Source organism: Carassius carassius, chromosome 46 (genome assembly GCF_963082965.1).
Source record: "Carassius carassius chromosome 46, fCarCar2.1, whole genome shotgun sequence".
Classification (NCBI taxonomy): Eukaryota; Metazoa; Chordata; class Actinopteri; order Cypriniformes; family Cyprinidae; genus Carassius; species Carassius carassius.
The window spans coordinates 23549560-23693738 of NC_081800.1; the positions used below are offsets into that span (position 1 = coordinate 23549560).

Genomic DNA, 144179 nt, shown 5'->3' on the forward strand with positions numbered 1-144179 from the left:
ATTTATTCTTTTTAATTAAGACAAATTTGTCTTTGTGTTGCCATCTAGTGGTAATGCATATTAATGTTATTCAAGCTGACCTTTTATGTAGTCTACACACTGTTTTTGTCCTTTACATTATTTATTTATTTATTTATTTTTATGGCGTAGTGTTTATGTGTCTTCCTTGTAATATTACAAGATGTCCAAAAGGTGGCAGCAATTTACAGTACACTTCCACAACTTCAAACTAAATATGAAGTGTGTGTTGTACCATTTGGACCTTCATGATCTGAACATGAAAATTATATATATGAGTATGTATCACATTTATAATATAATTATAATAAGAATATAAACTGTCCCCATGCACCATTAAGTGGTGTGTGTGTGTGTGTGTGTGTGTGTGTGTGTGTGTGTGTGTGTGTGTGTACTAAGTGTACTAAGCCAGCTGTTATTTTTGGAAGTGACGTCATTTGACATCACTCTCTTTTACATACAAACAAATGGATAAAAAATATCAGAAAAAAAATACTTCTGAGAATTGTTTTGGTTCAGCTTAACACAGAATGTACAAAAACAGAGCAATAAGCCATGTATTTTTGCATTGGATGGTTTAATATTGAATATCCCCAGATAACCTCTAATCCACAAACACACACCCCAAGCTTTTTGTCTAACAATCCATCATTCTGTCTGCTCACATACATCATGCATCCCACATTGTTATTAAGAAGCATCATAAAGTAGATAAACAAGAACATGAAGGAACCAAATCTCTCTCCCTCAGTCTCTCTTGTTCTCTTTGGAGCAGCACAGGTGTTTTGTGACTGGGCCATCTCATTAGTGGGAGTTTCATTTCGTTACATAAGCCCTGAACACTTTCTCTCCTCACTGTCCTCTATCCCACTGAAGCTCTGACCTCACCTCCCCTTTAACACACAAGCACATTTCATGCATCTACATAATACACATAACACAGACAACGTTTTCTCTCATTAGGGCATAATATGATTATGCTGCTGTATTCTGTGTATTGTGCCTTATATTTTGTATTGCATATAGTATTGGACTGTATTGTATAGAAGTATAGTTACATTTACTTTTAGTAATTTAGCAGACGTTTTTATCCAAAGAGACTTACAAATGAGGACAGTGGAAGCAATCAAAAACAACAAAAGAGCAATGATATACAAGTGCTATAACAAGTCTCAGTTAGCTTAAACACAGTACATGTAGCAAGGGCTTTTAAATAATATAATAAATAAAAAGAAAACAGAAAGAATAGAAAAAGAATAGAGCAACCTATTGTTAGAGGGTTTTTTAGGCCTATATATATATATGTATAGATAAAAATATACATATATATATAAATAAAAAGAAAATAGAATACAAAAAGATTAGAAAGGTAGTTAGATTTTTAGTTTTAATTATTTAATTTATCTAAAATATATATAAAATATATCGGCTTAAAACCCATTTCTTCCATCTTTATTTGACCATCTAACCTTGCACTCACTATTCTAATTCTAATCTTTTTGTATTCTATTCTATTTTCTTTTCATTTATTTTTAATTTCATTTATTATACAATTATTATAATTATATTATACAATTTTTTTTTGCCTCCATAAAAAAAAATTATATCATTATAAAGCAAAATGTCAAATCAATATCAAATGTATTTTAAAGAATGATAGTAAATACAGTAAATAAAAAACAGTAACTATGTGTACTGAAAATTGTAATATACTATTTTATTGTAATTTTTACTGTATGTTGTTTAGACACACAGACAGACAGACAGACAGACAGACAGACAGACAGACAGATAGACAGATAGACAGATAGACAGACAGACAGATAGACAGATAGACAGACAGACAGACAGACAGACAGACAGACAGACAGACAGACAGACAGACAGATAGATAGATAGATAGATAGATAGATAGATAGATAGATAGATAGATAGATAGATAGATAGATAGATAGATAATCTAATACTGTACAATGGTCCATGATTCTGGATCTCTGTTGTGTCCAATGAGCGCAGAGGGATTTCACGTTTCACCAATACTGTGCGCGTTCTGGCACTCACAGCGTTAACGGGCTTGACATTCCCCTCCCACGCGCCGGGTGTCCTTTAAATACTCGCGATGTGCTTTAAATAGCAGGTGTGAGAAACGACTGTGTCCCTGCATACACCCCTCAGAGACCACCGCCATCATCAGTGCCGCAATGTCCACCGCCAGCGCCGAGACGACCGCACAGCTGCCCCCGGCCGCGGGAAGGGTGTTCTTTCAGCCCGGCGTGGTCTGCGCCGGTTCTGGACTGATGCAGCGGGATGACCCGGTGCCGAAAAAGCAGGGCAAAGTGACGGTGAAGTACGACAGAAAAGAGCTGCGGAAGAGACTCATACTGGAGGAATGGATCATTGAACAGCTGAGCGATCTTTACGACTGCGAGGTAAGACTGGACCCATAAAAGAGCTCTACTTCAATTTAGATCATTATTGATCATTCGTTTTTTTATTTAATTATTTGGTATTTTTTGTTTATTGTGAATATAGTTTTAATATTTGTATTTTGAGATATGTTTGTTAAATAAAATCATTTCTAAAACAAAAAAATAATTTTGTTGTAAAAACAAATTCATACTGTAATTGACAATCATTATTATAAATGCATTAATTGATATTGTAATATATAATGAATAATATAATTGTATTAGTTTAGTTATCATTCATGCAAGGCATACAAGTAGCCTACTATATTTTCTATTTAATAATTTACAATCAGAGCTTTTTTATTTTTATTTTTTTTATGAATGCTATCTTTTAGAAAAAAAAACATAGATTCATAACATCTGCCAAACATGCCACTTATCAGCCAGGCAAAATAAAGGATTTATTTTTATATTTTTTCAGCTTTATTTGCAGTTCATTTATCACTGTGTTTTTGGATTAGCTTGCGGTTCAGTGTCTTGACCAAGGGTGTAATGGTGATACAGTAGTATATAAATCAGCTCATGTGGGGTTCTAAAGGTCTCAAAGCTACACCTTTCCCTTGGGTTTAGGCTGATAAATTGTGGTCTTTGTGTGACCTACATTTGGCTGCGATATGACACTACAGCTATAGGCATCCTTTGGCATCAGTCCTCATCTGAAGATGAACAAACTTCATTCTGCTGAACTGTGAGGTGACTTATTGCTCTGTACAGTGTGCTGGTTTCTTTTGTTCTTTCTTTATCTGTATCTCTCAGTGTTTCTGTTCTCCATCAGCTTGCTTTTTTTCTGCTGATGCTCTGTTGGCCCCAGAGAGACAAGAAAGAGAAAAATGGCTAGTTTGACTTGTGAAGCAGAATAATATTGATCCGGTCAAAAGGATTCTTTGAGGTTTCCAAAGTCTGAGTAAAAATCAGGAAATTGATATTTAAATTCCAGAGTCCTTGGCTGTGTAAGACTGAATCCAAACCTATTAGAACCTAAATCCATAAAAGAGCTCTGTGATTTAATTTAGCTAGTTATTGATCAATATAATTTTATTTATTTTTAATTTAGGTTGTTTATGATACATTTTTTTATTTATATGTATTTTGTATGTAAATTAATATTCCTAAAAATATTTTGGTAATTGTGATTGTTTTAAATCAAATAATAATAATAATAATAAAAATAATTATTATTTTTAAATAGTACATTTATATTATATGATGAATAATATAATTGCATTCATTTCCATTTTATTTGTACTCAAATCCTTGTATACAGGCAAGTGCTTTTTACTGTATTTGATAATAATTTACATTTTGTGAATCTATCTTTAATAAAATAGTATAGATTTATAATATGCATATTCTTTATAAATTATTGTAATTTCATTTTAATAATTCAAATTAAATAATTAACCTCTTTAGTATGTCTAACTTCCATTTTGTTAGAAAAATTTTGTTTTTCTCAATATGGGTGAATACTGTCAGATACAAAAACAATCGCAAATACTTATCATAGTAATTTTCATTTAAAATAAACAGGTACATTTCTGTATTTATTAGGTTTAGAATTAGAGTTGTTCCGATTCCGATACTAGTATCGGAAATATCTCCGATACCACAACAAATTCTGGCATCGGCATCGGCGAGTACATGAACCCATATACCGATCCGATACCATTTTCAAGACCTAGTTATGAACGCTAGCTTTGCCTAACCGCTGCACGGTTCTTCTTCGCTGCTCAGAATGCATTGCAAACACAGGACGATGTGCTGTAATGCCACAAGCAACCCCTGTTTAGAGCAGCGAAGAAGAAATGAAAACGCGTTAGCAGCACTGATCTATATATGACTGGATCGCTCATCGCGTTCTAAACTGCCAACAGACAGTGAAGCCGCTTCTATATTACAGATCAGTGGTTAGCAGTATGTCCGCTGTTTAGCAGTATTTCAGACTGGACCAACCAGACAGTAAAACGGCGACTAGGGATGCCACAAGTACTGGCACTTCACTACCAAGACGGTGCTGAAAATTTTAAAATGTGATGATACCAGCGTCTCTGTAGAACCGGTAGTAAGTTTGAGTATATTCGTTACCCGCAGCTGCGTTCAGTCGCTTCCGTGTTAGTCTAAGCGCAGGGCTCCAGACTGTAGCCGAATATATATACTAGTGTCTGTGAATATTAAACTGCAAAATACTATTTAAATATTACTCCTGCAAAGTCTACATCTCTGGGAGACGGGCGCAGATGCACGGGAGCTCGCTGTTTTGTGGCCTCTGCCGTGTGTCACTATATGAGGACATGAACGCATAAACCGTCACTTCATGAGAATTTAACGTTTCATTTGAAAAAACTGTCATATCATAAACACAGACACTCAAAGATCTTCATGGCGAGTAAATTGACAATATATTAAGCTACTGTTGTAGCCTACAGTAGATTTAGCTACGTCTCTATGTAGTAATAATACGTCTCTATTAATAATAATAATTATGCCTAGACGGTTGCTTGTTTTTTTACTTGTTTTGTTGTAAAGAGATTATCTGATTAATATAGAATTTTTTATATTCCTAGACTTATTTGTTGCAGTTTTTTATACACTAATATTGTAAAACTAAAATACTAAAATACCTTTTTTAGTTTGCAGTGTTAGATTTTTGGCTGCATTTGAAGTTCTTTTTCGCTTAAGAAATTAAATAATATTACTGTCAAATTCATGTCAGATAATAAAAATACTGTAATAAATACAGTAGTTAACCATGTATTTGTTCATGTTTTATCAAGGGATAAGTCTGGAGCACACCATAAAATAATTCTAGAAATTTACACAGGGCTAGTAGTATATACAGCTGTATATACAGATACACACCCAGGTATCGGATCAGTACTCGGTATCGGCCGATACCCTGAGCCCAGGTATCGGAATCGGTATCGGGAAGAGAAAAAGGGTATCGGAACATCTCTATTTAGAATATGTGTTATTTCTTAAAATGCATTAAGTCTGAGAACAGGACGTTTAGGGTAGTGATTGTGAGGTTAAGTTACACATAGTCAATAACCGTTCTCAGCTCAATGTCTGCATGGGCGCCCATTAAAACAGGTTACAGTTAAAGGCAAGAGACTTTATGTAAACAACAGGATTCTGAATAGGAATATGGCTGCTTTTTATATGTTTTTCAAATAAGTCTCTTATTCTTACCAAGGCTGCATTCATTTGAACAAGTAAGGGTAAAAACAGTATTGTGAAATATTATTACAATAAAAAAAACAGGTTTTTGTAATATCTTTTTTTTTAAAAATTCCCTGTGATGCAAAGCTGAATTTTCAGCATCATTGCTCCAGCCTTCAGTGTCACATGATGCTTCAGAAATCATTTTAATATGCTGATTTGCTGCTCAGGAAGCATTCATTATTATCACAGTTAAATAAACAGTTGAAGCATCCATAGATTAAATTTTGCATGTCTCATTAGCATTTATTTTCATTGGCTGAGCAAAAATGATCAAAACTGTTGATATTAACAGGTTAGCATGTAAACAGACAGTTGATGATGAGATTTGCGTGCAGTTCACTAACAGCTGTAGGGTTAGTGTAAGGTGTTGACACCGTAGGCAGATTTTCTTAAAGAAGAGTAGGTCAGCATGGGATTACTTGCTGACAGTGAAGGTTTGATAGAACTGAACTATTTCTAACTAAACCCCTAGGCCCGAAACTTAATCTCTAGTACATGAATGCATATGCTTTCCAAAAGCTGGGCGGATGCTTCTAGAAATGCAGGCTTGGTTGCACTGTTGCATTCCCAAATGTCAGTTTGATTTTAGGTGAGCTTAGCTGATTTAGTTTTAGTACTTCGAGTTAAACTGAGCAAAAACAAGTTGCCTTTGCAACAAGCTAAAATAGAATAAGTTTACATTTACATTTACATTTATTCATTTAGCAGACGCTTTTATCCAAAGCGACTTACAGATGAGAAGTTTAATTTATTTCATTAAATGCTTATTTCAAGTAAAATAAAAAAGAGTACTTATTATTTCAACTCTGACTTCAATTCTTAATAATTATATTCTATGCAATTTAATTCTATATTAAATTTGGATTTTATGACTCAGTATTATAATACTTTTAATAAAAATTTAACTTTAAATACTGTAAATTAAAATTACACAATAATGGAAAGATTATATTATTATTTTTTACAATTTAGAACCCATGACATTGTATTGTTTAATTAAGTTATTAATATAAACATTTAATAATATTGACACTTAAAAAGCAAATACCAATAAAAGTGATAAGAACACACAAAAGTACTAAAACTTAAAAATGAAATCAGAAAATATAAAAATGAAAACCATTTCAAAATATATATTAAACTCTTTTGATGTTCAAAGAACAAGAAAACCAATCATAAAAATGATCCACAACAAATTGACTAAAACCTTAACTAACATTAAAATGAAAACGGAAAATATAAGAATAAAAATCTGAATAATAAAATTTGGTTTAATTGTGGAACCAATTGAAGGTTGCTCTAACGCCCCCTTGAGTACAAGTATTTACAGTGCTTACAATTGCATTCATTGGCCAATCATTTCAGCCTGTGATGGGCTTAAACCAGCTCGCTTTATAACATCTTTTGTTTTGACTGTGACGTCACAGAGCTAAGCTTTGACATCACTCGATCAGAATGTGTGTCAGCACAACGTGGATTTGATTCTTATATTGAGGAAGTGTATCCAACAGAGCGAAAGCGAGAAAAAAATGGTGTAACGTTATCAGGATATTCAGAGGTCATTTTCCATGGCTTCTTGGAGAAGAGGATTGGGGAAAAGAATTAGAGCAGAAGATGAGAGGGAAGTAATGGAAAGGCAGAGGATGGACGAATTGAATGGAATTAGAATAGAATATTTTTAGCGCATGATAAAACAAACAAAAACTGGCAATTTAGGGCATAAAAGATAAAGAGATATTGGACTGGGAATTGAATCAATTTCTGCCTCGAGTAAAACAGCATGTCATCTCATGCCCACACTAACAATCCTCTGAGAAACAATAAAGGTGTGTGTGTGTGTGTCCATTTTCTCATTTCCAGCAGCCTTGTGTGCTTACAAGAACAAATCTAGGCTGCTTCATGTTGCGATTTGCATGTATTTGTGTGCCAGAGCTTTGATGTCCCCTGTCTTAGTAAAACAAGTCCATCTGGAGTTCATTAGTTTATTGAACGTGCATATGAGGTGGTCACGTGCGAGCTAATGATGGAGTCCTCGAACCAATGACGGTCACAAACTGCTGCTGTCTTCTGGTGAGGATTCTGTCTATTTTGAGCAGCGTGCAGCAGTTTCCAAGCGTGCTGATTCTCTCTGTGTGATCATGGATGAAAAGTGCTGTGATAGGATGTGAAAGCGAATTCAGTAACACTGCTGTACTAAACACTAATCCTAAATATTCAGATTTGCAGTCAATAAACATGCATTTTAAAATTTTATGGCTGATTTTTAAAAGTAGATGATGTAACCCCTGACTTGTAGAGACCAAATGTATCATTTTGATCCTGCCGACAAAATGACCCTGATCATAAATCGTCCGTGACACGGAGGATATGCATGTGCATAGTATTTCATGAGCACATACAGTATGTTCACGGTACAATACAGTCTGTTTGTTTATGTTGGTATTCAAATCGTGTTATGTGTGTGAACTCTCATAGCTGTTGGCATTTCTGTGTATATTTTGAACTCTTTGCAAGACCTTTCTTCACACCAGTGCATGTTTGATATTCTGATACAAATCCTCAGTGATCTGACCTGTCTGCTGAGAGAGAGAGAGAGAGAGAGAGAGAGAGAGAGAGAGAGAGAGAGAGAGAGAGAGAGAGAGAGAGAGAGAGAGAGAGAGAGAGAGAGAGAGAGAGAGAGAGAGAGAGAGAGAGAGAGAGAGAGAGAGAGAGAGAGAGAGAGAGAGAGAGAGAGAGAGAGAGAGAGAGAGAGAGAGAGAGAGAGAGAGAGAGAGAGAGAGAGAGAGAGAGAGAGAGAGAGAGAGAGAGAGAGAGAGAGAGATCCTCTGCTCTGTGTTTGCAGATGAGACACCAGTCGACTGCGCGATGAGGCTCAACACACTGACAGGTCACGTGAGGGTGTCTGTGCTGCTTCTGCAGACTGGAAGACATCATTCAACTCTCTGGCCTGACAGCACATGCATTCACTACCCACAATACACCTGCAGGGCTTTTCTTTCACAACAGACAAGACTTTATATGCAAGCAGCGGGATCATAAAATGATTTGATAAAATTGATAAAAATTATTCATGATGCTATAGTGGGCATTAATGATTGCTCAAATGAAGCAATTATGAGAATGACTTTTGAATTTGAAGATCAAGGTAAATTGTACTTCATTTGTGTGGCGCCCCCTAATTCTACAACTGACTACGCCACCCCTTGAGTTTTAGCTGGTATCTAGTGTCAGAGCAAGGAGAACTCTGCCCCAATAAAAAGGTACAAACACAGGTTCATAGAAAAGTATAAAAATACAATCTTTATTAATAAATAGTTGAAGGTGTTGGTTGGCCTAAAAATGTAAACAAAAATCAATAAGTCAAACAAAATAAATATAACTAGAAGTCAACAAATCATCAGCATGGGAGCCAGTAGAGCGGTTTGAGAAAGCACTAAGAGAAGGCCAAGTTCTCACTACCACCAGTGGACAGAGGCACAGAGCCTTATAAGTAGTACACACTAGAGCTCAACGTCTACACACCGCAAACTCACAGCCTAATAAGTATGGTTAAGAGACATTAAGGTTCACACTACACAGCACTGCAAATGTCTTAAGAAGAAGAAAAAAAAAAAAAAAAAAGAAAAGAACAAAAACCCACTTTACAGTGAAGTCTCTTGCACTACCCTGGCTCCACCCACACAGAGGCCGTTTACAAAAAAAAAAAAAAAAAAAAAAACCAAACAAACAACAAAAGAATTGGGAATAAATGAAATACAAATGAAAAAAAAAAAGAAAGTAAATAAAACCACTCTAGCCTGTGACATACAATTCATACACTCACAATAACATATCGCCAAAAGGCTAGAGGAAAAAAAAAACAAACAACAGCAAAAGAAATGAAAATAGAATAATATATACTATAAGCAGCACCACACAATATGGAGAACAGCAGCCAGCAACTCAGGTGTAGCTGTACAGGTCTGTAAGCACAACCACACCATTAAGAAGATTTGTTTGATCATGATTCACATTCATTACAACTCACGTTTTAGATGTAATCTTCACACATTACATTATAAAATAGCCTCAAACAAAGGTGGTCAATATTGCATTGAACGGTCTTCATATACCAAGCATATAAAACAAATACCCTCCTATATACATATATGTTAAAACAACGAAGGGAAATTAAACATACCTGTCGTAGCATTAACAGTGAAATAGAAAGCACTAAATTGGATGTAAACATCCCACTGTAATCATGGTATCCAGTCGACACTTGTTAACCACGGAAGTCGTTTGGCATTACTTTGCCATAGTTCGCTCGCCCATTCACGGTCTCACAGGGAAACAATGTTGCACCGCAGCTCAGTCAGCGTCGGCTCATCCGCTCACTGAACACTCAAACACAGCCCTTGAATCACTGGTTCACCACACCAGAACCAGCAGTAAATTGACACGGTTCCAGTCTAAGGACCCCAGGTGTCTATATATAAGCCGGCTTCAATCACATTAAGTGGTTTACTAAATACCTACTCCACCCCCAAATTAGTGTTGTAATTAAACATGAAAGTAAAGCGTCAGGGAAAGAGAGTGAACTAAAGGATCCCAATCCTAACCCAGCCCACAGGCTACATTCCACCCCCTCCAAGTGAATCGGCGGCCCGACGATGGCAATTCACACTCCAATACTCTGGTCATCACCCCTTGGAAGTATCCCCTCCTCATTCCCGGCGGAAACGGCTCGAGGGAGCCGGTAGGGGTTAGGATGCTGGCCTGCTGTAGATCTAACGGAGCGTCGCAGAGTCATGGTTACGTCTTCAGGTATAGCCTCCACTTCAGCAGGAGCGAGGGAACTGGGTGAATCTAGGGCCTACTGGATCTCCTCAGGATGAAAAATGACCACATCTTCCTGCCCTTCCTCTTCCCTGATCGTGGAGTTGGCAGACAAGTCAGCCCGTCTCATGGAAGGAGTGGCCGCCTCTGCCATGGACGGTAACTCCTCCGGAACAGCCCTCAACTCGGACCGGTGCACCTGCCGGACTGGTCCTTATCCATCTCTAGGGGCCACAGTGTATACCGTTCCAGTCCCAGAGGGACTCCGTAGTACCCGAAACACAGCAGAGTTCCAATGGTCTTGGATCTTGTTCCGTCCAGGCACATGATTACGCAAGTACACCAGCCTCCCCTCTTCAAGTCCAGGGTCATTCACCTTGTCATTGTGGCTCTGGTTTCGTCGATGTATCAACTCATCTGATCTCTGCCGGACATGCTCCTGGGTCATCCGCATACTCTGTTGATGTTTCTGGATCCAATCCTCCAGGTTGCCAGCGTCCTGCACTACTGCTCCAGTCCCAAGCAAGAAATCCACGGGTAATCTCGGGTGGTTACCAAACATGAGATAATATGGGGTATGCCCGGTAGTCTGGTGGGGTGTCGTATTGTAGGAAAAGGTCAGCTGCGGCAAATGGCGGGGCCAGTGTCGTTTATCGGCTGAGGGCAGGGTGCGCAACAGGTCGTGCAAAGTACGGTTAAATCTTTCACACTGTCCATTGCCTTGGAGGTGGTAAGGGGTGGTTCTACTCTTCTGGATGCCATACATCTGACAAAGTTGTTGAATCAGCATGCTTTCAAAGTTCCGCCCCTGGTCAGAATGGATATGGGCAGGGGGACCAAAACGATGGAACCACTGCTGGACCAGCACGTTGGCCACAGTGGAGGCCCTTTGGTCCTTGGTGGGAAAGGCTTGAGAGTACTTCGTAAAGATATCGGTCAAGATCAAAACATTCTCCCGACCATCACTTGCAGGTTCCAAAACTGTGAAGTCGATAGCCAAGATCTCATTTGGATGGGTAGCCTGCAGTGTGCCCCAGTAGGCACGAACCTTGGGCTGGACAGCCTTCCCCAGTACACACCTTTGACATCGTTGGCACCACCTTTCAGCATCCCTGGTCATATTCGGCCAAAAGCACCGGCTCCGTAGAAGCTGGAGGGTCCTCTCGGTGCCCTGGTGCCCCTGATTATCATGGACACTACGGAGGACTTCTTCCTGCAAGCACTGGGGGAGCAGCAGCTGGAGTGTCTCCGGGCCTCCACCTGGGGAATGAATGAGGCGGTACAATACCCCTTCCTTCTCAACTAGGCGGTTCCATTGACGCAGCAGTGCCCTGCTGGAGCGAGACAGCAACTCCCGCTCCTCCGCTCTTGGATGTCGCCCTACTTGATGGCATTTACGTACCGGCCCGATGACTGGATCAGCCTCTTGCAGCAGGCTTAGGTCCTGAGGCGTACGGCCAGGCAGCGCCACCACTTCTCCACAGTGACCCTCGACGGCAGGTGGCTGGCCCATCCCAGCCAGGGCTCCCAGTAAGGGGACGTCTGTCCCAACAGCAAAACGGTCCAGGTATTGCCGGGATAATGCATCAGCATTTTGGTTGTTCTTCCCTGGGCGGTATTTGATAGTGAAGTTAAAAGATGCAAGTTGGGCGGCCCACCGCTGTTCAGGTGCCCCCAGCTTAGCTGTCTGCAGATGGCTCAGAGGATTATTATCTGTCAGAATGGTAAAATGATTCCCCAGCAGGTATTCTCTATACTTTTCTGTCACTGCCCATTTCAGTGAGAGAAGTTCAAGCTTCATGGAGCTATAATTCTCCATATTTCTCTCGTTGGGTTTCAACCCTCAACTAGAAAAGGCGATCGGGCGAACCTTCCCAACATACTCTTGAGAGAGAACCGCCCCCAAACCCCCATGGCTGGCATCTACTTCCACAATGAAGGGCTTTCTAAAGTCAGCATAGGCCAAGACTGGGGCAGAGGTAAGTCTCTCCTTCAAAGACTGAAAAGCATTTTCACAACCATCATCCCATGCTGTTGTTAAAGGAACTGGAGGAGTCTTCCCCTTCCGCCGTGGTCCGCTGAGCCTCCCGACAAGATGGTGCAATGGGGTTGAAAGCTTGGAGAAGCCTTCCACAAACCGCCGATAATAGCTTGCAAAGCCAAGAAAAGATCTCAATTCAGCCAGGTGGCCTGGACGCCACCACTCCCTTACCACCTCGATCTTTGCAGGGTCAGTAGCCACCCCCTCAGCAGAGACCACATGCCCCAACTAGCTCACTTGATGCTGGAAGAATCGACACTTAGACAACTTGACTTTCAGGTTCTGATTTTGAAGCCGAGCAAACACTTCTCCTAGTCGCTCAAGATGTTGTTCCACCGTAGTGGAGAATACAATCACATCATCAAGGTACAGGAGAACTGATTTATGACAGCAATCTCCAAACATGCGCTCCATAAGGCGCTGGAAGGTGCCTGTAGCATTGCAGAGCCCGAATGGCATCCTATTGAACTCAAAGAGGCCAAACGGGGTGCAAAAGGCAGTCTTCGACTTATCTTTATCTGCCACTGGGACTTGGTTATACCCACTTGCGAGATCAAGGGTGGAAAACCACCTTGCCCCAGACAGGGCATCTAAGGACTCTTCTATCCGGGGAAGAGGGTAGGCGTCACGACGGGTCTTGGAGTTCAACTGCCGGTAATCCACACAAAGGCGAAGGCTCCCATCTTTCTTTGTTACCAAGACGATGGGAGATTAGTATGGGCTGCTGCTTTCTCTTATAACTTGGCTCTCTAAAAGTTGTTGGATGTGTGCCTTCACGGTTTCATACTGAGAGGGCGGAATTCATCGGTAGGGCTGACGGACTGGAGCATCGTTAACCAACGGAATCTCATGAGCAATCAGGGAGGTACATCCCAAATCTCCATCACCCTTGGAGAAAATACTTTCATACCGGGCAAAGAGGGTCTTGGACAACCTCTTGTGGAGTCAGCCCCTCAAGGTCAGGGAGAACAGATTCAAAGACACTTGAACAAGTGACTGCCTCCTGAGTAGAGACATAAGCACAACACTCTTCCCATGAGGGCTCAATGGCAACAGATTTGTTTCCAACTGAGGTCGCCACTACTGCTTGCACAGTCCCAACGACACGACGGGGAGAAAGCCACACTTCCGTACACCCAACATTGACTACAGGGGCATACAACAGGCCTTTTTTGGCAGAGACCAGGGTAGGAGACACCAGAAGACCTTCAGGCAGTTGTCCATCTTCAAGACCTAGCGGCTCGAGCAGGAACTCAACGGTCTCCAGCTGAGGGCATGTAACTGGAACCATAGTCAAGGCACCGGCTCCAATGCGGACCGGGGACTTCCCCTGGACTTTAACCTTAAATGGCTTGGGGGCGTTGAAGAGGGTCTGGACCATCTCACAATGTCGCAGGGCCCGTAGAGCTGCTAGGGCCGCCGACTTAACTGGAGGGGAGTGGAAGAGCTGTGAACCATGCTGCTCAAAGAGAACTCTATAACACTCTGAAAGTACGTTCATACCCAATATGCCCGGGGTAGCTACCTTGCGATCTTGGAGGGCCCCATTTGGTGGATCCCTGACAATCAATATCCCCCTTCCCGGAATACACTGTCCTAAAACGGCCACATCCAACTCAATATAACCAGTGTAAGGTATGTCTAGCCCATTAGCTGCCTTAAGGCCTAACCACTTGCAATCTTTCCTCTGTAAATTGCTAAAATGCTTACTAAAAAAATTCTCAGTTACAGTTGTAACCATTGATCCGGTGTCAATTAAACAAGGAACTGCCACACCTCCCATTACCACACTCAACACAGGGCATTTCCCCACTAACTGTCCAAGAACGGAAGGACATACAGAGCCAGAAACCTCCCCTCCCAGTGTGCGGCTCTGCACACTGGGGGGTTCTAGTTTCCCAGCTGGCTATTAGAACTACTTGCAAGGGGCGCTGGCTGACTGATGGAATCCGATAACGTGTGAGAGATAGGTCTACTGTTGCTAGGGGCAGATTGACAATACCGGGCTATATGTCCAGGTCGATCACATCTTATACAGATAGGCTGACCATTAGGAGCACGTTTAAAACGGCCTTCCCTATTTAACTGAGGGGCGTAAGGTTTACCAGTAGACTGTCCCAAATGGGAACAGACGCCAGCGTCGCTTCCTTGTGCACCTGACAGTCTCTCATTTTCAGCTTGGAGCTGGGCTACGCGCTCTCGCAATTGCTGCAGCTGCACATCCAATCCTCCACCGGCGTTGTCCGAGTCCATCATGCTGCCAGCTGCTGTTCTCCACACATACGCACACACTCTCACACGGTGCTGCTCAGTATGGCCAACCCACCAACAACACTTTAAAAAAAAATAATCCTGCCGACTACGCCAAGATTAGACTGTCCCAAATGTTGGACCAGCACATCTAGTTGGGCTTGCTGCTTTAAAACCATCTCCTTTAACTCTGCCATTTCAGAGGGTTGAGCAACAGTGGAGTCACACTGAGACATATGTTTCACTACTACGCCCCAGTACATGGTGAATCCGGTCACGACTTGTCTGACCCTCTTCTACCCATCTAGTGGCCTCCCGTCTTACATCCAAGAGAGACAAATGCCCATTATCCCGTACCAGCCTTTTAAGTTCCCTTCGCAGCATGTGATCTCGCACATTCTCACAAAATTGATCCCTTAACACTATGTCCGGATTAGTAATTGAATCCCCCTTGGATTGTTTCACCTTTTCCATAAGCTCCATTAATGCATGGGAAAACTCAAATAATGACTCATTTTCTCGTTGTTTTCTATCAAAGAAACACTGCTGCCAATATACATATGACTTAGAACATCCATATACCTCTTTTAACACAAATTATTTCTGTAGGGTTTTCCCTTACAGCTACAGGTCGGTATTTAATCTCACTTCGGGCTTCGCCCTCTAAATGGTCATACAAAAACATTGCTTTTTCTAAATCAGACATGTACCTCGACCTAATGCAACTCTGTGCTTCTTCACTCCACTCTTCAACAGAAAGTGACCCAGCTGTTACAGAGCCGGAGAATTTAGAGCACCGTCTCTCTCTGGGCAGATATACGGCCTGCTCTCTTCGTACTGGCAGGGAACCACACACGCCAGCGTCGCTTCCTTGTGCACCTGACAGTCTCTCATTTTCAGCTTGGAGCTGGGCTATGCGCTCTCGCAATTGCTGCAGCTGCACATCCAATCCTCCACCGGTGTTGTCCGAGTCATCATGCTGCCAGCTGCTGTTCTCCACACATACGCACACACTCTCACACGGTGCTGCTCAGTATGGCCAACCCACCAACAACACTTCAAAAAAAATAATCCTGCAGACTACGCCAAGATGTGGCGCCCCCTAATTCTACAACTGACTACGCCACCCCTTGAGTTTTAGCTGGTATCTAGTGTCAGAGCAAGGAGAACTCTGCCCCAATAAAAGGTACAAACACAGGTTCATAGAAAAGTATAAAAATACAATCTTTATTAATAAATAGTTGAAGGTGTTGGTTGGCCTAAAATGTAAACAAAAATCAATAAGTCAAACAAAATAAATATAACTAGAAGTCAACAAATCATCAGCATGGGAGCCAGTAGAGCGGTTTGAGAAAGCACTAAGAGAAGGCCAAGTTCTCACTACCACCAGTGGACAGAGGCACAGAGCCTTATAAGTAGTACACACTAGAGCTCAACGTCTACACACCGCAAACTCACAGCCTAATAAGTATGGTTAAGAGACATTAAGGTTCACACTACACAGCACTGCAAATGTCTTAAGAAGAAGAAAAAAAAAAAAAAAAAGAAAGAAAAGAAGAACAAAAACCCACTTTACAGTGAAGTCTCTTGCACTACCCTGGCTCCACCCACACAGAGGCCGTTTACAAAAAAAAAATAATAATAATAAAAAAAACAAACAAACAAACAAACAAACAAACAACAAAAGAATTGGGAATAAATGAAATACAAATGAAAAAAAAAAAAGAAAGTAAATAAAACCACTCTAGCCTGTGACATACAATTCATACACTCACAATAACATATCGCCAAAAGGCTAGAGGAAAAAAAAACAAACAACAGCAAAATAAAATGAAAATAGAATAATATATACTATAAGCAGCACCACACAATCAAATCACACAATATGGAGAACAGCAGCCAGCAACTCAGGTGTAGCTGTACAGGTCTGTAAGCACAACCACACCATTAAGAAGATTTGTTTGATCATGATTCACATTCATTACAACTCACGTTTTAGATGTAATCTTCACACATTACATTATAAAATAGCCTCAAACAAAGGTGGTCAATATTGCATTGAACTGTCTTCATATACCAAGCATATAAAACAAATACCCTCCTATATACATATATGTTAAAACAACGAAGGGAAATTAAACATACCTGTCGTAGCATTAACAGTGAAATAGAAAGCACTAAATTGGATGTAAACATCCCACTGTAATCATGGTATCCAGTCGACACTTGTTAACCACGGAAGTCGTTTGGCATTACTTTGCCATAATTCGCTCGCCCATTCACGGTCTCACAGGGAAACAATGTTGCACCGCAGCTCAGTCAGCGTCGGCTCATCCGCTCACTGAACACTCAAACACAGCCCTTGAATCACTGGTTCACCACACCAGAACCAGCAGTAAATTGACACGGTTCCAGTCTAAGGACCCCAGGTGTCTATATATAAGCCGGCTTCAATCACATTAAGTGGTTTACTAAATACCTACTCCACCCCCAAATTAGTGTTGTAATTAAACATGAAAGTAAAGCGTCAGGGAAAGAGAGTGAACTAAAGGATCCCAATCCTAACCCAGCCCACAGGCTACATTTGTTTTCAGGGAAACATGCAAGTATCTTCTGTTGCTTTTGAAGGGCAGAACTAAATGGAAAATAATTGTATTTCTACAAAATAAGAACAATTTGGACATCTTCATCCTCTTGATGCATCGTGTTTCCTTCTGGCGCATCAGTGAATGTTTGAAACTTTTTGTAATAGTTGTGTTTGAGTCCCTCAGTTGTCCTCAGTGTGAAAAGACGGATCTCAAAATCATAGTCACTGCTGGACAGGGTTCAAATATGCAAAAGATTCTGGAAAACTAAAAAATCTGCAGGAGCTGGAGGATTTTTCTGAAGAACAGTGCTCAGTTCAGAACAAACAAGGGACTCATGAACCACCATCACAAAACAGAAAGACAGTTGTGGATCATCCAGGTAACAGCACACAGTATTAAGAACCAAGAACTTTTTGTCTTGTGGACTAAATATAAAAATCTTTTATGTAAAATATCTTATTCAGGACAGTACTCGATAAAAAAAAAAACATGCATTTTGTATTATCTCTCTTATTTTGTAAAAATTGCTCACATTTTCAAAGATTCTGCAAGGGGTTCACAAACAATCAGGTGGCACTATATATATATATATATATACAGTGTTTGATATATTATTAATTAATCTATTAATTTGGAAGAAAATATTAGTAGTGCTTGTGCAAAACTATACAGCAATGCAGAGGTGTTGCTATTCTGGATGTTTTTTAGCATGTTGCTGTGTGGTTTCTTACAGATTTCTTGGTTCATCAGTGTTGATGTATAGCTAATGAAATGATGGCCTCTGTGTCGGCTCATCTTGACTGGTTTCGGATCAGTCTGTGATTAATTGGTCGTGTTTTGGCGGTTGGCTTGACTGATCTGCTGATGGTTCAGCTTTATCTGCTTGAGTCTTTGTGGCTGGTATTGTCTTCTTTGACTTTTTCTCTTTCAAAGAGAAAACACACAGACAAAAAGTCAATTTCTTCTAATGATGAATGTGTAAATGATGTACAGTATGAGCCAGTCTGACAGCAGGCAGGCGTCTGATTGGATCATTATTTTAACAAACAGCTCTAACAAGGTTAAAGAAACCATGCTGGTGTCTGATTTATCAGTCTTCATTGAAAGTGCATATGTAAGTGTGTCTCCTTTTGCAGATTTATAGTGTTAATATACATTGATGTGTATCCATTTGTGTTTGTCTTAAGTGGAAAAGTGTGTCAGAATCATTCTGAATAGATTTACATGAATTCACAATATCCACCTTAGTCTGGATCGCATAGCTCAGATAATGTGGTCTATGCAGAAGTTGAAGAGAATTTTGAGGCATGAGGGCAAACTTGAAAATTACTCATTTTTTTGATGAAATCACTCTTTTAAGGGTATAAAAACAGTTCTAGATCCATCATTGTCAGTTTTCCCTCACCGTATGAACCATAGTGTGAATTTTCTTCTCACGCTTTCTTAACCCACACACACAGCCAGACTCATCCTTATTAACTCTGCAGACCAGCACTAATCATTTTGACCTGCTTCTTATTAAATCTCTCCTTTTCTTTCATTCTCCTTCTGTCTGTATTCTCTCTGAAAAGAAGCAGTGTTTATTAACCTGATGCTTATTTTAGTAGCTAGTAAACACAACATCATTACAGCTTGAGACAGAGATTTGTAACTGGTAGATCTGGGGGGCAGAACTAGAAATCTCGATGCTTTTTTTTAAGCCGAACTGTAAACTGTGGACCATGAAAGCTGTCATGGGTTGCACAGTTGTTTAGATGGATGCCGTTCACTTTTAGGACAGTTAGAGCTGAGTCTCTCTTTGAGAAAATGTTATAAAAAATATCAACAATGACATTTTAAAAAGAGATGTTAATTATTAATTAATAAATACGAAAGAAAAAAAATGAGTGTTTGTTTGTGTGTAATTAAATTTAGAAATATAAAGAATGCAAAAATACTGCATTGTTGTTTTAAGTGTGAAAAAGAATCAAATAAAAGTATATACATACATATATATATATGTATATAATGTATTGGTGTAATCCTTTTTGCGATTAAAAATGTATATGTATATTTACTTTTTTTTTTAATCAGTGAATACATGTAATACATAAATACAATTAAAAAAACAGTGGATCCTGGATTTGTCCTTGGATCAGAATTTGCTGAAGCACACACAGTCCCTGGCACACACACAGACAGAAATGACAAATGTTGTTTCATAATGATTGTGTATATGGATTATGTGTATTATTCCACCTCTCTCATTCACTAAACAAGCCAAAGTGATTGCTACATGGAAAATACTTCCCTTCCTTCTCTCACCTTTAAAGAGGCGAGTGTATTTATAGAGCTCATCTCATCTGTGTGGCTCTGTCTGTCATCACGCTGGCACCTTCTGGTGTTCTGGTTAAGGATGCTTCATACTGTTTCCTGATGTTCTCTAGACTGCTTCCTAAAGGGGAAGTCGTGGCCTAATGGTTAGAGAGTCGGACTCCCAATCGAAAGGTTGTGAGTGCGAGTCCCGGGCCGGCAGGAATTGTGGGTGGGGGGAGTGCATGTACAGTTCTCTCTCCACCTTCAATACCACGACTTAGGTGCCCTTGAGCAAGGCATTGAACCCCCAACTGCTCCCCGGGCGCCGCAGCATAAATGGCTGCCCACTGCTCCGGGTGTGTGCTCACAGTGTGTGTGTGTGTTCACTGCTCTGTGTGTGTGCACTTTGGATGGGTTAAACGCAGAGCACAAATTCTGAGTATGGGTCACCATACTTGGCTGAATGTCACTTCACTAATGTCACTTCACTAAATGTCCCTGATGAACACAGAATTCAGAAATCCTTGGCTGCTGATTTTATCCAGACCACATCCATCCAATCTGCTAGAATTTGTGTTCTAATGAAGAACAGGACCCAGAGGGAAAATTAATTGCTTGGAGGTTTCTTTTTAAGTTTCTTTTTTCTTTTTTTTTTCTTTTCTGCAAAATTCATTATAAAAATAGGCACACAAGAAATCTCTTTTGTGATTTCTCACTGTGTGATGTGTTCACTTCCACTAATGTTGCCTGTTCTCTGCTTTTACAGGAAGAGGAAATGCCAGAGCTGGAGATAGACATTGATGATCTCCTGGAGGTGAACAGTGAAGACGAGAGAGCCATAAAACTACAGGTAAAGTCCTGTGTGAGCGTGTGTTTTTAAGAGAATGCTTTTCTTATTAAAGCACCCAAAAATGAAAATATGCTGACAAAAATGTCATCATACTCAGTAGATGAGTTTGTTTCTTCATCAGAACAGATTTGGAGAAATGTAGCATTACATCATTTGCTCACCAATCCTCTGCAGTGAATGGGTGCCGTCAGAATGAGAGTCCAAACAGCTGATAAAAACACCACAATAATCCACACCATTCCACTCCAACAGTTAACTTCTTGTGAATTAAACATATCCATCATTAAGCTGTCCAAATGTTAAACCATTTCTTCTGTCCAAAATACACGTCTATAATCCATAATAACACTTCCCTCTAGAGCTGAAACAACGAATCGATTTAATCGATTAAAATCGATTATTAAAATAGTTGTCAACTAATTTAGTCATCGATTCGTTGCTAAATAACTTTTATTTGCCGTAAGCGGCTCATTTCGTGCATATTTCAAATCTGCGGTGACCAAAGTGTGGCAGTAATGAGCCACCGGAGGTTTTACTCAGCCAGTACAAAAGGAGAAGTAGCGAATAGCCAATAGCTGGCCTTGTTTTATGTCACGTGCTTCCCGAACAGCGTCTCTGCAGCCATAGACATCATATGATGTCTATGTCTGCAGCATTCAGCGTGATGTGGGAGTACTTTACATTGAGCCTTTAAAAAAGAAGAGTAACCTGTAAACTCTGCACTACTGCACTGTTTAAGGGGACGTTCACATATCGCGTCTTTTGCGCGCTCAAGTTCGTTATTTCCAGCACCGCATCGAGTTAAAAACATTTCAACTTTTCAGAATGCAGCAACCGCACCGCGGGTCATGTGACAAGAACTAACCAATCAGCTTCATCCTTTCCCGTAACAACGTTAAAAGCTCAGTCAAGATGAAAGGAACAGCTGATCATAGTTGTATATGGATTTCCATTTTGAAATAAATTTAGTAGCAGAGCTACTGCAAGCGATTTTTTTGAGCTGCAAATCCATTTATCCTTTGCTGAAATTTCCGCGTCTTCAAGGAGAGAGCGCGTCATGGTTGCTTAGCAAAGGCAGACGCCTCAGGGGCGCTTCTGCGCGAGCGCTTTGGAAAGAAGGAGAAAGCGGTGCGCCTAGCGTTTTCCACGCGTTTTTAGGCGCGATTTGTGAACGGCCCCTAAGACTTTCATTTGTGCAGATTCTCCAGTACAATGTTGTTTGCAAATGTTTAGTCAAAAAAGCTGATAACATTGCTTTTTAACAGTTAACATTTAAAGCTTTACAAACATGTTCTGTGATCAGTTTGTCGTTTACCAGTTCAAAATTCAGTCGTGCAGCCTAATTATGACTGAATGAGAGAGAAAAAAAAGTGCATTTCAAATATCTTTAAACATTTACCTAAGTATTATTCACTGCTCTTTTTCACACAGCAGGTTTTTTGTGTGTGTCCTATTTTTTTTTCTGGACAACCTTCTGATGGATTTTACTTTAAATTGTGAGTTCCATTCAGGTTTCATGCCATTGGCACTTTTTTTGAAGGATTGTTTACAATTTCACAGCAAAAGCTATAAAGCTTTTTCCCAGTAAATAATAAAATACAATGCACTGCAATTTTATTCTGTTTTATCCTTATTCTTCGTGAAAATATGTTCTGAAAGATTCCTTAATAAGCTTTGTTCGGGATGTTAAACTACTTTAGGAGGTCTAAGGACTGACATGGTGAAAACGTTATTTGAAATCTCCTTGTGAAATTTGCTAGAGTATGGGTCAGTGTTCTGATTGCAGAAGAGTTCGACAAAGGATTACTAACACAATAAAACAACTCCAGGTATATTTTTGATGAGGATATGACAGTGCAAAATGGTTAAAATCTCTTAAATCTATGCTGAATGATAAAGACCATTTATTAATAATTTACTTGGGGAAAAAATGGAAAAAACTAAAATATAAGTACATAAACCGATTAATCGATTAATCGTAAAATAATCGACAGATTAATCGATTATCAAAATAATCGTTAGTTGCAGCCCTACTTCCCTCAGTGTAAAAGTTCATCCCCTGTTCTCCTCTGACATCAAAATTCACCGTCATATTTGATTAGAAATATTTCTGTTTTCACTTATAAACAGTGCCTGATCTGCGCATATTTCTCGCCTGATTCAGATAAAATTACTTTTTCACTGGAAAAAGCAATATTACGGATAGATGACTTGTATTTTAGCCAGAACCAATGGTTTGAAGTAAACACGATGGACTGGAGAGGTGTGGATTACTTGTGGATTATTGCGATGTTTTTATCAGCTGTTTGGACTCTCATTCTGATGGCACCCATTCACTGCAGAGGATCCATTGGTGAACAACTGAAGGAATGCTCCATTTCTCCAAATCTGTTCTGATGAAGAAACAAAGTCGTCTACATCTGGGATGGCCTGAGGGCAAGTACATTTACAGAAAAATTTCATTGGGTGAATCATTTCTTTAAAGACTTAAAGTATTTAATATAGTTTAAGTTAGAATGAAGAGAATCTTGCTGAGTAATTAATTGAAGTCGGCAATTTTATAACTAGCTGGCTGATTAATAGCATCTAGTTAAGATATTTAAAAGAAACTATAGTGCCACTTTAGTGCAAAAACACATTAAGCATGAAAACCAGGACTGCGCAATTGCAATTTCTTAGCTGAGAATTCACACTGTGTATGTATTAGTATATTTTAAGTCTGTAAATGCATAAGCTTCTTAAGTTGTTGGTGTGTGTCTCAGCTGGTTGATATCTCTCTGTTTTTGTCCCTCAGGAATCATTGGCAGACTGCTACAAGCCCACTGACGTAAGTCATAATGTAAAATAAAGGCCACTTACACACAGCTCTGTTCCAAAACCTAGTGAATAGACAATATTTTAGGGAATATTTTTAAGACATCATGAATGCACTCACAAAGCAAAAGCTTTATAGCCACATTACGCTGCCTTATATTTTCATATGTAGGCCTATCTGTATTCAAATATATACATAAATACATATAATTAGTCGAATTGTGGTTGCTGTTCGCAAGCAGTGTATGTGGCTCACAATTTGGAAGTACTTCTGTTTTCATTTCCTTTTTAATTTAATTTTACATTTATAATATTTATTTAATACCATTATATTTATACATATTTATACCATTAACAAAATTCTTCTAATATTTGATTTTGTTATAAATACTAAGGTACAAAAGTTTGGGGTCTGTAAGAATTTTTGAGAGAAGCCTTTTATGTTCTCTGAGGGTGTATTTATTTGATCAAAAATACAGTAAAAATTGCTGACTTGCATTTTTTAATCATCAATGTTGAAAACAATGTATCAGTATTTAATTATATGATATGAACAAATATAATAAAAATGTCTTTACTGTCACTTTTGATCAATTTAATACAATATTAATAATACAATTATAAAATAATAAACATTCATTTCCTTAAAAATATATATATATTTTTTACTTTTTTTAAATAAATGAATAAAGTTTAATTTTCATCTTTAGACATCTGATTGCACACATGCAAACACACTTAGTGTATCCATCATTATCTTAAATTAAATGAAAAGCAAACACACAGCCACAGACATTTACAATCCTCTCTAATCTAAACACTAACATGTGCTCTTGTTTGAGTATGTGTGCTCGCCGCTGTCAAAATCACCCACATAGTCTGCAAATCAGTGACCTTACAGCATTGTTACTGACCTACAGCCACAGGCTTTACACTCACACAGACAGTGAATGAGCAGAAGAGACATACAATCTGCCTCACTCTCTCTCCGCCTTTCTCTCTTCACCAGGACTTCGTGCGTGAGCTCCTCGGCAGGATAAGAGGAATGAGAAAACTCAGTGCTCCGCAGAAGAAAAGCTTTTAAGTGCTCCAAAATGTCAACGACAATCCAGCGACCTGAACTACAGGTCCCACAATCCATCACTCAACGTAGAGTTGACCTCATACAGCCCTCAAGGATTCGCTATCCCAGGATTCATTTCTGCTCCAGAATCAATATACTAGTTCATTTTGACTTTGTTCAGTACACCTAAATTGAGTCATCCATTTCCCATACATCAGACAATAAATCCAAGAGTGCAAAGTTCATCCGGGACATGATCAAACAACCTCTCAAAGGGTCTTACAGGCCCAACACATTATTACACGGTTTGGTGCAGTATTACAGCTATTTTTATGAACCACAACCGACTACAACGCTATTTTATAAAGCCTATTAAATATATTTGACATTTTTTTAATTATTAATGAATTCATTTTTAATTGAAGTAAAGATGCTAAAGTAACATAAATGTTTGGTATTTGTTGTTAAGCAAAAGACTGGTTTTAATATCTGTTGGCTTTTTCTGCTGATCTCAGAACAGTTTCCTCCCTCACATATAAATGTCTTTTTCCAATCATCTGATTCTGGATCAGTAGTGATATTCACCAATATCTGTCCAGTTAAAATTCATGAATTTGCACGAAAGTCATTCTTCCCAAGAATCTGTACATGAGCCAAGCATAATGGATTATTATTTTTGGTGGGATATGACGACTGGAAGTAAAGAAATTAGGCTATTTTCGGAATTATAGGAATAGTTCACCTAAAATGTACACCCAAGATGTAGATGAGTTTGTTTCTTCATCGAGAGAGATTTCAAGAAATGGAGCATTGCATCACTTGCACACCAATGGATCCACTGCAGTGAATGGGTGCCGTCAGAATGAGAGTCCAAACAGCTGATAAAAACATCACAGTAATCCACAAGTAATCCATACCGTTCCAATCCATCAATTAACATCTTGTGAAATTAAAACCTGTGTGTTTGTTAGAAACAAATACGTCAAAATATTTAAACCATTGCTCCATTGCTTGCTGTTTGGACTCTCATTCTGACAGCACGCGTTCACTGCAGAGGATCCACTGGTGAGCTTGTGATGGAATGCTAAATTTCTCCAAATCTGTTCTGATGAAGAAACAAGCTCCTTTATATCCTGGGTGGTCTAAGTATGAATAATTTGCTCTGAACTGTTCCTTTAAATACTAGTATACTATTTACTGTGCAGTACACACCTGAAAATGTAGAATAGAGTGCATTGCATTGTGGAATATAGTATTCTAAACTATACACTACATATTTTAGCAAATGCATTCATGTATTGTAGCATACACATTGTCCTGCTGAGTTCGTAGCAAAGCATAACATACTAGTATTGCGAACATAGCCTGAGTTTTGAACACTTCTATAAGTCAACAAGGGCTGCAAGTGAGTATCGATCTTATTAACAGACACACTGTACTGTGATGATGGTTAGTGTTCATCTAATGATCGAGCTGGATGAGGTATCTAGTTTGACTCAAGCCATTATTGAAAGCACATAAATCGTTAAAATCTAGGCTTTAATTTCCTTTTCTCACACGGTTTTACACGGAGGCTGCCAAAGAATATAAATCGGCTGAGTATGATCATATTATAAAGTGCTATCGGTGTAAATTGGTACATGTATATTATGTTTCTCTATAAAGAACATTTAATCTTTGTGTCATTCAGTGTCATACTCATGGGTCAGATTTGTGTTTGATGGTGTAAGTTGTATAACAAGGAACCCAGGGGGAAAACTATGGTGCTGTTTAAACTTTTTAACCCTCTACAGTGTGGATGGATGATGTGTTTTGCGGGCCGAAAGAAAAAGGGTAAAAAAAAAAAAGAGATTCACTCTTGCTCTTATACTTTTGGATGAATCTAATATTTTTTATGATCCGTTTCTGTCAGCCTGCATCTAAATAACATTGTGGATTTTAAGAAGTTTGCGTGTTTTCAAGTATGTTTTGACTCTTCTATCAGAGAAGAACATTCAGGGTTTAGGCTGATCTCTTTTTTATTTAATTAACTTTTTGTTTCCTAAAATGTATTTGAGTGTACGAAAGCTTTATTTATGCATGCTTTATTGGCATGATGGGAAAGTTTTGAATCGCTTAAGCGATTATTTGTCTTTTTATACATTATAACAAGTATTACTCTTATAAATATTAAAATCACAACGTTTTATTAATTTTTTTATTGACTCTATCTCCATTTGGGTTTTTTTTCATATATTTTTTTTTCATATGTAAAGTGTGTTTTTTTTTGTGCTGTTCTACTTCAAATAAAGGCAAAATGTCTGAACTGTTACAATACAGGTTCTTCAGTGTCACTTAATTTTATTCACACAAATGGACATTATATCAAATATGTATATCTTACTACAAGCATCCCTATGTAAGGTTTATGTTATGTGGATGTGCATTGAGAAAAACACACTTTCTGCGGTCTGTTAGTAACAAATCTGCATCTCATTACTGAACACTTCACATTAGTCCTGAAAATGCACTAATCCGCTTACTTGCTACAAGACTCGTTTGTCTTGTTCTTCTTATGAATCCTCCCTACATAATATTTGTCGATAATTCTTATACATATTCATTCTCTTTTCCAACATATTTTCTTTATGGTTTTTAGAATGTATGGCACCAGCTATGCAGTTTCTGAATGAAATTCAGTTCAAGTAAGGTTCATCATGTTCAGCAACACAAGCAGTCAAGTAGAAATATTTGGTAGCTTTTAATAATTTATTTTAAATGTAAAAAAAAAAAAAAAGTTTAAAAACTGATTTATATTTTACATTCTGCAATAATTGTGAATAGAGGAGTCATATTTTGGGCGGGAAAAAAAACTAATCTACATCTTTGATGGTGAGCACATTTACAGATTCTTGAATTTTGGGGTGAACTATTCACTTAAAAGATACCAAATATTTTGGTAATTGATTATTTGGGTTAATTAAGAGCATAAAATCATAGTGATTGTTATTCATATATCAGTTTCTTTAATACAGACTTAGTTAGAGAGCACAGAAACATAACAAACACATGAGACTATGAAATTGCTTTATAGCAACACTTTCCCTTTAAATTTCCTGACCCACTTTCTGTAGGCGCGTTCACGAGGGGCATAATTGCATGTGAGGAGAATGTCTAATGACAGGCGTGTGCTCTGGCTCTGAGCCCTCCAGATGTGCAACACAATCCATTCATATGCCTTTTCACTCAATCAGCAATCTAGAATGAAAGGTATCAGGGTTTCTATGCAAGTAACGAGCCATTAGGCCTAACTTGATTGTCATCATTGCTGTTGTCAACCACTAGCATCATATTAAGATGTGATGTGGGCTGACTGAACTAGCCCAGTTTAACTCTCTTCAGCTAATGTATTCTCTAAATAAAGCACTGGTCAGCATGCGCATCCTCCCTCTTCGTTTTCCTACAGAAATCTCTGTTGCTCTTTTCCTGCACTGTTGTCTTTTTCTTTCACCCCGCTCTTGTCTCATCCGTTTCTCTAACCCTCTCATATCCTCTCGAACCATCATGAAGACCGAATATTCATTCATGCATTTGTGTATTCCCGAAAACTGACCCAAAGAAAGAAATCCTTCATTCATTCATCAAAACAAGATGTAACATGAATCATTAAAAATGTATCGATTTATAATGAATGAGCTTCTTTCTTCGGCAGTTTAATGCAGTTTTCAGTTGTACAGCAAAAATTATATAAACTGTTGCATTCTGGGATAATCAAAAGCACATTAGTCCACTAAACCTTTACCCACCATTTTATCTGAAGATACACAGAAACCTAGACATGAAAACAAGAACAATAATCTTAGTTTCATGATCTAAGCAAGAAACTCTTGTTGAATTAAACTAAAAGTTGAATTTAGTTTAAAATAATAATAATTTAAATAGATAACATGTGACTGTTAACCGCAAAATCTTCTCGTTTTATTTTTGAAGAAAATCTTACTTGTAGAGGTGGACAGATTTTAAGCAGATTTGTGTTTTTATTGGTTAATATTTAACTTGCCCGCATTGACCCAGATCTGTGGAGCAATGCCGGGCCCGAAAGCACTCCAGGAACACATACACAATCACACTGCTGTCACATCACCATGAGCGTCTGCGTGTGTATGGTGTGAGTGTACTGTAATTGGTTTATTTCACTCCAGTAAACACAGTTTGTCTCTAGAGACATGTAAGTACTTGGAAAACCTCTAGTGCTATTCACTTTATAGCCATTACAGCAGCCTTCAGTTCCAGCAGAACTACAACACTTGCACTTCTGCTACTATTATTACACTTTCAAAATAATTATCTTCCACTACTACTACTACTACTAAGTACAAATTACTGCTTTAAGGTATGGGTGTTTTTTTTATTATTTTTTATTTCAATAAGTCACACATAAGCTGTCATTTATTTTGCTCATTCTCTTAAAAAGTTAGATTTGTATAATTTCACCCTTGTCCCAGACCCAGACTTTCAGTAAACTATGAAGATCTATTATTGTGTGAAAAAAAATATTTGCATTTACATTTTTTATAGGTTAAAGAAGAGGTCTCCAAATTCAGTCCTGGAGGGCCGGTGTCGTGCAGAATTTAGCTCCAACTTGCCTCACACACCTGCCTGGACGTTTCAAGTGTACCTAGTAAGACCTTGATTAGCTGGTTCGGGTGTGTTAAATTAGGGTTGGAGCTAACCGCTGTTGGACACGGTCCTCCGGGACTGAGTTTGGTGACCCCTGGATTAAAACTCCCACAATTCCACCCCTAATAAAGTGCTTTTAGCCTTAGCAAGACAAAGGAGACTGATATTTTATTTAAAAAGTAATTACAGCTAAAAATGTAAGTGCTTTAAATCATTTCCAATTTTAAAATAATGTCCACCAGGGTTATTATCTTGATGAAATTGAAAAAAACACGCAACAAAATTACTAAAAAATGTAAAAATTTGTATAAAAATTAACCATCAAGCCCTATAAAACACAATAACATCATTTTGTGGTGGAAATTGCTTTAAAAAAATACACTGCATTCTCCTTTGATCATGTACTGTGTGTCTAACGTTGGACTGTTATAGTGGGAACATAAACATTTTATTTTGTTTTCTATTTTATTTTCTAAAAGTCCAAATGGTCAAAGGTGCACATACTGTAGTTGAAGAAACTTCACACTGAACTGATGTCCTTGTGTTTCTATAGTCCAATGCACTTGGCAAAGTATCAGTTAATAACATGACTATAAAGTGGCAATGAAGAGGAATTTCTATTCGATAGGTGGAAACTATGGTTTAGGAATTAAAAATAGACCTTTGACATTTAACTTGCGAAGTAGCTCATGCTAGATTAGAGTATTAAGAGTGGCTCATGTCTTGCTTTTTACGGGTAATTTTAGATATTCATAATATGAAAAAAAGTTTTTACTTCTCTTACTTGGGTTCAGTCAGGATGCATATTTCAATCTTAGAGTGATGCTGAGACTGGAAAGCATGAAATGGTTGTGATACGGATGTGTGATGCTGAAATCTGACTAGGCAGAAATTCATCTCCCTTTTCAAACAGAACTGGGAATTAGACATGCTTGTTATCCTCACACTGAAATGTAATTATCGCAAATGAGGTTCTGAGACCTTCAGCGTCAAGTTCAAGCCTAAACTAGAAAACAATCAAAATAACAGCATGTTTTAAAATGTTTTAAAATGTAAAACCACTGTTTTGATAATGTCATGTCTGTGAGAAAAACACCATACAGTGACGCAAATAAGATGATTTCCATAATAAAAACGACAACAGAACAACATCCACTACAAAATGTCCTTTGCATGACCTTTAAATTACCATGAATGTGTGAGACTATAAATCCTACGTGAATAAATACAGTATAAGCTTTCATATTGCCAATTGCATTTGCCAATGCATTTCTGAGAAGGACTATTATTTTGATCTGCTATTATGATTGATATCATTAAATTAACTTTGAGCTCATCATTCAAATGTGAATACATTATAATATCATGGTGAGTGCAAGAGAGAGTGAGAGAGATTTTCAATTAAATCAATAAATGTCATGTCAACAGCGCCGTGACTCTGATATTTTGCTTGATAGCTGCTTTGGGGTGGATTTCTTGCAGTCTAAACACACCAGTGTAAACACACACACCCACACACACACACACACACACACACACAAAATCAAGTAATATCGATTTAATTCATTCAAAATCAATTCATATTATATTTGAATAATAACCAGATTTTATTATGACAGTTGATATTTTGTTGTATAATGCTATTATATAATAACATGATATACTAGATATATAGATATATTTATTATAGAAGATATTTAAGCAGTATCAGACAATCCATGCTGATATCGAAAATATCACGAAATCTGGACGGGTGTGATATTGCTTTTACATAACTGTTCAATGAACAATAAGTTCATATCAAGTTACTTAAATTTAGATAGGCCTGCTGTTACTCTGTCCGATTTGCTCCGCCAATGAAAATATGACCGAATGAAGTCACAGCAAAATTGACTTCCGATCGACAGGATCCGGGCAACTCACCAGACAAGTGCTGGTGATTTATTCCTGGTTGAATCAACGTATTTGAATGAATCGCTTGAGTAAATGATTCACTGACTCATTCATAGACTTCACTTGATCATTGCTGAATCTACTAAATATTGTATTTTAAAAAGCGCTATACAAAACCTCAAAATTAATTGAATAAACGTCTTTGAACGAATCGATTAAATAAATGATTCATAAAACGGGTAGGCTACATGTTGCTGTGACGATCGCAACCCAGTGAAACACAGGGAGAGAGAGATCCAAGTGCAGGTATGTTTTATTAGGGTAATCCAAAACGTAATCCAAAACAAAGAACCTGTTTTCTGGTCAAAACCAGTCATGAGATGACTGGGTACAACATAAAACGGAAGGTAAGGACTCCGTCAAGACAAACCAGAAAAGACTGGTAAATATAGGGAGGCTAATGACTAATAAGTGAAGACACCTGGTGCAATTAACAGGAGTGCAATTACTGTGATGAAGGGACAAGGCTAGTGGGAATTGTAGTGCCTACGGTGAAGTGCCTAAGGGGAAGTGAGACCACTAGTTGACACCCAGGGAAACAGAGACTAGACAGCGTGACATTTGCAAACTACTGACATATGAAACGAGTCAAATTCCCACCGTTAATGCTTTTCAATGTTATTATAATAACAACAAAATTTAAAATTATTTTTACATTTATGATTGAATTATTATGAAATAATGAATATTAAAATACTATAACTCTAAACTAAGTTTATTCTTATGCTATTATAAATATTACAGATATATCATATGAATGACTACTGTATGATAATCAAATTGTGCACTAGTGTGTATAAGTTTCCTGGGAGCTGTTTAATATTAACAGAAGAAAGTGAGCCCCTTCTTGCTGAGTGAACTTGAGTCAAACTTCTTGCTCAGACTTCACTCGTTCATCACGGCAGTGTCTTGTCTGTCACTCCGGTGTCTGTGGCGGTTTTGTGTGTGATTATCGGGTTTCTCTTTAAAAGCTTCCAGAGAAGAGAGAATATATCAGAGCAGGAGAGTTCAGCTCAGACAGCCAGACCATGGATGGACAAGGATCGGCAGGATGATACAGAAATCAGCAGTAAAAAACACAACGGTACTCTCCATCACTATATCACATCATAAACTAGTAATATTAAGGAGTAAGTGACAGGAATTTTACTTTATCTTTTACTTTTGAATGCACTGGCTAGTCTATATGCCTACATGTTTTCTAATTTTATCTTAATATTTTCATTATTAAATAGTGATTGCACAAATATTTTATTTTCAAAACCCACCATAAGTCATCTCATGTTATCATCTAATCTCATATATACTGTATATATATACACACACACACACAACCAAGACTAATAAACTATACAAAAGTACTCCAGTATGTAAAACAGTAAAGCACATGATCAGTTTAATGAACAAAAATTATTTGGATTGGAAAAATTGTCTGGATGGTTCGAGTCAGCACAAGAGAGGAAAGCAACTGTGACCTCCACACAATAGCATTTATGTGAAGATGTCTTTGAAGAGGGCACCATGCCAAGCGTGATGCAGAACTTTTGAAGAGATCTTAGAGTTTGAGATCTCAAATAAGGTAAGAACTCTATGCTGGGAAAGAGTTTTGAACCGAATGCAAAGGTTGCAACATGCTCTGTTACACTTTTAAAATAGCACTTAAATGTATGTTGATTTGCGTTGTTTATATATTGTTATATATATATATATATATATATATATATATATATATATATATATATATATATATACATTTTCACTCAAAAATGAAACATTTACTCACCCTCAGGCCATCCAAAATGTGGATGAATTAGTTTTTTCATGCAGATGTCAAACACAAGATCAGAGAGATCACTGAGGAGGAGGAGGAGATCAGCTACAAGCAAAGTATGGGAGACAAGTGGCTCCATGACCTGAAGAAACTGAGGTGTGTTTCAAAGAGAGAGAAAAAAAATATTATTTGTATTATTACTGTACTATTAATATGTACTAGTATTATGTGTTAATATAATTAAATTATTATGCATTAATAAATTGAATATAACAATTACAGACATAATAAAAATGTGTTGACTAAAACTTAGCTATGACATTAGTGCCCCCTTGTGGTTATTTTTTTTTTTTTACCATGGTTAATGTTGTTTCAGACAGTTAAGAGGTCACATAATAGTATTAATAATAATAATAATTATTATATAGGGATTTTTGGTAGGATATACAGATAAATTTAGATATTATATTTGATAATTATTATAACAATTACACAATGTTTTAATATCTGTGTTACTAAAGCCATCTTGTGTGTTTGTTCTACTATATCTTATTTATGAATTTATGACTTTTGAATTTACTAAATAACAAACAACTAAAGTGACCTTCAGCCAAGTATGGTGACCCATACTCAGAATTTGTGCTCTGCGTTTAACCCATCCGAAATGCACAAACACAGAGCAGTGAACACACACACACACTGTGAGCACACACCCGGAGCAGTGGGCAGCCATTTATGCTGCGGGGCCCGGGGAGCAGTTGGGGGTTCGATGCCTTGCTCAAGGGCACCTAAGTCGTGGTATTGAAGGTGGAGAGAGAACTGTACATGCACTCCCCCCACCCACAATTCCTGCCGGCCCGGGACTCGAACTCACAACCTTTCGATTGGGAGTCCGACTCTCTAACCATTAGGCCACGACTTCCCGGAACACGACTTCCCGGGTGTAAAGTCCCGGAACACAACTTCCCGGAACACGACTTCCCGGGTGTAAAGGTGTCTTTCACAGGACAAACTGGGTGAAGGAGTGTTTAGTGGCTCCGTATCTGATTTTAGTATTTAAGCAGACATGTGGAATTCTCCCCAATGGCAAGAAAAATACTCACTATTACAATGAAATCAGTGTGTCCATATCCTGTGGCATTCTGCTGGCTGCTCTGCAGGTCAGACACACACAAAAAGCAAATTACACAAACACCCAAATCAAACATTAGATTTTTTTTTAAAGTGGATCTATGATTTAAATGATGTGTAACATTCCATTGTTCTCTTTTCTCTCAGTTCTCTTTTTGTGTGTGTTAGAATGTGGGGCTGGTTACCGTGACGACGACTCCTCTGAACTGAGGTCCACAGCTCAGGTCCCTCCTCCAGCAACCGGCCAATGAGAAGCTTCTAATACTGCTTCTTGTCAGCTACCTTGCACCTTGACATTAAATTGTCTGACCTCAAACGCAAGGATCTTAATGACATCATGCTGATTGTGTGACATTCTCAACTGCTATAAACAAATGTAATGCAATAAAAAGGCCAATTAACAGACCTGTTTTGAATAAAAAGAAACAAATCTTTGGCAAATTAGACCAAATGTTCTCATCCTACTGCTTTATTTGTTTATACCTTAACATGAAGGGATGTTACAGTAATAGTTTACATAAGGACACAGTTCCTCTCACATTTTGCATGATTCCTTTAATGTACGATTCATATATTATTTATGCTAAACATTAAATGTTTGTATTTTCCCAATGTTTTATGATGTTTTCTGCACTCTCACTGACATCTGAAAGGGTTTCATGTTTATTTTACGGTTATTGCAAGATAACGCAATCTTTATAGCGAAGATCATTTTTCAATAATCATCTATAAATTACAGTCCACCATGGGTTTATTACTGTGACAAAGCATATATAGTTAAATGTGAAAAAGTGTGTCATTTGTTAGATGTTGAAATACTTTATTCCATCCCATCTTATTGTGCAGAGACATAAGCTAAGCTATTAGTACGATAATTCAACAGAAAAGTGTAAACACTTCGTTCTGTAATTTGTAATATATATTAAATTAGAAAAAAAGTAGACTGAATAGAAAAAGAATAGAGAACGCTAGAGTGTTAGAGGGTCCATTTTTTATAATAGATAAAAAGAAAACAAGTAGATAAAATGGAAAATGAGTAAATAACGATAGTGTTAGAGGGTATTTTTATAATAAATAAAAAGAAAACAATAGAATAGAGAGTTCTAGATGCTAGTGTTTGAGGGTCAAGTGTTTTATAATAAAAGCATAAATAGAATAGAGAGTGCTAGTGTTGGAGGGTATATATAGACGATAGATATATTTTTATCAATTTTATTGTTATTATAATTTTATTATAAATAATTTGAATATTTTTTTTACCCAAACGGTGCTTTTATTTTGAAAATCAAGGCAAAGCTTATCCTTTGTTAGATGTTAAAATAATTGATTATTTTATATTTTATTATGCAAAGACAATTTTCTAAGCTATTTGCAGAATAATAATAAAAATAATAATCATAATAATTCGGGTACTTTTAATGATTTATTTTTTTTTTTTCATTCAGGCTTTTATTTTGAAAACACCTTTCCTGTACGTACAAAACAGTTGACGCATTTGACGTTGTCTAGCACAGGAAGTTATTTTACTTGACAGCTTTCCTTAATCGGCTTTCTTATTATGTTTGCCTTTTGTGATTGATATAAGAGAGTAGATATGTAATATATCTCAACATCTTCTAGTTGGACTGTTAGCATCAGGCTCGCTGAGGGCAGCGGTGTAGTTTGAGTGTGTTTGTGGAGGTGAAGGTAAAGGTGGAGATGTGTTCGATAGAGAAGGTGCTGGGCGACGCGCGGACGCTGCTGGAGCGGCTGAAGGAGCACGACACGGCCGCAGAGACTCTCATCGAGCAGTCGAGCGTCCTCAACCACAAGATCCACAGCATGAAGGAGGTCGGAAACACTCTCCCTGACAAGGCATGATATGAACACCCTACAGAGCACACATATGACCTCTTAAGTACGACGGCGTTTTAGTGCCACGTTGAAAAAAAAAAATCTAAAATTACGAGATTAAAGTAGAAATACGTTTATATATAAATATATTAAGCCTGAATTAATTGATAATCAAATTATTTGTCAGTTTAGTTGTTTCAGCTCTATGTGATGCGTCTAATGACTAATGAAGAATAACCAGTTATCACCCATTATGAATTTCTGTTTTTCCTGTATGTAGAACATGGAGGAAAGCACAGAGTATCAGGAGCTGTCCAGATACAAACCTCACGTCCTGCTGACCCAGGAGAACACCCAAATCAAAGACCTCCAGCAGGAGAACAGAGGCATGGCGGTGCGAGTTTCTTCAAAGTGTCTCGCATTTGTAGAATGAATCCCTGATTCGACTCTTTGTGCTGTTCACAGAGCTCTGCATCTCTCTGGAGGAGCACCAGTACGCTTTAGAGCTGATCATGGGCCGATACCGAAAACAGATGCTTCAGCTGATGATGGAAAAGAAAGAGATTGATGCCAAACCTGTGCTTAGCCTTCACAAGGATCAAGCTAAGGTGCCAGCTAGACCTTTGCTTTGTTAATAAAATAGTTCATCCAGAAATGAGGATTTGTTGTAAATGTACTCACTCTCAGGCCATCAAGGATGTAGATGGGTTTGTTTCTTCATCAGAACAGCTTTGGAGAAATGTAGCATTCCACCGCTTGCTCACCAACGGATCCTCTGCAGTGAATGGGTGCCGACAGAATGAGAGTCCAAACAGCTGATAAAAACACCACAATAATCCACAAGTAATCCACAGCACTCCAGTCCATCAGTTAATGTATTGTGAAAATCTTGAGTGTTTCTAAGAAACAAATCCATCACTACGGTGTTTTAACTTCAAATTGTCGCTTCTGGCAAATTAATCCATAATCCATTATAACACTTCCTCCAGTGAAAAAGTGCATCCTTTGTTGTCCTCTCACATCAAAATCCACTCACATGTTTGTTTAAAACTGTTTTGGCCTGGTGCTTGATCTGTGCATATTTCTCTCCTGATTCAGACAAGATTTTTTTTTTAACTGAAGAAAGAAATATTTTGGATAGAGGACTCGTATTTTAGCTAGAAGCAACGGTTTGAGGTTTAAAACATCTTAATGATGGAGTTTTTTTTTTTTTTTTTTTTTTTTTTTTTTTTTTTTTTTTTTTACAAACTCAAGATTTTCACTTCACAATACATTAACTGATGGACTGGAGTGGTGTGGATTACTTGTGGATTAACGTGATGGTTTTATCAGCGGTTTGGACTCTCATTCTGACGGCACCCATTCACTGCAGAGCATCCATTAGTGAGCAAGCAATATGATGCTAAATTGACCAAAGTCTGTTCCGATGAAGAAAGAAACTCTACGTTAGATGATGTGAAGGCGAGTAAATTGACATTTTTGCATGACCTGTTCCTTTAAAAGTTTGCATCAGTTTCTTTAAGTTATTCTGAAACCAGGCAGGATGAATCCTAAAATAAGCCTTTATTCCAGGAGGTTCAAAGCCAGTTGGAGCGGATCTGTGAAATGGGTCAAGTAATGCGTCGAGCTGTGCAGGTGGATGACCAGCGCTTCTGCTCTGTGAAAGAGCAATTGGCACAGCTTGAAGTAATGGCTTTATTTTAATACATCGGCTTAGAATATCTGCTTTTGTATGTTTATGTAACACATCTTATTGTTAATACAGATTGAAAACAAGGAGCTCAGGGGACTGCTGTCCATCAGCAACATCTCTGTGAAGCCACAGAGAGAGGAGACAAACCCTGCTGAGACGGCAGCCCAGAGCCCTAAGAAACAAGAGCCCTAATAGAGGAAATGTTACTTTAGATTTTGTATGTCGGGTGGCCTGGCGTCCACTGACATCAGTATCTGTATCGGGTTCTCAAGTGTTGATTTGGACTGTCCTGGCGGGGGTTTAACTTCCTCCTGCCTGATGATGCACTTTCTGATGTTTGTTATTAATGATGGTAGTGTTTTTGTTCAGTAAAGATGCATCACCTCTTGAGTTTTTCTTTTAATAATAGATGCTTAATAACTTAAGATAAATTTGGATTATAGATCAGTCCTGGCTCTATTTCTTGTTTGCATTTTCCAAAAAAATAAAGTTTTTTAAAATTAGAATTTTGTCTTTTTGATTTAGCCTTAGCAGGATTATAGGTATTTTTAGCCCACGTGATTAAATCGTGTTTGGAGTACATTGTATATTTGTGAAAACTGATTATTAACAAGCCTGTTAACTAATTTTCATCTCAGGAAAGCAATCATATGTACTGCAGTTGTTATTTTGTATAACAATATGTAAAATAAAATACAGTTATTCATGTTTAAATGTGATAAGTTTTATATTTTATCAGCAGGTTGATATTTATGTGATACATTTTAAAGCATGATATTAAATGTTTAAAATTTTTCTGAAACCTTGAATCAATCATACGGTGTGACAGTTAATTTCACTAAATATGTTTTAATATTCTATTTACATGTAAAATAAACTAAAGGGATATCATTTTTTTTTATATAATTTGTAATACTTTTTAAGTGTGATTATTAATCTATAATTAATATTTAATGAAACTTTCCATTAAATATATTTTACCCTTACTATTCAAAAAATATTACAAATTACTTTAATATATATATATATATATATTTATATTAAATATAAATATTATATATGTGTGTTTGTGTGTATATATATATATATATGTATAGTTTTTAGAAAACATAAAATCTAATTTAAAATATAAACAAATATTCAGTTGTTTTTTATCTCAGTATTTGTATCTTTTGTGATACTTGAAATTATCATTATATTAAAGTGATGTTTATCATTTAAAAAATAAAATACTATTAAAACATTTTTCAGCATTGGTTATAAAGCTATAATTAATATGCTTGGATTTCAGTGTAGTATTGAATGATGCAAAATTCCATTACATCTACTAAAAGCTAATTTTGGAGTGGCAGCTTATGTTAGTTAAATGATAGTTTATTTATACAGTAGTATATGTATTTGATTGCTAAATATTTTAGATTAGATTCAACTTTATTGTCATTGCACATGTAAGGTAAGGCAACGAAATGCAGTTAGCATCTTACCACAAGTGCAATAAGCAGTAAGTACGGAATATGCAGGTCTACAATATGTTACAAATGTACAATAAATATACAGATAAGGCAGTATTATGGACATAATTTACAGATTTTAAATACTATCAGCATGATATACAGATAGGTGTACTATGAACATACTATACAGATGGATTATGTAAATCTGTATGTACACTATAAGCAGAAACTACATACACTTTTACATAATCCATCTGTAGCCTATAGTATATTCATAGTACACCTAGTATTTAAATTCTGTAAATCATGTCGATAATACTGCCTTATCTGTATTTTTATTGTACATTTGTAAATATGCGAACGTTTCTATGTAAAGCGCTGTGGGCAACCCGGTTTCTTTAGAAGTGCTATTTAAATTAACCAAACCCCACAAAAAAATGAATAAGAAATGAAACGTATTTTGTATCCGTGCGTTGATCACTAGCGTTATTTCTCCGCCTGTCCAGCAGATGGCGCTATCATGCAGCGCGTACACACTCCTCCACTGCCGGAGAAGGAATGTATGACAGTGTGCTACAGCCTTCTAGCCAAAGTCATCCGCTCCACCGCCGCCGTCCGCTGACATCATGTCTGAGAAAGAGCTCGGGCAAAAGTGGGACCGCTGCCTCGCAGACTGCGCTGTTAAATTCGGTAAGAATGCATTAGATTTAATAATCAGCTTTGATTGAGGGCGCGTAGTCACGTCCGTGTAGGACACTCGGGTCACTGATAAGACGCACACCTGCTGGGTTCGGCGCTAAACGTAGTGAACTCTCTACATAGACGACTGTAAATACTGTTGTGTTTTTAAAGAAGCTCGTAAGGCTTTGAGAACAATGGTATTATTGTGTGTTCTATTTAAAAGGTAAGGTGAATTATAGTTACTCCTAGGACCGCCTATGACTCTATGCTTCTATGCAGGTCTTAGTATTAAGTACCTTCTTAAATCTATGTTTTTTGGACTGCCTTTCTACTATCAGAGCTGGGTAGATTACTTACTAAATGATAATCCATTACTGCTTCCAAATTTCATGACAAAAATTATAGCTAGTAACGTAAATAATTACATTACATATTTTAGGTAACGTTACTATAATCAGACTAACTTGATGATTCAAATATGATCTTGAACCATATTAATAATAATATACAAAGAGTAAGAAAATAAATATATTCCATTTGTTGTAATTAACAACGTGTGCATTCAATATTATATTACATCAAGGTTTCCCTGTTTGAGTTTAATGAAAAGCTAAAGATTTATAAAATTACAAATAAGTCATTTTAAAATAACATCAATATAAAACACAAAGTCAAAACAATTAATATTGTTTACCTGCTTTTCATGTGACAATTAATCAACTTCAGCGAACCGTTAACATGCAAATATGATACAGTTATTCAAATATATATATATATATTTTTTAATCTCAGGGGTTTGTCAAGTAATTATATTAGATAAAAGAGGTTAATATTACAAAAAAAAAAAGTTTGGGAGTCCCTGAATTACATGTGAATAAGAATTTAAATAACCTACTGAGTGATAATTCAAATAGTAGTTAATGTGCTCATCAGTAGTTGATGCAATGTCGAAACACTTCTTAAAACTGAAATTATTTTTATAAATCAGTGGTTAAATGATGTGTGGCTTATCTTAGTCTGAATGTATGATCTAAATGTCTATATAAACAGCAGGCTATTTTAGAAAGGGTAAAATAAAAAAGGAATTAGGCAGAATCAGTAAATGATGAATAATGTATTGCTATTGGGTGAATAATATATAGCCTAAACATGTAATCAAAGTAGTTTTAGCCAGATACGATATGGGCGTGCTGGGTAATTTTGTAATGTAATGTTTTTGTCTAATAGGTACCGGTCTGGGTCTAGGAATTGTGTTCTCTGTTGTTTTCTTCAAGCGTAAGTATATTACATTATACCTAGTGTAAACCAGATTTATTAGAATGAGTCTTCATCCGTGCTAATGTGAAAATGTGTTTGTGCAGGCCGGACGTGGCCCATTGTGTTTGGGACAGGACTGGGTCTTGGCATGGCTTATTCTAACTGCCAGAATGACTTGAGGTCACATTATGTACTGCAGAGTAAAGTTGCTAAGGTTTGTGTTTTTATGGATTTCACATGTCGTCTTGAACAAATCTCACTAAGCAGTTTGTCTGTGTGGTTGAAATATGTGTTTGCGTTAGAGAGCTTGGGCTCATTTATAAAAACATGTATAGAATTATCCTAAATGTGAATGGATGAAAATATTTTAAACATTTTTAATGAATAATTTATAAAATGTATATTCAAAAATCTGTTGTCAATAAGATACTATTCAAGTTTTTGTTATTGTTTGAATTAGCTTTTTATATTTTCTGTTCTGTTTTTATCTTAAAGTTTTTATATTTTTAATAATTGTCTTAATTTTGTTTGAATACATGTGTACAGCTCTGATGTTTAGACTATTAAATTATATAATATTAAATAATTCTGGTTAGATTGATTATTAATAATACATTGTGTGTGTGTGTATATATATATATATATATATATGTGTGTGTGTCTATATAGCTATTACATTTGAGTTAATTTACTACAATTATAAAGAAAAAGAAAATTGGCCTTTGCAAAAAGCTGAAATAAAATAAACACTATTTTGTTTGTTAATCTTTATTTCAAGTCATTAATAATTTTGTGCTTTTGCTCATCTATATATTCAATTATATTTAGTTAATCCAATGTTTGTTAAATTGTGACATTCTCATGCTTTTCCATATAAATTAGATTTTATTTGTTTGTGTCTTTTAACACAAGATTATATGCATGGAAACTCTCTGACTGAAGGCATTTAAAGATCATTTGAATGGTTTCAAATCCTGACCTGTTTTCTCTTGTCTCTTTCAGGAGCAGTAGAGTCACACCAGTAATGGATTCTGTCATCTGCCTTGCTTTTCATATTCAAAGCCTGACACAACAGACTGGTTGTCTTTCTTTCTCCATAACATCCATCTTCTTGTACAGGACAGTCTGTTTATTTAATAAAATATAAAAAAGATGAGCTTTTAAGTTTGCTAAGCTTGATTTGAATGTGATTTATTTTTTTAAACTTTATAAAAAATGTTCCTACAGTAACATGCATTCCAAAAATCATAGTCTTCTATTATAACCCCAGAGATAGCAGTCATCTAGCTTCTGACACAGGCCAAGATGATATTTGGCAACCATGCTAAACTAGTGCACTTTGCTCAATGCAAAACATTTGCACAAACCTAAATTGTGTCCAGAGCAGTGTTGGCATTGTGGCAGTTCTCCAATAGTGAAATTACAAGCATATCTTTTTTTTTCTTATGATTGCACTATTGTAATGTTGGTTTTTACTTAAAGGTAAAAGTACATATCGAAATAAGTTCTCATGCATGACCTTGTTTATAAGCAAGGCTTCAGGGAATTGATGCAGGCATGTTGACTGTAATGATTATAAAACTATCATATTTTGCTTTTGTCAGATGTATACACAACAGTACAACAGTTTAGGAAGATCTTTACAGCTTTTTTCATCTTGGAATAAACTTTAATTTCAAAACCCTTTTTTTTCTAAGTACTAATGTGATCACTATTATAATTGTACAACCAAAAACACAATTTGATCATGATCAGTTTAAAAAAATAAAATAAATCATCTATGTACAATGACTCAATTTCCACATCTCAGTTTGCGAGAAACATAAATGTCAGAAATGCATTTAAAATGGAAGTCTATTGTGCAATAGCAACTTTATTGAAAATGTTATTTTAGTCTGTGTTTTGACAATCAACATAAAAAATAAAATTGGTAGAGGTACCTTATATCAAAGTCAAGGGGAAGCACAGAAGAAAAAGTGTTCACGCACACACAAAATGTCTTGTAAAATTACATTTTAATAATTTAGTAGAAATCTTATATAATTTTTGTCATACCTCACATTTACATAAGCCTTTTTTTTAGATGTTAATTACTTGCCTTAATTAACCCTGAATGACAAGTGGCTGTGAATGTGCATAAAGTCGCGATGCGATAGACATGCTTTATGCCCAGCAGCAGAGTGTGGATCCCACAGGCACCCTGAAGTGGATGATATGGGGATTAGGAGGGCGCAGGGAACAGCAAAGCCGCCAACACGGTTACCTCTAGTGTACTTGTCCGCTTCTTTTAACTCAATCACAGCCACACAATTACTGAATAAAGAACACTGAGCTCATAAAAATGCATAAAAAAAGCAAACCGAAAGAAATGGCCCAAGATAAGTTTGTTTTTTAATTCACTCATCTAAAAATATCTATACAGTGGTCTTGCTCTTGTGACACTCCCTTTCTTTATCTCACACTCTCTCGTACCGAAGCCCACCTCTCAGTTGCCCTCCCCCAAAGAGTGTCATCATGACACGTAGCTTTGAAATACTCTGACAGGCACAGAATTGCTCATACTGGTGCTAAGCGTTGAGGAAGCCAGACTATTGACAAGGACATGTGTCATTTTATTGCTTTGCTCATCTCACGTTAACAAATGGAGGGATGGCAGCTGAATATACTTGCACTGGTGTGACTAAGGAACAGAGAGGGAGTGAAATCACCAACCTTGCCAGGGGAAAGATGGAAAGGATTACTCTAAACAGGACATCTTGATCTTTTTCGCACCACCTGAGGTGGTCTGCATCAGATTTCAGTGAGGTGACCCGCAGATCAACTGTTTCACATTCAACATCACTCTCTCAATGCACTTGAAAAACGCTGGATGTGTGTTCGCTTCATCAAGACCAAAGGAAGCGCACACAGTCCTATTCAACTCTCCGATGATGAGTGGCTCACCTATCCCTCGAGTAGAGGCAACATCAGTTGTGGATGCCAGGAATGTTTACAGGAGCTTCAATGACAGTGGTACTATCGGTGCTGGTTGGAGCATTAGTGGCAGCGGTCCCTGGCTTCTCGCAGTCATGCTGTCCCTCATAATTCTGGTGACAGCTTGTGGGAACATTTTGTTGATTGCCTTGGTGTTCGCACATCGGTCGCTGCGCTGCACCTCCAATTGCTTCCTAGTGTCCCTCTTCCTGTCAGACTTGATGGTGGCTTTGGTCGTGATGCCCCCTGCTATGCTCAACGTGCTGTGTGGGGCCTGGGTGCTGTCGCCCGGATTTTGCCCCGTCTGGCTTTGCTTCGACGTGATGTGCTGTAGTGCCTCCATTCTCAACTTGTGTGTTATCAGTCTGGACCGCTACCTCTTCATCATCTCTCCGTTGCGATACAAACAGCACATGACCCCGCCTCGTGCCTTGCTTTTGGTGGGTGGGGCTTGGGGGTTGGCAGCCCTCACTTCCTTTCTGCCAATCAAGATGGACTGGCACAGTCTTGGTCGCACACAAGACCTTTCTGAAAATGATCCCGCCAATGCCACAGTCTCGCAGTTAAGTTTCCTCTACCCCTCTTCGTATTTCCACCTTACCACATCAGGGATGCTGTCCATGCAGTGCCGCCTGCGGGTGACTCTCCCTTTTGCCCTCGTGGCGACCTTTCTTACCTTCTTCTTGCCTTCTACAGCCATATGTTTTACTTACTGCCGGATCCTGTTGGCGGCCAGAAGACAGGCACGACAAGTGGAGGCTCTTACTCATCCTACTTACCCACATCATTCACCAGGCGAACCATCTCATCCTCTTTCTCCTGGTCATGCCATCCAGGATGGAGATGACTACAGCCATCAGGAGCCACCCGTGTTGCGGCAAGCTCTGGTGAGAATTTCTGAATCGGAGAAGACAGTTGGATAGGAATTAAATTCTTAAAGTAACAAGTCTTAGAATAGAGTAATAAGATTCAATTTCTGGTGAATGTATTGCTTTGTGTATTTGTAAAACTTATATCTTAAAACTTGCTGAGAACTCTCGACAAACTAAGCCACTTGGAGTGCATGCATTCTCAAACTGTATTGGCCTACTGTTCATTCATGTACCGACTGCTTATGAAAGTGAAGGCTGTGTGATCACACTCACACAGCATGTTGAGAATTTGTAGAGAATTCCCTGCATCTTAACAAACACAAAACGAACGCTGAAATATGTAGCGGAAAAGGAAAATTCAATTTGAAGGACTAGAACAGAAAGTAATGAGTGACAAGACTAGGGTGTCGGAGTGCCAATAAAGGCATTTGAAGATGAGGAAGGGCGAAATGGGAACTATAGAACTATTTAGACCTTGTGAGGCACTCACTTTCAAGAGCTTTCATCTGAGAGAGGGAAAGACATAAATAATTACCCAAGGCCAAGGTAACATTACTACCCATCTCTCAGCAGGCGAATCACTGTGAAATCTCTATGAATATATTCTTTTCTGTCTCTCCATCTCTTTCTCTCAGTTGTCAGTGAGCAGTGAGCGCAGACTGGCACACAGGCAAAGGAAGAGAGCTCTGAAAGCCAGTCTTACCCTTGGAGTTCTCCTGGGTCTCTTCTTTAGTGCCTGGCTTCCCTTTTTTATCACCAACATGGCACAGGTAAGTCCACAAAACAAAGATAAGAAGCATCCTTATTCATGTTGACTGCGAAACTCACTCATATTGAACCTTACCTTTACCTTAACAAGCATGTAACAAAAAAGGGGATGGGTGGCAAATTAATTATTGCAATATGACAAACTGACAGAGAGAAAGATTCCTATTTTATTGTGCAATTATTCTTTATCCTGCTCTCGAGCGTTCAACAATCCCGTCCCCCATCTGTGTCCCTCAATTTGCTTCTGGGCAAGCCTGTCTCTAGCCCTCCTTCACACACAATATGGTGTGTGAATAGCATCTCCTAATCTCCCTTTGTCCATCCCTGGCATCCTGACATCCTCTTCCGACGAACCAGACATCTTTGACCTTTTCCACTTCTTGGGTTTTGAGTCTCAGCTACATAATGTATTGATTTTGTGATCTAAGACCTTTTCTTTTGTACATTTAGGCAGTGTGTGAGTGCGTACCACCTTCCTTCTTCGATGCCATCACCTGGCTGGGCTACTGTAACAGCACCATGAACCCAATTATATACCCAATGTTCATGAGGGATTTCAAGAGGGCTTTGGCACGACTTCTACCCTGCTGTTCTTCATCTCAAGCCCCTCGAAGGCCATCGTTGCCACTTTCCCTTTCTCTACGCAATTCAGGGGAGCCACAACTACCCACTGAACCCCCCTCCCTTGTGTCCGACCCGCCTCAGCTACCGGCGACGGCTACAGACGCTGTTAACCTTCTCGATGCAGAACATGCTGGGATTGACCTGCCTCTGCTGCTGCCCAACCAAGTCGATACAGTAGACGACTGATACGCCAACTGAGACAACAAAAGAAGCGCAATATACTGTGGATGGCAAGATGTGTGACTTTACTAAATTTTCTTTTAAATACCATGCTAAAAAAAAATCAATGGAATAAGTTTTAATGGAATGCTCATGTCTAAACTGGAAGGCTGCATCACTCCTCAAGGCAGACCAAAGAGACTGTACATTTATAACAGACTCCACATGCACCCTTTTTCATTCATTACCATAACAACCAAAACAACAGATGGATAAAGCAGACGAGAGCGAAAGAAATCTCACTAAAACCTCACACAATGTCAAGTGGGTTGTCTGTGGAACTATAATTCACATCTTAATTAAAAAGCAAACCACTTCTAATGAAGGGGGAAATGGTAGATACAAAATACTGACAGTTTTCACATAGCAGCGATGACATCCACAAATAACTTATATTAGACAATATCAGAATGACAAAAAGACAAGGTTCCAGTTGATTCTAGCTTACATTGCTATGTTACATCCTGGGTGGTGTCTAGATGGTAACGCTTCTTCTACCAAAAGTCTTCGAGACATTCAAACACTGTGTTTATTTGAGTCCCACAGCGACCCTACGCCTAACCCTCAATCCTGGTAGCTGAAAATGTGACTCTCAGGAGAATTTCTTGGAACAAGGTATACCATCTAGACCCGACCCATATTTTTTGAATTGTGAATTATGGAAATGTCATGATTTCATTGCTTTTGGCTCAGAAACAGCAGGTTTGCCAATGACTAACTGATCCTGTGCTTCAGTGTGCGACTGGTAGGTTGTGTTTGTGGGTTCAGTAGTCCAGTTTGTGTTGTCCCAGTCCCAGGACGTGTATACGTGTCACAGTATGTGTCACTTTAATTTTCTCTGTCCATTTTGCCTTCATCTTGAGATGGTTTAACACAATTCTTGACTCTGAGAGCACATGGCAAATGCACGTTCCCTTGACGGGGGTCAGGGATGCCATCACATTCACTGATGGAGTCCAATGTTTCTTGTCTTTGTTTACATTTGTCTCTGTGGTGTCTGAGGTATCATTGTTTGAAATGTCCATGGATGGTTCCCCACTTGACTCTGCTTTGACCAGCTGATTCTGGGGTGCCTGTTTTTTCATGAGATAAATGTACCAGCTGTAGTTTTCCAGCTTCTTCCCTTTTTCCCTGTCCTTTTACCTAAGAGGTGGACTAAACATACCCAGTATTCATAAAGCAAGTGGAAAAGACTTTACATTCCCTAACAATTTTACAGTGCTTGCAGTGCATTATTATATATTGATATCTTCATTCCAATTTTAATGGTGCTTGCAAGGCTTTCAGAAAAATCAAGCTTTGGTGTATAACTCAGGCATGCATTATACCTCAAACTGTGCAATGTATGTTAGTACTTTAAGCTATCAAATGTACATTTTTTCATGCCCTGGTGGATGATTAAAAGTAGTGAAAAACTCCCACAGACTTATATTATAAACAGAAATGCCTGAAACAACATACAGAGAATAGGCTAGAATCTTTTGATTCAGGCCAGTAAGTAACCACCTAGCAACCATGCAGAATACCCTAGCAACAGACTAAAAGTACACCATAACAATGTTTTGCACAGGAAAAGACCAGTGTGAAATATACATGAGGGTAGATGCCATATTTAGTTTTTCACAAATAAAAATATAGAATACACAGTCTTTTCAAGGGGTTGTAATGTTTTTAACTGGGCTGACTGATTTAATTTATTTTCACTATAGCTGCTTTGACATGGCAACATCACATTACGTGACATCTGCTAAGTTTTTATATGAATATCGAGATTAAAGTGGCTCTGAAAAAACCTAAACCTAATTCAAACCTAAAACTGTAACACTATTCTCTTACAAGCACTGGTATTTATTTCACGAAATGCTAATTAAGTTGCTCATTAACATTTCTTCACATGCCAAATGAAGGTGCAATTCTTCACATGCCTCACATTGCAGTCGCATAACCAGGGTTCTTGAACTGATTACCTTGCCATATCTCCCAATTATTTATCTAAGCGATATAATTATGCATTACATTAAAATTATTTTACTGCTTTCACGAAAAAAGCATGACATGATAAAAATGCATTGCAAAAATGCATTTCTTTATCTGTTCTGGAATAAGGCAGGTGTGATGTAACCTGTGTTCTGTGTCTGTGAGTTAAGGAACATCTTAGATCCAGTCCTTTGTTTACAATATGTCACATGGATGGCTGGCATGATGTCTTCTGTTGAGATGTAAAGACTTGCTCAGTGTATTGGTATGAAAGGATCACTTTAAGGTCAAGTGTCTTGATTTTTATTTGTGCATTGCATAAAATAACACCCTTTTAGGTAATTTTTCCTTTTTTTATTTTAATTAGGTAACAGCACTTAATTTAAGGTCTCCACTCGGATATCAACGAGCAATTTCCTGTGACAGTAATTACAGTAATTGTACTCTTTTGTGGGTGACAATATAACAATACCCTTTCTATTCACATCAGGGGGTGTTCTAAAATAACCATTAGATAATTTTGTCCAAAACAGTAACTTTAGATGACCTCAAATCTCATCCAACTTTAAGGAAATTAAACTTTGACTCTGTGATAATACAACATTGTGCCACTGTGTTGAATGTGTTTACTTTTGCAGTCAGCAAACTGAATCTGAATGTAAATGCATCTCACAAACACAGAGAACATTAATAAAAGAACAACATCTATCGAGAACATCATTCTCACCGCATACATGCATTTGCTCACCACTGATGACAGATCAACATTTATTATTTCCGGACTTGCGAACTGATTGGTTGGAGCCCAGTGACAGACAGTTGGACAGATGAACATCTTTACAGGAATCCAAGAAGCCATCCCCTCTAAACCAATAAAAACAAAATGAAACTTTTAATTAGAATTAACAATAGTTAATACAAATGATTAAACATAGCAAACAAAATCATAATCTCCAGATTTGTCTCCAGTTAACAGTGACTTTGTTACTTTTTAATAAATGAGTAAATTGTCAATTCTAATTCTTAATCTGGTTGCTAAAATTTCAATTCGATAAATGTGTAATTTAAATTTGACTGAAGACTGGAGTAATGATGCTGAAAATTCAGCTTTGCATTAAAGATATAAATAACAATTTAAAATATTTTACAAATAGAAAACACTTTGAAAGAAAAAAAAGTGTAATATCATTTCACGTTTTACTGAGCATAAAAGACTTCTTCCAAAAATATTGTAAAAAATCTTACCCGACCTAAAAGTTTGAACAGTAGTGTAAAACAGAAAAAAGAAAGAGTTAAATTAACTGTTAAGGGCTTTGAACAGAGCCGGATTAAATAAATGGACTACACTAGGCAGGCTGCATTTTTTGGGCCCCCCTCCATCGATGTTATTTATGAATTGAAATCTGAAACTTACCAAAGTTACTAATAAAAGTTAATTCACATTTTACATAGCCTAGTCTTTGGTTACAAATTGGTTGTGTTGTATATTAAACAGTCTATAAGACTATTTTTTGATATTCATTATTTATACGTCATTACACGGCTCTATCAAATGCTATTAAATTATCCTCATCCATTGGGAGTGTCATTGTTAAGGCAGTAGTACCAGGTGTTGAGTCCACAATGATGGAGAAATACTTGCCATCTTTAACTTCTTTTACAATGGCACGCAGAACTTTCTCAGCCATCAGCTGAATAAACTCATCACAAACTGTAGAGGACAGGTAACTGGTATGACCCCTGCCCTTGTTTCCATATCTGGCTAGATGCTCTGACAGAAGTGGATCAAAGAGACTAATTAACTCCCAAGCAGCCCAAAAAGTTCTCATTGTGGGGTGATCAACTCATCATCCCCACGGAAGGGCATTCCTCGTGAAGAAAGAAACTGAATAGTTGCCACTATACATTTCAAAATGTTGAGCCAGTATGCTCTCTCAGACTCCTGTTGCTGTACTATGTTTGAATCTATGCATGCATTTTTATTTCCAAGTGATGATAGACTCAGCACAGCAGTACGATGATCCATACTATTCTCATGTTCATGCAAGCGATTAGCACAGTTTTTCCAGTCATTAAATCCAGTGACAAATTGATTGTCTCTTATACTGAACAACTTGCAGCAGTAACAGAATACAGTGCCAGTAGACGGTGAGTACACTAACCATTTTCTTGACAGGGTTTCTCCATTTGGCTTTTTTTCTAAAGAAATGTTCCTTGGTTAAGCTTCGGTTAATGTCTCCATATTTTCTCTGTGATGCAGAGAAATCTCCAATATTTTGACAGGGATGGTTTAGTGCAAAGTACTCACGCATCCTGTCATCAATTTGGTCCCACTTTGCAGGATCAGATAGGTACCTTGTTAATAGCCTTTCTGGGTCTAGAGGCTCCTGCTGCAAAACGATATTGGGCTCACTTCTGGCTGGCTGCTGTTCTTCCATCAGTTTGTCATTCTGTGACGGCGCTGATGTTGACGGCGCGGGCGCCACAGTGTCTTCCGCCGCATTTTTCGCTGCATCTTCCACCGCGTCTTCGGGCCGTGTCTCCAGGCCTGGCTCGGCCTCTGGCTCTGCTGACTCGAGCAGGTTCACAGCTGTCAGACGGATGTCCGACAGAAACTTCTGTAAAGCCCCCCGCTGTCTCTTCTTTTGTTCCTCTTCTTTTTTTTTCTTTTTACGATTTGCCGCACCCGAAAGCATCTTGAATGTTAGCCTTTTTAAAACACACCTGCCTGCTAGCTTTGTTGTCCTGCTCTGACCTCTGACCACCGCTGACGTCTCCTCGGACTTAACTGGCTGGCGCCTCTATATAAATACAGTCATGGGCTGGCGTTAATGTGACGTAATGTAACAGTCTATGGTTAAGATAAACATTGTCACTATTTTTAGTTAATTAATAAATATTGAAATAAATTGTAGATAGGACATTTGTACATTTTATTTTTATTATTATTATAATTTTTTTTTTTTTGTCCCTCTGTCTGGGCCCCATCCCGCCAATCGGGCCCTAGGCACGTGCCTAGTTTGCCTTTGCATTAATCCGGCTCTGGCTTTGAACATAACCCTTGACCCTTAGCAGGAGTAACATTACAGTTTTTCTCGATTGCTTAACTATAAGCAGGCTTTTAAACTAAAATTACAAGACCATAACGTCATTTTTCAGAAAGCACACCTATTTTGCTTAACTATAAACACTATTCCCCTGCTTTAACACATGAGTCAGATTTGGTGAACTCTTACTGCAAAACTCTACACACAAATCTCCACATTTCTCAGTGCTTACACCATGTGGTCATTTAGAAAGCACTAGCATTCAATATTGTTCACTCAAGTCAGCATAGCTTGAGCTCAATTAGCACACAGATACCCACGTGGAAACACTAAGAGTCAAAATTTATCACACACGAGTCAGAAACCTTAATGGATAGATAGTTCATTCAGTTTTGGAAGAATGGATCCAGAGAGACATGATTGAAAAGTTCGAGGACACCAGAGAGGAGGAAGAGGATGAGCAAGAGCAGTAAGGAGTGGAGTAAAAGGGCCAAGGAAGAGGAAGAGGATGAGGGGCAAAGTGACAAGGAGTCTCAGATGAAATTCGTTCCACTAGTTGACCATGTTCTTGTCCGTGGTATGACTATGAGTGAGGCTGGGCAAAGAGTTCAGCCAAACTTAATTTGCTTCACTTTCGCCTAGATCATAGAAACATTCAGGTAGGTGTACTCCACTGTAACTTTTGAGAGCTGTACTCTGTTACAACACATGCATCAAACTGCTTTAAATACACATAGAGTTTCTGTCTGCTTCTACTTTGTAAAAAGTACTTTTGTAAAATCAGTACTTCTATTTGTGTAGGACACAGAGACGATGGGATGGAAAAAGGCTGACTAGACATTACAGTTGATGTGTGATGGGTGGATCAGTCATGCAAGAGGATTTTACCCCCGCTGCCTGGCTAGGGCCAGTATAGCCTGTGATGTCTGTCCCAGACCAAAGATGTGATGCTGGGGCAGAATATTTTTTGTTGTTGTTTGGTGTATTGTACTGTACAGTACATTAAGGAATAGAAAATGTGCAAATGTATACACATGTGTTCATCATATGAAATGTTCCTTGAGTGGGAGAACCACAAGCAACAAATTATTACTGGTTTTGTTTTTGTTTTTTGTAGTATTGTTTTGAATTGATCTCACCAGTGGGTAAGACTTTGTTGAAGTGTGTGTGTTTTTGAGGGCTTGTGTGTGATGTCTGAGGGCATAGTTTGGTTTTTCAGCAAGTGATTGGTTTTGAGTGTAGAACTTTTTGACCTGAAAATAGGATATTTGGGTAATTGGGTGAGACGTTGTGGATTTGTGTTTACTGTTTTAAGAATATGAGGCATAGTTTCAAGAAATGTGTTTAAGCAATCAAGAAAAACTGTAATAGTGTCTTACCTGTAATATCCATTAACAATCTTCCCAGACACTGCCCTTGACAGTCGCTGCCATGCTTTCTCCAATCCGTCCACAGGGGCCCTCAGCAACACCACACCTTCACTACCTGCCCGATAATAAGAGACAAAAGTCCTTCAATCGGCTCTGTGCAATCAGATTCTCATTTGCAGCCTCACACCTCTCAGATTCCATCTTTCATTACGATGACAAAGAGAACACGACTCAATCTGGTTTGCAGGAAATTTGGCCATGACCAGCTCTCTCATGTGGACCCTTCTTGAGGTCTTAAAGACAAAAGGATGTTCTCTCATTATCAGCGACTCGTTAAAATGAATAAAAAGTATACCTTTATCATTCGCGAGCTCTTCTAGACAGAAGTAGATGAGACGAGCTACAAGGGTAAAGCCATTTAGATTGACAGGCCGCTTTCCCTGCAGATTATTATACTCACAGTTGAAATAATATTCTGGGTTACTATTACATGGATGATTAACTCCAACTGTATCATGTTTAATATGTAATAAGGCCTTTAAATGATCAACATGATCAAAACTTTGCTTAAAAACAAAAAAAAAAAACTACACATCTACTTTTTTTAACAAATAAAAGGCTTGAAACTGCAAACGTGTGATGAACATTTACTGGACTGAAGCAACTTTGGTTTAAGTAATTATCCATTCTTCATTTTTCTGAACAATCATGTTGGTGTAACACATGAACATTTATTTGTCCATTTCTCAATTATCATTGTATTGCGTTGCATTATATGTTTTGAAACTACATTCCTTTGAGAATGAAACATTTAAATACCATCTTACCAAGACTTTTATTGAAAGATACATAGTGACATTTGATATTCATATGCATTTTATGTAATTAGTCTGTAAATAGGGATTTCATCTGACATTTTGGCCATATAAATATCATCAACTGATTCAAATAGCATATTTTTGCTCAGTTTGGGCCATAGGGCCTTCTCCTCAAGTATGACCCACAGATACTGTCTTTCGAGCTTGTATGTGACCTGTAACATTTTTCGAATGAGTCATTTCAAGTCGCATTGAACTGAAGTGGTCAAAGACTAAGGTGAATCTTGAAGAAGTCGATGTCTTGCATGACTGTGCTTGTCTCCGGAGCACGGCTCAGGCACACTCCCCAGGGGTTGTCGATCACACTGACCACAGCCAGCAGAGACGAAGGCCATGTCAGAGCCGTTACTATGCCTGAACACAGACAACAGAGAGAGTGATGCTGGACACATTAAAGCAATGCATGGCAGTTAAAATCATGATGCTTTCATGATGCTACAATTAACAAAGTGCATTTACAAGGCACTTTGCAAAAGGTTATAAAATAGGGACAATTAAATAATTTGTTGCTCAGGAGGACAAACAAAATATATGTGCTGTTTTATTTTCTATTGTAATCCTGTTATCAAAATACAGTTTAAGCTGTTCTATCAATGTTAAATATCCAAATGTATTTATACATACATACATACATGCTCATCTATAGATAGATAGATAGATATTACCCTTCAAACTTTTGGGTCTGTAAGATTTTTATAGTGCAATTTATTCCTGTGATCAAAGTGGAATTTTCAGCATCATTACTCCAGTCTTCAGTGTCACATGATCCTTCAGAAATCATTCTGATAATTTTAGGATTCTTTGATGAATAGAACATTCAAAAGATATGTTTAGCATTTATTTGAAAGTATTTCAAATAAACAACTGCTTTATTTATTTATTTGTTTTGTGATTCTGTTCAAATAGACCGCGAGCTAGAGTAAAGGCTGATTTGTGCTTCTGAATGTGCGTGGGAGAGATTAAAACAGCCACTCAGCAAAACATGAAAAATCATTCATTATAACACATGTGAATAAATTAATTAGCTCCAGCTCAACAATTAGAGAAACTTACTCCGTATTCGACACATCTCTGCTGAGACGACTGTCAAAAATGGCCCAATTTAGACTAGATTTAAGATAAAGTGACTAACTATGACTGCACAGTTCAACACTTACATAAGATTTTATCCTCAAACTAGTTCTATCTTTTTATAGCTTCACAGCATTAGCATAGTAAAGCAGACTTGAGAGCACAGTGTATTTGAGCACCTCCTGAGCCACAACACTAACAAGCCCATCCCATAATGAGTCCAGAATAGAGCCCAGGTCCAATAAATAACGCCACTCCCATTTCAGACAGCACTGCTCGCCACACGCTCCTAGACTGGACCAAACCGTCAATCTGAACCTGTATGTCAATAATATTTCATGGGTACTTTGGGCTTATTACATTAAAGGAATATTTCACCCAAGAACATTTGCTGAATATGCACTCAAACCTCAGGCCTTCTTAAATGTAGATGAGTTTGCTGCAGATGAAGATGCTTTCCAGAACTCATCGGAAGAAATTGAAATTGAAAGCCAACCGCTTGTCCATTTTATGGCCTGAGTAAAATGAGTTAATTCACTTAGGTTTCCTCATATATAAAAAAATGAACATAGAGAGGAAACAGAAACTTGATTTGCAAACAGAAATAAAGAGAGGCAAGCACACAGATAAACTGCATTTGAAGAAACACCAAGCAACTCCAATAACCTTGAGCTCAATTCACTCTGAATGGCAGCTGATGATCTGCTCTGAAAGCAGGCTTTTATACAATTCTACTCAAACCAGCAAACGGACTGTAACTTCATCATCATTTTCAGTCTGGTAATTCATCTGCACACCTATCAATCCTGTAACGCAGCCTAGTGATTCAACAAGAAGCATGCATGAAATTCTATAAATCAGGAAGAACATAGCAACACTGCATTAAAGTCGTGTAAATGCAATAAATAAATACTGCAATAAGCCATGCGAGGTTATCAGCAATTTTACCATGAACACAAAAGTTCAATAAATAATTCATGTGATAATAACAGACTTGTTGTTATTATTATTGTTTTGTTTTTTTCAGTCGTGCTGTCAAATCATATTACATAATTAATCAATTACATAATATATGTCTGTGTGCTGTGCATATTTATATGAACATATATAAATACACACACATACATGTATAAATTAAAATATTTACATGTGTATTTATTCATAATTATGTATGATTTACCTTATATATAAATATATATTTATTTATATATATTTATATTATTTATTATATATATATAATAAATAATAATAATAATAAAATCACAAATTAAACATCCTGATGTATTTCAGTAATTAAATATTTAAATAATATTTTTATATAAATAATTATATATTTAATTAAAATATTCTAATAATAACACTATTAATAATAACAGTCACAAATAAAATATCTTACAGTATACTTCATGGTAGTTAAATTGTTTAAATATAAATTACAGACATATTTATTATAAATAAATAAAACATTACAAATGCATTACAGTAACGAAAATGTGTTTTTCAACGTCCTAAAAAAATTCAAATCTTAAAAAAAAAAAAATGAAAGGCTTTATTTTCTTAAATTAATTTTGACAAATAAACAAACAAACCTATAGGCTTTATGCATGTTCTATTGACTTTTCACTGACATTCACCACCGGCGCAATTCATGTCCTCTCTCTATCTTCTGCCTTCTTGGTGACTCTTCTCTGTTGAGAGATTGTCAATTTGATTCATAACATGCTCAATGGAGCTGATGAAAGCTCAGAGGTCTTGTTCATTGTCAACTGAATTCTATTAGAAACTAAAACTAAAATGAAAACGCTGAACTGAAAGGAAAAACCTTGACCTAGACTGCATATATACAAAACCCTCACGACTGTGCACGGTCCAAAAAAAAAAAAAAAAAAGACAGACCGATATCAGCAAACAGATACCGGTCTGTTCCTCATGTCAACATTTTCACAGCACTTTCACAGGTTTCACATTGATACTGATTGTGCCCCTTTATTGACTTTTCTTTGTGAATCTGCAGATACGTTGGCTTTGTGGAAACAATCTCTTGGAAATGATCCATCCTACAGCAAACCCAGTGTGTCTTTTAAATGCTGATATCCCCCCAAAATCCCATAAAGGAGTTCTCCTCTCCTGCCTCTCTCAGTTTCTCTCCGAGAGTCTCTTCAAAATCCTCCAGCTGCTGTTAGGTCACACGCAGCAGACAGCTGACATGCCGGATCACTCCAGCCCTGGCATCATAATGTCCTACATGGGAAGAATCAAAAAATGATTACATGGAAAATAAGACTGGAGGCAGAGTAACCAATCTCATACCAGAATTTGTAGTTCATACTTTAAAAATAAATAAATAAATAAAATCTTGCATACAGAAAATAAAAACTATTTTAGAAGCATTTCGTCATTTTTTATAGCTCTTTATACAGTAGAGACCATTTCAAAGAAGCTTCACAGTAGGAAAAGTAACAGAATCAATGATACACACTTCAAATATGAGGCAAATCCACATTTTTATTTGTAATATATATTAATAAAAATAATACAAATAAATAAAATAACAAACAAAAAACATCCAGATGCATTACAGTAATTAACATTTTTATATAAATAAATGTATAGAATTAAAATAAATAAATAAATAAATAAATAAAACCACAGACTATTTTTTTTTTTTGTTAAATAAACTGTTTTTTGTTTTGTTTTTTTAAATATAATAAAAAATACACCTCTTAAAAATCAGCTTTATTTTCTTTATGCATGTTTCATGGACTTTTCATTGACAAACTAGCTTGGTGTGACCATTACACTGTGTTCATAATAATTATGCAAGTGACATATCGATAGGATTTCTGTACAATAAAGTCAGATTTTTGTTTGTTATTTTTCACATCTTTTTAGATAACTGGTATCAATCTCAGAAAGGTTTGTTCAATACAAATAATTATTGAACTGTCAAAAGATTTGTGGGTGACTTGGAGCACAGAAGATCTTGGTCAGATAAAGCTTTATTAAGGAAAGTTTCTGTCAAACAAATGAATTGTACTGTAGTGCCAGCTGTAAAAAAGCCACTGCTGAGCAGCAGACAGGTGTTTGAAGCTACTGGAGTCTCAAGATCCTATCCATGCAGACTGCGTTTCAGTCACTGCTAACCAAACCTCACAAACAGAAGCATGCACAGCTGGCATTACAATACAGTTCATTTGTTTGACAGAAACTTTCCTGTCCTCCTGGGCATGTAACAATAAAATGACTAAATGCAAAATCAAAAAAAAAGTACAAAGTTCATGTGAAGAATGTGTGAGTGTTCAATATCAGATTCACAGACTTTGCAACATCAAACCTAGTCCTCCACATTTCCATTGCATGCTTATTACAAGGGACAAAGTAGAAAAAGCTTCTGACATTGTTCAAACAAAATAACATTCTACTTTGCATAAACACGCGACACTTTATGACACTACAAACATGATGCGTAATATGCTTTAATTACATTGCATATGTAGTACTAATTGGTCTCGAGATCATATAAAGTCCCTGAAAATTCATTGAAAATTCATTGCAAAAGATCCGATGTGTTATTACGCAAGACAAAATGTCCCTTGTTTCACTAGTTCACGCTTACATATAATTAGCTGAGGTATGGTATGCGTATTTGGCGTGCTGTCCGGGGAAGGGTTCCGAGCTCGGGAATGGCCCGAACCTAGAGTACCCCCCCTTCCCCGTCTATTTATAAAGTGAACTCGAAGTGAGGAGATGGGGTGGAGGAGGGATGCTGATAAACCGTCAAAGGATAGAGGGAAGTCAGCGATATTTATACTATGGGATTGATTAATTGATTATGGTCCACCTGTGTTGATTAGGCTAAGTATCTGCAAGCTCCTCCCGAATCTTATTAATAAAATTTCATTTCACTAGTTCACGCTTACATATAATTAGCTGAGGTATGGTATGCGTATTTGGCGTGCTGTCCGGGGAAGGGCTCAGAGCTCGGGAATGGCCCGAACCTAGAGTACCCCCCAAAAAAGCAAATGTACAAGAGGACAGTCGCCAGTTTAAAGAATGCCCCCCCCAAAAAGCATAGAGTACTGGCGGGGGCTGATTTGGTTTCCTGAGAAGTCGTCTCGTTGGCAGGCTGGAAGGGCCTACGTACTCCAGAGGGAGCGACTTGGGCATTGGGAGAGTAGGCCCTACCTGCTGCAGCTAGTGAACTACGTAGTTGTTGGCGCCCGGTCGGTATGGCTCGAGCCGATGCTCAACTGGAGCTTGTGGCGTTGGAACGGTGAGCCCTACCATCCGATGAGGAGGAGCAGCATGGTTGTGGTGCCCGACCGGGAGGACCCGAGTTGCCTCGACCGGAATAGGTCACGGTGTCGGCGTACGGGCCCTACTGGCTGATAGCCCCTGCTATTCAGTGGGTGAAGGGCCTAATGCTGACCGAGAGGGCCCATGAAGCCTCCGACAGGAGATTGAGACTCAGAATGACGGACGTCTGGGTCCTCTCGGTTTGGCAGATAAAAAGCTTTGGGCTGGCCGACAAGGAGGACTCTGGCGACATCCGAAGGGAGATCCCGATTCACAGCATCGGATGGATGAGACTCACTTGCGGCCGGCAAGCATAGGCCCGACCGGGAGAACTCTCGCCAGACGTCTGAAGGGAGCACACGCATCAGACAGGTAAGCCTCGCCGGACGGGGAGAGTGGAAAGGAAAACCCGACAGGGAGGACTCTCGCGGCATCCGATGAGGCATTAAACTCAGAACATCGAACGGGTAAGCCGCGCCAGGCGGGGTTAAAAGATGTAAGGGGAGCTGAGAGTTGTTGGGTTTTTTTTTGCAGGAACGGGTAAGCCTAGCTAACCATAGAAAAGGAAAAGGTAAGGTTGTCTAACCGGGAGGCTCTCGCCGGCGTCCGGAGGGAGCACAAGCATTGAACGGGTAAGCCTCTCCGGATGTGGGACAGAAAAGGTAACGATAGGTGGCCAGGAGGCTCTTGCCAGCATCCAACAGGGACTTCCTGTTCCCCAAAAACAACTGGGTGAGCCTCGCAGGTCGTAGGATGGAAAAGGTAAGTTTGTGTGGTCGTTAGGCTGTCGTCGGCGTCTTATGGGAGTTTGCTACTCACGGCAAGAGACGGGTAAGCCTTGACGACCGTAGGAAGGAGGGAGGGTTTATATGGTACCTGCGGCATCGAACGGCTTGCTTGTAGGTTTTGTAACCTAAACCACATGGAATGGTCGTGGTTGGCTGGCCAGGAGGCTCTCGCCAGCGTCCGATGGGAGCACTCGCATCGAACGGATGAGCCTCGCTGGCCAAGGATGGAAAAGGTCAGGTTGTCTAGCCGGGAGGCTCTGACCGACGTCCGATAGGAGCTTAGCTCCAGGAAACGAACGGGTAAACCTCTCTGGCTGAAGGACGGAAAAGGTTGTCCAGCCGGGAGGCTCTTACCTTCGTCCGACAGGAGCTTAGCTCCCGGAATCGAACGGTTAAGCCTCGCTGGCCAAAGGACGGAAAAGGTAAGGTTGTCTAGCCGGGAAGCTCTCACCTACATCCAATGGGAGCCTTGACTCCATGCATTGGATGGGTAAACCTCTCCGTACGTAAGACAGAATGGCAAAAGGGTAGCCGGGGCTTTCACCTACGTCCGAAGGGAGTGTGAGCTCCTGGCAACGAATGGGTAAGCCTTGCTGGCCGCAGAATGGAAAAGGTGAGGTTGTCTGGCCGGGAGGCTCTCGTCAGCATCCGATGGGAGCTCGAGCTCCTGGCATCGAAGAGAGAAGTCTTGCCGGCCATAGGATAGAAAAAGGTAAGGTTATCTGGCCGGGAGGCTATGGCCGGCATCCGGTGTTTTTTTTTTTATTATTTATTTATTTTTATTTACTTATTTATTAAATTTGCGACAGCAGATGGGTAGTCTCTCCAGCCATCGGAGGGAAAAATTGAGATTGTTTTATCTGTGAAGCACCCGTTGGTGTTCGGCAAAAGCGTTACTTGCGGTATTGGATGGGTACATCTTGCCATCGGAGGGAAAATTTGTTTTAGCTGTGATGTACTCGTTGGTGTTCAATAAGTAAGTGTCGCTGACTGAATTTATTTTATTTTTTTATTTTTCTTTGGGTTAATCAGGCTTTTTAATCGGGTAAGCTTCGATGGTGGTCGGATGGAAAGTCCAAGATTGCTTCAGCTGGAAAGCATCTGACAGGAGTTTAATACTCACAATGTCATACGAGTAAGCTTTGCTGATAGTTGAACGGAGAAGGCAAAGGTTGGCTCAACTGGGAGCACTCTTGCAGCGCCTGACAGGGAGTTCAATACTAAGGATGATTTGGTTGTCTACGAGGGTAGACGCTGTGAGGCTTACTTGAATAATTGTTTAGCAAATCCAATAAGGTGCTTCCGATAATGAGTCCGAAAAATCTTGGTGCAGTCATTGTATTTCGAAATTAAGCGTGCAAAAATAAATTGGATTTCCTGTGCCAGTATACCCCAAATAGGTGCCATGTATCTGCGATGTGGTCGTTGTTGAATTGTCATATTGTCAGCATGAGTGGAGTAAGAGAAAGATTCTTTATACTTGTCTGAGCTTACTATTTGCCATTTTAACCATGCAGGTGCACGAAAGAGCCTATGGGATCACCAATAATCGAAAAATATATTTTTCGGACGTACTGATAAACTGGCATTAAATATAAAATACTATATTTAAAACTGCTAGTTCATGTAGTCTGCACTACTGTCATCTCGCTTGTCCTGTGAATTTATTTATTTATTTATTTTTTTAAACGATAGTAGATTCCATTTAAAGTCCGACGATTTAACCCTAATATGGACGTAAACGAATGCCTTAAATATAAGGTATTCAAAGACCGGTAAGTTCATATATTTGGAGTGAGTTCGGTTGAAATGATGCCTTGGTCATACACGCTCCAGACCACATGCCTCATGATGGGACCGAAGCGCCGCCCCTGAGACCAGAATGAGATGCATTCTAATGTAACTGTGGCATTAAACTCCGTTAGTGAGAGCTCCTTTAAAATATGGCACGTATCGGATTTACCTGTTAAAGTACGATGGAATACCTTATATCTGCAAACGATGTATGTCTATTTGTGGATGGAGACTTCTTTGCCACCTACAGGCTCACATCGTCCTTTGAGAGCACGGGCGAGCGTGAAGTGCAGTGCTGAGATGGGATAAGGGAGCGGTTTGATAGCAGAATTATGGTAGGCCACCTAATAATTATAATAAAAAAAAACGTTGGTTGGAGAATGGGCCTAATATCGTCTTGGCTATTGTCGATACATGATGCTATCACCGCAACCTAGGATGCATGGCAAACCTATAAGCGGAGGTGATGTGTGTTTTTTTTTTTTTTTCCGTGTGAACGGACGCTGCTGCGGCAGTGGGGAGATACGGGAAAGGCTCCTGCGGGAGCAGACACTGCTGCAGCAGTAAGGAGGTACAGGAAAGGCTCCTGCGGGAGCAGACACTGCTGCGGCAGTGAGGAGGTACAGGAAAGGCTTCTGCGGGAGCAGACACTCCTGCGGCAGTGGGGAGGTATAAGAAAGGCTCCTGCGGGAGCAGACACTGCTGCGGCAGTGAGGAGGTAAAGGAAAGGCTCCTGCGGGAGCAGACACTGCTGCGGCAGTGAGGAGGTACAGGAAAGGCTCCTGCGGGAGCAGACACTGCTGCGGCAGTGAGGAGGTACAGGAAAGGCTCCTGCGGGAGCAGACACTGCTGTGGCAGTGGGGAGGTATAAGAAAGGCTCCTGCGGGAGCAGACACTGCTGCGGCAGTGAGGAGGTATAGGAAAGGCTCCTGCGGGAGCAGACACTGCTGCGGCAGTGGGGAGGTATAAGAAAGCCTCCTGCGGGAGCAGACACTGCTGCAGCAGTGAGGAGGTATAGGAAAGGCTCCTGCGGGAGCAGACACTGCTGTGGCAGTGGGGAGGTATAAGAAAGCCTCCTGCGGGAGCAGACACTGCTGCGGCAGTGAGGAGGTATAGGAAAGGCTCCTGCGGGAGCAGACACTGCTGTGGCAGTGGGGAGGTATAAAAAAGACTCCTGCGGGAGCAGACACTGCTGCAGCAGTGAGGAGGTATAGGAAAGGCTCCTGGAGGAGCAGACACTGCTGCGGCAGTGGGGAGATACGGGAAAGGCTCCTGCGGGAGCAGACACTGGTGCGGCAGTGAGGAGGTACATGCAAGGCTACTTGCTTCGGCTGCTGTAGATGTTGGCTGTGGGAAGAGTAAAAAAGGGTTAGTAACATTTGATGGGGCAAGCTAAAAATGAATGGGTAGCCTACTGTGTCACCAGCTTAGCAATTGGTTGCCTGATTTGACAATTCCTCAAGCCTTGTCCACATTAATATTTTCCTGTTGGAAAAGCATCTTTCCTCTCATTTGGCCTCCGGGCTCTTTAGACGGTCTCCCGAGCGGATAAGTTTAGAACGCTGTTTTCACGTTGTAGTATGGACTGTGGAAACAGAGGCTTTTGGAAACGATGAAGCATGTTTAGTCTTGTAAGACGTTGTACCGAAAGACATGATTATAGCAGTAACGTTAACCCCTTAGCAGTCACCCCCCCATTTTTGGCATGGAGACAGAAATTACATACCCAAAATAAAGATGTTTCTGCTCATGATTCTTTCTGACTAGATCCATGATCAACATTTGTCCACGAGCTTACACTTCGACGTTTACCGTTCAGGAATAGGAATCATTTTCCTGACATAATTACTAAATAACTGTCACTGAAATGATGTTTTATCGAAATATTGGTCAAATATCAAAGCCAAAGTCTTTAGACTTTCAATTGAAGCAGGGTTTATCCAGATCAAGTAAGAGAGTGATGTTTAACGTGCTGTGAAAGTGACACGATAATAAACTGGGGCCGTTGGCGATGCTTGCAAGCAAATGGGTTAGCAGTTATGTGCCATTCGCTTCCAAGTGGTTTCTAAAGATATTTACTTGCCAGTTTTTTCGTATTACGGTCCTTAAAAGGCGACAGTAATTTTACTCACACTTGCTATCCTGCGTCAAAACACGAGGGCAGATGCGTTTTAGATGAATTTTGAGTGATCACACCGGTGAATGGTGAAATAGGTCCCTAAATGATTTGGTTCTACCAGAAAACTTGCATGGAAATTAAAATTTAAAATTAAAATTAAGCATTTAGCAGACGATTTATCCAGAGACTTACAAGCATTTATTTTTTTTTTTTTCATGGATCTTATGTCTGTATCATTTCCGTGAGGTTTAAACGTGCGCGGTAAGGCGAATGTAATGCCTTGGCTTCGTGGTTAAAAGTGGCATCATCATCCGACGGAACGTTTGTATCTGTAGTCCAAATCTATGCGCAATCCACACTCCAGATAGCAGGTGGCGGTAATGCACCTTTACGCTGGTTTGCCAAAACCGCCATAAAACACTAGTAGAAGACGGAACTGCGTCATGATGTCGTTTGACAAACTTTAGCCGCGAACCTGCTTTTAGATGCAACACTTTGGATGCCAACTGCCGTAAAAATCCAATGAAGAAAAAGAAGAACCTGTTTTTAGCGTCTTCGCCTGAAAATGTATTGGTTAACGTCGCGCGGTCTGCGCCGCTAGAGGAAGCGGCCTCAAACTGCCACTCGGCCGGAACGCCGGGGTGAAAGGCTGAGCCGCGGTGAGAACTGGGGTTCGGCCCAGGCTGGTTGGATTCTTTCTGCTGCAATCCAGCGAACGGGGAGAGCTCGGTCTCGGGCGGCACGATCGTTGTGTCGAGCGAGGCGAGCTCGGAGCTTGCACGGTCTATTGGCCACGACGTGTGGCTTGGCGAGCTGTCGCGATGACGCTTAATGCTGCTCAACGGCCGTGTTTGGCTGGGTAGAAATGACCTCGGGTCCGGCAAAAGCAGCAGGTCTTATAAATCCCCTGTGTAGCTCTCTTCGTTGGTACGAAATTTGGGTCTGTGGTAAGGTGTCAGACGAAGCGAACCAGCATGCTGATAAACCGTCAAAGGATAGAGGGAAGTCAGCGATATTTATACTATGGGATTGATTAATTGATTATGGTCCACCTGTGTTGATTAGGCTAAGTATCTGACGCGCTCCTCTCGAATCTTATTAATAAAATTTCATTTAACCAAAACGTAAAGGGTTAGTTCACCCGAGAATGAAAATTCGTCCATCTTCTACTCACCCTCGAAGCATTTTAGGCGTATCTGACTTTCTTCTTTCAGAATAATCCAATTGTAGCTATATTAAATATTGTTCTTGCTCTTCCAAGCCTATCAATATAGGTAAACTGTGTTTGTTGTCAACAGTTCAGAAGACGTGAAATAAAGTGGGTGCATCTGTAATAAAACGTCCCTCACATGGCTCCAGACGGGTGAATAAAGGCCCCCTGTAGCGAATCCATGTGTTTTTGTAAGATGAATATCCAGATTTCAAACGTAATAAACACTTTTTTTTCCCACCTCGGCTGACTGTTGGAAACCGGAAGACGTGATCGTGATTTTAGGATTATGTGATGTTGTAGGGAAGATTTATGTTATTAATAGTTCGTTTTGTGCTCATAAATTTCATCAGTTTTTCTCTTAGTGTTGTAGGGAAAAAAAGACAATATAAATACCACACATAAACATATGCCCTTTAAAAACAATATTGCCTTTTTTTGGCCAGCAGAGGGCATTACAGATCCACATAAAGCTGCCATTAAACAAAATCTATGTTGGATGCAGTTTAAACAATCACAGGTACACAGATTTTATTGTTAGTATTTGTAAATGTAATAAATGTGATAAACTTTACAAAAAAATAAAAAAATTGTGACACACACATCACCTACATACATACATATATGCACTAAACAATAAATAAGTAAATAAATATATAGTAATGGTAAATAGTATTTAAACACTTATGTTAACTGTGTGTGTGTGTGTGTGTGCTCTTGTTTTTGTGACATATCAGGACACAACTCTGTATAATGACATGGGTATGACACAAGTATTACAAGGAGAGGGTGACTTATAAGGACATAACCCATGTCCCCATTTTTCAAAACGCTTATAAATCATACAAAATGAGTTTTTTTGAGAAAGTAAAAATGCACAAAGTTTCCTGTGAGGGTTAGGGTTGGTGTAGGGCCATAGATTATACAGTTTGTACAGTATAAAAACCATTACGCCTATGGGATGAACCCACTTTTCACAAAAACAAACGTGTGTGTGTGTAATCCCAGAAAGTATTCTGATTTCTGAATTAAACTGGATATGATAGTTGCTAATTGGCCATGTTTTTATTTTTTTTAATTAAACATGATTGACTATATCAATTTGTCTAAGTTACATAATTTGCATTGCCTGATAACTCTCTTTTTGACAGCTGGTATTTTTAGATTCATTCTCATTCTTATTGTGTGCCTTATTATCTCAATCGCTCTTGTTTTTATATAAGGTCTATGAGCTGCTGATTCTTGTTGCTCTTTCCAGTAAAAGCCCATACTTGGGAAGATCCAGGAGAATGGTTTGTGAAATGCATGATTACATAATTTTCTAAAACCAAAAAGCATATCTACTGTTTGAGCAACAATCTCCTTAGAGCAATAACTAAATCTGAATGTGTCTTCACAGCTTTACAAGTCTGTACACAGTACACACCATCATGGACATGTCTATTCATAGTCTTTTCACAAGAATTAACTGGAAAATATGAGACTGATATTCAAAACAAGGTGTGTGTGCATTTGCACATATCTCCTGTCACATCTGTATTTTCTCTCCTGTCTTCTTTTCTTTCTGTGCCTGGTAGCATCTCTTTACAGAGGTTATGAGGTCAAGACTTTAAGAAAGGAGAACAGAAAGGAAGAACTAGCTATTGACGTTACACAATACAAACCCGGCTCCTTCCTTCATGTAAATAAATGTCAGTGAAGAATCTTACATTTTAGTTTGAGATCAAAACATCCTGTTCATACACCAGTGTGAGTTACAGATGTCTTTATTTGTGCTTCTTCTCCATTTCCACTTGAGAGACTCGCATGCAACCTGCAAGAGAGATACAGAGCACATGCAGAAACATCATCCGCCTTAACAGATCAGAAGCAAGTGTCTTTTCTTTTTTTTTCTTTTTCAGTTAATGTAAAACCGTCTGTGGTGCAACGCCCAAAACTCATAACCCATAGAAACAGAAAATCCAAACAGAGATTGACAAAGATCTCTAAATTAAAAACATTTGCAGCATACACAACAGAGATGATCGATTGAATAAATTACAATAACAACAATAATAATAATACATATATATATTAAATATATACTATTACTATTTAATAATAATACTAATAATAATAAATTATATTTATAATCAATATTTTATTTTTAATTCTTGTTTTATGTGCAACAAAAAAATAAAAAATAGTTAGATAAATAAAAACTATTTTTGTATAAATTATGTATGTGTATGTATATATATATATATATATTTATATATATATGCTGTTTTATGTGAAATAAAAAAATATTCATTGTAAATAATATTTTAACACTCATGTTTTGTGTCAAATCTTATCGAAAAAAAAACTGTAAATATATTTAAAGCTGTATTGTTTTATGATGTTGAACTGAACAATAAATAAATAAATAAATAAGCAAATAAATAAATACAAATATAGTAAAATAGTAAATAATATTTGAAGAAACTTAACAATAAGTACATCTCTAAAAAAGTTATTAAATAAATAACACAATTGTAATAGTAAATATTATTCAAACACTTTCTGGTTTCATCTCATGGAAAACTATAAATTTATAAAGCTGTATTATTTGATTGTTTTATGATATTCAAGTAAATAAACAATAATAAATAAATAGCAATAGTAAATAGTATTTGAACACTTTGTAGTTTCAGTTTAAATCTTATGGAAAGACTGCATAAATATATAAAGCTGTATTGTTTTGTGATGGTAAACTGAGTAATAGCTAACTAACTAAATAATAAACTAGTAATAGCAAATAGTGCTGGAACACTTTTCTAGTCAAATCTTATCCAATTTGTCCATTTATATTTTTTTGAATCCGTGGTCACTTTGGCATTGTTAGTTTATCTTAACTCGTTTAGTTGAGCTCATCTTAGTTGAGATCTTTTCTTTTCTAAGATTTTCTAATGTAACTGTTTAGACAGACAGACTGAGGTTTGGGGTCAGTGACACCTACTCCATCTCAATCCCATCAGCCTGATGAGATGCCAACGACACGCTCGCTCACACTTGCATTCAACCAAGAGAACAGAAAAGCAAATGTGAACAGAAGAAAGGTGCTAAAGCTGTTAGTTCAGAGCTAAAAGTGCATTGGGTTTACCGTCATCTCCCTGTCATCAAGAGCTCCTCACATCTATTGAGATATAACAGACACACACACACACACACACACACACCCACTTATAAAGATCTGTCCTAGCAACCATTGTTCTACAATAGGTGTGTGTTTTCAGCACATCCACAGCCAAATCTGTCGAGACAGGCCCTCGCAGCAAAGGAGGGATCTTGGGGAATTTGGTGCCCAAACAAAGGCAATATGAACTAAATACACTCTCTTGACATCCGCACACTCAGACAAGGTAAACACACTAAAAAGATAATTTGTGGCAAACAAACATGCTCTCAAAATAGCTTCCGGTCTTGTACCAAACACCAAAGCAACATATATCAAGCCGTAAGGCCTGTTTGGCTTATTCCTTGCGCATTTGTAGAAAGGCGATACCGGAGCGAGGCTTTTGTGTGATTGTGTATTCACGTGTTTCTATGGAAAAAGGCATCTGGACAGTCTTTTGGGAATGACGGGTGGAGAGTGGAAGAATAGGTCATGATACATCTAAAGAGAAATATAAAAGAAAACCGCAGCTGTATAAGACTCTGGCCAAGATGGGAAAGGCTAAATTGCATTGAAAGTTAAAAATGGGTTTCCCATCATAAATGAGACATCTTAAGTGTTCTTGTAGACTAGACAGTGCAGTGAGATTAAATGGAGACCAGCTAAAATGTAAAAGAAATCGTCTCAACAATGTTTCAAACTGTGCTCGAATATGAAAGAATCTCACTGACCTGCAATCAGAACCTAACTTTTTATCAGATTTGTTCAAGACAAAATGATTTGAGCTGATATCAACATTAGTTCTATAGATTTTACAATTAGTTTTATTGTCAGATTAATAGTGTTTCAATGAAATTATATTAAATTTTCCGCTTTCAAATCCTACAAATTTGGTCCAATTTACATCTATTTTAAGTGCCTCAGCATAATTTAGCTTTTTATGTGATTACGGTTTTATTCAGTTTTAAAACATGCACATCAGTTTTGTTATATGCAAAGTAACACACATGCATATTTATGCATATAAGAAAAAATTTTAAAAACACATGAACCCATATAAAATCCAAATAAATAATTAACATACATGCATGCATACTGTACATACATAAAATCAGTTTGATGCTCACTGATGGGCAGTACTAAATGAAAAAATATATGAAAATATATAAATAAATATGAAATTTAGGCAAAATAAGAAAAATGTACACATCTTCATTCTATTCAAAAGTTTACACCCCTTACGCTCTTAGTGCATAATTTTCCATTCTGGAGCATCAGTGATCTTAGATCTTAATATTTCTATAATTTATATGATATACTGTATATATTTTTTCTCTTAATTTTTAAATTTTTTAAAGACATTTTTTTTTTTTTGCATTTTAACCTTAAATGATATTGAATAAAAAAATTGTAAAAAAAAAATAAGTATACCAGAAAACAGATTTTAGTTAATGCCATTTGTCTCAAAGCTATATAATTCCACTGGCTGCATTGTGAGCATTTATAAACACCACTCTGGATCAAGACCCTCTTTCAAGAACCTCTGCTGCTGCTTCTTCTCATGGGAAAATAAGCTGTCACCCATTGACATTAAGTCAGAAAGTCCGCCCAGTGCCCTTTATCCAGACTTACTCACATGACCTATGACTAAATCTGAGCTGAATGAAAAAGATTACTGGAGCTTTACTAGTTTAACCCCAGACATTGTTGTTTCCATTCAAAATGATAAGTTCTAGCACAAACACACTCTTAATAAAGGATCCTTTAGTGGAGAACAGAAGAGGACACAAGGGCCTCATTGTATTTGTCCAGAAATATAATAGCTTCCAATGAGGAATTCTTTCCGAGCTTTTTGAAATGCTGTAAATACATAATGGACTCTCGTTCACGGGTAGTAGCTGCACCAATGTTGTCGTAATTAGTGCTGGATGTGATGGACTGGCAGGGAGACACAGTGTAGGAGCGCAGCATGGAAAAGTTGTAAAGTGGGTGTTGGTGCTATAAAACTGGGAAACTCTGAATGCTGGAATTGTGATGAAACAGATGCTTTTTTCCTGACACCTATAGGGATGGAAAAAACTTTCCATTATGCATAATGCCCATGATGAGCAAATGATTGCTATAGATACAAAACATGTAAATTGGTGGTGAATAAACACAGATTACAAGCCGCTTACAGGTAAAGACTTATACCCACACATGGGCCCCATCTGGGAATCCATAAAATGTGCACAAACAACAAACCTTGAGCATGGAAAGTCAGGTCATTCTGACACAAAGAGGAAGTCAAAGTGACGCAGGTACTGAAGAGCCACTTTTAGAGACAGGAAGGCAGATACGGGATGGGGAAACTCCTTAGTATTTTTGGTTTTAGCAAGGAAGCTCATTATTTATGTCTTCTGTCTGGCCCTCATTAGGGAACGGGCATTAAGGGCTCCTTGTACTGAGTGCTTCTGATCATCGTTGATGTGTTTATCAACCTGCTTTGCCTGCATTTCTGCACACAGATAACAGAAATCAGATTATGGCTTTGTTTATTTTCATGCTTGTGATAACCAGGCTGCTTTCAACTTGAAGATTTGCCTAACAGCTGAGAGAACTACAGAGCGATTTTGTGCACAGAGCTAAATGGCAGTTTTTGATTTACTTAAAAAAAATTGTATTTTCTACAATAACATACTGAAAACTCTTTATGAGGGCATTTAAGAGCTGCTTACTCTTACTGTAACAATTTTAAAATAGCATGAATTCACTGGTGGTCCAGCCTGGCTTATGCAAATCAATATCAATATAAAATAGTGCTTACCAAGTCTGAAAACGTATTGCTTAACAAGTAAAAATCCTGCATAATAATAATCTTTATTATTTTGGAAATAGAATGGAAATTATAAATAGAAAGAGAGTAGTGTGGAGTGGAAGTGCAAAGCAACCACTAAAAATACCTTTGCAAGTGCATAGCAACAACCTATCAACCACCCAGAAAACCCTATTAACTACTTTGCAACCACGTAGAAATGCCCCATAGTCACCACCCAGAACACCCTAGCAACTGTCTAATGACCAGACAGCACTGCCCTAGCAACTACTGAAAAACAACCTATCAACTTACATGAAACACACTAGTAGCAACCACCCACAACATCTAAAAAGCTGCCTCATGTCTTCCTCTTCTGAAAAATATTGGTAACCAAACAGCTCACAGCAGCCATTGACTTCAATAGTATTTTTTATGGCTACCAGCAACTGTTTGGTAATCAACAATGTTCAAAATATCTTCTTTTGTGTTTAACAGAAGAAAGAAACTCAAGCAGGTTTGAAACAACACAAGGGTGAGTAAATGACAGAATTTCCATTTTAGGATGAACTAAATCTCTCACATCCACTCACATCAAATGACTCACAATCCAGTTCATACAAGTGAGATCATGTGATCAAGCAATTGAACATCTATTTGCCGTTTTGGCTGAGAACTCAGTCACCTATTTCTGTTTTTATTAAGCCCTTAAAATTCAACACAAGTGGAAAGTTCATGCTCTGTCTTTTTGACTTGGTCCTTGATTAACAACTGCTCTGCAGTGCTATTTGATATTCAAATCACTCTTTTCCCACTTAATTTCCACTCTCGAAGCTCTCTGGAATGATATTACCTCACCTTTCGATGAGCATAACAGAGTACCATTGCACTTTTTGCTTTGCGAGTGAATACGAATGCTGTTTATGCACATTCCATAACAGATTTTTTCAGGTGCACAGATGCACCTGATTTATTGGATGAACGAATCTGCTGGACACTGTAGACATGATGACAGTCGTATGGGTGTTGTTCGGGCTCTGCGTGTCTAGACTGGTTGGGTGCAGCAATGAACAACACTGTCCCAACACTGAGTTGCATAATCACATTTAGATATATGAACTGCAATATCCAGTCATTCATTTTGCAATTTCTGCAAAGGTTTTGTACTCTCAATTGGGCTTGCCCAGGGATAGTTCAAAGGAGGAATTGTGGTCAAGGTACTGAAAATCAATTCAATGCCACAGATGTCATATCACATCTGTTTGCTTAGTAGGTGTGTAACGCTGAACACAGCTTTAGGGATCTTTAACGCTGTATATGGGAAATATGCCACATGTGGTTCATTACAGTGTCTAGCAGAAACTTGCCTTTACTACTTCCTTTTATACTTAAACTTTGTGTAAGACTTCCTCTCATCTACTCATGTGACTGAAGTGACTAACGTGTGTGTGTTATTAGGTGCCTCTGCCCTCATACCTGTAAGGCAAACACAATAAAATGAAAATAAGTTCATAAGTAGAGAAAAAAAAATCTGCATCTATTCCAGAAAGGGACATGTACATGCAATAATGTATTTATACATAAATGTTGGGTGTAATGCATTCCCAATAAATTCTTACTGTAATTTAATTACTCTTTCCCCCAAAAAAGAGAAGGGATTTATTTTTTTTCTTTTGTAATTTAATTAGTTTATTTTAATGTAACCTTGTCCCTTCAAATACTTTGAGCAGTTCAAGAATAATTTATGCAATTTTATATTATTTATTTGAAATAATTAAAATAGCAGTTTCATAATGTTTATACTTGTGTTGCTCAACTGGTCGAAGATTTACCCATAATGACACATATTATATGCCCATTACCTAGCAAGACGTTAATTGTAACATAAAGACCAGAAAGGACCAGAATCCGGGCACAGTTTCATATGGTGACGCTGGTACCCGTCTAAATCAGTGGAGGAGGAGTGCACAGAGCAGACAGGAGGGAGGGAGGGAACCTGATGCATTCAGTAGCCGAGAGAGAGAGAGAGAGAGAGAGAGAGAGAGAGAGAGAGAGAGAGAGAGTTTTAATCCGAAAGACTGCGCAGTTTATGTGAGAGCGCAAAGTTCCGTGTGTATTTTTTAACGTTCGCGACGCGTAAATCATGTAGAATAAACGCGCAGGTGCTGCAGCTGCGATTTTATAGCAGTTAAAAAAAAAAAAAAAAGTACCGCTCCGGTGAGTGACTGCGTTGAATGCGACTTTAAAAGTACAGTTTGGATAGAAATTGTGCTAGGCGATGTAGACGCGTTAAAAGGTCCAGAACTGAAGTGCATCATGGAGGTCCGTCGAGCGCTCACGTGTGTGTTCATCAGCGTGTTTCTGTCGACAGGAGACGCTCAGGACTCGGTACCTGATTCAGGTCAGTCGCTTCAGTCACGTTTTCATTTGGAACTTATTTTGAGATTGTGGTGAATCATATTCTTTTATTCAGGACTCTGCACGTAACTTACGCGAATCACGTTTTAATTCGGAACTTGGTGTCTGATTCAGCGGAGTCATTTCATTCAGGACTCAAAACCAGAACGATAGGCTTTGTTCTGCTTCAAGACTCATGGTGTGATTTAGGTGAACTATACTGATTGAGCATTAAGTAGCCTACTTTGATTTACGTGAAACATTTCGTTTTATTCAAAACTCGGAATCATTAGTTCTCTATACCTGATTCATTTAAACCACAAAGTTTTATTCAAAACTCGATAGGTGAGTCATTTGGTCAGTACCTGATCCAGGTGAGTCATATCAGTCGGTACCTGATTCAGAAGAATAACCAATCTTTTATTTCGCAAAACAAAGAAACTTACATAGTTATTTCATGTTTACTGTTGCATATTAACTAATGTTAACATTTAGAACATTTAGAAGTGTAAAGGGTTAAAAACTACTTTGATCAATGCTGAGTTAACGTTAAGCTTAGTGTGCATTTCTATTCTATTCTATTCTATTCTATTCTATTCTATTCTATTCTAGCCCTTTAAACAATAATGCAAATGAAAGAAGGAATATGGAGATACTTTCTTTCTGAGCAGCACAATACACACATTACAAAAATGAGCTAGGAAAAAAAAAACCTGTGTAAATGCTTTTTGCTTCAGGCAGCGTGTCGAATTCTTGTCCTTTAAAGTATATGGCCCAAGTTTTAGTGATCGGAGCAAAAGAAAAATTGAAAATAACCAAATACTTGATATGAATTGGGTCTATTCGTAAATGTTTTAAGTTGCAGTAAATCATTTTCTCATTGTGTGTTGTCTTATATATCTCATTATGTTAAATACAATTCTATTATCAAAGTGAATGCCTTAAATTTTCAGGTGAGTATTAGCTGTATGAATAGAAAACTGCAAAAACTTGTCAGCACATCGCTGACATACATTTTGAGTGAGGTATGCGAATTAAAGGACTTTACCTGTCAGTCACTAATGTTAGGCTATCAACCGCTTTAGGGTTATGAGAAACCTATCAAATTCCAGAAAATAATGGTATTTTGTACATTTTGCTTCTGCTGATGTCTGTCATGACAACCCACAGAAACCATGAAATGCATGATAGAAAATATGCAACAGAGGAATTTATGCATTTACTGGATCCAAAAGCATGGATTCGCTCACTCATTCACTACATAGTGGAAGTCACATACAGTAGTTCACTATATGAGGAACAAGAGAGCCAAAATGATCATTTGTACACTGCTTCATACAAGATTATGCACTTGTGTGACTTCACATATCTGTTGTATGCCAATGACATAAAAACTATGATTTTAATCTGATTGCACATGGTTTAGATTAGGTTTCTTGATTTTCTGCTGTGCAGACTCTAAATCTAAACAGATTGAGTCAGATATGCCACCAAAACTAAATTATAGTCAGATTTCATATTACATATGGAAGCATGTGTTGATTTGTAAAAATCAATTTTCATGTGTTTAATATAGAAGCTTGTTTTGCTACAGGAAAAAAAATAAAAAATGCAATTGCGACCTTTTATCTCACAATTTAGGATTTTTTTCCTTGCAATTCTGAGTTGACATACCTCAAAACAGACTTTCTTCTCTTAATTCTCAAAAGAAGTCAGAACTTACTACGATATAAACATTGTGAGAATTGCGAGGCATAAATGCAGAACTGCGAGATTCGTTCACAATTCTGAAAAAAAAGTTAGAATTGAGAGATGTTAAGTTGAAAATATGTTTATAACTTGCATTTATGATATAAACTCATAATTGCAAGTTACTTGTTTTATTCCATAGTGGGAAAGAAAAATGTATTGCGAAACAGATTGTAAGCGCAGAATTTAGAGAAACAAAAATGTCAAAACAAATCAGATTCAAATCTGAAATGCCAAAAAAAAACTAATTTTAGCTGCTTGTCTGAACAAAACCATAGACACACCAACAGTGAATCACAGAGAGTAATTCTGGAAGAGCCTAGAGCATTTTGGCTTTGACTACAGGAGTTTCTGTGCTAAGTGCCACCGCACCCTGCTTCCAAGCAGTCTGGCAAAGGTCAATTATTTAGCAGTCGCAGGTTCAAGTGACCCGATGGGCTCTTTTCTCTTAGCAAAGCAGAAGAAAACTATGCCAACTATGCACGTGGTTTTAAGTTTCATCCAAATTAATTGATGAAACAGGACCTTTGTCACCAAAAAAAGCAAAAACTGAGCAACAAATGTTTTTGCAATAGTGCAAGATGCTTAAGATTTGCAAGATTCTTTTGTATTTTGATTCAAATTGGTTCGGACGCCTCCAGATCTTCTCAGAGGACTTGGGTGGGTGACTTTTGATTGTTTTGGGTGGCGAACACTTGGCTCTCTGTGGCCTTTCACCCACTTGCTCTCTTGCTCTTTTCTGCACACAGTCTTTCTTCCTCTTCAGGGACTTCTGGAAAATCCTCTACATTCCTTCTTTTACTTCATAATATGGAACAGCCATTTCTCACTTCCCCCTTTCCCTCCATGCCTGCCCTTCGTCGTCCATCCGCCTCCTGCATGTAACATCCAGTAGCAGGGCTGTTCCTTCCCCCATCTGTTTATGTTTATCATGCAGCTCCAGGTTGGAGGTCTTCTCTGCCAGGAAATTCCTGTGATGGCCAAATAAATGTTCCATCTCCTGAAATATTGTGTAACTCCCAGGTCTTCCGTATGCTAATAAATACTACTGTGTTCTTATCCTTATTTTTAGCATCTACCGTTCAAGCCCACTTCCTTCGCAAATTACTTATTTCCTCACTTGTTTTTACACTTATCTCTGTTTGGCCCTTCTTTCTCAGAGTTTCTCCCTATTTTATTGTGTTCTATAAACATTTAGTGAGTTTGTGGTCAGTAAAGAGGGAGTGTGAGTACACAGCATCTGAACTTTCCATAGTAAACATCTGAAGCACTGAAACTGAAGGTCTGCACAATTTGGGGTGAAATATCAGATAAAATTTATGACAAAAATTGCGATTGCAATTTAAATTGAGTTGAAAAAAAAAGCTCTAGGTTTGCTGTGCTTGTCTGCACAATTTGGTTAAAAATGCAGTTATTATATCAACATGACTAGAAAATAATGACAATAATATATTTTTTGTATTATTACTAATTAATATATTACTATTTAAAATATTTTAACGTGGTAAATATTTGTAACAAAATATGAAATTATTATAATTAAATATTCTCTTAAATATAAAATACTGCATGCATAACAACAAAAAACATTTTTATTAATTCAATAATAAAAATGCATAAATATATAAATATTTATGATTTTTTAATATTGAATGAGTAATGCAATTTTTTTAATATTTCATATTATTATTATTGTACATATATATATATAATTTATATTTCTACATAAATGACTATTTGTTTGATTAATCAAATTAATCATGCAGCCCTACAAGACTATCACACCCTCTTGTTTATAACCCCTAACCTTAAAGAGACAGTTCTACCCTCAGGCAAAAATGAGTAAATGATGACAGAAGTTTCATTTTTGGTTGAACCAAGTCCTTAAATATTAAACTTATTTGTCCATGATTGATAGATGTTGCTTGTTGAAAATACATGCTTTTTTTAACCAACCAAACTTATGATATACAGCTGGCAAACAATAAAATGGGTCTCTTAAAAATTAAGGTTTCAAAAAGGGGGTCTTACAGCGATGGCATAAGTGACCCTGGACCACAAAACCAGTCATAAGGTTAAAAAAAATAAAAAAAATAATAGAGATTGAGATTTATACATTATCTGAAAGCTGAATAATCAATAATTATTGGTGAATGGTTTGAATCTAAGGGTGCAAAAAAATTCAAATATTTAGAAAATCTGGTTTAAAGTTGTCCAAATGAAGTTTTGACCCATACAGTGTATTTTTGGCTATTGCTACAAATATACCCCAGCGACTTAAGACTTGTTTTCTGCTTCAGGGGCACATATAAAAACATTTTTGCAATTGAGTGAAAAGTTCTTAAAGAGCCAATTTTTCTTGGTTTGAAAAACATTTTAAGAATCCTAAGAATCCTTTTTCCACTATAAAGAACCTTCTGTGGAATGAAAAGGTTCCATTTATGTTAAAGGTTCTTTAAGGAACCATAGATGCCAATAAAGAACCTTGATTTTTAAGAGTGTGCAACCAAAGAGATTCCTAGTAGCTTGTGTATATACTGTACTCTTTCTCCTCATGCCTTGGAAAGTCTGGAGTGTTTTAGTGCTGCTATGTGCTAAATAAACACTCATCTCCCCCTCTTGAGATGTTAAAGCATAGATCATTTCCTTAAATGTCTACTCTTGTTTTTCACCTACAGTTTTAAACTGCTGCGAGGGCGACGTCCTCTTCCTCCTTGACTCCTCTGGTAGTGTGGCCTCCTACGAGTTCGTCCGTATGGTGGACTTCCTCAAGGAGCTCCTGCTGCCCTTCTCTTTGGGGCCGGATCAGGTGAGGGTGGGACTGCTGCAGGTTGGGACCGAACCCCATCTGGAGTTCAGCTTTGACACCTACAGCTCCCAGGATGGACTGCAGGCGGCCCTGGGGAGGACTAAACAGCTGAAGGGCGACACCAACACGGTGGATGCTCTACTGATGGCTAGGAATCAGGTTTTGAGGCAGGGCGTGCCGGGAGGTGCCAGACCAGATCTGCCACGGGTTCTGGTTTGGCTCACGGATGGAGTGAACCCTGGCGAGGTGCAGGAACCAATGGCGAGGCTGCGGGAAGAGGGCGTGGCCGTCCTGGTGGTTTCCACTGGTCACGGGAACTATCAGGTGCTGAGAGAGGCTGTGAGTCCACCCGCCGAGGAGCACCTGTTCTTTGTGGACATTGACGATATCAACATCATCAGCGAAGAATTGAGGAACGCAATTATTGGTGGGTTGTTTATTAAATATCTCAAAAACTGCATTAGTTCATGGCAAAAAAAAAAAAACATTTTTCAATCATGTACTCACCATCAATGCATTATAAACCTGTATGCCTTTTTCTTCTGTTGAAACACAAAGGTAGATGTTTAGAGGTTCATGATCATCCATATTACAAAACAAAATGATGACAATGGACTCTCAACCTCCAAAAATAAATATATACATAAATTGATAAAATAAATATAATAATTAATAATAATAATAATAATAATAATTTTAATTCAGTTTGAAATGTTTAATATATTTTTGTAATAATAAAATGTAATGTTATCTAATTTATTACTACAGTAATAAGAATCTAGTAAGTTCATGATGATCTTTTCTTTACTACAAAAGTAAATATTGACCATGGGCTATCATGGTCCAGAAAGGACCAAAGAAAATCCTCATACTAATAATAATAATAATAAATTATTATTATTATTATTTATTAAATATTATATATTTAACATGTTTTGTAACATTAAAAATGTCATTTTAAGTAATTTCTTAAAACAATAAGAATCTAATGAGAACTACAAATTATTGCTGAAAATTTCTGTTGACAAAAAAAAAAGAAAAATAACCAAAACAATTAATCTATCAATATATATGTATATATACAGAAACTTTCAAACAATTTTAAAGATGATATATTGGGACTGAAAACATGTGCATCGTTAAAGTCAACATGAAATAAAATAACGTAAAGATTTAGACACGTTTTTATAAAAGTAAAATCACCATTGAAATAACATGAAATAGTCAGTTTGATTGCTATAATGATTCTTCTGAAATCATAATATTTATGTGAGGTACAGACCGGAATATAAATAGTTAAACACTGAAAATGTGGCCTTGTGCAGTAGTTTTTTTTTTGTTTGTTAAGAATTAATACAAGTTTGGAATGACATGAAGGTGAGTAACTGATGGCAAATAAGAATTATTGCTTTAATCCTAACTGTAACTGAATCAAATAAAAACACACAATTCTTGACACTTTACAAACCTCTATAGACCCTGGTTTTCCATTTCATCCAGAGTAACAGTCAGTCTGATGAGAGCGTTTTCTTGACGGGGAAAGTGATCTTATGTGGGTGTGAATAGCTAGCTCCACCCTAGTGTGCAGAAGGAATCTCGAATGCCAGTCGACTCCGACACAAATAACTTGAGACGGCTCCAAGAGAAGAAGGGCCCGGAGAAAACAGACAAAACCCGCAAACACTGTAATAAGAGATAAGGGCTATTTATTCAGAAATTATCATGGCCTTTTCGACCCCCGGCGAAGTCCCCCACAGCGCTAGACATTGTTGTTATTAGTGGGCAATCTTCCGCACTTTTAATTGCCCTAGGTGTGGATTTTGTGACTTGTGTGATTTGTTTAATTTATACATACTGGTAAGAAAAAATGTATAGCCTGAATGCACTATAAGACGCTTTGGATAAAAGTGTCTGCTAAATGCATAAATGTAAATTCTGCCATCTCTTATGTCTCTTTGTTCATGATTAAATGCAGAGATTATCCGGGCCGAGAGGCTACAGGTGAAGTCGGTCACCAGCACTACTGCTCAGCTGGAATGGAGGCCTGTGTTGGCTGGCACCGGCTACTATGATATCCAGTTTGGTCCCATCCAAACAGGGCAGACCACAGGGACGGGAGGTTCAGGCACCAGTCCTGGTACTGGTTTGGGTCCTTTTCAGAGGATCAGGCGGCCCGGAGATGCCAGCTCGGCTAAGCTGTTTGGCCTGCGTCCAGACACCAAGTACACAGTCACGCTCACACCGAACGCTAACCTGGAGTTCCTCAACTCTCTCCATGCCACCTTCACTACACTGCCAGGTGCAATATATATATATATATCATGATTATTATTGGTTACCAATTATAATTAAGAAATTATACTGCTCATAATGATTTCTTTAATATTACTTTTTCATTCTTATAGATAGATAGATAGATAGATAGATAGATAGATAGATAGATAGATAGATAGATAGATAGATACACACACACACACACACACACACACACATATAGGAGCAGGATATATCTCTCAGTAATATATCCCAATCATATTTCATTCCAATATATATATATTTTCAAAATATAATATTATTTTCATAAATACACACACACACACACACACATATATATATATATATATATATATATATATATATATATATATGTGTGTGTGTGTGTGTGTGTGTGTGTGTATATATATATGAAAATAATATTATATTTTGAAAATAAAATTATCTTTGCATAATAAAATGTATAATAGAAATTAAGAAAAAAAATATTTTTATGACAATTACCTTTTGTATTGTCTTTATTGTTTTATACTACTACTACTAATAATAATAAAATACATTTTATTAAAAAATTATCTTCATCATGAGCAGTATAATTTCTTAATTAGCATTAATAATAATAATAATAATAATAATAATGTTAACTTTAATATTGATGTTAAATATTTATTATATTTTTGAAATATTAAGATGTCATTTTAACTCCATTACAATAATGGCAATTAAGAATCTTTGAGAAGTACTGGAAATACTGAAAAACAAGCTCAAAAGTAAAATGCCAGGATCCATTGCATATTTACTGTTAAAATCAACATGAAACAAGAATGAGTGCGTATTATGCTCCTCCCACAAACCCCGTGTACTTTAGAATTAAATGGGATGTGAACAGTTTCTGGTTGACTTGCACAAATATAAAGGGAAACAACAGTCACCCTCTTTATCACTCTTGTAGATTATATAAACTTATTAAGGTGAATTTAAATGAAAAGCGTGTTCAAACACTGAGAAGTTCTCCTGTCTCATGTCTTCACCCCAGAAGTGCAGCCACAAGTGCAGACTCTGTCCACAGTGACCGTGTCAGAGTCCAGCACTAACAGTGTGCGTGTGAGCTGGGGTCCACTGCTGCCTCACCTCATCCAGGGGTACACGCTGGAGTATTCAGCGCTCCCTACAGGCCTGCTGCGGGTCGTCAGCGTCAGTAACAGACAGAACTCCACAGTCCTGACCGGTCTCCAGCCTGACACACAGTACCTGGTCACTGTGAGCGCGAGACAGGCCTCCGGCAGAGAGAGAGCCATGACGGTTAAAGTCTGTACACAGGAGGGTAAGAATCGCATTATCAGTGCACTTTCCTTCTGTATCAAAATTACTCATTGCAGTTATATGAATTTAAACTTTAATTCTGCTTCCTTAAACTTAAATGGCAATTCTTCTTCAATTCAAATTCTTTTTAAATACAGGAAATTAATTATAATTTATAAAGCATTCTCTATTTCATTTAGAAAATGGAGATATCTCAGTAGTTACTTATTTGTCATTTTGATGAATTCATTTGGTTTCTGTAGACTGCTGATGTATTTTTGTAGGCCAACCTGGAAGTTAGGATCACTTCCCTCGACAAAATACCAAGTTTGTAATTCTTACAAGTTTTATTAATCTTTATAGATGAGCACAACTTTGGTGAATTTAGATTATTTTTATAAATTAGGCTACAAACGGACTGTTATTTTTTTTTTTTTATGTTTTTGAAAGAAGTCTCTTTTGCTCACCAAGGCTGCATTTATTTGATCACAAATTCAGTAAAAACTGTAAAAATCTGAATTATTATTATAATTTCAAGTGTTTTCTTTTTTAAAATATTTTAGAATGTAATTTCTTTCGGTGATGTTCACCATCATTACTCCAGTCTTCATTGTCACATGATCCCTCAGAAATAATTCTAATATGCTGATTTCCTGCTCAAGAAAGATTTATTTTTATCAAAATTGTTGTGCTTCTCCATATTTTTGTGACATTTTTCTTCAGGATTCTTCAATGATAGAAAGTTTATTTATTTGAAATAGACATCCATAAATGTTTTACTGTAACTTTTGATCATCCATATCTTTTCATCCTTTTTAGAAAAAAATAAATAAAACATTGTACTGACCCCAAACGTTCATTTAATAAAAATCATTTTCTCTTTTCAACGAGACCATGCTATTTTAATGTTCCTGCAGTATTATTCCCACATCCCCTCCCTCTGATTCCCAGCAAGAAACGGGAAGCCTGACCTCTCTCCCTGTTTCTCTCAGTGTTGCCAGCTCTCTCAGATCTGCAGCTGACCACAGTGGGCAGTGAGTCAGTGCAGCTCCGCTGGAAGGGAAGATACGATGGTCTGCGTGGTTACTGGGTCACATGGGAGCAAGGTCAGAGCCAGCGCTCCACCCTGTATCTACCACCCAACCAGCTTTCCACCACCCTCAACCATGTGCCCTCCAAGGCCCGCGTCTGTGTCTCTCCGGTGTACCGGACGGCCCGTGGGGAGGGACTCTGCTGCACTGCTTAAATGTGTTCGGGTGAGACGCCTGTCAGGGAAACATGGGGATTATGGGTTATTTTATATAATAAGCATCTTAAAGTTACAGTATGTCATTTTTTTTAATGTACTAAAGCATAAAAATACCATAATATGATTGCTTCTCTGAAAAAAGAACACTACAACTAGTTATTCCAAATGTGTGTTCAGTGTCAGAATGTCTGTTTTTGTTTTATTCTGTGTGAATCCGTCCTCTGCCAATTTAAGCAATGGTATTTTCGACACCCTGGGTTGCCAGTTGGACTATGAAAGCCAGTAAAAGAACTGGGTTAAAGATCACAGATTCTACCTTACCTTAAAAAGTTTTGGCATCCATTTAAAACATTCAATGAGAAGAGGCATAATAAAACGTGGATAAATAAACTCAAAGTCTAAGGCTCGTTGTTGTCGTTCCTGTTGCGAGTCCTCAATCTGGCAACCCACGAGATTGTTGATTCTGAGGAAGAGGGGGTGGGAGAAATCACTATCTCTAATATTTTGCATTTGGACTGCAGTTCCCATTTCAACCACTAGCTTGCAAAGCCTGGCATAAGAAATAATAGCCTGAAAAATGCAACTGCATTGAATCATAGACAAAACCATAAAGCACCTACACACAAGGTCTGCATGTATTTTATACAAGAAAGTTATTCTTGTTTACTTAAAATTTTTTTAAAAATCAGTAAATGACTCACAGCAAAAAGAAACATGAACCACAATGTGAAGGGGGACTTTCTTACAATACTTTTTACTTGCTAAATAAGTCTAAACTATCATTTAGATGACCGAAGGCATGTAGTAGGTTGTGCACAGCAAGTTTTTTTTTAAGCAAAGTTTGATGTTGATCATTTAAAGGCCTTTGCGTATAAAATATAATACTGTAGGCTTTTTAGGGTTAAAAGGTGAAGTGTTTTATTTTACCACAGAATTGCATTTGTAATAACAACAGCATCTTCTGTTTGTGTTACCATACAGCTGCGTTGACCTAGAACTGTGGCGCACCGCTCTGCCAAACACGAAAGATGGAGGGATGAGCAACACCAAAAACTTCCCACAAATGGACAGATGGGAGGACAAGGGAGTCCAGGACACTGTAGCTGTTTGAATATTCAATACCCATAGATGGTGATCTTTAAACACCCCAACACAACATGCACTGATACGCAAACCCCAAACCATGCTTCTAATAAAGGAGACTAAAAGAGTCTGAACTTAAAAGTGACCTTCTGAAGAATCAGAGAATCAAAGTTCAGTGCTATTGACGGCTGAGATCTGTGGCTTGCTGTGCATCACCGTAGACCATTTTTGAGTTTATATCTCACAATTTATATCTTGAGTTCACAATTCTTTTTTCTCACAATTGAGATTATATCTCACAATTTAGAAATTCTTTTATCAGAATTCTGAGTTTACATCGATATGGAATAAAAATAAATAATTGTTGCTTTTCCTTGCAATTGCAAGATTCTGTTACAATTTGGACTTTGTTTCTCACAATTTTGAATAAAAAAAAAAGAAGAATTGCATGATATAAACAGAACTGGGAGATATAAACTCACAATTGTTTCCTCCACTGATTTTTTATTTATTTATTTTTTTAATTGCGAGAAAAAAGGTCTGAATTGTGAGATAAAGTCACAATTACCTTTTTTATTCCATGGCAGAAACAAGCTTCCATACATTTACAGTAATGCACTTATAATAGAGGTCTATGGGGCAAGAAATTAAACAGTCTATTTTGAGAGAAAGTTACAGGGTTTACCGACTTTATATGCTCATGAGAGAAAGACTATATTATCATATAATATATTACTATATTATATTATATAATATTATCATGTGGCTATATTAAAAACTGTGTTTTTTAACATTTATGTGCAGTTTCTTTAACCCAACACTTTCAATTGAAGCTGTAATTTTCCTTTTAATAGCCAGAATGTTTACGTATTAGATATTTAAGTTTTTATTAAGAGTTATATCGCCAAAGCAATAGTTTGTAAATATCCTACTAATGCTTTTTGAGTTATATTTAACAGAGATGTAGTTGGTTACTGTATATTTGAGATTTCTCTGTACAGTTTGAAATGGGAACAATTAGACATTTTTGGGGGGAATCTGAATGACTTCCATCACTGTTTTTTCTTTAAGGTCAATGCATATATTGTAACCGTACTGGAGTTACACACGTTATGATAACTGCAGATTTTGTCAGCCGTGAAACACTGAAAACTGGCTAAAGTACTAAGATTTCGCAGATGTCTCTCGCAGATGTTTTGTGGTTCAAAAGGGCAGTGACTGGTTTGTTTGAAGAAAAGTGACTCTTTCAGTGGGTCAAGCTTCTTCCTGTGCATGCATACCGTTGCTTGGATTTATCAATGTTTTTCTCTGTAGTTGTGTCTTAACATGCAAACATGTTCGCAGACTGGATCAAGTTCTTAAAATAGTGTTTAGGGATAGATCATTTCATTCATACAGTCTTTAATAATGGTTTTCATCTCATTTCAGGGTCATTATGTAAGAATTTGTAGCTATTCAAAAAAAATTCAGCATCTGATATTTTGTCTCTGTTTGTTGCAACATAATAGCAAGTTGGGCTTTCTGCATTATGAAAAAGTGCTTGTTCATTCCCAGCTTGGCTGCACGTCATACACATCACTGTTTTCACTGTTGTTTTTTAGTTATTAAAGAATAAAAAAGGATCTATTTCAATCCATGTCTGCTTTTGTTCCTAAAACTGTGTAATGTGTAAAATGTATGCTTTTTATTTTATCTTAGATTTTATGACATTTAATGGCTAAATAAAAAATTATATAAATTATTTAACATATACATAAACACACACAAACACACACACATACATATTAATATATATATGTGTATATATATATATATATATATATATATATATATATATATACACACACATTCATATACATATATTAATATATATATATACAAATATATACATATAAATTATTTAACATATACATAAACACACAAACACACACACACATACATATACATATATTAATATATATACAAATATATAAATACACACACACACACACATATATATATACATATATATATATATATATATATATATACACACACACACACGTTCTCTATATATATATATACACACATACAAAAACAAAAAAAACCTGTTATTAGACCACAAAGTTTATTTCTGTCCAAATTATTTAATTGCAATGTCTTTTAGAGTTTTTTTATTATTATTACCACTATTTCTGTCATTAGATTCTCATTACAAAATACAAAACTCATTTTTTCATTACTGTAATACAGTAATTTGTGATGTAAATGAATAATTTAGCTTCACAAGAATTATTTTTTTCTTGCTTCAAGCTTAATATAATTTCTATTTTGAAGTGAAAAATGACCTGTTCTTGACCAATTTCCTGAGATTCACTCATTGTAGAGAATAATTTAAATCTCATTTGAAATGTTTATTTATAGAATTCCACTGCAGAATATGATGTTGCCCAACTGTTTGAAACCGCTCAATTAAAACAATGATCATTCGAAAGTAAAAACAGAACCCAAAGTGTTTTAAACAAATAAATCAAATACCCCGACAGGCTTAAACAGTGGTCCATTATTAATCTTCAACTCTTTCTCCTCTCAATATTTCGGTTCCCTTTACATGTGTTCTTTGGCTGAGCTCAGATGTGTCAACTGAAATTTATGAGAGTTAATATTCGACTGTTCGGTACAAAAATGCAGTCGCCAGCAATCTCAAGCACAGCTTACAGCCCGACGCATCTTGACATCATCCTTGTGCTAAAGAAATGCACCCTCAATCATACAACACAGTCCCTATACATTCGAACTATCAAGTTTCTAGATCATTGCACAGTGTACGGACCACTTAAATTAGCCTCCCATGTTTGCTCTAGATTCTCAGGGTGTTGAGCGCTGGCACAAGAGTGACAGCTTCAGGTATGTTCTGATTTTGGTCATGTGACCCTCTGCCCTGTAAAACCTTCTGTCTATGTCTCTCCTCCTGACGTTTCTTCTTTTCTAGGCACTGTTGCTCTTTCCTTTGTTTTGTAGAGAGCTAAAAAGTGTGGGGGGGTGGGGGGTGGGGAAACAAGAAAACTTTATTATTTGTATTCTTTTCATCCAGGATTATTGTAGTTAACTAAAAGTAAAACCATGAAAAAAAAAATACTTGAAATAAAATAAAATTTTACTCAGCTTTTCATTTAGTTTAACCTGATGTACTAAAATAATGAAAACTAAAACTGAAATAACAGAACCTATAGAGACATATTTCAACAGAAAATATATAGACATATTTAAAAAATAATAAAAACGACAAAAAAAAATCTAAATTGGTTTGATTTATTTAAGGGGTGTCCCCAAATAGTCGACGAATCGATGCTTTGATTCGAGGAGCCTGATTCGACTAGCAATCTAACGGTCGAATATTCGCGGGGTGTTGATTATGCCATTTTGACTATATGGGGATCTCAAATGTCTGATTTTACATAGATCTACCAGTTTTCTCCCAATAAGTTCATATACAGCCTATTATGATAAAGCTGTGAGAATCTGAAAAGAAAGAAGCTTCAAATTAATATTTAAAGTGCGTGAATAAATCCAGCCACCCCTATAGATTTGTTTCACTTTCCATAATCCGTGACCGACAGAGGAGCATCTTGGCGGCAGGGATTTAAAACTTTACCAACACTCAAACAGGCAGACACAGGCAGAGACTGGATTTTTATCTAACAGGTAGGGTACAAGTGATTTCAAAACATTTCAGCCGGTGTATATATATATCATGGATATATTATTTACCTGATATAAGATGCATTTGGTTTTGAGTCAAGCGCTTCATTGCAGTACTATGGTGATATCTCTTCAGCGCACAGTGCGAGCAGGTCAAACTACAATGCAGAATATTTATAACTATGACTGGGACTGTTATATACATACTATTATAATGAGAAGACCATTATACTAAAATGCTATGTATTTTTAGTTTAGCTGCCGTGTTTCTGCACATGGTTTCTGCACATTGTTTCGAAGAACACGTCCACAAAAGGAGTTCACATTCAGAGCCCCGCAGATATGTTCATGTGCATTCAGGGCCTTTTTTTGCAAATAGCCTAAAAGTCTTAATATTAACGGTATGTTTTATTAATAACGAAGCGTATTCTACATTAAATCCTGAGTTTATTCCCATTGATTAAAAACTTGCTATCAAATGCGTCACTCTACTGGTCATCTTCAGCGTGCGCAGCTCAAAACAGAAATGCAGAACATTAACTGCTTATGTTTTAGGCTAACGTTATAATGAGAGCACTACTGTAAAAAATAAAATAATAATACAATTGTTAACTGTTATGGTTTCGTCGACGTTAAGTGTTAGCTATCTGTTAATCAAAACATAAAACATTATTTACCCCGTTTATATCTGCAAGGTGTTCATTACACATTTTCCCTGTGTGTTAACATCAGTAATTATGTTAGTCAAATGTCTGACTTGGCTCAATGTATTTTGCCCCGCCCCCAAACATATTACTCGACTATCAGTCGAATATCAGCAAGATTCGAAAATTCTGATTCGACGATGAAAATCCTTAGTCGGGGACACCCCTAATTTATTTAATTGTTATGTTTTAGTTTAGTTATTCTCATTTAATTTTGTTTGTTATTTTAAACTTAAAATTAAACTAAAAAAAAGGTACATTTTGTCTTTTTTAATAATATTTTTTTGTCAGTTTTCATTTATTTTATTTCAATTAATGTAATTTGTTGTATATACTTTATTTCAGCTAGTTGTCAAGGCAAATAATTCATTTTAATTGAATTTAACTTGTGCTAAAATAACTAAAACTGAAACTAAATTTAATAAAAACTACATCCTTTAAATATCTAATAGAAAATAATTATAATGACAAAATCCCTACTAAATGACTAAAACTTTAATTTATTTAATTATTCAAATAAAAAAAGAAAATATAAAAATAAAAAACGAATTTAAAATATTAATAAACACTAATATTTTTCCAATTACACTAAAATAATGCTGTTGTCACCTTGGGTTTAAGTGAAATGCTGCTCTCTGTTGGCGATGTGTTTTCACTACGTTCAGCCTGCATGTCTTGACATAAATGGTGTGTCCCTGAGGCACAATCTCTCCGTGATGATTGGTTGTTTAGTTCCGACTCCAGCCAATCACTGTGGCTCGTCTGTGATGTGGCCCTTGATTGACACAGATTGTCCGATTGATCTGCAGACACAAAACAGTGGTGAGAAGAGCATATTGCAATTGAAATCAGTTGACAGGGATTTAAATATTGACTGACTATCTTCACAGAGAATGCTCAAGATCAGCTCTTCATCTTCAGAGAGAGAGCGTGAGGGAGAGGCGCCTCTCGACTTTTCCTTCTGACCATCTCCAAAGCGTCTGGAATTATTCAGACTCTGTCCAAAGAAGAAATAAGACCTTGACCTTCAGAAGATGTCAGACTGTGGTTCATGTATGTGACTGATGTTTGTTTAGCTGGACAGACCTCTATACGCAGATGTGCCGGACTCTCAGAGTTATCTCCAGTCTTTCTGACGCTGTCATAATGATCTCCATAGCGATATGCGATGTGTAGCTCACGACATGAAGGCTTCTCTGTACCATTTATCTGCATGTACATTTGTTTTATTAAACTATTAATAAAAACACACATTAGAATGACATGAATCAAAGACGTAAATGCTCCATCACCTCCCACAATGGAGCGTTCAGCTGATGAATAACCACTTTCAATTGCTGCCTGCGAGCGAAGGCCACGATAGCATCGTTTCCAGCAAACGTGCCCGGCTGAGACAGGTTTGACACTGAGAAAGAAAAACAACAAAGATATCATGGATAACAGCACTCACTCTCACTCTCACTCTCACTCTCCCTCTCTCTATATATATATATATATATATATATATATATATATATATATATATATATACATATATATATTAGTGGTGGGCCGTTATCTGCGTTAACGTGCTGCGTTAACGGGAGACTCTTATCGGGCGATAAAAAAAAATATCGCCGTTAATCTATTCTCAAAGTTGGGTTGAGAGCTGGGTCTATACTAGGCGAACTATGAGAAACCTGTTCTCAAAGACTTAACGTTACTTTTAGTCATTATTTTATTTGGGTGGCACACATATTCTGAATACCTTTGGCAGAATTCAAATGAGCCATTTTAATCTAGATTAATTCCAAGATTACAGTGAGATTAATCTAGATTAAAAAAATTAATCTATGCCCACCACTATATATATATATATTTATATAAATATTTAGTAACTAGATTTGTTTTCATTTTAACAGTTTTATATATATATATATATATATATATATACATTTTATCTGGTTGTTTACTGGTTCCAGTGTTATTGTAGTATCATTAATACAGTACTGATGTCATATTTCATATATCAAATTAGGTTTTAGTATTTTAAATAATTATTATTTGAGCTTTTTCTATTTTCTATTATTATTTTAATCTTAGTTTAATAAAAAAAAAAATTGGCAGTTTTATTAGTTAAAAAATATGCGTGTCTGTTTAGTTAATTGTCTAGTTTAGTTATCAGTATGTTTATATTTATTTATTTTTTATTTCAGTTATAGTTTGGTTATCTTCAACTTAAACTTTAACTGAAACTAAACAAGAATGCTGCCTTGGAAACTCACCGAAATATAAATTTTTTTTATTGCAAGTATAATTAGATTTATTTTTACATTTTTTCTGGTTGTTAATAGGCTCAAGTGTTATTATAGTATCCTAAATAAAGTATTACAGTATCAATGCAATATTTAGAAGTAGTTTTTTTATTTTTGTACTTTCCATTTTTGTTCATTTTAAATTTTAGTAATTCTGATGTATGTTTACACACATATATATATATATACATATAAACATACATCAGAAACTAAATGAATTCAAATAAGTTTATGGGGGATTTATCTTATTTTGTTTATTTCAAATAATGTAAATGTTTCTTTATAGGTTTTGGATATCAATAAAACATGTTAAATGTCTGTAGCACAGTAGTTTTTTCACCAAAGTTAAAAATATAAGTATAAGCAACATTAATAGTGATGCTTGACTAAGCAAACACCACTAATGAACTACTAACAGTAAGGTTAACGTGAGTTGCAATGTAATCTGATGAGTTTGAGTTGAAGTTTCAGTTTCTTTTGGATTTCTGGCAACACAAACACACGTTAGATGCTCTGTGAATGGCACGTCATCTTCAACGAAGGGCTCGAAATCGTGCCTGTGTGTCATCATGTACTACATGAGAAACAGAAGCTTGACTCCTCTAAGATCTCAGTCTGTATATGACAGTCCTCTCAATCCTCCACACATACCCGTCCCCAGGCACCTCACGGAGTTTGAGCCCCAGAGCCTGAAGCTGGTTGGAGAAGCTGACAAACTCCTCACCATCATCTCCTCCTGGAGGTCTGTTCTTCCTGTCTTTGGCCAGAGCCCGGCGGGCCGCTCTCTCGTCTCTCTTCCTCTCTAATTCACACTTCCTGTTTCCCTTTATGGGCTTTCCTGACTGTTTCCTTGACATGATGGAGCTGCTGCACTACACTCGGTCATGCATCTACCAATCACACACACAAAACTGTAACCTAAAAGAATCACAACATCATAAAATCAGTCATGACAAGGGGAATTGCTTAAAATGAACATTCAACCTGACACAAACATATCAAGTACAGTAAATTCTTAATAGATTGATATAGAATGACATTCAAAGGGTGTAAAAAGCTTTCAGTAACACTTTACAATAAGTTAATGTTAGTTACTGTATTAACTATCATGAACAAACAATGAACTACACATCTATTCGAGTATTTACTAATCTCTGTTAATGTTAGGTAATGAAAGTACTGTTCTTCACAGTTAGTTCATGTTAACAGTGCATTAACTAATGTTAACAAGCACAACTTTTGAGTTTAATAATGCACGGGATTAACATTAACTAAGATTAATAAAACACAGTAGAAGTATTGTTATTTCTTAGGTCATGTGAAATAAAGTAGTTAACTTGTATAAACTAATGAACTTTCTGTTTTTCTGTCTGATGTCATCTTTCTTTTTTGATGTGCGTGGTGCCTAGACCCAAAATAACTTTAAATTTAATATTGCAATCTTTACTAATAATAAAATAGTACAGATTTAATACTAATGATTAACCATTAGATTTACTGCTTTTATAATGACGGAAATGTATTGTTGTAAATAAGGTTAGCATTATTATTTCGGCAAATATAATTTAATTTTACAATAATAATAAAAAACATAATTAGCTAGTTTGGTTAATGTACTATTATCTGCTTAAATAAAAAAATCGTATTATCTGAGACCATACCGAAACTCTTAAATCACAGCTTTTTAAATATGTATGTAGAGATAGATAGGTGCCAATAAATCCAACAAGTACACGTTTAGAATGACGAACGGTAAATATCAGACTAAATATATGTTAAACTGATGAGGAACAGCTGCGTGATGTGTCAGAAATGAAACGTAATAAACATCTGTCAGATTTGGTGGCGTTTAAACGACAGAATGCGGAAGAGGAAAGACAATTAAAGTGTGTCACACAACTGTACTCACATTATCAGACGACAGAAACACGAACACGATAAGAAACACGAACACTGAACAACAATCTGAACAGAAACTCGGTGAACGCCACTCTGAGCTGGGTTTGTTTACTACCTAAAGAACCTCAATTCCGGTTCCGGCTTTGCTTCCAAAATAAAAGACATGACCGCGAAAATCATTAATAAATAAATAAATAAAACATTTTAAATTCGAATATTTCTCAACGCAAAATAATTAGTATTGTTGTTGGTGTTAAGTATATATTTAAAGCGAGACACTGCAGGTAAATAGGGTTAGAAAATGTACTAATAGTTATGACCTAACTTAACAAGTTTGATTACATTGATAATTGCAAAAAGAAAAAAGAAAAAAAGAAAAGAAAAAAAGAAAAGAAAAAAGAAACGTATCACAAGTTTTCTAAAATGTTATGCTTAAATATGCAAGTGAGGCATTATTTAATGAAATATGCGCTAATTTGCATACATTTCTAGTACAAAAATCTGAACACTGGATGAAGTCCGTTTCGAAATTCTTGTAAAAAAAAAATTTCGACATATTAGAGTCAAATGTTTTTACAGAGGGAATTCTGTGTATCTCTTTTTGTCACTACATAATTCAGAAAATACTTTGAACAGCGACAAAACAATACATTTTATAAATGATCAAATCCCTCTGTAAAAACCTTTAGAATATAGACAGGAATAAACATGTAGATTTTGGTTTGTGTAAGAGTTACTGAAGTGGATATTTATTGCTCCATGTTGAAGAAAAAAAAATCATTTTGAGAAAACAGCCTTTAAAAATAGGTATTGTAATTGAAATCTATTGACACAAATAGATAAAAGTGCTATAAAAGAAACACTTGCCAGTGTCTTTTTGATGTTTTCTTTCCATTAGTCTGAAAAATCTTAATGAAAAGCCAAAAAGCCCAAAATCTAAAAATTGACATACAGGTGCATGAAAAAAATATGTTTTTGCCTGCAGTGTCTCCTCTTAATTGAAATTTATTGAATTAAGATATATAATAATTTCATACAGATATAATGAATCTTTAAACAGATTATTTAAAGAATAAACAAATGTATAATTTTATTTCACACACAAATAATGTGAATCACAAATTCTTAATTCTGCATCGTAGTCCAGCTATAATTAATAATATTATTAAAGTTTCTTAAAACGCTGTCTTTTCCTACTCAGATGAGAAATGTTTTCTTTTTTAGTGTATTTTAGTCACCTTCACTTTACAATGAAAGTAAACACTGAAGATTTGATTCATTAGATTTATGTTTATGTGAAAATCAGTTCCAAGAACACACAAATGAGAAAAGACTCAGACATATGAATATGAATCATAATATCATCTACAACTGAGTGACAGAGATTGAGCAAATATGTATTTATTTTATGGCAGTAATACACTCTTCACATGACTTTTATACGTCCTTTATAAATAATTATCATCTGATAAAAAAAATCATTACACCATCTAAACAGACATACGTAACAGTCGTAAACTATCAAGTCATTATTTCCCTCTCCCAGCCGCTCTGCAGCTCTCGGTACAATAAGAACTGTGTCCGTACGGTTCCTCATGACGTGTTCCTCACGGCTCAGTCCACAAGCAGAACTTCGTTTTGGCTCGGCTTTCTTCACGTAGCATTAACAGCAACAGGGCACGTGGCTTATGAAGCGTGAGCTCTGAAACTCATCCGCCTCTGTCTGTTCATGGGCAGTTCCTTAGCCTTGGCCTCCATCGCTGCATCCATCTCATCATCTTCAGGGATGCTGGTTTGTGGCTCCTGGAGCTGCTCCTTCACTGGTATGAGCTCCCGCACCTTCAGCATCTCAAAGTCAGGCTCCTCGTGGTCAGGGAAGAGAGAAGAGGCCACCTGGACCACGCCGCTCACCATTCCCAGGACAGCGAACGTGCCGCCCACTAGATAGACCTTCAGAGAGCCCTTGGAGGGACCAGCACTCAGCATTTCCTTAGCAAAAGGGATGAGCTCATGCAAAGTGTCCATAGCAGCTGTGGTTACGTCTGTGAAAAAAAGAAAATCAAAGGTCATGATATGCGTATATGATAAAATTAACTCAATTATAGTAGTAAACAGTGCAGGTAAGAAGTATTATCTTGAAAACAACATGATCTGCTGTTTGAATTTAATTCAAATATTTAATTCAAGGGATATATTTAATTCAAATATTTTTCAAATTGTGCATAATAGGAACAGGAAATATTTTTTTCTGAGATAAATACCAGGGTTTTTATAATTAACTAAAACGGAAGATTTAATGAAAATTATTTATAAAATGACTTAATTACTAAAAATTAATTAATAATTACTCAAAATGAAATTAATGTTAACTGGAATAACGTCAAATAGAAACAACTTTTAATTTAACTTGATGCACTAAAACTAAAACTGAAATATAAATATGTCTCTATGTAACATAAACATTTATAAAAACAGCAACAAAACAACTAAAAACTACAAAACAGCAAAATTGATTCAAAAACTGAATTCAAAATATTAATAACAACTGTAGTTGTATCTTGGTGATACTAAAATAGCACTGGTAAATAAAATATATAAGACGTAACAGTTTTATTAACTGAACAACACATATTTTTAATTGAAAAAACTATCAAATGTGAGCACTGACTTGTTCTTTTTCACCTTAATTAATTTATTTATTTATTTATTTATTTATTTTTGTAAAATACATTTAAGAGTTTTTTTTTTTTTTTTGTAAAAGTCCATTATATCTATTACATGTTTTTTCTATTAAGAAAAATGATAAATAAATAACACAATAAATAATAATTAACAATAGCATTTTAATAGTATTTTACAGTTCAAATTGCAATCATTTTACAGCCTCAAAGCAGAAAATATATATAATTTTCTGCTTTGAGGCTGTAAAATGATACTCGATAAGACAAAATGTACTCACTTGTAAAATGTTGAAGAAGCTAATAAGTCCTTGTTAAGTTTTATCCTCAGAGTTTCAATGGGTGTTGAGGCACTCTGTCTATTTAAGGCCAGTGGTTGTCTATCGACGTCCTCCATACATGAATATTCATGAGGTTGAGATGCAACTTTTGTCCAAGTTCCTTCATGTGAGCGGTGAATGACTGCAGGGCTGCTGGCAAAATCATGAAACCTGTCTGCCAAGTTTCACAAAGACAACGAGGAAACCTGTTTCTTGTGATCACGTGAAAACACCATAAAATACACTGTACGTGAAGATTGTGTATAAGCAGACTGGAGCAGATTTTATTAGTAGCTCCAGAGGACTTGATGACCCAGCTGTGATGGTTAATAAATTCAAAGTTCACAGATCAGTTTTATGATGCGATGAGAAGCGGTAAAACACTTAACATAGTGATGCTTAACAACAAATACTAATTTGTCCAGATGATGATGATATGTAAACACAGACATGTGAGCAATATAAAATCATTCAACTGCAAAAATGCACAGTGCTTTTATATATACCATGAAAATGAACATTTACTATATTCATATAACACAAATAAATGTGTTTATTCAGGTTATTTCAATGAATAGAATAGTATTATCATGGTGCATGTCCAAAAGGGACAGTTTTTTCTTAGTACAATGTGCAATTGAAAATAGCATTACTGTTGTACTTTACTTAGTAAAGGGAAATAAGAAATGCATGTTATTTACTGTCAGAAAACTATCTTTTTATGGTAAGATCAACTGTTTGTTGATTTTAGAAAGGAAATGAGACTATGATAAGAGCCGCCACATCATTCGCTGTAATGACCTTTCCTCCACTGCCCTCGGCTCATGCTCCTATATTAACAAACCTGATGAATGTAGGCAACCAATAACATTACAGTAAAGTTTATTGTACACTAAAGCTGTCGTTCTGAACGGCTTCAAAAGTAAACAAAATGTCCTTTAAATAAAAAAGTTAAATATCGATATTGCCCTGAGCTGCATTTTTTAAATGTAATAAAATCCATTTAAATATAACTATATTTTATGTGAAACATATTTTAATGTTTTATTCTTTTTTGTTGTTTTTATTTTATTTATATTTTTCATTTTTTATTTTAATTTATTACATTTTTATATGTATCACAAAAACCTTATACTGCTGTTTTTATGCTGTATTATTTATTTTTCAGAAACACTGAGTAAATGATTTTGCATTACGATGGTTTCGAAATGTATTATTATTATTACTTTATCATTTAAGAAATTTCAGTACAATTTACATTTTAATGTTTTATTCTTACTATTTTGTATTATCTTTATTGCTATGTTATTTATTTAAATGTTTGTTTTTAATTAAAAAAAAACGTTTTATTTTTAAATTGTTTTAATATAATAAAAATGTTCTAAAATGTTTATTTTGTATATATATGCATTACTTACTCTTACTATTTTTATTATCTTTACAAAAAATTAAGAGCCACAAACCTGTATATTAAACTCTTATTTTAGGTTCACTTGGGTACATTAAAACAAATCCCATCTCTAATTTTCAAATGCATACAATTATGTTAAATAAATACAATAGAATTTTGATGCAAGATGAAAAATGTATGCTGAAAAAAGTCAGAACAGTCGCATTCCTTGACCAAACAGGATCAAGTTATTTTATAAAAAAAAATTTGAGAATCGATTATGAATAGGCCACATTTTAAAAAATGATTAATTGAAAAATCCATTTTTATATATATATATATATATATATATATATATATATATATATATATATATATATATATATATATATATATATTATCACAAATTTTAAATTACATTAAGACTGCAATGGTATAATGCTGTATTTATGCTGTATTATTTATTAAACTCTTTGAGCAGTATATGCAATGTTATCAGCAGTTCAAAAGCAAAACATGCCATTTATGCCAACATTAATCATATTGGTCAATGATTTTGCATTAAGAATGTTCTTAAGTGCTTCAAAAATAAAAAAAAATGTCCTTCAAATAAAATAAATAAATAAATGTAATAATATTACATTAAACTGCATTTTTTAAAATGTAATCAAACACATTTCACTGTAATTATATTTTATATCACATATATGTTAACGCTTTATTTTCTAATCTTTTTATTTTTATATTCATGACAATTAAGAATGAACATTAAGGCTATGAAATTATGAGCTTTCTTTGTTATAAGTCAGCATGCAAAACAAAATATGCCATTTGTGCCAGCATGAATCATTTAGGTTATTGCAATAGCTTTTTCTTTAGAATCAGGCTATATTATTTCAGAGTCAGTGATTTTGCATTAAACAGATTGAACATTTGTAAACAGCAAACATGCTGACCTTTCACTTTCAGTAACATCCCTACTACAACACGTCCTTAAAATGGAGTAAAAATCATCACTGCTGTGACTCTGGCGTATGAGGTGAGAGGGTATGCTGGGTAACGGGACTCACTGTAGACGTGCTGTAGTGGTTGTGACTCTGAGGAAAAGTCCGCATCAGATACTTTTGACCTGTTTCACTCCTGTATGTGCCATGCTCTCTTCCCTAGATGAACAGACAGTGTTGGGAAACCACGTTCAGCACACGCAGCAGACGTGACGGAGCACACTGTACACAGGAAGAAACTCATTAACATTAACATGACTCACAGCAATATACTACATCTGAGATCACAATGTTCTCACGTTACTTTAGTAGTCGATGTTTATATATAAAATATATAAGTGTGAAGCTAAATACAGACTATTTATAGATTTTATTTGATTTTTTTCAGACATTGATATTCTACTTGTATTCAGCAAGCATGCATTAAATTGATCAAAAGTGACAGTGAAGACATTTATAATGTTACAAAAGATTTCAGTTTCAAATACATGATGATCATTTGAACTTTTTTCATCAAAAAGGAAAGTATCATCATTTCCACAAAAATATGAAGCAGCACAACCGTTTTGAACATTGATAATATTCAGAAAATCAGCATATTAGAATGATTTCTGAAGGATCATGTGACACTGAAGACTGGAGTAATGATGCTGAAAATACAGCTTTGATCACAGGAATAAATTACATTTGCAAGGCAAGGCAAGTTTATTTATATAGCACATTTCGTACACAATGGTAATTCAAAGTGCTTTACATAAAAGAAAGTAAAATAATAATGAAGAAAAATAATAACAAGCAATTTTAAAACTTTTAAAATTATTACAAATGTACTTATTTAAAATGAATTTAAAACAGTTAGAAAATGATTTTACATAAAATAAAATAAAAAAAACTGTGAAAATATATATTGCAATCAGTTCGGACATTGCACAGTGCAAAAAAAGATCTAATTCTTGCAATGTTTTTTAGATGATAGTATGCTGATTTAGTTACTGCTTTGACATGACTACTGAAACTAAGGTCTGTCTCCAGAATCACACCAAGATTCCTGACTTGATTTTTAGTTGTTTGACCCCTAGAGTCAAGGTATGCATTCACCTTGAACACTTCATCTTTGTTTCCAAATGCAATGACTTCAGTTTTTTCCTTGTTTAACTGAAGAAAGTTCTGGCACATCCAACTATTAATTTCATCAATGCATTGGCAGAGGGAGTCAATGGGGCTGTAGTCATTTGGAGATAAGGCTAGGTAAATCTGGGTATCATCAGCATAGCTGTGATAGGCAATTTGGTTCTTTCTCATTATTTGACTAAGTGGGAGCATATACAGGCTAAACAAGAGTGGTGCAAGAATTGACCCTTGTGGGACTCCGCATGTCATGGACGTCCACTTAGACTTATGCTCTCCTAGACTCACATAATAACCTCTCCCTTCTATATGACCTGAACCATTTGAGTACCATCCCAGAAAGCCCGACCCAGTTTTCCAGTCTCTCTAGTAGTATGTTATGATCGACAGTGTCAAACGCAGCACTGAGATCTAGCAATACCAGCACCGATATTTTGCCAGAGTCACAATTTAAGCAAATATCATTTATTATCTTAATGAGTGCTGTCTCTGTGCTGTGATGCGGTCGAAAACCAGATTGAAAATTGTCCAGGTATCCATTTGAGTTTAAGTATTTGTTCAGCTGATTAAAAACGACCTTTTCTATAATTTTACCTATAAAAGGAAGATTAGATATTGGTCTAAAATTGCTCAAAATGGTGTTATCAAGATTGCTCTTTTTCAGGAGGGGCTTAACAACTGCATTTTTTAAGGAGTTTGGAAATGTCTCAGAAAGAAGTGAGGCGTTCACCACTTCTAAAAGATCTGCTTCTAAGCAGTTAAGCACATTTTTGAAAAAAGATGTGGGAAGTGTGTCAAGATAGCAGGTTGACGATTTTAGGTGCTGCACTATGTCTTCCAGAATTTTGCTATCAATTGCTTCAAAAATCGACATAGTATCTTTTTGATATTGTGGCCTAATCTGTCTGACCTCTGCATTACTTGAGGATGTGCTAATCGCCTTCCTGATATTGATGATCTTCTCAGAAAAGAAGGATGCAAACTCATTCAAGTTTTGTCTTCCGCCACATCCGCTCTGCTTTTCTGCATTGTCTTTTCATAGTCTGAACTGCTGTTGATCTTCTCCAAACTGATTTCTGTCTGTTTGTTTTCTTACTGATTATTATTGGAGCAATATCATCAATAACATTCTTAACTTTTGAGTTGAATGAATCAAGGAGAATATCACCAGAGTCTGCAGAAATTCTTGGTGTTAAAGATATAGCCTCCATGAATAGTACACTTGTGTTCTCGTTAATGCATCTCCTTCTGACAGAGACAGATCTAGATTCAGTGGTAGCAGACATCAAAGAAAATACAGAAGTGATCAGATAGTGCTATGTCCTTAATAACAATGGATGAGATGTTTAGACCCCTACTGATGATTAAGTCTAGAGTGTGTCCACCTTTGTGTGTGGGTCCATGCACATGCTGAGTCAAGTCAAAAGTGTTTAGAACCGTTATCATTTCTTTTGTAGTTTTGTTTTCTGAATTATCTATGTGAATATTAAAATCCCCTGCAATAGCAAAACAGTCAAACTTTGAGGAAATCATTGATAACATTTCTGTGACCTCTTCAACAAAGGCTGGAGAGTATTTTGGAGGCCTGTAAATAATAATAAACAGAATGCGTGGAGCACCTTTCAGCACAATCCCTAGATATTCAAAAGACAAGTACTGACCAAATTACACTTGCTTGCATTGATAGACATCTTTAAATAGAGCAGCTACACCCCCACCTCTCCTAACAGTCCTGCAGACACTCATGTAAGTGAAGTTAGGAGGGCCTGCTTCATTAAGGACTGTTGCATTGCAGCTGTCTTCAAGCCATGTTTCGTTTAGAAACATAAAATCCAGATTGTTTGTGGTTATAAAGTCATTGATTAGAAATTATTTATTTTTTAGTGAGCGAATGTTTAAAGATGCTAACTTGATGGCTGTGCTTTGTGTCTTTACATCAATTTTAGTTTGATGCATAATAGGCCGCAGATTAGATGAGTTTGCCCTTCGGCTTGAGATGGCCTTAGACTTTCTATCACGTGATAAAACTGAAATAGAGAAAGCTACAGGCACACTGGGTTCCCGCTTGTTCAGTAGGCATTTGTGAATTTTGCTGTAATTATAGCGGGGACCCGACACATATCACTGAGAGCTGCTATCAGTAGTTTTTGGTTCACCTTCAGCAGATAGAGGGTTTGGGCCCTGGCGTTGTGACAGTGGTCGAAGAGCTCTCGCAGGAGCAGGGACCACAGGCTTTGGTGGTTTTGGGGCCTGCCGTTTTTCTGTTGATATCTGCGGGCTTGCAGCAAATGAGTGAGAGAGTTTAGTCCCAGCATACACCAATTCTTCCATTTTCTGTGAGAAGCACAGAAGTGGAGATGCTGGAGAGAGGGATAATGTGTCTGGTGAGATGGGCTGTGTCTCTGGTGTTTCCGGTGGCTGTGATATGTTGTCCTGGCTTCCCTGGCTGTTTTCCAGAAAGATGTCCTTGGGTGCTGAAACTTGTAGCTGTTTTGATACATTACAGTCTTGCTGTGAGGAGCTCTGTGGGCATGGCTCAGCAGGGATAGTGTCCATGAGCAGTGCTTGTTTTGGCTGTGTGGTGTTATCAGTGTCCTTGTGGGATATGTCAACCACATGATGACTCGGACCCGGTGTGTGTGTGCTGAATGGATTGATACACTCTGCTGAAGGATGACGGAGGGAAAAGTAGATATTGTCCTTAAACACTCTAGCACCAAGTTTGTTTGGGTGGAGGCCATCCGGTTTAAACAATTGTCTGGCCCCAGAAAAGATTGAAGTTGTCAATGAAATTCACTTTCAATTCAATTTCACTTTTATATTACAAGATCTTTGTAGCCATGTGTTCAGCCCAAGCAACTGTGAAAACATATTTGTTCCCCTTGCTGGGAGTGGTCCACTGATGAACGACTGAACTTTGAGTCTTCGAAGTGTTTCAAAGAGTTCACTGAAGTCCTTCTTAAGGAGTTCTGACTGCTCTTTCCGAATATCATTCTTCCCCACATGGATGATGATTCGATTTGCAGTCTTGTGCTTCATCAGAATGTTCTGAAGTTCCTTGTTCACATCAGAGACCGTTGCTTGAGGAAGGCAGCATGTTGTTGTAGTCCTGCTACGGATGTTTCTGATGACAGAGTCACCCACTATCAGAGTCCTTGGCTCGGCTGCGCTCTGAGCTGAAAGCCGCTGTCTGCTCGTCCTTGAGCGCCTGTTAGTAGCGGTGTTAGCTGCTGGCTGATCAGATCCATGTTTAATCACATTTGGGGATTCCTCACCCACATTCATTGATGCTTCAAATCTGTTCTCAAGATGTATAGGGGGTGGTTGAATGCCAGTATTTACAAGCCTTGTCATAGTCGAATCTGGGGCAGAGGAAGCTACGGCAGCAATACGAGAAACTCGTGACAATCTGATATTTCGTGTTCCTTTGGGTCTCGCTCCCTGTTTGTGCCATCGATTAGTGTGGCGATCAGTTTTGGCTTGTTCCTCTACACTTGGTATAAACTGTTGAGATTCATTAGATTCATGGGACTCACCGACTGTATGCTGAGGGGGTCCATGACGACGGTCTGCTAAGTGTTCCGTCTGTTTTGGAAGTCCAGCAAGTAACTTTGTTTCAAGAATCACAATCCTTTGTAGAAGTTTGCAGCAGTTCATGCAACAAGTAGATCCAACAGGAGGATTTTTGAGCACTTTGCTGATCTGCTCATGTAGAAATCTTAGAAAAATCAGAGAAAAGTACAGAAATAAGAAGCAAAGCGCAGAGCAGTAAGCCAGAACGTCATATATTTGACAATATATTTTAATAGAAAACTGTTATTTTAAATTGCAATATTTCAAAATAGTTTTAATATATTTTTTATATACTTTTATATACCACATCATCAGTTAACAGATGGCAGTAAATGTCAATAAGACCGATCATAACACGTGGCATCTGTCCATAACACGTGCATTCACACACACTCAGCAGTAAGATGACAGTGATGATGATGATGATGAGGCTAATCTGAGCTCAGGTGAGTGATCTGCACGTCTACAGGTCAGTCAAGAGTGCAGGTCAGCTGCTGGATTGAGGTCAGTCAGTATTTGTTTCTGTCCTGTTTTATTTATTCATTTATTTACTCCAATTGAAGGCTCTATAACCCAGCAAAACTTTCATGGGGGATCTTGTGGACAAATTTGAGCCCTGCCAACACACTGCAAAATACTCTAGCAGGAAGTATAATTCCCTTCCCAAATATTGAAATCAGCTATGTTTTTACATGTATAAAGTCTCACTAATGCTGTGTGAGGGAATCATATCATAAGTATAAATATTAATTATTTTTGAATTTCATTATTGGCTTTTTACATTTCTACTGCAGTAAAGCCAAAGCAATTTCTTTGAAAAAAAAAAATGGTTGAACCGGAGCTTTTCAAAACTCCGAATCAGTTCAACAATTGCGTCGCAAAATTATACAGTGGAATTGAATCGCTCGAATCGGATCCCGAATCATTTGGTTCGGATCTGAACTTAGGAGCCGGTTCGTGAATCTTTCGAATCAGATCCGAGCTTCTATAAGCTCGAGTAGCGAATGTTTTGATTCAGGTCAGGATTACACAGCGCGTATGGCGAATCATTTCTGGTTTCTTTTTTATTTAACAGTACAAAACATCAAATCATTGAGGCAGTACCGTTATATAAAAAAAAGAAAGTCTGTACTTATATTCTCTTTTGAATAGTCAATCAAATCCAGAAAAAAAACATCTTTAAAACAGAAAATGTCACTTACAAAATGAGATTTGATTAACATTAAAAAATCTGACCAAAATTTATTTTAGTGGGCACATTGCCAAAACAAGTGAATGAAATCTTCCTGAAAAGAGTGACAAAAACAGCAACTCACTTCAATGTCTGACTTATAATTACATCAATAAGCTTTTTGTGAAATTGGGATTAACTCATTAAACTGACGCTTGACCGCTTCATATTTAAAGAGACAACTATAGTTTACAAAGTCATGCATCGCTTGTTATAATTTCTATTTTTTTTTTTCAATGTAAATTAGACATGTATCATGTCTGTCTAAAAATAACAATAACTTAAGCCTCTAAAAAAAAAAAAAAAAAAAAAAAAAAACCTGCAACCAAAATATTAAACCACTAAGAAATCAAAGTGATGTATGAGGGTTTATTGAGAAAGATACTGCACAAAGTATGGCCTACAAAAACATAAACCTTTGTAGTTTAGAGGACACTTAATTATAATCTCTTACAAGATAATTAAGTAACAAAACAGTATTTCTATCAGTAAAGTTAATGTGTGTCAGCCATAGTTCTGCATGCACAAAACAAGGGCTAGACATACTATGGGGGTTGGAAAAGGTGTTAAATTATTTTTATATGTTTTATTATGACAAAAGTATATAATAGATAAACATACAATAATAATTTCCGCATTAGAAAAATAAACATTAACTAGTTAAATAAATAAAACATAAAACTGGAACCTTATTTCTTAATCCAGCAATATACAATGTATGATCAATAATTACAGTGCAGCAAAAGTGTTTTACTCACATGAATTTCTGCGGTACACATTATTGCACAATACAAAACTAGCCATGCATCACAGAGTATATGTACAAAACTCCCAATACTTCCAATACTGAATGTTTTAATACAGACAGATTAATTGACCTAGATAATGTAAATCTGTTTCTTCAAGGGAACATACAAAGTTTCAGCCCTAACATGTAGTCGTTTCTGCTTTTACAGGGATACTGTGTTGTCTGTGAGTGTGTGATAGGCTTTATTGTGCTGTGTGTGTGTGTGTGTGTGTGTGTGTGTTTGCAGGCTTGGAGGCACTCCTCTAAACTTCATAATTTCAGAACAGCGCGGGCCGGTGGCCAGTTGTCTTGCCAGCACTCTTGACCAGGACAGAGCTGCAGGATCTGCCCACAGAAAGCAGGCTGGGTGAAAGGTCACAGACCTGTAGCGAACACGTGGAATAAGCGCATTTAGGATTTTCATGTCAATATACATTTATAATATGCAACGAAAATTTTAAGTATTCATATTTACCTGTCAAAATGACACAATTCCAAAGCAGCCAATCACATAACAGAGCAAATGCCAGTCTGCAGCTTCTGCCCGTTAAGACTGGAGCTTCTTTTTGCATACCTGAAGAATTTAAAGTAATTCATTAGAGCATGTATGGAAACCAAATCCATTTTCAATGGATAAAATCAAATTCTGTCTCACATTTTCTCATGTTTTAAGTAAAATAGGCAGTGTTCTTTTAGTGAGATTTTGAATTAGCTTTTTACATTTTCAGATTTCATTTCATTTTTAGTTTAAGTTTGAGTAATTTTGTTATGTGCTTTGGCCACATATTTCTTTGCTAATTTTTCTTTCAGTTTTAGTACTTGAGCTTATTCTGGTTAGTTGCCAAGGCAACACTTCTAATGCACGTTTAAGTTTCATCTTATATTTAAATTTATTTCAGCTTCATTTCAATAACAGATTAAAAGGCTTTAACAATAACAACAATGAAAAATGGTAGCAATTTAGCAATTTCAGCATTTGGCCTTAAATTAAAAAAACTTAAATTAAATTTACAAGTGTTGGCAACTAAGTGAAATATGTTTAAGTTCAACTAACATTTATATTTCGTTTTACTTCAACAAAAACAACAAACACTATTTGTAAAAGTTTGAGTTAACAATAACAACACTGAAAATAAGATTGAAAGATAATGTGCTTGTAAACTAAAACACTCACAATATCCCCTAATAATGTAGTTTCTTGAACCAAAAACAGCAGGATTTAGTCTTACATCACTATGTCCCACCTTCTCTCTGACCAATGTGTTTCTGGTACTGTACCTTTAAGAGGTCAATCACCTCTATCATAATTGGCTAGCCTTCTTGAATGTGTAATTATTAACAAGGTCATCACCAAGCTGCTGAAATTTGTTCTGGTCTGTTTGGTGGATTTACTCCATATTAGCCAAAGTGGAAGACCAGTTTAAACCAGCTAAGACCAGCAAACCAGCTGGTTTAAGAATTTTTTTTTCAGCAGGTAAATGTAGAAGGTCATATGTTAATGCTGTCATAATTGAGACCTTATAAAAATGGTGGGTTCTGAATAACACATTTTTACAGTGTTACTTTTAGTTCAAATAATCAAACAAAGGTCATGTTTTCCATAATTTAAACATAAATACATACCCATTTAGGTCCGCTGGCTCTGAGTGATACACATGTTTGATCTTCTCTGCAATGGTGAGGGTCCCAACATGAGTGGTCTCACTGTGACTGACCCGGACTGGATGATATTGAGTCTTTGACTCGGTGGAGCCGGACAGCACATTTATCTGATTACTGTGTATGTTGCAGTTTGGTTCGGGGGTCTCAGTGAACAGCTTCTTGCAGACAGATTCAGGTGTGGAGGCTGCGGTGACCTTGAACTCAGGCGCGGGCGCAGACGTATGTTTCACATGGACACAGGCCTCGGAGTTGGCCAGCTGCAGTTTCTTCATCTGGTTGATGGCCACTGTAGCATTGAAGGCTTGCTGGAGAGACGAGATCATGATTTCAGACAGTCAGTGCAGGAAACAACTAAACAAGCTAACAGCAAATGTTTTTATTGAAACATGAAGTAAAGTTAAAAACAATCAATGCATTTTAAAAGTGCACAAAAAATGTAATGTTTGGTTATGTATGCAAAGTATGCAAATGCTACTATATGAAGACCCACTTTTGCCATAATATGCCGTATATAAACAGAGCTTACACATTTGTCCCATAATGCAGTGCACTAAGCTTGATCTTCAATTGCCAGTGTGAAAATGAAATGGCAGTGAAATAAGTTATTAATATTTTCTTAAAAAGTACTAATTTATAATAGTAATAATAAAAAAATAAACAGCCAATCAACTATTTTTTTTTCAAAACTGCATGTGAAACAGAAAGCATAATGCAATAATAAATGTTCAAATAACAATATCCTAAATGTACCTTATCAAGTTGCATGTTCAATTCAAAAACCAGCAAACAGTTATTTTTTTTTTAAATATATATATATTTTAAAAAAAAACATTTAAATCTCAGTTTAATTTTATGTACAAATGTGTTTATATTACTTTTGGTAGTATAGTAGAAGGTAAAACGGAGTGCATTGTGGGATTCAGACTGACTTTTAAGTTAACATTCTCTAGAAAAATTTCGAGTTAATCAACCATTAAAAAGAGACCAAAGTTTATGTAAAATAAATCTTTTTCTAGGCAAGTGTATTTGAAACTTCACTGCAGATTTAAATGTCTAAAATTGCTAAAACAAACTGAAGTTGGTCTGTTCCAGATATTCATGCCGATGGAGCAATTAAAGGCAAGATCAGTTACCAAATCAGCTTCTCATATTTAAAGCTGAACTGTGTAAACAGGCTGGAGGTTATCTGAAAAACCCAACTGAGACGAAACCACAGGAGACAAACTCTAACCCCAGAATACACAAAGTTATGAAACATGACCTTACCTTCCATTTGGACTTGGCAAAGTTTTTCTGGATCTGCTCACTGACGGAGTAGTAGATGTCCTGACTCCGGGCCGTCTTTCCTATAATCCTGCAAGACAAAGCTGGGTTTAAAACCAGAGCTGGTGGAAAACAAGGATTTGTTTCCTGATTTAACCAGACTCTAAGACAGGAATAATTTGTTTAATCTTAATGCTTCTGGATTGTGGGATTCTCTGGATGTTTCTCCTGCACAGCAATGAGATTAAATGAAGAACAAATAGAGACTTTTGCTTAAGTCTGGAAAAAAGAGACCCAAGTAACTTCAAATATGTCTCAGCTAAAGTTTCAGAACATTGTCTCAAACTGTGCTAAGATTTGCAAATCTCAATATGAACTCACTGTCTCTCATCAATTCAAAACTGAATTATCAGTGTTATTTTAGTATAAAAAAATTAGATATCTAATATATATATATATATATATATATATATATATATATATATATATATATATATATATATATATATATATATATATATATATATATATATATATATATATATATTAGTGCTGTCAATCGATTAAAAACTTTAACTAGATTAATCACACATTTTCTCTGTGATTAATCGCAATTAATCGCAATAAAAAAAGAAATGTTTTTGTACGTTTTTAATATATTTTTTAATGTAATAATTTCACAGTTAAATTTAAATACTTGTTTAAATGGCATCTTTTTATGAATGAAGGCCAGTATTACTGATATTAATACAGCTACTGATTTTTTTTTTTTTTACATTTATTATTAGGCTTCAAAAATATAACAGTTTTTAATTTAAGTAAACTTAAAACAATGCTAACATAAACCCATAATAAATGTCATGTTTACTCCTGCCCTTCCTGTCTTAACAGTTAGGAAATATACAGAAATTTAATAAAGTTATCAAAGTTATATGCAGTCTGCACTGCATAAACTATAAATTAAATAGTTAATCCTTATTAAAGCTACAAAAGTTATTTAGTCAAGAGCAGCGAGTCATTTTCTCTGTTCCCTTTGTTCTTTAACTTTACTGACAGGAAGCTTTATTGGCTGCTGTCCCTTTAAGAGCAGACAGACACGCGGATCTCACCGTTTATATACTGTCTATGGATCTCGCCTCATTCTCTCACAACTCTTTTTGTTCATTTTAGACTTTATATAAATCATTTAAGATTGCTCTTATGAGGATAATTGACAAAACTGGCACTTTGGGATGTTTATTGTTAGTTCAAGCACTTAAGAGAACTGGATTCTGGCGCCCTGTCTATGCATTGTGTGTGTGTGTGTGTACGTGTGTATGTGTCACATAAGGGTATTCACAGACAGCGCATTCTCTTTTGTCTTGCCGCGCTTGAAATGTTTAAAAGCATTTAAATGAATAAGAGCGTGATCATATAATGTAAAGCTAGCCAATGGATGGCAGAAAATACGGATGCTGCGTTAATTGAGTTAAATATTTTGACACGTTAAACCAGACAAAAATTAATCGCATGCGTTAATTTCAGTGTTTTTGTCTTTAACTTATTGCAGTTAGTCCCCAATGCAGTGTTTTTAATATCATTTAAGGTTTTTTTTCCTTTTTTTTTTAAACATTTTTAATCTTAATTCATTTATTTCAATTACCAACAAATATTTTTAACACAAGTTTGAGCTTAATTTTCTCATCTAATAATTATAGTTTATGTCATTTATTTTATATTTTGCTTCATTTCAATAACTTAAATGAATTGTAAAAATGTAAACTTAATTTTTCCTTTAATATTTGTATTTTATTTTATTTCTGCTTCATTTCAATTAGCAAAACATATTTGTAATAATCTCAAGCTTTTTAAGCATATGTTTTTTTTAATCTAATATTTATATTTTATTTAGTTTCTGCTTAATTTTCTGACCAAAATATTATTTTTAATAGTTTTAGTTCTACATAATGACAAAGCAAATGATCTGCACAATAATATCCATGATTTTAAAGCTTTTACCTCTTACTCTGTGTCAACAATATCTTAATTGTTTTGTATTTCTGAGATGTCTGATACATAAACGAAACATAAAAGGTCTCCATTAAGGCTCATAAGCTTTAAAAGAGCAGTAAATCTGTGGTGTGGTCACTCACCAGGGGTGTCTGAGAGCCTGTTCTGTATCATAACGCATCTTAGGATTCTTCTGCATCATGTTGCGGATGAAGTCCTTTGCTACAGAGATAATAATTATACTTGAGGTTAAAGGCAGAAAGTTGCAGGTGTGTATTATATGAGATGATTTAGCAGTAGGGAAGTAAAGGATGCTGACCAGACTCAGAGATATCATCCCAGAAGGGCGAGTCGAACTCGTACTGTGCCTTCATGATTTTAGAAAAGAGACGAGTCTCCGTTTCTTCATAGAAAGGAGGATATCCACATAGACTGTGAAGATACAACAAAATAAATGAATGAAAACTTCCAGAAGGGGGCGCCAGAAATCACATCTCTACTCTAGAAAGGGACTTACAGGATGTAAGTGATGACTCCAATAGACCAGCAGTCAACAGCTTTGCTATAGGGCTTCTGGGCCAATACTTCAGGGGCTGGGAGAAATACAGATTATTAGAAACAATTTGGTTTTTAAACAGACCTATATATATATATATATATATATATATATATATATATATATATATATATATATATATATATATATTAAATCAGAGTTATCAACTATAAGTGTGTTAAGAATAAGTGCAAGCTTACAGTTTGTATTTAGTGATTTTCCTAATTTGCATGCTGTGTTAAGGAATTATATGTATAGTTTCATGTGTTGATTAAGTGAGTCAAGAAATACAATCATAATGGTCTTAAATGATCCCACGTTAATTGAACCGGAAGCACTATGTTTTTTTTTTAAATAGTGTTTGATGTATGTCAATGAATGTTTGCATGTAATTTTCTTCTTTACTTTTAATATTGTGATATGGACCTAAGGGTCTGAAATAAAGAAAGAATAATACACTATTACAGCGCATTAACCAGTCAAAGTACTGCAGTATTATCACTCGGAGAAACATCACATTACTGAAGGTAAATATTTCATGGTGCCTGAAAGCCCCTTTCACACTGCACGTCAGACCCGGCATATTGCCGGAACATTGCCGGGTCCCCTTCTGTGTGAAAGCAAACACGTCCCGGGATTGATTGCGGCATTGAAACCGGGTCGGGGACCTAGTAACATTGCCGGGTTCAACCCGGGACAAGCGCTGTGTGAACAAAAGCCAGATCTAATGCCGTGTCGAAGTGATGACGCACGTTATCGCGCGACTCTTTTACCGGCTGTTTTGAAGGAAGATCAACGTTCGCGACGAAAAACATATGTGCAAACTGTAATGACGCAGAGATCTGTTAGTTCCTCACTTTCCGCGCTGACGCCGAGATCGTTCGCTTGCTTCAGTGAAAGTATAACGTGCTTAACGTTTTCGACTCGTACATTACACATCACGCCATAATGTCACGTGTCGTTAGGGGATCTTTACGGGTTGTGTGTGAAAGCACGCACATATCCCGGGTAATCACTGGCAGTGTGAAAAAGCAAAATCTAGCTACCCGGGAACAATTGCCGGAACACTTTACCCGTGTATTTGCTGGAATGGCAGTGTGAAAGGGGCTTTAAAAGACAACGAATTCCAAACCAGCTGCGTATTTGGCCTTTGGCTGTTTTACAGATGTGCTTCTTGTGCTTTGACATTCACTGGCTGTTTAAAACCCCATTTGTTTGACATCATTCTTACCGACATATCCTGGGGTCCCACAGGCCGTGGACATGATCCCATTATCTTCCATCTTAGAGAGGCCAAAATCACTGATCATGATCTTAGAGTTTTCATCAGTGCTGTAGTAGAGCAGATTCTCTGGCTGTAGAGAGAACACAGATGCAGAAAGTCCAAGTTTTGTGGTTTATCTGTGGTATATTGCATATGTTTGTGTGAATGTGGCGGCTCTTTACCTTGAGGTCGCGGTGGACAATGCCGTTTTTGTGCAGGTAGCTGACTGCCTCCAGCACCTGTCTGATGAGCAGACTAGCATCAGCCTCTGAATACATGCCCCGGTCCAGGATCCGGTCGAACAGTTCACCACCTGAAACACTGACGGGATATGAGCAATGTAACAACATGCTATAAAGACACAAAAACATTTGAAGTAACGGGTTCTAGTGGGTGTTCAGACAAATAAAGGTGCTTACAGCTGCATGAGCAGGTAGTAATGTGTCCGACTTTCATAGAAATCCTCCAAGCAAACCACATTGTCGTGTTGGATCCTATATGACAACAGATTAGTAAGTTAGAAGATGGTCATGTCAATTTAACATTGAATAAAAGTTGCTGAACATGCATTTTCAGTGTCCTTGGATTTGATTTTATTCTCAGTCTCTGTTTTTTCTTCCAAACTGTAATCCACAACACTCCAGTCCATCAATGAACATACGGTGAAGTGAAAAGCTGCATGTTTGTAAGAATCAAATCCATCATTAAGATGTTTTAACTTTAAACCGTTGCCTCCAGCTAAAATATGATTCCTCTGTCCATAATAATGTACACTGAAAAAGTCGCCTCATCTGAATCAGGAGAGAAATATGCACAGAAGGCAAAGTTCTATATAAATATGTTGGTGGATTTTGATGAAAGAGGACAACATAGTTTTTATTGATTATGAGCTAGTGTTTTGGCAGGAAGCTTTTAATTTCAGAAGACGTTTAATTGGTGGACTGGAGTGGTGTGGATTATTGTGATGGTTTTATCAGCTGTTTGGACTCTCATTCCGACGGCACCCATTCACTGCAGAGGATCAATTGGTGAGCAAGTGATATAATGTTAAATTTCTCCAAATCTGATGAAGAAACACTGATCTACATCTCGAATGACTTGAGGCTGAGTACATTACCAGCAAATTCTCATTTCCTCTTCCTGTAAGATTTTGACATCTCAGCATTTTACACACAGTTGGTTTCATCGAGTCTTACTTCCTCAACACAGCGATTTCATTCTCCAGGTTGACGTCCCTTTTGTTTTTCTTCTTCACACACTTCATAGCAAAAGGCTTCCCTGTTTTTCTCTCCTTCACCATGAAGACCTCTGAGAACGCTCCCCTGGAGAAAGCAGAGAAACAGAGATGAGGTAAGGTCAGATGTGCAATTATCCAGGATTATGTCCATGGATCTGAGAGAGAGCATAATCATGGTTTATGTGACGCTGATGTGGCTCTTCCCCTGAGAGCAAAACAGGTTTTAATGAAGGTGAGGATGTGACCTTTTAAACCTCGCCGAGACCTCAGCGCTGCAATGCAAGCCATCTGTTTAATTGCAGCTAGAAATGCTTGTAGCGTTGCTAACATGTGAAAGGTACATGTGAAAGTGGCCAGGGCTCTGACGAGATGAAGAAACCTATGAAGCGATTCCTATAAGTACACTTGATTTTATCAGGTAAACACATTTGATAATACACATACAAATTCTGTAGACACGGGGGTGGACACTTTTGAATTAGGACAGCGTGAAAATGCAGAATCAGTGTTATTATTTAAATTAGTCATTTAAATGGTGGGTCTTAGGGTAGGGGCTTTGGAAGATCACCAAAGGGCTTCATTTTCTTTTCTCTCCATGCTATCTTCAGCTGTAACCGGGAATATCTGTCCTGAGACAAAGATTATGAGTGAAATCCCTTACGCAATGGAAACAGTAATGGCTCTTGTATCCAGGTGCCTTGATACACATGCCTGCAGGTCAGCTGGCACTGTAAGACCTCCGATGGAAAGAGGCTAGGTACAATTAGCATTAAATTGGCTGAATAAGACAGTCTTATCTAGACTATAATGAACGCTTCTCTGATTTACCCACTGCAAATCTTCATATTACTCATGTAATACTCTTATCAGTGTTTAATAGCTGAGGTTTTCCCATCTGTGTTTTTACACTCTGAAAATTAGATTTTTAATCATCATCCATCCATCCATCCGTCATCTTCCGCTTATCCGGGGCCGGGTCGCGGGGGCCACATTCTAAGCAGAGACGCACAGACTTCCCTCTCCCTAGACACTTCCTCCAGCTCTTCCGGGGGAACCCCGAGGCATTCCCAGGCCAGCCGGGAGACATAGTCCCTCCAGCGTGTCCTAGGTCTTCCCCGTGGTCTCCTCCCAGTGGGACGCGCCCGGAACACCACCTTGGGAAGGCATCCAGGAGGCATACGGAACAGATGCCTGAGCCACATCAGCTGACCCCTCTCGATGTGGAGGAGCAGCGGCTCTACTCTGAGCTCCTCCCGAGTGACTGTGCTTCTCACCCTATCTCTAAGGGAGCGCCCAGCCACCCGACGGAGAAAGCTCATTTCGGCCGCCTGTATCCGGGATCTTGTCCTTTCGGTCATGACCCACAGCTCATGACCATAGGTGAGAGTAGGAACGTAGATTGACCGGTAAATCGAGAGCTTTGCCTTACAGCTCAGCTCCTTCTTCACCACGACAGACCGGTACAGCGATCGCATTACTGCAGAAGCTGCACCGATCCGTCTGTCAATCTCCCGTTCCATCCTTCCCTCACTCGTGAACAAGACCCCAAGATACTTAAACTCCTCCACTTGAGGCAGGAACTCTCCACCAACCTGAAGTGGGCAATCCACCCTTTTCCGACTGAGAACCATGGCCTCGGACTTGTATGTGTTAAATATATATAACATTTACTGTATTATGTATGTATTAAATATATATAACAATTTAAGTGTAAATCTCACTGAATATATTACTTTTAACTGCATACAATGCTTTAGTAGCATTTATAATTCAATATTATCTTCAAAATAATACAGTATAATTTGAGGTTAAACCTCACTAAAAGTATTAATTGTGTAAAATATTGTAATAACCTTTACTATTTAAAATACTATTCTATTCTAATTCTATTCTTAAAAAAAATCTAACTACCTTTCTAATCTTTTTGTATTCTATTTTCTTTTCATTTATTATGCAATTGTGTGTGTGTGTGTGTGTGTGTGTCTCTAACAATAGCTTGCTCTATTATATTATTTAAAAGCCCTTGCTACATGTACTGTGTTAAGCTAACTGAGACTTGTTATAGCACTTATATATCATTGCTCTTTTTGTTGTTTTTGATTGCTTCCACTGTCATAAGTGAATAATCCTTTAGAAAGTTCTGAATTCACTTAACTACCATGGATTTCGATGAATGCATGAATAAATAAATAATAAAAACTAAATACAGCTCCAATTGAAGGTCAGTGCACAGAATGTGCCCAAAGGCAAAGAAAACTGCCAATGAAATATATAAAAACATGATTTTTCCCTCATAAAATCTCTGGCTCACCAATATAAGCCAATTTTAGATGCCGAACTTCATCCTGATGGGGGTTAAGTCCAATAGAAGCCTGGTGAAGGATTCTGGGAGTTTAATTTGGGTTGTTTTTGGCAGTGGAAACCACTGTGCTCAAGTCCCCGCGGCCCATAATGCCCCGCTGGTGTCATGAACACCCATAGGCAAAGGCAGGTTGTGACAGAGCTAGTTCATGTCTGAAACTAGCTGAAACTAGATAACTATTTTGCTTTATAGAACCTGTGTGAATTGTAAAGTCAGATTTTTGGTTTTTAATGCACACATTATATTTGAGGACAAAGTGATTTGTAATTACAATACATATCTTTAAAGGCTTTTTTTCTCTTCAGTAGTGCTTATAAAGACTATACAGTTTTATCCTCTATATACTCTGAAGGTTTTCATACTGATTTTCATTCCTAAAATATGATTTAAAAAATACCTTTTTTCTGGATATTGACAGTATTATAATTTATAGAGTGAGAAAAAGAGATATCAAAAATCCCTCCTGACACTGTAAGAGATTTTTCAAAGTTGTAAATAAAGCAAAGATTATTGAAGTACATCTTACAAGAAATTCAGTATTTCAACTTCAAAGTTTTAATGTTTAATGTTACTTGCCATTTCTTGTAATATTTTATAATTTATTTGCAATTTCTGAGTATTTTTTTTTCTTTTTTCTTTTTATGCAAAAAAATGTAAAGGAAAGTTCAGATGATCAATGTTACGATTATTGTTATGTAAATGTATGCAAAGTAGTACATATGTAATTAGATAATACCTTGTTTACACATAACACTTTAGAAAACGTAATACCAAAAAATAACATCAAAAAAACAAAAGTGCAATTATTAATTGCATCAATCAAGTGGGAAAGTATAGTCATATTTGTTAGTTACACTTTTACCATATTCGGTGTCTGGCCTTATTTATGAAAATAATCAAGTATAATAAAATACACACACACACACACACACACACACACACACACACACACACACACACACACAATCGGCATTAAAGCAATAGACAGCACATTGCAGGCCATGTCCTGTAGATTATTGTAAATCTGTCTCTATCCCATTAGCTGTTCACTGATGCCTGTGATCCCTGTTCATGTCTGCCAAAGCGATTAACACACTCCGGTCTGGAGGAGTCTTAACCTGTGCTTTACCCTTGATTCACCTACAGACCAATTCAATGAGAATGACAGACACAGGGTTTCCTGAATACTGCACTCGCAGAAAATAAAGGAACAAAAGCTATCACTGGGGCGGGATCTTTTCAAAAGGTACAGCTCGGTCCTTTAAGGAACCATACACCTTAAAGTGTACATATTAGGGAAAAAAAGGAGGTGACTTGTGGCCAAGTATGGTGACCCATACTCAGAATTTGCGCTGTGCATTTCACTCATCCAAGTGCACACACACAGTACACACACAGTAGTGAACACACACCCCGAGCAGAGGTCAGTCAGGTATCAAACAAACACAGAGACATTCAGATTCCACTGTCGCCGATCATTTAGTCATTAATGGAAACAGGAATAACTGTTTCTGACGTTTGTGTACAGTCAGCAAAGAAAACATACAGCTGCTCATGTCTGCTGAGCTCATAGTCTAGTCAGCTTTTTGCCCCCACAATGACATCACCACGGATTCAGGACGGATCACTGGTGTCTAGTTTACAGTCTGAGACCTGTTAAGTTGCTCAGATGGGATAATGGATTTGAGATTACACATTTAAACAGTTTATTCACAATCGAAATCATAATTCATTCTCATTCAAGGTGAAGAACGTCTACAAACAGAACTGAAATAATGTTTTCAGAGAGGATTCCTGAACATTTCTCCTTTCTACCTCCTATTGGCTGGTCAAAAAGATAGTCCCGCCTACAAACTCAAGCAATTGTTTTGATATCATCATCATTATCATCATCATCATCACAGACCAATAGTGTTAAACTTTTCAGTGGAATCAGTCTGCGAAAGGTTTACATGACTCTGCGTATTAAATGCAATAAATAGAAATATAAAATAAATAAAAAGTCGTTTTCTTTATCAAATTACTGCAAATCACAACACAAGGCTCAAAATGTTAAAGCTGAAAGCTTATGAGCTTTTTAACTGAACAAGCTCATTAACCACTAAAGTCTGGTGTAAACCTGGTAAAGTTGCCATTTACGGGTCAATCCTTAACCGGCTGGGTGAGAAAAAACAGCTTTTTTGGAAATGTCTCTAACTTACTTAAAATACTCAGTTAAAAATACAAACATAGATATTTTTTTATAAAAAATTTTGAGGAACAAAAATATGCAATATAAATTACTTTTAGTGTACTTCTTTTGTAAGAAAAAAAACTTTTACTTTTACACTTTTTTATCTAAAAATTATTTCTATATTTATTTATTATCTAAGTACAATAAAACTACACTGAAAAAAATAATGTATTTAAACTGTAAAAAATATTTTTTCAAAAACAGATTTTATACAAAAGTATATATATTATGTCAGACTTTCTACTTCAAAATGTCACATTTCATTCAATCTGTTACTTGCTGTTTCTTTGTAATTCTAAATATAATATTTGATTCATAACTTTAAGTCTTCTTTTTTTTTACTGTGTACTTTGTTAACATAAAATTGCACCTGTGACATAAATTCTGTAAGGATATATTTACTTCCAAAATTGTCAGCTTACCCTATTGACAAAAAATATGTTAATAAACAATTCCCAGCTTATAAAATGATAAATAATAAGATCTAAATGTGTACTTACGATCCGAGCACCTCCATGAATTCAAACACATCCTGGATGTTATCCGTGCTCTTTTTCCAATCACAGTCGCCCTCCTTTCGTCCCATTTCTGCGTGAGCTTCTACAGAGATTTCTGGAGAGGATAAAAAAGAACATTTATAAAGTGACCAACAAAGACCTATGTTCAGGATATGTTTGATCTGTTCTGAAAAAGTGAGATGTAAATCAAAGATTTTGGAGTATACCTTTATTTGCAGCCAAAACATTCCCTAATATTCTAGGAGCCATGAGGCCTGATTTCTAATATATAGCTATCAGCTACTGAAGGCCAGACGATGCTTCACTCCTGATTGGATGTCTGCTCATCTATCAGTCTGTTTTAGTGTGTCACTGACCTGCCATGCCCTGATTAAAAACTCCAGAGCTTCTCATTAGCTATCCTAAATTAGTTGTCAGAAAACACCAATCATGTTTTGGCTGGTCAGTGTACAGACACGTATATGTGAGTCTCAGTACTGGAGTTTAGGATTCCTATGATTGATGATGCATTTGTAAAGGAAATATCTCTGATTCTAATTTAACTGGAATATCTATGGAGTTGGCAGGTGGATTTTGACCAAACTACATCTCTTGCATGTCCAAACCCAACACAAAGGTGTCCACATGCATCAAGTTATTGAATGCATTTGATAAAGTCATCATCTTCAACAAAACACATCTAAAAAAAAAATGAACAACCCAGCAACTGCACACAAAGAGGGCGGAAATTGGCTTGGCTTATCTGGAATGACTGGCTATTTCCCACCATGATTCCTGAGTTTATTTTGAGGTTTTTTAAAAAAAGGTTCAAATATAAACACTGTCCAATAGATTTGTCTTCCAACATAAAAAAGACTTCTCTGGGATTTGTAGTACAGAGTTCTGGTAAATTAAGAGAAGTTCTGGTAAGTCTTGCTTTGGTTCCGCTTGTATAACAGGTTAAAGACTCTGATCTTCTGAGCTGACCTTAAAACAAATCAGCACCTGCATTCACAAGGTCAATTGCATTTTATTAGCTTTAAAAGCCACAAATATCATCAATTGTCACTAAAAGTGTTACTGAGTACCACAAGGTGGAGAAAACCCTATGGAATGAAGTACTTTGTATCCTATTATTATTAGTATACCACTAATAGACTTCTTAATAAACAAATTAGGTAACCTAAAGAGAAAAGGAACATCCAATTAAGAGACATTAATGGACTACAGCTCTCAAAGAACAAAAGGATTTAGCTTGCATGGTTGCATGCAGTCATTAGACTTATAAAAAAGGAATGATAACAAAAGTAAATAAATACATTAAAATTGAGGCTTGACAATCTGTTATGCATGCAATTTATGAAATTCATAAAAATATTAAAATCTACAAAATTACAAATATATTATTGATTAAAATAAAATGTAAATGAATGTAAATTTTAAATAAAGATAAATATCTAAAATATGATATTTATTGAAATAAGTTACATTCAAATTGAGTTTATAAAACTCAAATCTATAAAATTACAAATATATTATTAGCTAAATTTAAAAAGTTGAAAGTTAATAAACATGCTGTTTTATTCAAATGTATTATTACCTGAATAATCTATAGATTGAACATTTTAAATATTTGTCTTTATTTAAAATGTTGTAAATTTAATTATTTAAATAAAGACAAATATATAAAATGTTCAATCTATAGATTACTCAGTTAATAATACATTTGTATAAAACAACATTTAATGAAAATGCATAAATGTTTAAAGTAAAAAAAATCCAATATTTTTTAAATAACTTTTTTTTAAAGAACTCCCATCACAGTATACTTTCAATTAATTTTAGCCTGTCACATAATCATATAATATTTATAATATTTTACAGATAATTCTAACACTGCCTTGTTAAACCTATAATTTTCACCATATTAGATAACAGTTAATCATTTGACATAAACAGTTTTCTCATCCCTTTCATTTCCTCTGTTTTTATTAATATATTAAAATGCATAATGATGCAATAATGTACAACATTGCAAAATAATCAATGCGAAGTTGTTGCACTTGCTCACAAGAACATCATTCTACTTGCTAGACTTTGCCTTTACGATGCAGCACCTTTATTGTGCTTCTCATATTTTGCGTGCTGATAAACATAAACATGGGGCTCAGCACGGATTGTTAGATGCACGCAGCGCATGTCCCGGCGCGAGATGTCCCATACACCTCAGTAACTGATGACTGGATCTAATCTGTTCGTGCACAAACCAGCGTGCACCTTCAATATTCCTGCAATGCATTAATCAACCATCTTTCACAACGTGCATACTGATGCATGCATGGGTGATTATTTCCCAGCCAGTTTTTGACCTTACCTTCAGGTCTGTAACAACTCCAACACGATCTTTGTCTCTTGCATAATCAATCGAGGCTTAAGCAAGGACAGCAGTGACAAACAATGATATGCGATGAGAGAGGATGCTGGGCAGATCATTTGTAGCGCGTCCGAAATGCATTCACATTTCCGTGCAATAAATGCATTTTTATCGGTTCGCAAAAAACTCTTTGATTGATATGCATTGTGCATTTACCCTGCAAATCACTCCAAGAGAAGTTGATTTCTTCATCAAATGTTGCGTGCACTCAAACAAAACGGTCAGATAAACAGTCTATTGAAAAAATGACACTTTAAATTACAATGCCCGTGTATTGCTTGAAAACATAATAAAGTACAATAACTGCACGTTAACATGAACACAGTAATTTAAAGTCTGACCTGTTTTCTATCAGTGCCGTCGGTGTCTGTGAATGGGACAGGAATCGGCTTTACCCGTCCTTTGACTTACCTAGAGACAAGTGCACAAAAGATGCCCCTCTCTGACTCTCCTGCCAAAAGCCCGCAGCAGTCTGGACAGATTAAACCCGTCGAAAGGAGCACAAATAACCTGAGCTGAATGAAGGAGGCGGGTTCTCAAGGACTACATGTGATGCATGTGATGTCACCTTACAATGGACAAAATAAGCCCGTCATATTTACTGTAAAAGCTGTGCTTCCCAGCACTTTAACTCGGTAGCAACATTTTTGGTTTAACTAGACTGAAATTTAATTAATATGCCATCCTAAAATCTATTTTTACTTGACTTCTAGAATATAACGATAACCACTGTAATAACACAAGTTATACATGAGACACAATAAGCTAACCACACACAAATATATATATTTTTCCCCACGTTTTCTTAACTAGCCTATATATGGAAATTTGCACGGTTACAAATTGTTCAGTTGATGATAACCTTTGACTTCCACAATAGAAAAACTACTATGTAAGTCAATGGCTACCATCAACTGTTTCTTCAGAATATCTTATTTTAAGATGAACAGAAGAATGAAATTCATTCAGGTTTGGAACAAGTGGAGGGTGTCATTTTAACCAGTGGGTTTTTAATGGACTTCTCCATACAAATATAAAAGCTTTAACATTTTATGACAGCATGTACACAAAATTGCTTTTAAAAATTAATACCATGCGTTAACTGGCTATCAGCAGATTTAAACTGACACTAGTGAACCATTAAAATATGGTTAAAACTGCACTAAAACATTATCTGACAATAAACCAGAGTTCATTTGTGCATTTTGCATGTGCATAACTCCCATGCTGCAAAGCCATGGCACTGCTTTTTGGTTGCTAAGAGCTATTCAGCCTATAACTTGGCAAAAAAAACAAACAAACATCTATTTAGATAAACATTCATAATGCATTACACAGATATGTGAGTAACAGCAATGCAACTACAGCTTCATCACATTAATGCACGTGAACATCACAAAAAAGCCACTTTTCATATCAGAATCAAAAGGATAGCCAGTCATCAAGAAACTGTTATAAAGCTAGACAATGTAGATTACTTCTGCACAACAACAGTTACAAGGAGGAATGTGAGTCAGCGTTCAAGTACTCCTTTATGGGATTACTGAAGGCTTCAGGAAATTCACACTGTCTTTTTGAATCACACATTAAATCTGAGGCCACCGAAAAGTCATTACTAAAATGAAAACACTTTTGTTTTGCAGCGTCCCATGAGCTCAAGGGTGAGGTTATTGCATGCGACCTGTTGGGTCAGTCAGGATAATCTCACAATACACAGCATGACACGTCCTCCTTTAATAGGCTTGAGCAAATCTCAGACGGGAAATTTAGTCGTCCTGTTACTGCACATGCTACAAAATTAAAGATTCATGTCTACAATAAAATGTTAAACATTATTAAAATGTAGATTTTGATGTAGATTTAATGGTTCACTGGCAGTCAAAGTTTGGAGAAACTTCAGATTTCTTTTTTTTTTCTCAAATAAATTGTATACAAAACTATTAAATACATAGATACACTATACAACTACGCTATACATAACCATAACACACACACACACATACTAAAACAAAGACTTTAGATATTAATTTTAAGATTCTAGATCTAAATCAATATATTGATTGATTGATTATTTTTATTTATTTGTACATTTTGGAATAACTTTATATATATTATATAATTTGAATAGTATGTATTTTATTAATATTAAAATACACTGATTTCTAAAATAAAATTCATAGTGTCTATAAAATAATATTAAAATCTATACAATTTAAATGTATATTTTGGAGTTAATTTATACACATTTTACAATTTATAACAATATTAGTATTTAAAAAATTCTACAAATTTACAATTTGTAATATTTAATTTTGGTAAAATAAAAAAAAATAAAATAAAAAAGGTTTTATAAGCAAATTCATATGTGCGAACAGTTTGTATTTGGACAAAACTAACTTCAAGCGTTTAAAGGTCCCATGACATGGATTATTTCCTTTTCTTTAAATGCTTTTTAATGTTTCCTTAGGTGTACTTATATTGTTAGTATGATTTTTACAGTTTTTTTTACACTATATATATATATATATATATATATATATATATATATATATATATATATATATATATATATATATATATATATATATATATAATTACATATTATTACAGCTGTCGAGATTAACGAATCGTGGATTTGTTGATTATATAATTATTTTTTCGATCTTTTCCCATCACGTGAAAGGCTGCAGGGATGAGCATTGAGTAGACACTAGACAGAGTCTGTTTATCGCGTGAATGCAGTGATCTCGTCATTATTTCAATACGTTTTCTCTCACAAAATAATTTCACCACAACTAACAGCAAACACATGAATACAGTAAGAGCTCCGTTGTTCAGCATAGCAGCGTCATTCATTGTAACGGCAGTTTGGGCAAGTGTGCAGATATACTCGCGAATCAGTGTTGCCAACTTCTTTCAATGGAAAGTAGCTAAACCCTGCCTGAAAAGTCGCTACTCGCTAAATGCCGCTAGATTACGTCATATGCTAATTAGCATATTAATGACGTAAGTGCGTCATATTATCTTGCCCTTTCTGTGCTCATGTAGGCTACTGCATTTTAATGCAGCCAAAATTCTCCATAAAACGTTTTATTATTATTATATTTTAATGTTTCTGTTGTCCGACAACGGAATTCATATTATAATGACTGAAACACGGTCCATTAAGACTGCATAACCAGCTCCAGATGGAGTCAGGCTCTGACCAGGGGTTTAGTTACACTTTAATCTCTGCACTAAAATCCTATTCACGACATTGTCTAATGAAATCACATACACATAAGATTAAGACAATGGTTGTACTGTGATTTCGGCTATACTTGCATGTAAAATAGAGTTAGAAGCAACAGAATATCTTTTTTTAACTGAAAGTGCTGCTCCTCTCTGCTCGCTGAATAGAGCAGAGAGAGAGAAGCGTGTGCGCGCCCTGGGAGAGAGAGAGAGATCATGCTCGTGCGGCACTAACGGAGAGTCTCAGATACTAAATAAGGTCTGTCAAAAAAGTCGCTAGATTTGTCGCTAGTCGCTTCTTTGGAAAAAAAGTCGCCAAATCTAAGTTGGCAACACTGCTCGCGATATGTGAGAGCTCCGAAAAAAGGGGAGCGTTCTTTTATCGCCTCTGAGGTTAAATCACAATTTAAATAACAGATTTGTTTCCAGAGGTGGGTAGTAACGAGTTACATTTACTTCGTTACATTTACTTGAGTAATTTTTGTGGTAACTAATACTTCTCGGAGTATATTTAAAGATGGGTACTTTATACTCTTACTTGAGTAAATTTTTTGGGAAAAATCTGTACTTTTACTTCGTTACTGTGGGCGACGCTCCTCTCGTTACTTTATCTTAATGCAATAAATGTTATAAATGCTTCAGTTTATTCCAAACGCGGCGCGCCGTCTACTTTTCTCTGGGCAATGAGCGATGCCCAGTCGCGAATGATTCATTCTTTTGAGTCAATTCGTTCAAAGGCTTGATCAAACCAATTGGCAAACGAGTGAATTGGTTCATGAATCAGTTTGAATGAGTCGTTCAGTTCCCTGCCGCGCGCGCTGAGCGTCTGAAGTGGTTCACTCGGAGTTGTAACGTTTAAGAACAGAAAGAGCGTTGAAAACGTGACTGGAACTGCACTGAATTGAAAGCAAATCTGCAAAGGCTATTGTTTGCTAGCGATGGAGATCCTTATTAGATGAACACCGCGTGTGCTGTCTACTGTTTAACAGGTAATAACTTGGGCTACATTCGATTACAGTACACTACCACTGTGACATTAGTTTGTTGTACGTGTGTGGCTTATAACAGAGGGGAGTCAAGTTGAATGCAGCTTCCAAAAGACAAAAAATAGCCGATTAAGATTTTATTAATTTTAATACAATCACACCATATCATCAGCTGCTAAATTCAGATCTGTGATTGCTTGCTGGCGCTGAGCCAGAGACAGACGCGTTTTTACAGCACTGTGCATTATAACCAATCACACATGATTCTTTTGAGCTTATTAAAGCATTGGCCAATCAGAGGTGTTCCGATGAGTCATCGCTAAAATGCCGGTGCTTCCTTCACTCGCTCACTGACTGAATACCTCTTTCTGGCGAATTCTCTCGTCAGAAACAACAAAGTGCAGATGTGTGTACGAATCTTTAATTAAGATATTGATTTCACAGTGTTAACAGTTTCAGTGATTTTAATGGGAGTTTATGAGAGTGATTGAAATCTAGACTGTCAGTGAAAATGATCTTTAATAATGTAAATGTTATTTGCTCTCTTTCTGAACAATGAAAGATTAGTAGCAATATTTATATCATATTAACTTTCAATGTTAAATTCACATTTAATATAAAGTCAGTCGTATTAAAAATATATTATGGCATGACACCTATATCTGTTACTTAAGTAAACAGACAAGGTTTTATAATAAATTACATAAATTGGAGTAAAGGCTGATGAAATATATACATTTATACACGCACACATACATTACATACATTTTATCTATATATCTAAATAAAAATAGGCTCAGTATATATGACCCAAAGTAACTAGTAACTAACTACTTGAGTAGATTTTTTATCCGATACTCTTTTACTCTTACTCAAGTAACTATTCAAGACTAGTACTTTTACTTTTACTCGAGTAAATATTTCTAGAAGTACTTTTACTTTTACTTGAGTACAGTTTTTGGGTACTCTACCCACCTCTGTTTGTTTCATGCTACTAAGAGAAACAACGTGAAGTTGATCGTCACTGGCTTGATTCACTGATGCATAAACAGTATTAAACGATTTAGAAAGAAAGTCTGTGTGAACTTGAATGATTAGCTAGAGCTAAGCAAGCAAGAGCCGTTGTATCAAAATGTTTGTAAAACAAATTTGATCAAAATGTCCAACCTTTTGCCTGGTAATGTACATTGTAATAGATAGTTAGAGGTTTATTTCGGCTTACCTTTGTGATGCTGTTTTCTGCTGACCAATGCTTTGTGTTGCTTGATAAAGTATGATGGCATCGCTGGCGAAACTGCGTCCAGCGGCAAACGTAATGCTCTCAAGAACACCAGGGAAGACTGACTTGTGTGCAAGATGTTGTCGTATGTATCCTGGGAGGAGAGATCAACCTGGGTGAGACAGTCCTCTCATTAAGACACTCACTCTGTGTACAGTGTTGCTATGGTGGGGAGAGGAAACATGGCAGATAACCGGACACCAAGATCTCTTGATAGTTCTATTTCAGGGAGGGTGATATGCGTAAATGGGAATACAAATGTGGAGACGAGGAACCTGTTTCCACCTAAGAGGGTTTCATTGAGGATGTGAATCACTTTCAGCTAATTTCTCACATCCAGTGCAAAGTAAATTAACAGACAGTGTTTGCTCCAGATACAAATACTACTATACAGTCATTTCACACATTATACCATATAGACATGCTTTTCTGCCAGAATCTTGTCTGAACACTTCTTATCACTTCATTATGTGAATTATATCAATGTTACATTATATCAAAATGATTCTGATGATATCAGTTCTTCACTGAACATCCATCAGATTGGAAATCCAATCATAAGAGAGACATGAAACATCTTGGTTACTGTTTTAATCCTCTTTCCTTGATGAAGGGAATAGAGAAGTTATATTGAAAGACTAGATACACACATATACAGTATATATTTAGTACATAAACATAACAAGTTTATCTTAAATTCATGCATGTGTGCATATTTCAATAAACATAATAAACAGCAAACACACATATTTACATAAAAATAAATAAATAAAAACTTTTAATTTGGATGCTATTAATCGCAATTAATCGACAGCACTAGTTCTAACGAATACATTTTGGATTCTTATTGGTTCTATACTAAAAATAAGTTTTCAGCGTTGTAAATGAACAAAGATTATCAGAGTATTTTTTTATAAGAGTATACTAGTCTTTCTACTTAAAAAAAACAACAACAACAACGTTTAATTCAATATGTTAGTTATTATACTAGCAATTTCTGAGTAAAAATTGTTTCTAAAACAACAATCCTCTTTATGATTTGAGTTCGGGGACGCTCTTTAAATAATCGTAATGACACCACATAATAGAGGAATTTTTTTTTTTTTTTTTACCAGCATTGAATCAGACCTTAAACGGGCCTTAAAATCATGAGGTGTGGCCAGCCTAACAAACTAATCTAATCTAGGATCATTGACCTGAGATGAGGTGACTTATGCAAGTCCAGCAGCTCACAGTCTTCTCATTCTGACCTCTTTAAATGGTTCAGCTGGACTCCTGTGGGTCTCTTATCAGGCGATATTATCCAATTTCCAGCAGCATAACTAGCTTGTAATCTGTTTTGGAAGGGTCTTTCGGTTCCTAGATTTCTTCCTGTTTTCCTTTGGCAGTAGTTCAGTCGTATTTGCTGTAAATCTGTCTTGCCAGCACATGTGTCACTCTGTCAAGTCAAACAGCCCCTAAATGGCTACAAGTGCTCGCAATACAGCAGGACTCACACTCACAGTCTTCAAAAGGCCTTTAATGTAATTATGAGCAGAACAATTGACTTACAAACTCTCTGAACAAAAGATAATGATGCCTCATTTAGATTTTAATGTTAGATAGTGGAGAATAGGAAACCAAATATGGAATATCCTAGTAGTACACAAGTATAGTACAGTGCTAGTCATCAGTCAGTTTCTCATACTGTATCCTGCAGAATAAAATCAGAAGTAAAACATTTGGTGAACAGTGTTAAACATCTATTAAAATACTGAACATCCAAACCAGACAAGTTATATCAGCCTAAACATGCACGCACAGTATAATGGCACCTTTAACAGATCAACTACAAAAAAACAAAAATAAAACACAATTATATATATATATATATATATATATATTTTTTTTTTTACTACAATATGAAAACGTAATCTATTAATGATCTGCAAATTGTTGAAATCGTGTGACTCTGTCTGTTTGATATCTGCTCTGAACCACTGTTTTGTAAAGTTTTTGAAGTTGCAGCACAGTGTTGTGAGAGAGCCCATAACACCCATTACAACTTACTCTCAGTCAGAATGTTTTGTGTGGTGTTGATGATGGCCCTGCTCGTGTACATTGCTCATTTGGGCTGCGGACACGAATCTGGCATGTTTGCAAATAATGTTGTTTTTACGCGGACGTGCAGCTGCACTAAATTTCTTCAGAATTTATTGTGACTTCAAGGCTAGCTAGCTCTTTTCTTGCACTAGAACACAGCAGCAACACTTCGCTGTTTTAATTTTTTTAGATAATGTTTAATCATTAAACTTTCATATATTTTAGAACTGAAATATTTCAGGTCTTTTATTGTTTTAATACTGATGATTTTGGCATACAGCTCATGAAAACCCAAAATTCCTATCTCAAAAAATTAGCATATTTCATCCGACCAATAAAAGAAAAAAGTGTTTTTAATACAAAAAAAGTCAACCTTCAAATAATTATGTTCAGTTATGCACTCAATACTTGGTCGGGAATCCTTTTGCAGAAATGACTGCTTCAATGCGGCGTGGCATGGAGGCAATCAGCCTGTGGCACTGCTGAGGTGTTATGAAGGCCCAGGATGCTTCGATAGCGGCCTTAAGCTCATCCAGAGTGTTGGGTCTTGCGTCTCTCAACTTTCTCTTCACAATATCCCACAGATTCTCTATGGGGTTCAGGTCAGGAGAGTTGGCAGGCCAATTGAGCACAGTAATACCATGGTCAGTTTACCATTTACCAGTGGTTTTGGCACTGTGAGCAGGTGCCAGGTCGTGCTGAAAAACGAAATCTTCATCTCCATAAAGCTTCTCAGCAGATGGAAGCATGAAGTGCTCCAAAATCTCCTGATAGCTAGCTGCATTGACCCTGCCCTTGATAAAACACAGTGGACCAACACCAGCAGCTGACATGGCACCCCAGACCATCACTGACTGTGGGTACTTGACACTGGACTTCAGGTATTTTGGCATTTCCTTCTCCCCAGTCTTCCTCCAGACTCTGGCACCTTGATTTCCGAATGACATGCAAAATTTGTCCAAAAGTCCAGTGCTGCTTCTCTGTAGCCCAGGTCAGGCGCTTCTGCCGCTGTTTCTGGTTCAAAAGTGGCTTGACCTGGGGAATGCGGCACCTGTAGCCCGTTTCCTGCACACCCCTGTGCACGGTGGCTCTGGATGTTTCTACTCCAGACTCAGTCCACTGCTTCCGCAGGTCCCCCAAGGTCTGGAATCGGTCCTTCTCCACAATCTCCCTCAGGGTCCGGTCACCTCTTCTCGTTGTGCAGCGTTTTTTGCCACACTTTTTCCTTCCCACAGACTTCCCACTGAGGTGCCTTGATACAGCACTCTGGGAACAGCCTGTTCGTTCAGAAATTTCTTTCTGTGCCTTACCCAAAATCATCAGTATTAAAACAATAAAAGACCTGAAATATTTCAGTTGGTGTGCAATGAATCTAAAATATATGAAAGTTTAATTGTTATCATTACATTATGGAAAATAATGAACTTTATCACAATATGCTAATTTTTTGAGAAGGACCTGTATATATAGATGGATAGATTTTTGTCTCGGCTGACCAGACTACATTCTCCTAGTACTTCACAGGCTTTTCAAAATGTTGTGTATCAAACTTCAAATGAGCTTTAACATGTCTTTTCTTCAATAATGGAGCCTGTGAGCGTGCATGGAGGCTGTGGCGGTGAGTGCATGGCCTATTGTTTTCTCTTTGACAGCTGTATCTGCTGCCTCTAATCTTTCTGGAGCTCTTTCTGAGTAGTGCTGGGCTCTGGGGCTACTCTTCTGACTCCCTGATCAGAAATCTTGAGAGGATGTCCTGTGCGTGGCCAGTTGATGGTGGAGTTATGTCCCTTCCACTTGAGGATAATGGCCCTAATGGTGCTTTCAGGAACATTTAAGAGTTGTGAACGCTTTTGGTACCCAGGACTTTTTATGTGATACAACAATCTTGTTGCAAAGGTCTTAGGACAGCTCTTTGCCTCAACCTATCAGGAGATGTTTGTATACTTGCATTCAGAGGTGAGTGAGCCTTTTTTTAACATGCATTATCCAGCTGATTCTTATTTGAGGTAGAAATACTTAGTGAAACCAGCTGCTAGCTTTTCTTGGTGTACTGTTTTTTCTTAACTTGTTCAATATTTTTCATCCTGTGTCATTCCACATATTATAGATGGCAATATCATGATTTCTTTATTTGTGTAGATTTGAGTGTCTGGTCAAAAATCTCTTTGAATAGTTAAACTTGAAAACATGTTGAATATTTTTCCACTATGTGTCATGTATGTACATCCATCCTAAACCCTGTCAATGTATGTTGTTGAAATTATAAATGACTATAAAAGACAGACATGCACTTTATTACCATTTATTACAAAATCATATATAAACACACAGACTTATAAATATATGCATATGTATGTGTGGGTTGTTTTATTAGCATATATACATTAAATATTGTTGTCATATCATATAGATAAAATAAATTATGGGGATTTTATGTGTTATAAACTTATATTTGAATCTACCCAGATAATGTACTGTATTTATGTGAAAATTACAATTCTTTCTATGTATTCGTTCACGGAGTATGTGTTAATGGGTAAAAACTCACACTCCAACACATTAGGTGGCGCCAACCCTAACTTTGGTGCCATTCACCATAAAATCTAAGGAGAGTTTGGCGGGATTTTTTTGGCAGAACAACAGTTGGAACACTAAAGTGAATCCCAGCGTTACTCTAAAACTGATCTGACGAAAAGCTATGATCAGAATGTGTGTGTTGTGTGGTTTAGTGATCGTGCTGATACCTGCCTTAGGTAAGACATCATTTATATTGTTTGAATTGTTTCGATTTCAAGTTCAATCTTGTCTGTTAAGTGTGCTGTCTGTGTAAACTGGCTTCGTTTCAAAAGCAAATGAGCAAACACGTGGTCTGACTACATGCGCTAAATCCTATAAGAGCCAAATAAATGACTGATGTGATAGACTCCCAGTGAAAAGCGCTTGTCATGTGAAGCGCAGGAGTTGATTCTAATCTTAACATACAGTCAGGAGTGTTTCTAACTTGGCTAGTGTCCATGTTGCCCACGTTTAACAGTCACATGTGCAGCTACGCTAATACTTAGCGCATATCATTTTCTATTAAATAACACATTTAACAAAATTCCTTTATCTTCATCACTTCATAAAATATTTTTTTTTGTCCAAGCTTGTTGCATTGTTGGCTTGTTGGATTATTTTATCTGTAAAGTATTTGGCAAGAAGCTCGCTAGATTTTGAGACAAGATTTCTTCATAATCTGCCACTTCTTGAAGGGAAAACTGCAACGTTTAGGTCTATTCTGAATATTTTTGTGTTATATTTAATGAAGAAATATAACATAAAATATATTATTTCAGTAACAATGTATTACAAATATATTTAAAAAACTGGTCGGTGGCTGATTATTTGGATTGATATTTGCCATTTTGAGATTATGCAAATAGATTATCAACCTTGTTGGCAAACTAACAGATTTATTAATGCCATTTTTTGTGCCATCTTATTGAATCCATTGCCACAGTTCTTCTGAATGTGTCACTTTAAATCTGTTATTCACATATTGAGCAACTGATCATTTACATACAGTTCAAATATTAATTTTGTCAGGTTCCTGTGTACAATATGAGGTGGTGGAAGTAATTGAGGGTGGAGATGCTATCCTAAACTTCACAGCTTCTGGATTGACTATTTTCTACAAAATGCATTGTGAAAATTGGACTAAAATCACTAAGATTGGTCAATACTGTGGCCCTGCTGATAACTGCAGCAACAGCTCAACAACACCTGAAGTTTCAATAGAGACTGGCCGTCTAATTCTACATAATGTCACCTACAACAGATGCTACAGTGCAAAAACCTTACAAGGACACAAAGAGGTATTTTATAATGTTACTGTCAAAGGTGAGTTAAGTGGCACTTAACATTTTTTGTTTGTTTTGGGGTGCAGATGGGCTGTAGAGAAGTTGTAGTTTTATAAAATGCTTTTGCTCTTCTGACCCTTACAGAATTACACTTTACCATCAGCACAGAAATGCCCATCTTAAAATTCACTACTGAAACACCCGACTATACTTTAACCTCAGACAATTTCTACAACAATACATCATCCAATGCAACCACCACACATATTGCTGCTGTTGTTGTTGCTGTGATCTTGGTGCCCCTTGGTTTGTTCGTTATCTGGTACATATATGCACAGTAAGTATTGTCACAATAATTCAACTGTTCTTAATTTGACCTCTCATTAATAACTGTGTTCAGGTAAAGACTGTGTTATTGCATATCAGAGCAAACATTTTTCAGCAATGTAAATTCGAAGTCTATTTTTAAATCCAGGCATAAAAGCAGTGCATGGGCAAAGCACAACTTAATTTGAATTTAAAAGCCACACTTGCTAGTTTGTAGTTGGACATTATTATTATATGGCTCAAAACGAATTATAGTAATTCCTAATTAAATACTTTTTGTGCACTTTAAAGCCAGCAGAGGTACTTACCAGTGAACGCAAACGTTGCAGGGTGATGCTGGCTAAAGTGTCTCATGAAGAAATCATCATGGGTCCTCACAGGTGTCTTTGGCTCCCTTTACACCCGACACAAACAGGTTTTTTATATAGTATCTGAATTAGCTGGATTGCATTTACACCATGCATTCCAATGTGCCTCCAATTGCATGATAGCTGATAATAGTGAAATGATCTAGGTAGGTCAGCTACATAACACATGTCTATATATTTTGTGAGTGGGGTGGGGGGATAAAAATAATGACATAAGAATAGATGATGACAGAAAAATCACCAAGTCTTTGAAAAAGGACGGATGGAGATCACTTGTACTGCAGTTGTACTTGGATATTTGAATATGTCTACCAAAACTGCATTAGCATTTACACCTCCCTGACCACCTCTGAATTCGTTGGGTTTTTTTGTGTGTTTACCGTGCATCTTTGGTGTTTACTGTACACCTTTTAAAATCAGCATATATGATGTATATGATTATGATTGTATGTTAATACCAGATTTAACAGGGCTTATTTTTGAGTGGCTCTCTCAGGGAGAACATATCAACTACAGTCAAGCTCATTTTTTCATGTGGACTCAGGACCATTTATACTTTAACCCAGTTCATCTGTAATATAATATGATCTGGAGTACTTAATAGTTTGATTCAATAATTAGAAATGTACATTATGTGGTGGTTTTCAGGAAACCCAGCAGCAGCCAATTCGCTTCTCACAACTGCGAACGAAACTCAACTCTAGATGGCTGCTCCACCTCCAACTAGGCACTTTACTGAAGGATCTCTACCTTGAAGGATTGAAATGAAGGTCAACATGGGTCAAGAGACTATTGAAGTAGTTCTGCCTTTTGGTTCAGACAGATCTATAAGACTGAACCTTTTTGGTTTACTTAATGTAAATTATAGATTTTATACAGATATTAAATATATATCACATTAACTTTTGCATTCAGCCTACCTTTTAGGGTTTAACAAGACCACTAGACCACTTCCTGTTCCACTGAGTTTCATAAAAGCAACACGGAGTCAGAAAATGCACTCTGGAACATCTGAGCTTTATGCACGTGGGTTGTGGTGGGTGGACAGAAAGGTAAAACCATTTTGTTTCTGTATAATATTGCACCTTTTCTATACAGGAAAATATCATGTTGATGTAAGATCAACACAAAACAATGAATAAATGCATATATTAATAATAATAAAAATTACTGAAATTTTAAATGGGAAAACAAAATTTTAATAATTTGTAAAACACAATTACACTACATTATTGTTATTTTCAGTAGTGTGCCAATTACTGAGTGCTCTAGTGACAATGTATTTTTGTAGGCCAACTCAGATGTTTACATCATCCTGTTTCTCTTGACAAAAACCCAGTTGGAATTTTTTTATTAACCTCTGTATTATTGCAGATAAACTCTGAGACCAGCAAAAACTTGATTCTTACACGTTTTATTCATCATCATGCACAACCTAAACAAAAAAGCTAAACGTAACTTCAACGTCACCACCACTGAGCTTCCGAGAACACTTTTAATCTTTATTCAAAATACATTTTCCCTTAAAGTTGGAGTTAGAATAGTTTGCACTTGTTAAAGCCAGTCAGTTTCTAAACTACTTATAGTATCTAGTGGAACTAAAAAAAATAAAGTGTGTTTTCAAACTTTTGCAAACACTTCTTTTGCATGTCACTTTAAGTGGCCCAAAAGAGGTGCCGGTACTCTAATATAGCATATATATATATATATATATATATTGTGACGAGAGCAGGGCCGTGCACAGACCTTTTGAGGGGCATGTGCTGAAACTGAAAAGGGGCACCACCTCCCTTTTTTATATCAATTATATATATTCTCTTTTTTAGCTATTCTGATTGGTTTTATAAGCTAATTTGTATTATTTGGTTAACATGATTATGAATGAAATTGAGAAGAGGGGAAGGTGAGCAATGAGTCAAGTATTGTTGACAAACTTTTTTGAAATATAATTTAAGTAATTATGTCCAACTCAATTCCAGATTATAAGAAACTATAGCCATACCGTTACTATAACATATCCAACATGTATCCGCCTACCTGGCAAAAATTTTATACTGTGGTGGACCAGGGATGTTGGTCTCTTGAAGGTCTCTTATTCACTACACTTTCCCTAAAATAAGCCAGCAATGAAAAAATAAATAAAAATAGTGTGAAAAGTACAGTTGCAGTGAAAAGCATTTCTGAAGGATCACGTGACACTGAAGAGTACTGAACTGGAGTAATGATGCTAAAAAATTCAGCTTTAATCACAAAAATAAATTACATTTTAAAATATATTCAAATAGAAAACAGTTATTTAAAATTGTAAAAATATTACACAATATTACTGTTTTTGCTGTATTTTGGATCAAATAAATGAAGCCTTGGAATGAATCGTGAATTACATTCTGCATGATAAAATATAAAGATTTCACAGTGATCTTCTGTAATTTATTTTATTTACAACTACATTACTGTAGTAAACCCATATTTTACTACTTTTTGTACATGTGAGGACGAGCCTAAATGTTAATAAATTAAGTGTATCAGCAATCATAAATCAAAAAAGAAATTTCTTAGAAATATATGTTATCTAGGTGACGAGGGTCACGCGTCGCTTTGTGTAAGTTCCAGTACGAAACAGCGCGGGGGCGCACCTGTTATGATTTTCCGATGGTAAAAACAAATTTTATTGACCCGTCGCAAAACTTTGTTCAGCTCAGCTGTTGTCTACTGTGCGGCTGCTGTGGAACATCAGTTGATTCAATGAGTATAGAGGGGGCGGAGTTATCAGCTTACTGACAGCTTGAGGATCGAATAAGATTTACACAAGCTCGTTTTAAGAACTTTCATTTGCTTAATGTTTGTAAAACGGACAGACAGACGTAAAAAAAAAACAAAAACAAAAAAACACCACTTTAAAAAGGGCACTTCGGAGTGTAAGGGCAAAAAGGGCATGTGCTCTGCACAGGTTGAGCCCTACCTGTGCACGTGCCTGGACGAGAGGAGCACAAGACAGACACAGTGGGCGTGGCGTTAGGCCTCGGAGAGGCTTTTATTAACAGAAAATCAAATAAAGCAGGGGATAAAGGTGGCCAAAGGGGAAGGGTGTCCAAAATAAACAGGGGATCTGGTGTCCTCGTGGGTCCAGGAAGGGTGTGTTGAGGGACTCCCGCGCCACTAGAGACGTGAGCTACCGGACCCGCGATCCGGATGGGAACCGCACCCCTTTGCACGGCCGACGGGCCAGGATGCCGGGCCGTCCATCCCCTACCAACCCCGCGGCCAACGAGAGTGTCCGGGGCGCGAGGGGCGGCAGCTTCCTCTAGCGGCCGCATCACTCTCGTTGGCCGCGGCGCTGGAAGGGGATGGACGGCCCGGCATCCTACAATAAAAGGTCCAACATATTAGCAATACGTTTAACTTTATATTTAGCTTATCTGTCACGAAGAACTCAGCAAGTTTGTTGTACAGAAACCCAAACATTGTATCAAATTTCTCCATCTTGTAAAACACTGCCAGTGTTTTCCCTTTTATCCAGTTGTTAGTCTCTGTGTATCTGTGGCAAGCAAAAACTTTAGATAGACCAAAACTGTGTGCTTCTTTGACGAATATTCGCATCAAGATTACTCGAGTCACAGAAAGTTTTTTTGTGTCATTCGCGCAAATAAAATTATTGCACAATGCGGTTCCTTCATTTTCAGATACAATCGGACGTGTCAAACTGGACCTGTCAATAAGCTCTTACCTGATTGGCTTGTGCGAAAGGTGAAATTGTTCAACTTGCGTTGTAGAGGCAATTGAACATATCAAGACGTTGCGGCAATCGCGTGGCCTGGCGTCTATTAGTGTCTTTGCACTGAATGTAATCTACTTGCACGAAATGAAGTCGCTTTTGGTGTACACACACCATTATGAATGGGAGAAAATGCAATGGGCAAAAAAATAAAAATAATAATAATAATCATTGCTATTTCAACATAAGAAACAACATTTGAGAGACAATTGTTGCCAGATTTCACTGGTGATTTCAAATTAAATTTAATCATAAGCTTCGTGAACAGCTTTAGAGAATTTGATGTTCGAAGAGATAGGCGCTGTACTTGCACGACTGAAAGGTTGCCAGAGAGGTGATGGATGCTGATTGAAATGAGTTGTCTTAAAGGAACTTTTGAAACAATTCTAACAATTATGCTTGCACATCCTAATTTCATTTTTTCCACACTAAATAAACGCTCTCTGTCCAGCCTGCTATTGTAGTGATTTTGTCATTTTATTTGGTGCTGCCTATACCCTTATAGAACCTACCATGACAGTGCCTTTAGCAAACGGACTGATCTCTTCCTTGAATGGAGCACAACAGCATGTGCTCAATCAGAAAAACAACAATGCCAAATCCCACCAGACCGGACAGAACCAATCGAATCAGAACCTCAGTGACACCACAATACTCCGGACAATCTGAAAGAGATAAGAGAGAGAAAAACACATATGAAATCAACAACTGCCACATAAGTTGCACAGAGGTCATTGTGGTAGAAAGAGACTTCCTGTCTTTTTTTTTTTTTGAGTTTGTGCACCTTTATGTGTTGGGCAGATCTCTTTGATGTTAAGATGGATGGTCTTATTGCTCGCTGGATTTGCAGCCGTGCAGCTGTAGTCCTCTGCATCAGTATAAAGGAGCTCTAATGGTAAACTCAGGTTCATGCTGAGATCTGGATTGGTGGTCTGGTTCACAATTTCACCCCCTTTATACCATGAGATGGACACGTCTTGTTCATTTTTTACAGAGCAGAGCACAGAGCAGAGTTCTTGATTTGGGTGAGCCACCGATGAGCTAATCCTGATGGCAGGTTCAGAAATTGTCTCTTTAAAGCACACACACACGCACACACACAAACACTTTATATACTGATCATTAGTAATGAAAAAGATTGGCTATTGGCTATAACAAAATCTTACCATAAACATCAACCTTGAACGTCCTCTCTGGCATGAATCCACTGATGGTGACTTCATAAAGCCCAGATTCACTGGTGCTGATGTTCCAGATAGTCAGTGATCCGGTTTCTTGGTCAAGCTTTAATCTGTTGACGAGTCTTGCTTCATAATGAGTGAAGACTGTTCCTTTATACAGCTGTGCTATACGACTAGTTTGGTCTCCACTTTCAAACAGCCACATTACTTCAGCATCTCTCTGTAGGCCAGTAGCTCCTGTTTGCAGAGTGACAACTTCTCCCTTCATCACAGTCTTGAGCTCATCCCACCTACCATTTACAAGATCTAAAACAAAATTAAAATGATTTAAATAGGAGTTAAATAAAGTACTAAAAATATAAACACACCTGCTACAAGAATCTTCAACAATATCTGAAATTATGGCCTGGAACTTCTGTAGAATCAGCGACATAATATTCAGGTTTAAATAACAATTAAGCATCTGTAGCAAGTTGACAGTTATACCACAGGAAATAATATCAATTTTAAAGTTTAAAGGGGTCATATGATGCAATTTAAATTTTTCCTTTTTCTTTATAGTGTTACAAGCTCTTGGTGCTTAAAGATGATCTGTAAAGATGCAAAGTCTCAAATCCGATGAGACATCCTTTATAAAAGTTAAGACTCTGCCACACCCCCCTAAAACACCTCATTTAAAAATGCCCCTATAGGGCAAAAGTCTCTATGTCATGATGTGGGAAGATTGGCAAAATGTCGCTCAAATGTTCACGCAAAAAAAGGCGGCGTAACCTTTGATTGATCTATCTCATGGAAACACTGTTTCATTGTGAAATCAAAACTACTTTGTTTGGCCTTCCAAAAGAGGACACAACTAGAAATCAGTGGTTAAGTTTTATATTACATATTATATTATATTACAGTATTTACAACACTGTTCCAGAATAGGTCAACCAGTTTCCTGATCCTGGGAGAGAAGACTACAATGCCGGCTGTTCTGACTCACAGTCTGTAAGTACGCTTACATATGTAGAAGAGTTGCCACTGATGATTTAAACGTGAGTTTTGAGCAGTGTATAGCAAAGCGAACATATGTGTTCCATTGAAAGTGCATTGAAGTGTGCGAGACGTGAATTGAAATTCTATTTATTTACAGAGGTATATGATGTCACACTTATCGGTGTGTGAAAACGTTGCGCAGCACAAATCCATGAATGAATGTTCTGAAGTTCAGATTTCCTCTGTTCAGGGAGTAGGAAGCAAGGAACACTGTGTAGGGACCATGTCAATGGGAACACCGTTCATCCACGGAGCTCACTTCAAATGGGCTGATTATCTGAATCAGGTGTGTTAACAAAGAGAGACATGCAAAATACGCAGAGCTGGGGGGCACAAGGACTGGAATTTAGAACCGCTAGTGTAGAGTAGCGCTCGTTTCTCTGATCACAAATGCAGACATGGTTTTATGTTTATGTGGTGCGATGCAACGCAACACGTAAAAACACATGAGTCATTATAATCCGTAATTATGTCCCCACTGAATGCAACAAATGGCTCGTTTGTGATGGGATTTATTGTTTTTTTCTTGTCACACATCACAGTATGGTGAGGTAACATTTCCATAACACCATTGAGGCATTCGGCCAATCACAAAGCACTGGATAGCTGGCAAATCAGAGCACACCTCACTTTTCCGACCAATGGGCTTTGTAAAAAATGACGCGTTTCAGAAAGGCGGGGCATAGAGGAGCAACAATAATGTACATTATGTGGAAAATAATGTGTTTCTTGAACCTTAAACTGCATAAACATTTCATTACACAAAATACACAATGTTCTTTTTAGCAAAATCATATTACCCCTATAAAAATGAATTACAAAGTTAATTTAGATATTTTATCATGCTAACACAATCCTACCATTTTAATTACAAGTGTAGGCCTACATTAAATCAGTTGAACATACAAAACTATCAGCTTTTCAAAATGATTTCTGAAGAATCATGTGACACAAAAGACTGGCGTAATGATGCTGAAAATTCAGCTTTGCATCACTGGAATAGATTATATTTTACAATATATTCAAAAAGTCAATGGTTATTTTAAATTGTAATAATATTTCCCAAAATGACTGTTTTACTGTATTTTTGATCAAATAAATCCAGCCTTGGTGAACAGAAGAGATATCTTTCAAACTTGACTGGTGGAGTTTATTGGTGACCAGTAGTTTATATAAGAAGTAAACACAAAATTTTTATCCTGAGTAAACGTTCATAAAGGAAAGTGTGTGGACGTGTGCTATAAGCGATGAGGTGGAAATTGATCTCGATTTATATTTAAGTTAAGCAGACAGTTCTCTGGATTAACGGTATAAAACTGACTCTAGTGAGGTACCTCTACCTTATTTAATGGTCATGATTTTCAATAATTTTTCATAGAACAGCAGCATAAATATTGACACATTTATTTCCCCTGGTCGCATTGAGTACGATTCACAGTTTTCATGACGGCATCAATGTCTGATGCCAGCCAACCAGCAACCATAACCACAAAAACAATCTGCTTGTAAAACAAAGAAACAACAACAACAGAACAACATTAGGCTGTAGATAGCTCACCTTTCACGCTGATGAAAAACGCAGTGTAAACCCACATACAGGAGAATATTTTAGCAGGCATCATCTCAGAAATGATTGTAGGTTTTCCTGAACATTCAGTGAACATCTTTTGACTCAACTAGATTCAGCAGGAAGTGACATTGAGCATGACATCAGGCTGGTCCTGCCCCAGGAGAGGGGTATGTCGAGTCATCTAAAGAGCCAATTAAACCATATGAAACAGTGCTAAATTCTTATCTAAATTGGTTTTCATGTGCCAGAATTGAGCTGATTTATTGATTGATTGTCCAAGTCCATCTATGCAATCATCGTGCCTTTAAACGCCTTGTGACTAAACAGTCTGAACTGTTTTCTGAAATGGACTCAGAGTTCATTTTAAATATTAACTCATCACAATCTACCTTATGCTATCTGTTCTCACTTCCAAGGTGTTTAATAATAAAATGAAAACACACATTTCAGTTTTAATACGGGTTATAAATTCCCCAGTGTTTTTCTATAAGTAAAATGCAATATCATTAATGCAAGTTTACAAATCACTCATTGAAAGCTGATTACCATTGACAAACCTCTATTGTGCATCTGCTGGACAGTAAAAAGCAGCTCTCATCTCATCTAAAGCCAGTGATAATCTGAAAGTGACGTCACACGGTCAACAACAATGATAGATTGATGTGTGTCTTATGAAACTCACATTGGGAGTTCAGCTGAAGGTGTGAAAGGTGTCAGACGGAAAAGAGAGAAAGTTACAAGACACATGATGGTGTTAAAACAACCAATAATAGGCACAAAAAAGGTACAAATGAATCATACAAATCTCCGTCGTATAGATATATATATATATATATATATTTGTTTTTTTTTCTTTTTTCAGTGAGGTAGGTAGAAATATAAATGATTGATGAGGAAAAAAAAAAACCTTATTGTTGACCATTAGATTGTATCCAAAAGCTTCACAACAGATTCTTTTATAATCAGTTTTCTCTCTCCCTTTCTGTCCTTCTCAAATAAAATTGGTTTTCTAGAGAAGGAACAGCAAATGTAATTTAACATGTATCGGTGATTAAAAAGGCCATGATCGAGGAGCAGGCACACACACACGAGCATCTGCTGTGCTGCAGTGGAGCTCTTGATTGAGCAGCACACAGATGGATCTGCACTCATAGATGGCTTCTGCATCTGACCTGAGAATTATTCACTACCACCATCTTTACTCTAGAACAAACTCCATCTCACTTGACTCTATAAGACCCTTGTGAGAGAGCCATCAGCTGGATCCTAAGTGATCTGTCCAGTATGAATGAATCTGCAGTGTGTGCTGCTCTGAAACCAGTTACCATCAACCGTCTGAGGTCAACTGATCCAAGATCTGCTGCAGTGATGCAGGAGCTCAGATCACAAATCAGTACATTTAGATCGGCTCTTCGGAGCACATATCGCAAATAAATATATTTTTCTGATTTCCTTTTATTTTTTTAAAGAGAAATCAAACGATTAAGGCAGTAGTTATAAAAAAAAAGAAAAAAGCAAGCAAGTATACAGAGTTACAAATCACTTTAGATAATTAACCATGGTTATAATATAGTAAAAGTGTAGTAACCATATTTTTGTTGTTTTTTATACTGTGGTAACTGTAGCAAATCATGGATAATTTGTGGTTACCAAGTTGTTTTTTTTCAAACCTCATCCTGGCCCTTGTGGAGCCTCTTGCTCCTGATGTAGGAGGCCCTCTAGTGGTGCGATGTACCTTTAAAAAAAAAAAAACACTAGAAAGTCTAGGGCAAAAACGGTAATGACAGAAACTGGCATGTTATGAGATAGGGATGTGGTTACATCTCCATTTGAGCAGAGATTTTATAAGGATATACACTAGCAGACAAAGGCTACATTATGTGCAGATAGCAAACTGACATCCAACCCTTACTATTCCTGCAGTATAGCATGTAATGTACACCGTATACTGTACTATACTTACAAGTCAAGGCCAACTACAATGTAGCTTACTTCTGCTTGAAACTACAACAGTAAGTGTGTACTGTTTCACATACACTGTTAAAAAGCAGTCAATGCTCAAAATCTGTTTCTGATGTGAACCAAGAAACCAAGGCCATTTCCACAGCACTGAAACCCAAGCAAGACGACAAACATAAAGTGCTAGATATTTTATTAGCATATTCAGTAATTACTGTCCCCATAGAAAAGAAACCACTGGTGTCTGTGTGATGTGCGTGTAAACATATTTAAAGAAAAGAAAATACAATCAGGGAGCAAAAACAAACAGCAAAAATTACACCAGTTCCCAAAACACAAGCACAAATTTCCTCTCTGACAAGAATTAATGCCACTAATTATTCACAGTGCTCAAAAAATGAACATTTTTATCAAGCACATAAAAATACCTAGTAATAATTGTCTGAGGGAATTCCATACAGCAAAAGAACGCAGATTTTCTGCTTCTTTGTGCCTCTCTAAATTAATTCATGAACGAGTATTACAGTATAAACACTTCCAAATAATGATACACAAATATACATAATTCAAAATATATAAATGGAAACCAGTCCAGGCAGATGTACCCCTGAGAGAAAACCATCATCATGCAGAAAAAAAAAAAAAACAGTGAATAATAATAATAATAATAATAATAATAGAGTGAAACAATCGTACAATCACTTACAAGGATAAAAAATAAATAAAACCTTGCAAAAAAACTAATTGTGATATTGAATCTCGTTGCAAAGCTGTAATATATTCATTATTATACAATGCAAGTGCTGTTTAAGATATGATATTGGCATCAGGTTACGCCATTTCTGACAAATACAACACCATAAATATGTAAATACCTTTTATATAATATCTTTTAATGAGGACATTGTGTATAGAAGCTTATTTCTGCCACAGAATAATAAAAAAGCGAATCACGACTTTTTTTAGAACTTTGGTTTGGTTTATTTTAGAACTTTTTTTTATTCCATTTTTTTTTTTACTTTTTTGCTCTCAGAATTCTGACTTTCCATCACACAATTCAGTTTTTTTATTATAAAAGTTTTTTCTTACAGCCAACTACATCTTGCAATTCTGCACTAGCAAAAGCAATTACCTTTTTAGTTTAAATTCGGTGTCAGAAATAAGATTGAATAATTTTAATATTTAGAACATACATGATCTTGATAGACTCAAAGTCCGTGTGTTTGAGCGTGAGAGTCGTGTGAAAAGGCTGCGACGGATGTGCAGTTCCACAACATTTTCTACAGTCTCCAGAGTTTCTCGATCCATTTCAAAGCACATTTATGTTGGAGTGAGACCGTAACGGATGGCACTAGATTCCAGATCCCGAGTGTCATAAACCTGTGCACGCAGATGTGTTTAACTCTTTGGTTTTCAAGAGCAGAGTCTCTGCACGGTTGTGCAATGTATGCATTTGTGCCTACAATTCATAGGGTTTGATTATATTGTGTGACCAAAATAAATAAGCACTGGAATACTGTTTATGATGCAAATGAGAATTGTTAATGTTCGGCATCACTGAAACTAAACAAAGCTGTGTTGAGTCAGAAAAACGACTTAAAACTTTATATGAAAACCAAATAAAACTTCATATCAATCATGTGGCTTCAAGGACTGCTTTTATGATGATTTTATCATTTAAGTGCTAGAAGGTTTATAACGGCATGAGGATGAGTAAATGGTGAACTACTCTATTACGGTGTTGTGGTGTCTTAGTCCCAGAGCACCTGGGATGCTGCGGCCTCCAGCACGGAGCTACTCATCATCCACTTCCTTCAGCCTCTTCTCCTCCAGGAAGGCCACCAGTGAATCCCTCATGTCCACCACGTCCAGCATCTCCTGCAGGACCTGACTCTCATGTTCTCGCTGCTCAGGGCTTTTCTCAGAATCTACAAGCACAAGAACATCCAAGCACGTTAATGCATGTGGGCACGTTCACAAAAGTTTTTTTTTTTTTTAAATTAATACTTTATTTTAATTTGACAATGTTAACTTTATTTAATATTACAGAATTTAAAATGAAAACAACTTTTTTTTTGGCTTTTTTCTAAGTGTGTTGGAGCATGTGCAACAGCTAAACGACAACAACAACTAAAACTCATAATTTTATATTATTTTTATTCCTTAAATTATTATTTTAATAGAATTATTTTACATTATTATTATTAAACTATTTAAATAACTAAAATTAATATAAATTTAATATTATGTTAATAAAATAAAAATATTTATTTTGTTTAACATTTTTTACTTTGTTTTTATTATTGTTAATAATAACAACAGTAATATAACAAAATACAAATAAATCTTTTTATTTACATTTTAATTTAATGATTATATCATACAGTCAACACTGTATAGTACCATTTACAAACTGAAATATTAGCAAACTCATTTCTCAGTAAAACAATGTTTATTTCTCACCATCCATTTCCATGTATCTCCGCAGCTCCATCTCTAACATGCTCTGTTTGTCTTCCAGCTCCAGCTGTCGAGACCTTTGAAACACAAAACCAGAATCACACAAATATATTCTGCTGCTGTTAGTACAGCCTGTCATTTAGTTTCTGCATAATATATGCTAAACACATGCAAAGCAGTGGGTTAAATAAATGAGGCCACTCGAAGCATTCCTCTGAAGTGTTAGTGCTCGTCAAAGACATG

At 36.7% G+C, this 144179-nt stretch overlaps 9 protein-coding genes, 2 long non-coding RNA genes and 2 pseudogenes across 15 annotated transcripts in view; 7 read left to right on the forward strand and 6 right to left on the reverse strand.

The window, feature by feature from the left end:
* The first annotated feature begins 2127 nt into the window (after nucleotides 1-2127).
* On the forward strand, nucleotides 2128-24687 carry LOC132129534 (protein phosphatase 1 regulatory subunit 14C-like). Its single transcript, XM_059541162.1, has 4 exons — nucleotides 2128-2447; nucleotides 20464-20547; nucleotides 23342-23374; nucleotides 24371-24687. The coding sequence occupies exons 1-4, from the start codon at nucleotides 2220-2222 to the stop codon at nucleotides 24443-24445; spliced, it is 420 nt and encodes a 139-aa protein (XP_059397145.1). The 5' UTR covers nucleotides 2128-2219; the 3' UTR covers nucleotides 24446-24687.
* Nucleotides 24688-31356: 6669 nt separating this feature from the next.
* Nucleotides 31357-34290, forward strand: LOC132129548 (iodotyrosine deiodinase-like; annotated as a pseudogene).
* A 1132-nt stretch (nucleotides 34291-35422) lies between these two features.
* Nucleotides 35423-38247, forward strand: LOC132129365 (suppressor of IKBKE 1-like). 2 transcript variants are annotated; one of them, XM_059540931.1, is made up of 5 exons: nucleotides 35423-35768; nucleotides 36052-36157; nucleotides 36237-36379; nucleotides 37344-37457; nucleotides 37537-38247. In XM_059540931.1, the coding sequence occupies exons 1-5, from the start codon at nucleotides 35637-35639 to the stop codon at nucleotides 37654-37656; spliced, it is 615 nt and encodes a 204-aa protein (XP_059396914.1). In that variant the 5' UTR covers nucleotides 35423-35636; the 3' UTR covers nucleotides 37657-38247. The 2 variants fall into 2 exon arrangements, with proteins under 2 accessions (XP_059396914.1, XP_059396913.1); XM_059540930.1 differs by having other exon boundaries at nucleotides 35428-35792.
* Nucleotides 38248-39465: 1218 nt separating this feature from the next.
* On the forward strand, nucleotides 39466-42537 carry LOC132129460 (MICOS complex subunit MIC10-like). The gene is made up of 4 exons (XM_059541078.1): nucleotides 39466-39608; nucleotides 40827-40874; nucleotides 40961-41070; nucleotides 41859-42537. The coding sequence occupies exons 1-4, from the start codon at nucleotides 39545-39547 to the stop codon at nucleotides 41865-41867; spliced, it is 231 nt and encodes a 76-aa protein (XP_059397061.1). The 5' UTR covers nucleotides 39466-39544; the 3' UTR covers nucleotides 41868-42537.
* Nucleotides 42538-42748: 211 nt separating this feature from the next.
* LOC132129470 (5-hydroxytryptamine receptor 6-like) lies at nucleotides 42749-46321 on the forward strand. The gene is made up of 3 exons (XM_059541087.1): nucleotides 42749-44716; nucleotides 45337-45471; nucleotides 45920-46321. The coding sequence occupies exons 1-3, from the start codon at nucleotides 43706-43708 to the stop codon at nucleotides 46277-46279; spliced, it is 1506 nt and encodes a 501-aa protein (XP_059397070.1). The 5' UTR covers nucleotides 42749-43705; the 3' UTR covers nucleotides 46280-46321.
* A 658-nt stretch (nucleotides 46322-46979) lies between these two features.
* Nucleotides 46980-71890, reverse strand: LOC132129549 (transmembrane and coiled-coil domain-containing protein 4-like; annotated as a pseudogene).
* A 950-nt stretch (nucleotides 71891-72840) lies between these two features.
* On the forward strand, nucleotides 72841-84075 carry LOC132129057 (von Willebrand factor A domain-containing protein 1-like). The gene is made up of 6 exons (XM_059540478.1): nucleotides 72841-73193; nucleotides 77617-78174; nucleotides 79723-80046; nucleotides 81061-81345; nucleotides 82316-82579; nucleotides 83554-84075. The coding sequence occupies exons 1-5, from the start codon at nucleotides 73109-73111 to the stop codon at nucleotides 82567-82569; spliced, it is 1506 nt and encodes a 501-aa protein (XP_059396461.1). The 5' UTR covers nucleotides 72841-73108; the 3' UTR covers nucleotides 82570-82579; nucleotides 83554-84075.
* Nucleotides 84076-86037: 1962 nt separating this feature from the next.
* On the reverse strand, nucleotides 86038-89464 carry LOC132129550 (OTU domain-containing protein 3-like; the record flags this gene model as incomplete). Its single annotated transcript, XM_059541177.1, has 5 exons — nucleotides 86038-86659; nucleotides 88650-88843; nucleotides 88920-89037; nucleotides 89127-89249; nucleotides 89333-89464. Coding segments are annotated over 5 exons (732 nt in total), but the record flags the coding sequence as incomplete, so codon positions are not given.
* A 3877-nt stretch (nucleotides 89465-93341) lies between these two features.
* Nucleotides 93342-95283, reverse strand: g0s2 (G0/G1 switch 2). Of its 2 annotated transcripts, none has more exons than XR_009428543.1 (2): nucleotides 93743-94405; nucleotides 93342-93496 (listed from the first exon to the last, which is right to left on the reverse strand). XR_009428543.1 is itself a non-coding variant. In XM_059541247.1 (2 exons), the coding sequence occupies exon 2, from the start codon at nucleotides 94256-94258 to the stop codon at nucleotides 93920-93922; it is 339 nt and encodes a 112-aa protein (XP_059397230.1). In that variant the 5' UTR covers nucleotides 94259-94275; nucleotides 95193-95283; the 3' UTR covers nucleotides 93619-93919. The 2 variants fall into 2 exon arrangements, 1 of the variants encoding a protein (XP_059397230.1); XM_059541247.1 differs by lacking the exon at nucleotides 93342-93496 and adding an exon at nucleotides 95193-95283 and having other exon boundaries at nucleotides 93619-94275.
* A 9126-nt stretch (nucleotides 95284-104409) lies between these two features.
* LOC132129584 (calcium/calmodulin-dependent protein kinase type 1D-like) lies at nucleotides 104410-125448 on the reverse strand. 2 transcript variants are annotated; one of them, XM_059541217.1, is made up of 13 exons: nucleotides 125281-125448; nucleotides 117411-117522; nucleotides 112275-112400; nucleotides 111498-111572; nucleotides 111261-111399; nucleotides 111046-111169; nucleotides 109776-109851; nucleotides 109578-109690; nucleotides 109402-109480; nucleotides 107273-107360; nucleotides 105968-106311; nucleotides 104820-104918; nucleotides 104410-104727 (listed from the first exon to the last, which is right to left on the reverse strand). In XM_059541217.1, the coding sequence occupies exons 1-12, from the start codon at nucleotides 125339-125341 to the stop codon at nucleotides 104852-104854; spliced, it is 1404 nt and encodes a 467-aa protein (XP_059397200.1). In that variant the 5' UTR covers nucleotides 125342-125448; the 3' UTR covers nucleotides 104410-104727; nucleotides 104820-104851. The 2 variants fall into 2 exon arrangements, with proteins under 2 accessions (XP_059397200.1, XP_059397201.1); XM_059541218.1 differs by lacking the exon at nucleotides 125281-125448 and adding an exon at nucleotides 120183-120203.
* Nucleotides 125449-129266: 3818 nt separating this feature from the next.
* Nucleotides 129267-132759, forward strand: LOC132129468 (uncharacterized). Of its 2 annotated transcripts, XR_009428520.1 has the most exons (4): nucleotides 129267-129375; nucleotides 131005-131298; nucleotides 131403-131955; nucleotides 132602-132759. It is a non-coding gene; the product is annotated as an uncharacterized LOC132129468 (long non-coding RNA). The 2 variants fall into 2 exon arrangements; XR_009428519.1 differs by lacking the exon at nucleotides 129267-129375 and having other exon boundaries at nucleotides 130084-131298.
* A 3494-nt stretch (nucleotides 132760-136253) lies between these two features.
* Nucleotides 136254-137187, reverse strand: LOC132129551 (carcinoembryonic antigen-related cell adhesion molecule 1-like). The gene is made up of 3 exons (XM_059541178.1): nucleotides 136895-137187; nucleotides 136513-136800; nucleotides 136254-136393 (listed from the first exon to the last, which is right to left on the reverse strand). The coding sequence occupies exons 1-3, from the start codon at nucleotides 137175-137177 to the stop codon at nucleotides 136254-136256; spliced, it is 711 nt and encodes a 236-aa protein (XP_059397161.1). The 5' UTR covers nucleotides 137178-137187.
* Nucleotides 137188-143161: 5974 nt separating this feature from the next.
* The window catches only part of LOC132129359 (uncharacterized), a 1309-nt gene continuing 291 nt past the window's right edge, over nucleotides 143162-144179 (reverse strand). Inside the window, exons 2-3 of the long non-coding RNA XR_009428496.1 lie at nucleotides 143940-144013; nucleotides 143162-143404 (exon numbers count right to left, since the gene is read on the reverse strand). This is a non-coding gene — a long non-coding RNA (uncharacterized LOC132129359). The remainder of the gene's footprint in view (nucleotides 143405-143939; nucleotides 144014-144179) is intronic.

Coding starts and splice junctions, on each gene's coding strand:
- LOC132129584 (XM_059541217.1), bottom strand. CDS start 125,341: ATGCCATCATACTTTATCAAGCAACACAAAGCATTGGTCAGCAGAAAA. Junction 111,170..111,260: donor TTGTCCACCGCGACCTCAAG/GTAAAGAGCCGC, acceptor TTCTCTCTACAG/CCAGAGAATCTGCTCTACTA. Junction 109,691..109,775: donor GGAGTCATCACTTACATCCT/GTAAGTCCCTTT, acceptor GTATCTTCACAG/TCTATGTGGATATCCTCCTT.
- LOC132129470 (XM_059541087.1), top strand. CDS start 43,706: ATGCACTTGAAAAACGCTGGATGTGTGTTCGCTTCATCAAGACCAAAG. Junction 44,717..45,336: donor CCGTGTTGCGGCAAGCTCTG/GTGAGAATTTCT, acceptor TCTTTCTCTCAG/TTGTCAGTGAGCAGTGAGCG. Junction 45,472..45,919: donor TTATCACCAACATGGCACAG/GTAAGTCCACAA, acceptor TTGTACATTTAG/GCAGTGTGTGAGTGCGTACC.
- g0s2 (XM_059541247.1), bottom strand. CDS start 94,258: ATGGACACTTTGCATGAGCTCATCCCTTTTGCTAAGGAAATGCTGAGT.
- LOC132129365 (XM_059540930.1), top strand. CDS start 35,637: ATGTGTTCGATAGAGAAGGTGCTGGGCGACGCGCGGACGCTGCTGGAG. Junction 36,380..37,343: donor TTCACAAGGATCAAGCTAAG/GTGCCAGCTAGA, acceptor CCTTTATTCCAG/GAGGTTCAAAGCCAGTTGGA. Junction 37,458..37,536: donor AGCAATTGGCACAGCTTGAA/GTAATGGCTTTA, acceptor TTGTTAATACAG/ATTGAAAACAAGGAGCTCAG.
- LOC132129534 (XM_059541162.1), top strand. CDS start 2,220: ATGTCCACCGCCAGCGCCGAGACGACCGCACAGCTGCCCCCGGCCGCG. Junction 2,448..20,463: donor GCGATCTTTACGACTGCGAG/GTAAGACTGGAC, acceptor CTGCTTTTACAG/GAAGAGGAAATGCCAGAGCT. Junction 23,375..24,370: donor ACTGCTACAAGCCCACTGAC/GTAAGTCATAAT, acceptor TCTCTTCACCAG/GACTTCGTGCGTGAGCTCCT.
- LOC132129057 (XM_059540478.1), top strand. CDS start 73,109: ATGGAGGTCCGTCGAGCGCTCACGTGTGTGTTCATCAGCGTGTTTCTG. Junction 73,194..77,616: donor GGACTCGGTACCTGATTCAG/GTCAGTCGCTTC, acceptor TTTCACCTACAG/TTTTAAACTGCTGCGAGGGC. Junction 80,047..81,060: donor CACCTTCACTACACTGCCAG/GTGCAATATATA, acceptor TCACCCCAGAAG/TGCAGCCACAAGTGCAGACT.
- LOC132129551 (XM_059541178.1), bottom strand. CDS start 137,177: ATGAAGGGAGAAGTTGTCACTCTGCAAACAGGAGCTACTGGCCTACAG. Junction 136,801..136,894: donor GTTCAAGGTTGATGTTTATG/GTAAGATTTTGT, acceptor TGTGCTTTAAAG/AGACAATTTCTGAACCTGCC. Junction 136,394..136,512: donor GATCTGCCCAACACATAAAG/GTGCACAAACTC, acceptor TATCTCTTTCAG/ATTGTCCGGAGTATTGTGGT.
- LOC132129460 (XM_059541078.1), top strand. CDS start 39,545: ATGTCTGAGAAAGAGCTCGGGCAAAAGTGGGACCGCTGCCTCGCAGAC. Junction 39,609..40,826: donor AGACTGCGCTGTTAAATTCG/GTAAGAATGCAT, acceptor TTTGTCTAATAG/GTACCGGTCTGGGTCTAGGA. Junction 40,875..40,960: donor CTCTGTTGTTTTCTTCAAGC/GTAAGTATATTA, acceptor GTGTTTGTGCAG/GCCGGACGTGGCCCATTGTG.